Source organism: Malaclemys terrapin, chromosome 1, assembly GCF_027887155.1.
Source record: "Malaclemys terrapin pileata isolate rMalTer1 chromosome 1, rMalTer1.hap1, whole genome shotgun sequence".
NCBI classification, from domain to species: domain Eukaryota; kingdom Metazoa; phylum Chordata; order Testudines; family Emydidae; genus Malaclemys; species Malaclemys terrapin.
This window is the reverse complement of record NC_071505.1, coordinates 214,713,980-214,830,242: the sequence shown is the minus strand read 5'-3', so window position 1 is coordinate 214,830,242 and position 116,263 is coordinate 214,713,980. Positions and strand designations below refer to the sequence as shown.

At 41.4% G+C, this 116,263-nt stretch overlaps 1 protein-coding gene across 6 annotated transcripts; it reads right to left on the bottom strand.

The window, feature by feature from the left end:
• Window positions 1–14,903: 14,903 nt before the first annotated feature.
• ADGRG2 (adhesion G protein-coupled receptor G2) lies at window positions 14,904–113,765 on the bottom strand. 6 transcript variants are annotated; one of them, XM_054006632.1, is made up of 36 exons: window positions 113,269–113,765; window positions 94,784–94,902; window positions 91,816–92,418; window positions 74,268–74,321; window positions 72,168–72,200; window positions 68,124–68,171; window positions 67,999–68,025; window positions 67,697–67,735; window positions 67,163–67,201; window positions 66,254–66,298; window positions 66,116–66,148; window positions 65,808–65,846; window positions 64,121–64,162; window positions 62,084–62,155; window positions 61,492–61,509; window positions 59,389–59,445; window positions 57,396–57,466; window positions 55,308–55,381; window positions 53,875–53,914; window positions 53,692–53,726; window positions 51,748–51,845; window positions 51,036–51,102; window positions 49,924–50,447; window positions 44,143–44,329; window positions 43,644–43,800; window positions 39,379–39,522; window positions 38,999–39,121; window positions 37,206–37,251; window positions 36,982–37,085; window positions 36,593–36,717; window positions 31,061–31,329; window positions 30,059–30,158; window positions 29,151–29,434; window positions 27,248–27,349; window positions 26,367–26,519; window positions 14,904–17,864 (listed from the first exon to the last, which is right to left on the bottom strand). In XM_054006632.1, exons 2-36 carry the CDS (start codon window positions 94,899–94,901, stop codon window positions 17,680–17,682), a joined length of 4,155 nt encoding a protein of 1,384 aa, XP_053862607.1. In that variant the 5' UTR covers window position 94,902; window positions 113,269–113,765; the 3' UTR covers window positions 14,904–17,679. The 6 variants fall into 6 exon arrangements, with proteins under 6 accessions (XP_053862607.1, XP_053862615.1, XP_053862597.1 ...); XM_054006640.1 differs by lacking the exon at window positions 113,269–113,765 and adding an exon at window positions 113,134–113,232; XM_054006622.1 differs by lacking the exon at window positions 113,269–113,765 and adding an exon at window positions 101,117–101,151.
• Between the last annotated feature and the right edge of the window lie 2,498 nt (window positions 113,766–116,263).

The window sequence follows — 116,263 nt, the reverse complement described above, 5'->3', positions numbered from 1 at the left end:
GTGTTAACGCATAAGAAAGTGAAATTAACTATAAAGTCATTAGAAACAAAAATGAAAAAGAGTAGCCTATTCCCATTGTCCAAGCTGAGAAATGCAAAAAATAACAATAAAAAGTACAAAGTAAATTGGATTTTATGTTTTTTATTTAATATTATAAGATGCCATTAGTAAAAGTAAGGACATTTGCTTGAAAATGAACTGTTTTTTAACCTGAAAAACAAATTGGCACTGAAACCAGATTTGAGATGATCACCATCTGTCTGATGCATTCAACTCTAGTCTTTTATTTTTAAATTAATTAATGAAGATAGACTATTTACAGTATCCAGTTGTAAATTAAATTGTTTTTCTTATAAGCAGTCATTAGGGATGTAATGGACAGCTGAAATGTGCACTTTTGGCCAGATTTACCACTGTTACTCTTGTTTTACACTGGTATAACTCTATTAAAATCTGTGGAGTTTCCCAATTTGGCACCGAGCTCTATGTCTTGATTTCAAATAAAGATGCCTGACAGTTGCAAAACCTATAATTCCTTGCCCTTCCACTGGCTCCCTCCCCCCTCCCCAAAATAAAAAAGAACCAGAAGTGTGAGTGGCTGTTTAACCCCATAAGGGAAATTTCAAAATAGTTGAAGGCACAAAATCCACGCCTAAACATCTTCAAGGGATTTGCATGTGGAATTAAGAATGTTATTGAAAAGCATTCATGTTGTAATACTCTGTATTTTTTTACATGATTCCCAAATTGATTGTGACTGACTGTAAATATAAGGAAATGGAGACCAGAGAATTCAGTCTTTGTACTATGGAAGTGTTGCCGTATACAATACAGGATGGGGTAAGGAGAATTACTATGCAGAAGTTCCTTAAACCCTCTAGCCCGAACCCTGAAATTGGAATTTAGATAAAAATTTAGTGGACGAGGCACAATCCCAGAACAGAATCCAGCTCACTCTCCCATAGCCATATTAACTCTGTAGTGCTAACGGAACGGAGTACAGTATAAATAGTAAACTTTTTTTTTTAATCACTAAAGTCAACAGACAAGACTATGAATACACACGGGGGCCAGATCTGTCGAGTAAGGTAGTGCCATTTTTTTAGTTGATACTTTGCTGTTGTCTTAAGATTTAAGATTCAAACTGAAGGGAGCAGGGAACACCATTTTCCCCTGTTAAAATAGTTTTGTAAAACGTAGTCAGAGGAGAAAATGGATGGGAGTTCTCTTTGTTCAACATTTATGATCACAGATTTTTCCTATTCTTTAGAATCTTTAGAACAGCTCAAGTATGGACTTGATGGCTTTGTTTCTGTTGAAGCAGTACACTTATGACCAATGGCTGCTAAGTGTTAAGCAATAACATAACATAACATCACTGACCTGCCTCAATACTTAGATGTGTTGACAGGTACAAAGTTAAAAGTCTAGCAGAACCTAAAATATGCAGCTGTTTCTCAATACTTCATCCTGTCTCTGACTGGCTTTGTTGCGTGACTCTCTCTGTATTTTAATGTGCCCATCACCATGATATCTAGAAACCTGATATCTTGTTAGGATGTCACATGAATTCCCAACTCAAATTGCATATATAACAACAGAGAGACAAAGTGGGTGAGGTAATAGCTTTTATTGGACCAATGTCTGTTGGTGAAAGAGACAAACTTTTGAGCTTACACAGAGTTCTTCTTCAGCTCTCAGGTGACCCATCTTGTCTCGCTAATATCCAACATGGCTACAATACTGCATGCAACAATATTTAACAATAAGCATAACTCATTAGCTTTGAAGGTCATAACCCTTATCCTTCCAAGTCCCTCCCTCATTCTGTTTTTGTGTTTTTCCAGTATAGGCTGTTAGCTCATTAGCACAAGGACTTGTCTTTTTTTCATCTGTCAGTAATGTCATGCGAACTGTGATACTAAGCACCCCTTTATTCACACACTGCACGCTATTGTAATTCTTTGTACAAAACATGCCTTTGAGGTATCATCTGAAAACTAATAACTGACAGGTCAATAATATTCTTGTGTGACGCGTGTACGTGATGGGCATTAAGAGTTATGAATATCAACTGGAATTATAACTAAAGTGTGCGTAAACAGGTATGTCAGGGAAGTTGTTAAATAAGTCTATCCTAAACAGAAGAATGTGTGTTTATCCCAGTTTATATATGAGCAATAAACAGACCCATCAAGCTAACAAAGGGTGGAGGCAAACCTCACATTAACAAATGGGGGAAGAGACAGCATGGCATCTCCACCCCTCAAAGGAGAGAAGCTTGGTCTTAGTTTTACTTTTCAGAAGAATCCACTGCAAAGGTTCACTGGTCTATAAAGACAAGGGGCGGGGGGTGAACCTCAAGTGATAAGCAATTGAATCAAATGACTCTATACAATATTAATGAATGATCAGAGTGTATTGAGTGAGGTCTTCTCTGAAAGCTAATGACACACTGGTTATTAATATCATTATGAAAAGTATGTATTGGCACTCTGTAGGGGATTGTGGATGCTCATTGATATTGGGCTGTGCAGTCTGCCCAGACAGGAGGGAATGTCACTGCTATCTACAGGTTTCAGAGTAGCAGCCGTGTTAGTCTGTATCCGCAAAAAGAAGAACAGGAGTACTTGTGGCACCTTAGAGACTAACAGATTTATTAGAGCATAAGCTTTCGTGGACTACAGCCCACTTCTTCTATATGCATCCGAAGAAGTGGGCTGTAGTCCACGAAAGCTTATGCTCTAATAAATTTGTTAGTCTCTAAGGTGCCACAAGTACTCCTGTTCTTCTTCTTACTGCTATCTACGTGTCTCCTGTGTAAATTAAGCACTGTGGAATAAAAAACAATGGAAGCCCCATTTATGTAGAAATCATTCAGGGGGATGGGAGGCCCACAGGACGAGAAGAACAGCATGAGGTCCCCCTGCCTCTTGAAACAAGTTAATTGAACTTTGGAAGATATAAGCAAGGACAGAAGCCATCTCTGGCATCCATCACTAGACAGACACAAGGGAAGAGAAGGTTACTCACCGTGTGCAGTAACTGAGGAGAATCTGTGATTGGATGGGTTATCTCCCTGCTTGCGGAGGTGTGCCATCATTACCACAAACATTTTGGAAAACACCAATGGTGCTGTCAAAAGGCCAAAAGGTAGAACTTTGTATTGCTAATGTTCTGTTCCCAGAGTAAATCTGAGGAACCTCCTGTGAGTGGGATGTATGGTTATATGAAAATAGGTGTCTTGGAGGTAAAGGGCCAAGGATCAGTCCCCCTGTTCCAGTGCTGGTGTTGTTATTGCTAAAGTGACCATCCTGAACCATTGGACCCTTACAAATTTGTTGAATTGTCTGAGGTCTAGAATAGGTCTCCATCCTCCTTTTTCTGGGTTAAGAAGTAGTGAGAATAAAACAACTTCCCACTGATGGTACCAGCTCCACAGCACCCAGATTTAGGAGGTGGTTTACTTCTTACCATAAAAGATGTTTGTGAGAGGGGTTCTTGAAGGGGGAGGAGTGGGGGGGAGGGAGGGAAGAAGGAGAGGGGCGATGGAGGTGAATCAAATAGCCTGTGTGGATTATTTCTAGAACCCATTTGTTTGTGGTGATGGATTTCCGCGCCGAATAGAAAGGAGTCAAACAATGTCCAAAATGGAGATGGTTAGTGATGGTGTCAGCACTGAGGAATGGGGGAGGTCTCTCAGGCCCTTGATTAAACCCTCAAAATTGTTGTTTTGCAGAGGATTGCTGGAACACCAATGGTTGAGCTGGAGGTGGTCGATACTTTGGAAGTCTCTGTCTGAGCTTTTGTGTGTCATATTGCCTCTGTTGTTGGGTGTATGGGGCAGACCTTGTACGCTGGGTGGGATAGTATTTACCCTGTTTTTTACTTGATACAGGTGTGTATATCCCAAGGGGATGAAGGGTCACCTAAGTGTACTTCAAGGTGTGGAGGGACTTGTCAGTCTTTGCTGCAGACAGCTTCTGGCCATCAAAAGGGAGGTCTTCCATGGTGGGAACTGGACAGGTTGAAGCCATGAAGCTCAGCACATAACCATGGTATTGGCTGTGGAGAGTGCTGCCATGTCTGCTGCATGTAAAGACGCTGTAAGGAAGTCCTGGCTAGGAGATGGCCCTCCGGGATGATGGCTTTAAATTGGTCTCTTTTGTCCTATGGTATGTAGTCAATAAAGTCCATCAGTTTGGAATAATTTGTGTGATCATATTTCGCCATCAGTGCAGCATAATTGGCAATCCAAAATTGAAGAATGGCTGATGAATAGATCCAACTGTTTCCATTCTTTGTCATATGGGGTGGATCTGGGTTGGTGTTGTCTGCCTCGTTAATTGACGACATCAACCTCTAAGGAGTTTTATGCGGGGCGAGAAAATAAAAAGTCCATCCATCCCCTTTGAGGGGACATAATATTTTTTATCCACTCTCTTGCAAGTAGACAGTATTGTTGCCAGGGTCTGCCATATGTTTGTAGCCGGTTCCATAAGTGCCTCGTTTATTGGAAGTGCAATTTTCGATGGAGATGAAGTTTGGAGAATGTCGAGTAATGTATGTTGGAACTCTCAGACTTCCTCTAGAGGGATCTCTAGGCGATTCTTTTGAAGAGCTCCTGGAAATGTTTGAAATCATCTGCGGCTGTGGGTGGTGGGGGCATTATGGCCTCGTCTGGGGAAAAGGAGGAAATGTTGACTGGTGGTGTCGTTTCTTGTTTCAGGGCCTCCTCCTGTTCTTCAAAGCTTTCCTCAGGGTGCTCTGATGGTGCAGCCACTGAAAGTAGTGGGGGAGATCTAATCCTCTCCCTGTAGGAGCTTGGGGACCAGGGTACTGTTTCCTGTATGCCCCTCAGTAGGACCAACGCATGGGGAATGGCATAGGCATCCATGGGTGGCCATACCAGGTCTGGGTGTCAACCCTATGGTGAGATTTAGGCTGTACAGGTAGGCCTAATGCTGAAGTATGGATGGGAGACAAATGGTGTGATGAAAAAGCACCCTTCTCCTCACTGTCTTCTTCCTTGCTGGAAAATTAAGGGGCCAGAAGTGAGGTGGGTTGACATGGTACCGTGCATACCAGAGATACGTCAGTACCGAAGAGTGGTGATTATGGCGTCACTGAGATAAATAAGGTTGATGCTCTTTTCCTTGCTTCCTTTTTGGAGGAGTGAGCCTTCCTCTGTGAGGAGGGTGAAAGTTGTCTTTCAGAAGGGGTCGTAGGAGACTGTTGTCAGGGGTGTCTACTGTCTGGGATCGAATGCTGATCACAGAGACTTCTCCATCTGGATAAGTTTAAGACCTAGGCCTCTGGCCTTCCTGGCCTGAGACTTTTAGTTGTTTCAGTGAGAGCACTTTTGTGGGACATGTGCCTCACCTAGACACTGGACGTACTGCGAGTGTCTGTCTGAGACCAGGATCGCCTCCTGGCAGGAAAGGATATGCTTGAAGTCCATCAAATTGTAGCAGTTCAGCCCTAAGGGTGAACACAAACTATTCTAAGGGGTATTCAAACTTGGAGGGAAAAGGAAGGAAAAAAATTTTTTGAATGAAAGAAATAGGGAGAAAGGGATAACTAAATCTAACTAGCAAACTAAAAGACTATTCTAATCCTAAAGATAACTATTGATTTTAACACTGCTGGGAGCTTCGTCTCAGCCCAAGGGTGGTTGAGAAGGAAATGGGGGGTGGGGAGTCTAGTCGCGCTGCGCTAGATAGGCGCCGATAACGGTACGAGATGGGGAGAGTGAATGCGCAACTCAGATGAGTTTTTTTTGCTGAGATTCTCTGACTAAAGGCGCCAGGACACACATTCACCTGAAGTGGAGCACCCACAGGGACATTCCTTGAAGAAGAACAGTGCTTTTGCAAGCTGAGGAAGATGGGTCCTTCAACCAAGGAGGGGCTGAAGTCTCTAGAACTGAATATTGGTGGGAGACTTGCTTACATAAAGATCTTTCACCTAAGAAGACAAGGGAAGCGAGCACCTTATACTTCTGTGGAAAGTCCTGATGGAGGGAAAGTAAGCCATAGCTGGGAAGAAGGAAGATAGGTGAGAGAAACCATCACAAAGCCTGTGTCTTGCTAGGTTAAGTTTTAGACTTTTAGACGATTTTCACTTTTATTTGCTTGTAAACTTTTAAGAACATAGGAACAGCCGTACTGGGTTAGACCAAAGGTCCATCCAGACCCAGTATCCTGTCTACTGACAGTGGCCAATGCCAGGTGCCCCAGAGGGAGTGAATCTAACAGGTAATGGTCAAGTGATCTCTCTCCTGCCGTCCATCACCACCCTCTGACAAACAGACGCTAGGGACACCATTCCTTACCCATCCTGGCTAATAGCCATTAATGGACTCAACCTCCATGAATTTGTCCAGTTCTCTTTCAAATGCTGTTATAGTGCTAGCCTTCACAACCGCCTCAGGCAAGGAGTTCCACAAGTTGACTGTGCGCTGTATGAAGAAGAACTTCCTTTTATTTGTTTTAAACCTGCTGCCCATTAATTTCATTTGGTGGCCCCTAGTTCTTATATTATGGGAACAAGTAAATAACTTTTCCTTATTCACTTTCTCCACACCACTCAAGATTTTATATACCTCTATCATATCCCCCCTTAGTCTCCTCTTTTCCAAGCTGAAAAGTCCTAGCCTCTTTAATCTCTCCTCATATGGCACCCGTTCCAAACCCCTAATCATTTTAGTTGCCCTTCTCTGAACCTTTTCTAATGCCAGTATATCCTTTTTGAGATGAGGAGACCACATCTGTACGCAGTATTCAAGATGTGGGTGTACCATGGATTTATATAAGGGCAATAAGATATTCTCCGTCTCATTCTCTTTTTAATAATTCCTAACATCCTGTTTGCTTTTTTGACTTTTTTCCTAACTTTATTCCTTCTTACTCAGCATTACTTAACCTATGCCCTATTGTTAATAAATTTGTTTTATTTTACTATAAACCAACTCAGTGAGGTGTTTTAAGGGAAGGGTGTACTCACCCCAGTTAAATTAATAAGTTGTGTCATGTTTTTGTGTCTTTAAAGGAACAAATGAACCATATTATTTCTCTGAACTGTCCAGGACAATTCCGGACACTTCAGGGCACATGGTTTTGGGAAAATACAGGGTGTGTGTTGGGGTCACCCTGCAAGTAGTAACCAAAGCTGGTTGAAGCCAGAGTGGGGCTATGGCTGTAGACAGGCTGCTGGGGTCAGAACTGCTGAATCAGGGCTGTTTAGCACACAGACATTTTGGGTGTGACCTGCATGCTGGTAGTGTTGTGAGCGGCCCAGCTTGGGAGCTACAATAGCAAAGAATTGTGAGGCACCCAAGTTACAGGGAAGATGGTGACACAATCCCTCACTGGTCTGGATTGAATTCCCAAACCCTAATAAGGCCATCACGGTATTTGTCAGTAATAGGTCATGCAAACCCTAAACAGTATAAATAGTATTTTGGCAACAGCTACCTACCAAGATAGTAGCAGAGACTAAAAGAGTTCTAGGTTCTTTCTATTCCCCTCCCTCTTTTCCTGCTTACTGCAACTCACCAGCTGTCTGTCTTCAGTTGCGATGCTTTCACCTACACAGCTACCTCTCCCCTACTTAGCAGACTGGCAGCAGAAGCAGGCATTTCTAACTCTTCCCCTCTCTCTTCCCTCCCGCCCCCCAGCCACTTGCCCACTTCTATAAGACACAGGCATTGGCAATACAACAAGCAGTGTCTTACTGGGCATTGTAACATGTTTTCTAATAATCTTGACTTCAATAGCAAGCAATTTTTTCTTTGGACTTTGTGAAGACATAACAAACAGTCCAAGGAAAGTGTTTCTCTCTGCCAATTCAGTAGACTCCCAGCCAAGAAGCCCTGGTGGATGGCCTTTCATTCCTGTTTAGAAGAAATTCTGATTAGCAGAAAATGCCATTTAAGTAGCAATGCTATTGTTGGGAGAACTGGAGAGTCCAGCATGTTCTTGGACAGGCACACATCTGAAGTGGTTGTATAAGTGCAAATGATTAGTAATTTGTATTACTTAAAACTTTGATTAATACATCCCTAAAATGTTTAAGCAATGTACTGGCATCTAACACGCTTTCTGTGAGGCAGTATGAGACCTTTCAGATGAAAATTTAAACAGAACATCTCTTTACCCACTACCAAATGAGTTCTTACAAAGGTGGTTGTACAAGCATTTTTCTCAAGTGGGGTAATAGGGGGAGGTTGTTCACTGAGATAAAGTGATACGGTATATTGGACAATATTATGTGAAAATGGTAGACATTTGAATCCAAGCTATAGATTTTACTCTATCTAACATTATTATCCAAAAGCATTATTATATATGAGAGACGTTTAATTATTTTAATAGAGAGGGGGTATGTAGGTGTGACGTTATTGACATAAACTGGGACCGTATAGATCATTGTTGCAACCAAGGTCCTGTAGTGGCACCCAAATCTTGTATAAAGGGGGTCAAATGGGGTGTCTAGGACAAGGTTATGGTTTACTGGTTATGATTATGCTGTCTATATGTGTGTATCAGTTTTGTAGTTGAAGTTATGAATATTGGCTCTATACTGTCTGTATGGCGAATATTGGCTCTATACTGTCTGTATGGCAAATTTATGCTATGCTTCTGGGTGACATCCCAGACAAGCTGAGATTAGCTCTGCCTAGCCTGCTTGATGGCCCATTAAGGACCATCAGCTATACAATGGACCCATTGAGAGAAGGCAGATAAGCCTTGTAACTCAGCAAAGTATGCAGGGACTGGCCCATGTGACTCCAGACTCCATTTTGCTGTAATTTTCCACAGTAAGAACAAAGAGGTGTTCTTACACCTGGAAAAGACTATATAAGGCTGATGCCTCATCTCCATCTTGTCTTCAATCCTGCTTCATACCTCTGGAGGAACTTTGCTACAAGCTGAAGCTTTGAACAAAGGACTGAGGACCCATCCCAGCGGGGGATGTATTCCAGAGACTTGATTTGAACCTGCAGTTTATTTCATCGCTGCTGCAAGCCTGAACCAAGAACTTTGCCATTACTGTATGTAATTGATTCCATTTAACCAATCCTAACTCTCATCTCTATCTTTTTCCTTTTACGAATAAACCTTTAGATTTTAGATTCTAAAGGATTGGCAGCAGCGTGATTTGTGGGTAATACCTGATTTGTATATTGACCTGGGTCTGGGGCTTGGTCCTTTGGGATCAGGGGAACCTTTTTTCTTTTACTGGGGTATTGGTTTTCATAACCATTTGTCCCCATAACGAGTGGCACTGGTGGGAGTACTGGGAAACTGGAGTGTCTAAGGAGATTGCTTGTGAGACTTGCGGTTAGCCAGTGGGGTGAGACCGAAGTCCTCCTAGTCTGGCTGGTTTGGTTTGCCTTAGAGGTGGAAAAAACCCCAGCCGTGGGCTGTAACTGCCCTATTTGAGCAATTTGTCCTGAGCTGGCACTCTCAGTTGGGTTCCGCCAGAACCGCATTGTCACAGTGGCGTAGTCGTGCTTGGATCCACAGAACCAGGTCAATTAAGCTTTGGGTCAGAACCCCACGCTATCCAAATTTGAATTTTGGGATTGAGAGTTTTGTTGGTTAAAGAGCTGCTGCAATGGCTGAGCAAAGAGCATATGAGGGACTTGGCAAAAAAGCCCTGGAAAATTTGTGTTCAGAAAAGAGGATAAGCTTTAGAAAGAAAGCTACAAAGGAAGAACTGAGAAATCTGTTAATAGCCAGTGATCGGGGGCAAGAGCACAGCCCTTACCTGAGGCTGCAGAAGATGCAGAAAAAATTAGGATGCAAAGGGTGACAAGTAAACTGCAATTTGAGCATGAACAGAAGCTAGCAGATCTTCGATTGCTGGAGAAGCAAAAAATAGCAGAATTAGAGAAGGAGGCTGATGAGAGAGAAGAGAGAGCTCGTAAGGAGCGTCTAGAGCTGCTCGTTGCTGAACAGGAGACGGCCAGACTTCAGCTCCAAGTAATGGAAGAGCGGAGAAAGTCATCCCCACCTGGTACTCCACTTCCCCCCCGCCATGAGAAAAACTGGGAAAGGATGTGTCCCATTTACAACGATACTGAGGATATAGAGGAGTTTTTGTCTACCTTTGAACGCCTCTGCAATCTGTACCAGATCCCTGAGGGTCAGCGAATGCCTGTCCTGCTGACCAGACTGACTGGAAAAGCCAGGGAGGTATTCAATGATTTGGGGGAACAAGAAGCCTTAGATTATGAGCGGTTTAAGGATTCTGTGTTAAGGCGGTTCAAGGTTACTCCTGAATCTTACAGAGTTAAGTTTAGAGAGTTTAAAATGTCTAAGGATTGTACTTTTGTAGAATGTGCTCATAAGCTGATGGGTTTTGTTAAAAAGTGGGTTATGGGAGCCAAGGCGCATGGGAGTTTTGAAAAACTGCTGGATTTAATAACTTTGGAACAGTTCTTAGACATTGTGCCTGACAATGTGAGAGCAGCTGTGTGTGACAGGGACCCTGAGTCAGTCCTACGGGCAGCAGAGATTGCGGATGCCCATACCCAAAACAGGGCTCGAGAAGGGTGTAAAACCCCGGGGAAAAGTAATCACCATTTTCCCCAGTTCAAGAGGAGGGAAGAATTTAAAAATAAACCTGACTCTTCTAAAGGAGTTCAAGGGGGCCTGGAGGGTAGGAACTCACATCCCAGGACGGAACAGGTTACATGCTATCACTGTGGTATCCTGGGCCACATGAGGCCAGACTGCCCGACACTGAAGGGCAGCCCAAAACCAGCAACCCCAAATGCCACGGCAAATGCTAACCCTGTTGTTGTAAACTCACAGGCAAGCCACACAGAGTCCAGCATTGGTGCCCTGTGTGCAAATGCTATTTCTGTGGTCTCTGAAGAATTTGACCTTAAAACTCACATTAAAGCTAAATATGGGGGAAATAACGCAGAGTTTATTAGCAGTGCAGAAGTGAATGGAGTAAGGTGTATGGCATGGAGGGACACCGCAGCAGATATTACTCTGGTTAAAGCAAGTCTTGTCAGGAAGGAAGATTATTTGCCAGGTGAAGATGTAACTGTTGTAGCCTTATCTAAGTATTTTGTCAGGGTGCCTTTGGCTAAAATCCACCTGAAATGGAAGGGTTTGGAGGGCACCATGGTTTTGGGACATAATCCCTAAGGATATTATGATTGGAAATGATATTAAAGCTATGGTCAGTCAAGTTAATACAAACCAAGCACAAGAGAGGATTGATCCTAAGGTTGTGCCTATGGAGGGTTTCTCCAAAAGTTTGTCCTTGGAAAGTAGCTGTTTGGCTGTGAATGAAGTTTCTGAATGTCCATCTAATGTCTCAGAAGTAAATCTGGAATTAGATCAAGCGAAGGGAGAGGAGAACAAGGAGATTTTGGATGAGTCTAGGCAGTCTTGTGAACTGATGGCTTTATCTAGTCAGCAGTTTGGGAAGGCAAGGAGAGTGGAAGATGAGTGTCCCTATACCTTATCTGTTTCCTGTGCGAAGAATAGCGACAGTGAAGGAAATGTGCCTGTGTCTGTCAGGGGTATTGACTTGCCTATGGAGGAAGCTACCCCAGTCTCCAAGCAGTTGTTTGTGAACAGCCCGGTTTGCTGGGACAAGGGAAATGAAATCCCAAACCGTATGTCTAGTAAAGGAAAATGCGTCTCCAACTCTTTTTTGTCTGTGGAGCAGACAGAAGGTGCCTTTCGGCCTGTGATGGTTGAGAGTAATTTAGCTGTCTCAGAGTTGGTTCTGGATTCAACTAAAGCCCAGGAAGGGAATGGTCCTAAGTTTGCATCTGCTGGGGAGAATGGCACCGTAACTAGGTTGCATCCAGTTAGTGTCTTAGCAAAATCCCAGAGACCAGAAAATTCTGGTGCTTGTATTTTGCCTGTTGCTCATGTGTGGTTGGAGAAGGGTGTAACAACTCTGTCTGATCAGGGTGATACCCTAGCCAGGGCACAAGGAGAGCGGAAAGGTAATTTGGTTGTGGTACTTACGGACAGTGTAACAACTTGTAGCAAAAGGGAAAAAATTCCTAAGCTTGTGTGTGGCAAAGAGAAGGGAAGTATTTCTAACCTTTTATCTAGGAAGTCTATGGGTTTGCCTGAAAGGGGATTGTGTAGAGATCTGCCTGATGGGCCAAAGGTGATCCTGAATGCAAGTAAAACCCAGACAGAGTCTGTTGTTGCTCAGGAAAGTGTTCCTTTAGAGCAAGCCCTAGGTGAAGAGGGTAAGGGCAGAATTTCTGTGAGGGGTGATTTGCTGCTTAGAAAAGCTCCTGGAGAAAGGAATCCTCATGGTACTCCGTGCAAGCAGTTCCCTGCAACTGAAGGCTGTGAGAGTGATTTAATCAAGGAAGTTTCAGTTCCTAGCAGCCAGAAATTGTCTGTTGTGAATGGATCCACTGACTTTCCTTTTAAAAGATCCAGTGTGGGTAGCTTTGAGAAGGTCTCAGAGGAAGTAAAAGTTGTTAAGGAATTGAGGCAGCCCTATAACCAAGTGGCTGTGTGGGGCCAACTTGTTGGGGAGACAATGGTGTTGGAACAGGAATGTCTCCTTTCTGATTCTTTAAACGAGCAGTTTGTGCTTCAGGGTTTGAGGACAGATTTGGTTACTGATGTGTCAGAGCAGAGCAGTTTTATGGCTGAATGCTTGAGGATGCGGGGGAGAGCAAGCAAACTCTCACCCGCAGACTCTTTGGATTTGTGTGGTATCTCTTTAAGGCAGAGTCCAGCCTTGGAAATTATAGCAGTTAAGGATATGAAAATTGGTGGACTGGCTCTGGTCTGGGGTAGTGCAAATTACTTGCCTGGCTGGGAAAGGGAGGACTTGCTAATAGCTGTTAGCACAGAGGGCCCACCCCATCAGCCAGTGAATTCTGTTAAGCAAGAGAAATCAGGGTTTGATTCTGCAGGACAAGGAGGACAGAGAAAACTGAATTTTGCAAAGGGAAGCCACAGGTTAACCCTAAAATGCCCAAACTCCAATGGTATTGAGCCAAAGGGGTGGCATGACAACCATGATTGCAGATGGACACTTGCAATGAACTTGTTGTTATTGCTTAATTTTGTAATGAATGTGTTGCTATTGCCACAAACTGTAAAAATGTACAATGTGTCTAATCTTTTGGAGAATCCCTTGAACATGTTAAAAGGAATACATGAGAACACACGTTATGTTAAAAGGCCTTGTTACACTGGGGTTTCACAGGTAATGCCTATAAACAATATGGGAACTTTTCACAGGGGAAAAGACATTCCAGACCTAATGTGCTGTATGAAAAGGAAGACTGAGGCACACTACCATATTGCTTTCATGGCTAAATGCCAAGATTCCTGTACTATGAAGCACATTAATATCTGCATTTATTCGATGTTAATGGGGTTCCAAACATTTGCCCGAGCTGGTATGGATAAAGTAGCTGTTTTCTTTAGCTCTTGGCAAGATCACATGGCACATACAGGAACCATGCTGCCAGAGCAGATCCAATCCACTATTGTTCTAACTAAATTTTACCTTGAGGTTGTAAAGAGGTTCAATCATGTGGTTGAACATGATTTTGATAAACCATTTCTGTTATACACTGGTATGGCTTCTAACCCAATACTAGCTGTAGTGAGACAGAACCCAGGATGGGGAGCTCTTGGGATGCAGTCAGTGATGTTTGTGTCATCCCTTCCTGCATCAATTTTGCGTTGGGGGTGTGACGTTATTGACATAAACTGGGACCGTATAGATCATTGTTGCAACCAAGGTCCTGTAGTGGCACCCAAATCTTGTATAAAGGGGGTCAAATGGGGTGTCTAGGACAAGGTTATGGTTTACTGGTTATGATTATGCTGTCTATATGTGTGTATCAGTTTTGTAGTTGAAGTTATGAATATTGGCTCTATACTGTCTGTATGGCGAATATTGGCTCTATACTGTCTGTATGGCAAATTTATGCTATGCTTCTGGGTGACATCCCAGACAAGCTGAGATTAGCTCTGCCTAGCCTGCTTGATGGCCCATTAAGGACCATCAGCTATACAATGGACCCATTGAGAGAAGGCAGATAAGCCTTGTAACTCAGCAAAGTATGCAGGGACTGGCCCATGTGACTCCAGACTCCATTTTGCTGTAATTTTCCACAGTAAGAACAAAGAGGTGTTCTTACACCTGGAAAAGACTATATAAGGCTGATGCCTCATCTCCATCTTGTCTTCAATCCTGCTTCATACCTCTGGAGGAACTTTGCTACAAGCTGAAGCTTTGAACAAAGGACTGAGGACCCATCCCAGCGGGGGATGTATTCCAGAGACTTGATTTGAACCTGCAGTTTATTTCATCGCTGCTGCAAGCCTGAACCAAGAACTTTGCCATTACTGTATGTAATTGATTCCATTTAACCAATCCTAACTCTCATCTCTATCTTTTTCCTTTTACGAATAAACCTTTAGATTTTAGATTCTAAAGGATTGGCAGCAGCGTGATTTGTGGGTAATACCTGATTTGTATATTGACCTGGGTCTGGGGCTTGGTCCTTTGGGATCAGGGGAACCTTTTTTCTTTTACTGGGGTATTGGTTTTCATAACCATTTGTCCCCATAACGAGTGGCACTGGTGGGAGTACTGGGAAACTGGAGTGTCTAAGGAGATTGCTTGTGAGACTTGCGGTTAGCCAGTGGGGTGAGACCGAAGTCCTCCTAGTCTGGCTGGTTTGGTTTGCCTTAGAGGTGGAAAAAACCCCAGCCGTGGGCTGTAACTGCCCTATTTGAGCAATTTGTCCTGAGCTGGCACTCTCAGTTGGGTTCCGCCAGAACCGCATTGTCACAGTAGGTGATAACTCTTATGAGCAAGAAATCAAATGAAAAGAATGAAAAATGCAAGGAGGACACACTGGATGCAAAAATAAAACCAAGTTAAGAATCCAAGCAGTTTAATGGTGGTGTAACATGCTTTTTTGCAGGGAATCAGAATACTGGACAGAAACATAGCCGTTTGGCACTTCTCACACCATGTTCTCGCCTCCAACAGACTCATAGGGTGGCACTCACCAGCTCTGGGTGGGTTCATGTTCAAACCTCCTCTATGAAGAGTAGGGCTGCTAAAACCATGAAAGGTGGAACCTAAACAAATATAGAGGGCCTGATAGAATTTCCTCCTGTAGGACAGGTAGCCTGGATCATATTAGTCTGAGAAATGTAAATAGATAATTTATACGTGCATATTATCTAAATTAAATAAATTCCATAGCTCATGCCCATTACTTACTACAAATTTATTTATTTTTTACATTTAAAAATATAAAATTATGTGGTTTTCTTGTATTTATAAGAAACAGTGCAAAGGCCCCTAAGCCAAATAGCTAAAGCAGTAACTGAAATGCATGCCTAGATTATTAGTGTTTGTATTGTGGTACCATGATCATTCTTATATCTGGTTCACAACTCTCACAACAACAGTTACAACTCTTGTGGGTAAATAGAACAAATGTTTTAAATTGTCACTATATACAAATGTGCTCAGGGCAGTCTCAGAAATAGGTGACAAACAGAACCCATGTATTGTATCAATACAGAAGGATTTGACATTTGTGAGAATGTTAAGAGTTCAAATTGTTGCATTGCAACAGAGTCCAAAAGTAGGAGGCAATACCAATGCTCACCACTCTAGAACAGTGTTTCCAGGGTTCCCCAGGGAATGCTGCAAGTGCATCAACCTCGGAGGAAGTACAGCATTTGTTCCTCCTTTGAAGGGGGCCAGCATAACCCAGCCCCCTAGTAATCTCCTTCAGAGGGGCTGGTACTACTGTGGGTACTAGCTGGTAGCAGTCTTTGCACTCCTGGACCCAAGGACTCCAGCTACACTCAGACTTGTGCAAGAACATAAGGAGGAAGGCGGCATTCTCTATCTATTATGAGATATTATGCATATAGCGTCTAATCCTGCTGTCCTTATTCAGGCAAATATAAGAATGGCCATACTGGGTCAAACCAATGGTCCATCTTGCCCAGCATCCTGTCTTCTGACAATGGCTAGTTCCAGATGCTTCAGAGGAAATGAACACAACAGGGTACTTTATCAAGTGATCCATCCCATCATCCAGTTGCAGCTTCTGGCAGTTAGAGGTTTACGAATACCCACAGCATGGGGTTGTGTCCCTGACCATCTCGGCTAATAGCCATTGATGGACCTGTCCTCAATGAACTTATCTAATTCTTTTTTGAACCACATTATAGTTCTGATCTTCACAACATCCCATGGCAATGAGTTCCACAGGTTGACTCTGTGTTGTGTCCTGTTGTTTGTTTTAAACCTGTTGCCTATCAATTTCATTGGGTGACCCATGGTTCTCATGTTATGTGAAGGAGTAAATAACACTTCCTTATTCACTTTCTCCTCACCATTTACGATTTTATAGACCTATCAGATCCCCGCTTAGTCATCTCTTTTCCAAGCTGAAAAGTCCCAGTCTTTTTAATCTCTCCTCATAAACGCTCATTGCAGATCATTAGAAGTTTTAGTTGAGTAGGTAACAAGTAAACACTGAGTAAGGACCTCAGGATTTGACTGTCAGCAGAGACCAAAAACAAATAGAAACCTGGATGTGAGAGAAACTGATCTTTTATACAATTTAATAATGAAACAAACACTTGGCTTGGCTACTAAATAATAACTACTGTTTTTTTAATGATTTTTTTTTTAAATATTGCAGTTGCAAACTGGCTGCGTATTTATTTCTGTTACCACCACCAGGAGTGAAATCATGTCCCCACTGAAATCAATGGCAAAACTCCCATTGACTTCAGTGGGGCCAGGATTTCACTCCAGGAATATAGCTAGTAGCCTATTGCCTACTTTATCCATCACTCCCTCCTGTGGAGTTTTATCCCTTGATAAGACACCCATGCACTGTATTCCTGGGTCCCAGTCAGTGGTTCTATAGTGACAGTGTTCATATTTACAGTTCTGTGTCTTGTGAACATCTTCACACTGTAACCACTGTAAATTATTTCACATACCGAACAAATTACCTATAAATATAGAATGTAAAATGCTTCAGCAGTTAATTGAAATAATCAACTTTAACTACATTCTAACAATAAAGTTAAAACAAAATATCAATTATTTTTCTATACAAAGGAATATTTTTAAATTTATATTACAAGAAATAAATATAAAAAATAGCATACAAATGCTTAAAGGTGGATATTGTTTTGCTTATTTACAATGCTATAAAATCTGCAACTATAATCTTAAAAATGTTGTAGTAGACAATTTGAAACTAACTAACATTTTGAAAGATAATTTAGAATCTTGTTTAAGTGTAACTTCTAGTTACCTACATTTACAATACTATGTATTGTATTCAGATATACAAATTGTAGTTATACTGAGAAAATAAGAGTCTAAAAGCAAACCTTCCTTTAAACCTTGGGGGGAGGTTGGGGGGGGAGAATGGAAAATCAAATTGGAAATTGTGCCAATTGTGATGTAGTACCTTGTCAAATAGTAGCAAAGACTTTTTAAACAATTATAACTCTCATTATCAACCCAGTACATGACCGCCTCAAGGCTCCAGTACCGTCTATAAAACAAGGATAAGTTTCTGGTCTTCTCACATTATGTAAAATAGTTAAAGTAAAAATCTGTGTTTTACACTGTAAAACAATGTGCTTTGAAAAAAAATCACATTTGCTTAATAAAATGTAGGCTTCCCCTCTTTGAAGTCCTTCTGAGTGAGACACGGGTTTTTTTGTGGTCTGCGTCATCCTTCTCATGAAATACGAGCTGCTTTCCTGAAAAGTCATGAAGACGCACATCACCGTTCTGTACGTTGAAAGAAACACCGTTCTTCTCACTGGAGACATTACCTGCAAAAATAAAAGCATGGTACAAGTCAGAAATGATTCATAGTGAAGTCACCAAAGACATGCATATTTCTTAAAAATGTCAGTGAGTATACTGAGAACATTCATATTTCATTCTTCTTTGCTCCCTGGAATGAGTTTTAAGTAAGGATTTTTCTGTAATTAATTTGTTATATAATAATTTTCACATGTGGCCTGAGGACAGAATTTGACCTAAACTGTATAGAGCATTACAGAGCAGGCCAAATCCTTCTCACCTTACTCAACTATCTCCCACTGATATCTTGTCCCCATATTAGGCGAACAATATGTGATATAATTTATATATTGATAGTGTCTAATTCCAAAGCACAAACAAAACAAAAGGGAACCAACTGACTTACACCAAAATGAAAAATATATGTGCTAAATTAGGTAAGTGCAATGTAGCAGTACATAAAATACAGTATAACAAGAAAATTCAAATAATCCGAATACATCAATTGAGATTAACTACTAGGAACATGGAACCCAGAAAACAATAATTAAAACAATTTTGAATGAAAACTTTAATTTTTTATTTAATGTTTTTTTAAGAGTTTACCTGCTTTGCAAGACAGCTGGAGCACTGAGTTTTACCTCTTTTAAACATGTCTTGTTTGTGGAATTTGCTTTCTTTTAAGCATCTGAAATATAGGCCTTGCACAGTATGCATCCAAACCCATATATGGATAGAAAGTTTGAGTGTTTCTGGTGCCACCACAGCTATGAACAAATATACTTGCGCTCACTATGACTTATCAGCTCAGTGGAGCTTTGAGAAAACTTAAAGGGTTCCAGAATTCCTGAAATTCTAAAGAGATCCATACCCAAGGATTTAGGACTCTATCTCCATACATTGCATGCTAGATACTTCAGTTGTATTTTAACGCTTACTCTTTCTTTTGCATTTATTTTGTTTTTCTGATAACAAAATCCAACTCTGTAAACACTTCAAAGTAGAGTTTCTGCAGTCCTTTCTTGTAAAGTAGGCCAACTTGAAAAGGCTGTCAGAAGTCAGATATAGCATACATATGATTGCTAATATTTTATGTAGGCCTTTAAGGACTGTATTATGTGTTGTATTCAAATGATTTTCAAAGTTCTAGGGTATTTTGCCACAGTTACTATAATTGATTTAATGAATATTAAGTCAAAAGAAAATAACGAATGCATTTTAAAACAAGTTTCCTCCATACATTGTTAGTGAGCCAGAGGAGATGACAAGATATGAAAACAGAACAAAAAGAGGATGTGGGTTGATTGTGATGAAAAATATGATGTTAAGGGAAACAAAAAATGAACAAATTTCCTTTGAGACAGAGTGTTTTGTGTTAAGCAAATATTCAGGAATGGGCTCACAAGCAGAAGTTCAGTGCAATTATTTATGGGGGGAACTGTATTCATTAAAGATAAAAAACATTACTATTAGTATGAGTATTGGCAAAACTTTTTTTAAAAAAAATAACACTTACGAATATCTTAATCTGAGGTCATAAATCCAGTGCATGAAAATATCCTTCTGACTAACAAAGGAAAAAGAAATTCACAGTTCTGTTTATTTAAGAAGACATCAGAGACTGGTTCAGTGGCCACAAGATGTGCTTCCATGTGAGGGACTGTGGTTTGATCCAGCCAAGACCAGAGCTAGATTAAGACCATCCAGGGGCAGAGGCACAACAGAACACAGGATTCCTCCATTGCTCTGCCCCAAAGAGGTAGGGGCAGCACAATAGGGTTGTATTCTAGTTACCAGGAGTGCCAGCATTGGGGGCTCAGTATTTAACCCAGCAGACAGGGTTTTTCCTGTTTGAGTGGCTGGGCTTGAACTGCTGCTCTCTTCACCTCCTACCACATGGTCTTCTGTTCGGGGAGGTTTTATGTGGAGTATGTCTCTCAGCAGGGCCGGCTCCAGGCACCAGGCACCCAAGCACATGCTTGGGGCGGCACCTGATAAGGGGCAGCGGGGGGGACGCTCCAGCTGCGCAGCGCTGGGGGGGGGGGCTCCGGTTGCGTGGGGCTTGGCGAGGGGGTGGCGCGGGGGCGGCGCTGGAAGGGGGTTCCAGCAGAAGGCGGCGGGGGCGGGCTCCGGCGGCGCGGCACTCACCGGGGGGGGCGTCGCGGGGCTCGGCGCTCGGGGGGGGGGGGTTCCGGCGGCGCTCGGCGCAGGGGGGTGGGGTGGGCTCCGGCACGCGGCGGGGGGGGCAGCACGGGGGCGGCGCTCTGGGGCGGGGTTCCGGCGGTGCTCGGCGGGGGGCGGCGTGGCGCTCGGCTGGGGGGGGGGGGCGGCGCTTTTCTTTGCTGCTTGGGGCAGCAAAAAAGCTAGAGCCGGCCCTGTCTCTCAGAGCTATTGTTCCAGGCTCCCTACAGACTCAAGCAGATGTCAGTGTATCATTTTCACTTGTGTCATATTTTGATTGTAAAGCACATATCTCCAGGAGCAAGGGCTCTATTGGTTCAGACCTAGAATACCTATGCCTTGATCTGGCTCTGATTAGGACTAGATTTGTAAAGTTTTTTTCTCATCATTTTAGAAACTGAAGACAGCAAACTATCCAATAGTAATTCTCAAGTCCCTGCAAATCTGCTGGACTGGTGTTGGATCTGCTAAAGAAAGCTGGGAATATACACAGGACACAAAACCCAAACATACACAGTTTAATGCACAAAACTGTCAGTCACTGACACACCTATACAAATAAACAGATAAGATAAATGGGAGTTTTATTCCTCTCCATGTCTTGTAATAAAATAAAGGCTGCAAAAACAGGCAGAGGCAGAGAGAGACTGAAAAACAAAGCTGAGTGATGGGATTTACATGTTCATCTGGGAGCCACCTAGTCTCACAAACTCTGCAAATCTGCAAGAGAAAGGCAGAAGAAGAGACATTAGTGTGAAGTGACAGTATAAAATTGTAAATTAGAGATCCACTGACTAAGCAAAGCCACAGCCTGTATACATCTAAAATTCCAAATTTACCACCTTGGGTCACTCTATCCACCATCAGCATACTCCTGTCCTTCCATCAGCATATTTATCTCTCCTCAGGTACAACTGCCAGATGAGTGGAAGGAACTGGTTCAGCAAAGGGCTTGCCAGGAGGACCAACTGTCTCCAGATGACCCTCCTCCCCCAAATCCTAAGAGGAAAGAAAAAGGAAGGAAACCGTCAGGGCATATGTAATACAGCAGTGATTCTCAAACTTTTGTACTGGTGACCCCTTTCACATAGCAAACCCCTGAGTGCAACCCCCAATTATAAATTAAAAACACTTTTTAATATATTTAACACTATTATAAATGCTGGAGACAAAGCGGGGGTTTGGGGTGGAGGCTGACAGCTCGCAATTCCCCCATGTAATAACTTCGTGACCCCCTGAGGAGTCATGACCCCCTGAGGGATCACAACCCCCAGTTTGAGAACCTCTGTAATACAGGTTCTAAAGCTTCATCCAACCCACTCAACAAAACTCTTTTTTGGTATGAATGGAGGCTGCAGGGGCAGGCTCACAGCATCCAAAACATTCAATTAAAAATTAAGTAAAAATAAGTGGCTTACCTCCATACATATGTGGCAGTGTCTATCATAAAAGCATTTCAAGTTTCCAAGTGGGTTAGGAAGTGATGGTCCATCACCTCCGTCTGCAATGGTGCATCAGCAGGAAGATGATGTACCAACTCAGGACATATGCTGAGATCCTCAGCCTGAACAGAACCTCATTGCAGAAGCAGACCATGGACTCAGTGTCATCTGAGAGGCTAGCATTGGACAGGACAGGGAGATGACCTCAAATCAATGGAATTGCTCCCTATTAAAACCACTGGAGTTTGCCTATAATTCCAAAATACCACTGAGGACCCCAAATCCTCTGCTCTGGAAAGCTGTGCTGGGATTTGTGGCTTAGTTGCCACAATGCACAAATACAGCAAAGGGTTAGGTGAGCATTGTAAGTCTTTCTATTTAATGTAGTTGTAACTGTGTCAGTCCCAGGATATTACAGAGACAAGGTGGGTGCGGCAATATCTTTTATTGGACCAACTTCTGTTGGTGAGGGAGACAAGCTTTCGAGCCACACAGAGCTCTTCTTCAAGTCTGGGGAAGGTACACCTGAAGAAGAGCGATATGTGGCTTGAAAGCTTGACACTCTCACCAACAGAAGTTGGTCCAATGAAAGATGTTACCTCACCCACATTGTTTTAATGGCAGTGAGAATTACTGTTTTGTTTTTTACCTGTGAACTGAATTGTCAGGTACCAAGAGCATTAATCCTGCTAGTATCAAACAGTGGAGGCAGGTTTTAGAGAGGGATGGGGCAAAAGGAACTATTTCACAAACTCATTTAATTTGGAAAGCTAATGAGAACATGGCAAAATGCCACTAAGATTCGATCTCCTGAAGTCTCATGATTTCTTCACAACATGTAGTTCACCTACATATATGGACAATATTATGTGAAAATGGTAGACATTTGAATTCAAGCTATAGATTTTACTCTATCTAACATTATTATCCAAAAGCATTGTTATATATGAGAGATGTTTATTTATTTTTCTAATATAAGGTGTCAGGATATGAGAACATAAGAACATAAAATAAGAACTCAAGAAGGGCATACTGGGTCAGACCAATGGTCCATCTAGCCCAGTATCCTGTCTTCCAGCACTGGCCAATGCCTGATGCTTCAGAGGGAATTGACAGAACAGGCAATCACTGAGTGATCCACCACCTGTCATCCATGCCCAGCTTCTGGCTAACAGAGGCTAGAGGCACTCAGCATGGTGTTGTATCCCTCCCCATCCTGACTAATAGTCATTGATGGACCGATCCACCATGAATTTATCTAGTTCTTTTTTTAACCCTATTATAGTTTTGGCCTTCTCAACATCCTCTGGCAAAGAGTTCCACAGGTTGACTGTGCATTGTGTGAAGCAGTACTTCCTTTTGTTTGTTTTAAACCTGCTGCCTATTAATCTCATTAGGTGACCCCTAGTTCTTGTGTTATGTGAAGGAGTGAGTAACAATTCCTTGTTCACTTTCTCCACACCAGTCAAGATTTTATAGACCTGTATCATATCTCCCCTTAATCATCTCTTTTCTAAGCTGAAAAGTCCCAGTCCTTTTTAATCTCTCCTCATACCCTTAATCATTTTTGTTGCCCTTTTCTGAACCTTTTCCAATTCCAGTATATCTTTTTTGAGATGGCGCATGCAGATCTGCACACAGTATTCAAGATTTGGGCATGCCATGGATTTATATAGAGGCATTATGATATTTTTGCCTTATCTATATCTTTCCTAGTGGTTCCTAACATTCTGTTCACTTTTTTGACTGCTGCTGCACATTGAGCAGATGTTTTCAGAGAACTATCCACAATAACTCCAAGATCTCTCTTTCTTGAGTGGTAGCAACTAATTTAGACCCCATAATTTTATATGTATAGTGGGATTATGTTTTCCAATGTGCATTACTTAGCATTTATCAACATTTGATTTCATCTGTCATTTTGTTGCCCAGTCACCCAGTTTTGTGACATTCCTTTGTAACTCTTTGCAGTTTACTTTGGACTTGACTATTTTAAGTAATTTTGTATCATGTGCAAATTTTGCCACCTTGCTGTTTACCCTCTTTTCCAGATAATTTATGAATATGTTGAACAGTACTGGTCCCAGTACTGACCCCTGGGGGACACCATTTACCTTTCTCCAGTCTGAAAACTGACCATTTATTCCTACCCTTTGTTTCCTGTCTTTTAACCAGTTACACATCCATGAGAAGACCTTCCCAGTTATCCCATGACAGCTTACTTTGCTTAAGTACCTTTAGTGAGGGACCTTGTCAAAGGCTTTCTGAAAGTCTAAGTACACGACAGCCACTGGATTCCCCTTGTCCACATGCTTGTTGACCCCCTCAAAGAATTCTAGTAGATTGGTGAGACATGATTTCCCTTTACAAAAACCATGTTGACTCTTCCCCAACAAATCATGTTCATCTATGAGTCTGACAATTTTGTTCTTTACTATAGTTTCAACCAGTTTGCCTGGTACTGAAGTTAGGCTTACTGGCCTGAAATTGCCAGGATCACCTCTGGAGCCTTTTTAAAAAATTGGTGTCACATTAGCTATCCTCCAGTCATCTGGTACAGAAGTTGGTTACATTCCGCAGTTTTTAGTTCTGCAATTTCATATCTGAGTTCCTTCAAAATTTTTGGGTGAATACCATCTGGTCCAGGTGACATATTAATGTTTCATTGATCAGCTTGTTCCAAAACCTCCTCTAATGACATCTTGATCTGGGACAGTTCCTCAGATTTGTCACCTAAAAAAAATAGCTCAGGTATGGGAATCTCCCTCATCCTCTTCAGTGAAGGCTGATGCAAAGGATTCATTTAGTTTCTCCACAATGGCCTTGCCTTCCTTGAGTGCTCCTTTAGGATCTCGATCATTCAGTGGCATCACTGGCTGTTTAGCAGACTTCCTGCTACAGATGTACTTAAAAAATAACATTTAAAGGACAACTACAGCCATTATTTTAAACATCCCAGTAGCAACAATACAAACAAAGTAGCCAGTCTGTGAAGTTCATCAACTGCACATAAAACAATTTGAGCAATAACAATAGTGCTGAGACTCAGCCCTTGACTGAGGGAAAGAAACACTGGCCTTTGAGCATCCAGGAGTACAGTATTTAGGTCTTATAACATATGATGACCTATGTGCTCCACAATGTGGGATAGCCTGAGTCATTACTCTTTTATTTTCAACATGGAAAGAGGAAGTGCTGCACCATCAGAGCGCACAACCAGCATGGCCAAAGCATAAGTCGGGGTGACCAAACTTACTGACCATCTGAGCCATATAAGACAATCTTCAGCAGTTGGAGAGCCGGGGTGCACCTGCCAGGGCTTGGAGCTTCAGCATCATGGGAGGCACCTGCTGGGGGTTCAAGGTTCCAGCCCCACGGGGCTCAGAGCTTCAGCCCTGCGGCGTGCCTGCACAGGACTGATGCCCTGAGACCCCTCCCTGTAGGGCACAAGTCCTTAGCCCCAACACCCTGCTGCAGGGCTGAAGCCCCAGGCTCCCGCCTCCCCCAGTCTGGTAGGCGGAGAATGGGGAGAAATGTGGGGGGGTCTGCCAGCCACACTTCAGCTGTAAAAGAGCCATATGCAGCTCACAAGCCACGGTTTGGCCACCCCTGGCATAAGTCATGCGCTCTCTTTTGTGCTGCCATTAGATAAAGATGCAAAACTTAGATTACTTTCAGCCATAAGAGGTTCATTTTTTGTGGGTGCATTCAAATTATGTGCATATCTAATTTTCTCACTAGCCATTCCAATTTGCATCTGAAATGGAGTGATGTGACATTTGAACACCTGCATTTCCGTGAGCCAGGAAAGGGGAGAGATGGATAGGGAATGAGTATGTTCACATTGCCTACAGAGAATAACAACTTAATAGGGAGCATTATGTTTGTCCTAAGTGGAAGCATGCACATTTGTAATGGGGGAGGTTTAGGCTGGATATTAGGGGAAAAAATGTCACTAGGTGAAGCACTGGAATGGGTGACCTAGGGAGGTGGTGGAATCTCCTTCCTTAGAGGTTTTTAAGGTCAGGCTTGACAAAGCCCTGGCTGGGATGATTTAGTTGGGGATTGGTCCTGCTTTGAGCAGGGGGTTGGACTAGATGACCTTCTAAGGTCCCTTCCAACCCTGATATTCTATGATTCTATGAAGTCATGAAGCATTTTGTCCTTAAGTACCATTTCCTGCAACACATAAATACATTTCCATTAGGGAAGATTGGCCATGGAAGTCACAGAAAAAATACTGTAACTGAGCTCCATTACTTACCCAGTAGCCAACAGCTATGTAGCTCTCTGGCTGTGACCACTTAAGTGAGAAGATTTTATGGCCTCTGTTGTCCCATTCTCCCTTTCTTACTCTGCTTCCCCAGCCTCATAAGGGGGTTACATGTGGATGTCCTGGTAATGATAGCAGGGGTTCTGCAGATCAAGCCCTCACACCCTAATAGCACTCCCAAATGATAGCTTTCATGTTTTTAAAAATTATTTTATTGGATGTCATCACATTTCTTTCATCAGTAGACTGTGTTTTCTTTAAGAGTTGATAGCTATTTTAAAACGTTCTTAAAGTTTTCCACTGCTAGTTCTGTCTTCAACGGACAAGCAGGATATAAATAGCACTTCTGCTGGGTATTTGAGTAATGTATACCATTTACAATTTTGCATATAATCACCAGTTCACTTTAAGTATGAGAAGTGAGTATTTTTTTAAAAATGTACTACTATATTACCCTCAATTGGATAATTTTAGTATTATTATTTATAAGACCACACTAAAACCTTTTGATTCTGTATTCATAAATAATAATTGGTTCACTGCCCACTTTAAATTGCCATAATAGAGCCTAAAACTGTTTTAAAATAACAAAAGGATATAGTTTGAGAAGTACTCTTTTGCGACATACATACCATTCCCATTTGCGTGCACTGAATAATCATTATTCATTAGCAGTGTGGTGGAATTAGTAGAGTTACTGTTTGATTGTAAGGAATTGGAAGAACTGGATACTCCTTGGTTTACAGTCTGCTTCTTTAAACCATTAGTAGCAGTTCTACTCCAATCTATAGTAGAATAAGTGTTATAGAAAATAGTGCAGTACATTCAAGCACAAATAAATGCAAGAGTACAGTTAATAATGCAATTTAACTTAAATTCTAGCAAAGATCTTTTCCCAGTATTTCAGATAGAAAACTATTCTCATAGGAATTGCATAATTCTAGATGTGTAAGAATTTACATTTTCTCTTTTTAATTTCTTAGTTTTAAAAAGTCACTAATCATACTTTTGTGACTGTATGCCCATTTAGAGATTACCAGTAACTGCAACCGCAGTACTTCACCTTTGAGTTTAGATTGTGTAAGGGTATGTATAACTTTTCAAATACAATTATGTTACAATGAAAGACCCTCAAAAATTGTTAGGAAGACACATTCTCAAAGCTGCTTCTGACCCTGCTCCCACTGAAGTCATTGCTAAGGCTACCATTGACTTTGAGAAAGCAGATCTTTGGGGATTGATTTAGGTCCCAGTCATACAAAGGACTCCACAAGGCTACAGCCTTATACATATGCAGAGTCCCAATCAAAATTAATACTTTATACAGCAGTATTTTGCAATTAAATAAAATGCAATCTTTATGCATCAGGAAAATAAAACAAAATAGTAGATATATCTGGAAATATTGCTATGCTATTTATTGCATAACAATATTTGCTAAAGAGAATGGGGACTTTACACCTGACAGTAATTATATAATTTACAAATGTAGAAAACAGTGTTTAATATTTACCAGAATTTTCAGCCAGCCTGAATTTTCCACAACACAGATATCGTCTCCACTGTTTGCGGACATTTTCCTTTGCCACACAGTAGAAGATAAAAATGAAGAATCCTGCAAAGTACCAAATGTCAGAATATTACTTCAAGCCATAGAATTTTTGCCATTTTGTAAATTTTTTAAATGGATGTATCGTTTTTCTTTTGTTTCTTCTCAAGTCAACTGATCCCAATCAAATGATCTCATACTCTTTTGTTCAGCAGAGACACTGATAGTCTAAACAATAGACTGATGCCATTACCTGAAATGCTTTTTCTCATTACACTTGCATGATATGTATTAGATATAAGGAGGATACAGAGTACCAAAAATTCAAATACATCAGGTAACCGAGTTTAAAATATGAAGATCTGTGTGGAGCTGCAAGTTTATTTGAACCTTCAGTACAGAAATCAAGACAAGATAACAACACAACCTCATTGTAGCAGTATCATTTCAAATATGAGGTATAATCAACTGAATTTGGCTTTCTCTACATACTTTGTGGAACTTCTCCATATTTTATTTGGAGTTAATATATTGCTGCTGCTGCTTATGATGGAATCAATAACACTTACAGACCAGTGTTCTTGTTGATAGGCCACTGGGGCAAATTTTATTAAACCTAATGCAATTTCAAGGTTACCAGGCAGCTTTTCCACCGCCTCCCCCCCGCCGCAGTCACAATTAAGTCATAGTGAAAGCCCATGTGGGCTAACAGCTCATGCTCAAATAACAGTAATTGTAGCCCTCTTCACCACAAATTCAAAGCCACATCTTTTCCTGGAAGGAGGCAAATCACACATGTTGGGGTACCTCAAACTGTGCCAGATCACAGATCCAACCACTTTTCACTGCTTCCCATATAGAGTGGGACTGTACTTGCTTCCAAACCTTCCACTTTTCAAAGAAAGCGTGTCAGAAATATTTACACTGCCTGCCAGCTACAATGTATCAAAGAAGAAAGTGGTTGTGCAATTCTTTAAGTTAGATTTCAGGGAATGAAAAATAAAGGAGAAGCTACACGTTTGGACTGGAGAAGACAGAGATTAGCATTTTCTGGACCAATTCTCAGGGTAAGTTAGACACCTAACTCCCATTGTGTTCAACAGGAGTTAGGCACCTAGATGCTTTTGAAAATCTGCATCTTTGGGCACTTCAATTTGGCCCTAATGCTCAGATTTTTAATGATATTTAGATGTTGCTCTGCTCATTGTTGCAAGGCCTAAGGCCCAGATCCTCAAAGATATTTAGAAATCTAACTTCCATTGAAATCAGTGGGATTTTCAGATCTGGGCCTAAGTGATTTAGACAGCTAAGTCCCATCTTCAGAAGTGACTTAGGCACTGAGAAGCGTAAGTCACAATGAAAGCCAATGGGAATCAGCCTTTTAAGTGCCTAAGTTACTTTTGAAAATAGGACTCAGCCATCTAAATCACTTATACCTTGCAGTGCTGAGTGGAACAACACCAAATTACTTTTAAAAATCAGGTCGTAAATGCTTAACTCATTTGAAAATGCAACATAGGGTAAAAATTTTCAAAAGCAAATAAATTACGTCAGAGCCTAAATGACCCAATAGGTCTTTTGTCCTGTAGCTTTTGTGATTCTATGAATGGACCTTAAGATGACAATTTTCATTACAATGCACTCAGAAAGACAGCACGTCACTTCTGAAAGCATTTGCTTTGCATTAATTTTCTTTAAATGTAATACAACTATTAAGAAGGGTCATCTTCAAGGTAGTTTTATTTTTTATATTATGTAACAGTAAAGATATAATTTTGGTAAACTCTTGTCCATAATAAAATATTTCTTAGAACTGAATTATTCATTAAATTTTTATACAAAAGGCCATAACAAAGCATAAACTTACCTTGTAATGTGTTAAAGATGGCAAAGAGGTACATAAATATCAGATTTACTGGCCCCCATGCAAAAAAGGCAAATCCCCAAGTAATTCCCAATAAGAATGTGAGGCCTGCCACACTCCTGAGGTCTTGAATACTGGTTTTTCTCTGAGTTCCAAGTTGTTTCTTCTTTTTGATTCGACAAAGCTGAATCAGCACCACTATAAACATGCCAATGTTCAACAGGAATATCATGCAGAAGTATCCCACGACAGTAATATAGAAGACAATGTTATTGTTGATCCAGCAGCTAGAATACAAAAACAAAGGAGGAAAGATCATATTATCAGACATTCATTATTAGTAATAGATATTAGATAAAGAATAGTATTAGGCATGGCTATATTTTGTTGAAAACACATCATCCTGCAATACTCAAGGCCACATACACGGATTCAAGTTTTCATCTGTCTATGTAGGTGTTTATAACAGTGTCTATCATCATCCTATCTGAGTGAATCCCAAGGGTTAAAGCAAATAAATAAATAAATAAATGCACCAGTGGATTAGATTTAGGTTTCCTGTTTCCTTAGGCAATATGGTGTTTTTTGTTTGTTTTGTTTTTTACATTTAGGCTTGCTTTCTTCTACACTCCACTCTTCATCCCCCATCTCCTTTATTTCTCTTGTCTTGCCTTCACCTTATTTTCATGTTCTAGCTCCATCCCAGTGTTTTGGAGCATACCCTCTTTTGTGACCAAGATCAGAGCCTTGCAAACAGTTTCAGGAAGACTTGACTTAATATATCCTGCAGAGATTTATTCACAGAAGTGTCACTTTCAGGAAAGAAGCTTACATACACACTCACACATCACCATTAGATAAAAGCATTCTGTTAGCATTCACTTTTGAAACATGCCTATCTTTTAACTTACAATTCATCTGGTGAGCCATTAGGAAACTTTCCATATGATCCAAGCCCATAGTTATTTGGTGTTATAGCCAATACAATGCCTACCACTACAAGTGGTACACCTGAAAGATTAGATAATAGTTATAATTCTGAATGAAAGTTTTGTGATGAGACGAAACAACTATATTTTCCTATGAAACCTAGGGCCAGGTTATGAAGGCTGTCAGAGACTGTTATATCAGGATAACTTACTTTATAAAAAGCAAAATAAACTCGCACACATTTGAAGTTTTAATCTTTCTGAACAAGACTATATATTCTGTGACTTGATCCACTTATATCACTTGCAACCTACGTTAAACTAGCAACATGTGTTGCATCTGCTCTTTGATATCACAGATTTAAGGACATGAAATACAATGGGCTTGATTTTGCCTCTCACACATGTTTTATACTAGTTTAACTCCATTGTTTTCAGTGCAGTTACTCTTGATTTACAATAATGGGTAAGACAAGAGAATCAGGCTTAGGGTTTTCTCATCACTTAAGTCAGAGGCACTGTTTTGCTACCTTTTGTTAGAAACAGTAGCAGTCTAGAGGTAGAATATGTAGTTGATAATCTGGAGCAATAACATTAATTTTCCCAATGGAAGAGATTCCATCTGCTTTGGGGGTTGGAAATAGTCAAATGTGTAATTGGCTCTCAGACAGCTGCAACTGTAGTTCCAATAGAAACAATTTATTATTCATTTGAATTGCAACAGCACCCACAATATATAGTGTATGCCCCGAGAGAACTTACAATCTGAAAAACTTTGCAACAAGGGGTGAATTCTGCAACATGCTAAAGTCACAGAATAGTGAAGTAAATAGAATCCTGTTATTGATAATGCATCTGAGGATTCTGACAGGCAACAGGTATTTGAGACTTGCTTTGTTGTTACTTTTAAATGGTCTTCCATCCAAAATTGTTGTAAAGAAACTATATTTATTTTAGATTCCAAACCCAGAAAAATATACGTACCCCAGCCAACGATACAAAACTTAAGGATGTATTTCCGTACATAGGTATTAAACACTTTGACAAGGGCAAGATACATGTGGAATGCTTCAAGGCCCATCCAGGTGAAGGAAACCAAGAGGAAATAATGAAGAAATACAGCAACTGTGATGCACAGGCCTCGGATGTTATACAGAGCAATCCATGAATCAAGGAGGAAAACTAGGTTGAGTAGAAGTAATGCAGCACACAGTTGAATAAGGATTTTGGAAGGGTAGTCTCTCCGGATTTTCCTAAAAAGAAAATTAGTGAGATGATATAAGCTTTCATTATTCTATGAGCATTACTGTAGATTCCACATTGATTCTGTGTTCTTTGGTCCTTAATGCAGAAGAGCCACTAAGATAAGACATTTTACATATGGTTAAGAAGTATTTATGAATCAAAAGGTTAATATTTGTGACATCACTATTCTTGTTACAACCAGGTTTTAAACTCTTATAAATATAAACATTGTTGCTTAATGTTTGTTTAAATATTTTATTACTTTTGTCCATGTTTTTTCTATTTTGTATATTAGGCTTCTTATTGTTGGAGTACTTCACCACAACAACACTCATCACATTCTCTATTATTAGAGGTTAGACTAGGCCTGAAAGCTTTTTTACGGGATATCTGGAAACCTCGACAGTGGCAAATAATAATCTATAAAAGGATGCTCATAAATCATGCTCAGGGGTTTCTCCGTCAAGATGTATAATTGGCCTAATGGACTGAATAAGTGAGACTCTTGTAATGGATAGGTTCTGACAACTTACAGGGAAAGCTAGTGTACTGTAACTGCATTTTATTGCACAAGAACCACACAGTCTAACAGAGGGGTGGGCAAACTTTTTGGCCTGAGGGCCACATCGGGTTTCTGAAATTGTATGGAGAGCCGGTTAGGGGAGGCTGTGCCTTCCCAAACAGCCAGGTGTGGCCCGGCCCCCGCCCCCTATTCAACCCCCCCTGCTTCTCACCCCCTGACAGTCCCCCTGGGACTCCTGCCGGCCCCCCTGGGACCTCTGCCCCATCCAACTACCCCTTCTCCCTGTCCCCTGACTGCCCCCAGAATCCCTGCTCCTGACTGCCCCCGCATCTAACCCCCCCTTCCTGAATGCTGCCCCCATTCAACCCCCGTTCCCCGCCCTCTGACCACCCCGCCCCCTATCCACACCCCGAACTCCCCTGCCATCTTTCCAACCCCCCCGCTCCCTGCCCCCTTACTGTGCTGCCTGGAGCACAGGTGGCTGGTGGCACCACAGCCGCACCGCCCAGTGCACCAGGACAAGCAACCATGCCGCCCGGCTGTAGCCAGCCATGCTACCGTGCAGCACAGAGCACCAGGTCAGGCCATAACTCTACAAGAGCCCCGCCACCCAGAGAATTGCACCGGTGGTGTGGCGAGCTGAAGCTGTGGAGGAGGGGGAACAGCGGGGGAGGGGCCGGGGGCCAGCCTCCCGGGCCAGGAGCTCAGGGGCCGGGCAGGAGGGTCCCGTGGGCCGTAATTTGCCCACCTCTGGTCTAACAACATGTTAATATTTTGGAAATGTATTGTGCATATATGTACCTTATTTTTAAAAGATTCCTTGTACATTCCACTTTATTAGGACAATTTGTAGTAACCCCTTCCCAGCTCCTTGGCTTCCAGCTATACAAAACTGCATGATAAATTATTTTATTTATAAGATACTCTTCCCTGGTGAGAATCAAATCTTGATATACACCCCTTAAAGTGTACCCATTCTGTGTACTACTATTGAGGTAGAAATGAAACCTTCTAGAAAAAATAGCAACTAACCTCTGCATAACTGTTTTCCTTCGAGATTTGTTACACATGTCCATTCCAAGTGTGTACGCCCCGACACAGTCATGAGAAATTCTTCCCTCAGTGGTAGTGGTACCTGCAGAGTGGCTCTGGTGCCCTCTGGTGCCGTGCATTCGTAGCGCCAGTATGAAGGGCCCAGACAACCCTCCCTCCCCCACAGTTCCTTCTATCCAGCCAACTCCGAAAAAGATGGGTAGGACGATGGGGGTTATGGAATGGACACGTGCAACACATCTCGAAGAACAACAGTTACAGAAAGGTTATTAAATTATTTTTCTTCTTTGAGTGAGTGCACATGTCCATTCCAATGTAAGGATGTAGATGAATCCCAAGCAGTTGCATAGGAGGTGGGATCAGAGTTCATGGACATGCTGACCGTAAAACAGCTCGACCGAAACGGGCATCATCCCTAGCCTGTTGAGTAAAGGTGTAATGACTAGAGAATGTATGCACTGACATTCAAGTTGCCGCTCTGCAAATGTCCTGAATAGGGACCTGAGCCAAGAATGCTGATAATGATGCTTGCGCTTTCATGGAGTGGGCAGTCAGGATAGCTGCTCATAACACGTACAAATGCACGGTGTAATCCACGATAAAAGTCTCTGAGCCAAGATAGGGAGACCTTTCTTCCTTTCAGCAATCGCCACAATGAGTTGGGTGGTTCTACAGAACGATTTAGTCCTCTCTGTGTAGAACACTATGGCAATCTAACGTCCAGAGTGTGAAGATGTTGCTCCTCCCTACTCACATGTGGCTTTGAGGAGAAAACAGGTAGGAAGATTGCCTGATTACTATGAAACTGGGAAGCCACCTTCAGGAGGAAGCTGGGATGAGGACGCAATTGCACCTTATCCTTAAAGAAAACCACGTATGGAGGCTCCAATGTGAGGGTGCAGATCTCCAAGACTTTTCTGGCCGAAGTAATGGCCACTAAGAAAGCCACATTCCGTGAAAGGTATGACAAGGGACATGTTGCCGATGGCTCAAATGAGAATACCAAAAGTTTTGATAAGACCAGGTTTAAGTTCTATGGAGGGACAGGTTCCTGTACTTGGGGGTATAGTCTTTCCAGGCCCTTGATGAAATGGATGGACATCTCATGAAAAAACGAACCAGCTTTCCACCGGGAGTGAAATGATGAAATTGTTGCAAGGTGGACATTAATTGAGGAAATTGTTAAATCTTGCTGTTTCAAGCATAGCAAATAGTCGAGCATGTCCTGCAGAGACAACTTTGTGAGTGAGACTCCCTGCTGGGAAGCCCATATGGAAAACCGCCTCCATTTTGAGAGGTACATAGCCCTGGTGGAGGGCTATGTGCTCCCTAATAGGACCTGGTGAACCTGCTCTGAGCAAGCCAGCTCTCCAGGACATACCCACAGAGCTTCCAGGCCATCAGTGGAGGGAGCTGAGGTTTGAGTGGAGCAGACGACTGTGGTCCAGGGAGATCAGGTCCAGACATAGAGGGAGTGGAATTGGAGCAGCCACTGAAAGGCCCAGCAGTGTGGCGAGCCAGTGCTGACGGGGCCACGGTGGGGCTATAAGAATGACCCATGCCCGATCCCGCTTGATTTTTAGCAGAACCTTGTGCACGAGCAGGATACAGGGGAAAGCGTAGAACAGGTGAACTGTCCATGGGAGCAAGAAGGCATCTGTGAGCAAACCTGGGCTGTGGCCTCGCAGGGAGCAAAACTTAAACCCAGTTGCAGACAGGTCTATCTGGGGAGTCCCCCAACACTGGGAATTATCCCTCATGATGTCCAGGAAAAGGGACCACTTATGATGATTGGAGGCTGTTGAGGCAATCTGCCAGTTCGTTCTGCACTCCCGGAAGGTGAGAAACCTCAAGAAAAATTACGTTGCCTATGCAGAACTCCTATAAGTGAATTGCTTCCTGATACAGGGTGTGTGTGGGAGGAAGAGCGAGCCCTTCCCTTCCTGTTGAGATTGAACACAGCTGCAGTGTTGTCCATAAGCACCAGGACACTCCTGCCCGAAATGTCCGGATCAGGTGCTGCCTGATGGGACGGATGTGCTCTTCCCTCAGAGGCCACCAAGAATGAGCATCCCGAATGGGGCCCCACCATCAAGGGCAATGCCCATGGGTTCCAAAAGGTCCATTGCATTGGCATAGGTAATGACCACTAGGCCAAGCACTCAATGGCACTCCTGTGCTGTGGTCCAGGGCAGGGCAGGGATGACTGGAGGGGTAACAGGGGTGACTCCTCTGCTGAGAGGAGTACGGCCCAACCTCCAATTCCAACTATGAGCTTTCCTCTCGGGACCATGGAGGTGTGGTTCTCACCGGTGCTGGATATCAGTGCCAAGGTGAGGAAGCTTGCGTTTGTTTTCTTCTAGACGGTACCGCAGGGTACAGAACCAAGCAGCCACTGGGGGCTATGTGCTCCCTCCTGGCCACCAGCACCAACAACAATGGTTCCTGTACTGCCAGTAACAGCGGTATGGAGAGCACTAGCAGATCTCTGGCAGCAGCAAACGCCTCCGGTATAGACAGCACCTCAGTGGCGCCGGTGCCGTGCTGTCCTTCGCGTGCCGATGGTTCGTCCAGTAACAGACTCAACGGTACCCACATAAGGCCTGGAGTCAACAGTTCTGACTGACGCCAAGACAGAGGAGTGACCTGACTTAGGCTAGGTCTACACTACCCGCCTGAATCGGCGGGTAGAAATCGACCTCTCGGGGATCGATTTATCGCGTCCCGTCGGGACGCGACAATCGATCCCCGAATCGGCGCTCTTACTCCACCAGCGGAGGTGGGAGTAAGCGCCGCCGACAGAAAGCCGCAGAAGTCGATTTTGCCGCCGTCCTCACAACGGGGTAAGTCGGCTGCGATACGTCAAATTCAGCTACGCTATTCACGTAGCTGAATTTGCGTATCTTAAATCGACTCCCCCCTGTAGTGTAGATGTACCCTTAGATTGCACTCTGCTCTGCTTTCCATGCCTGGCCTTCTTAGGATTCGGGGAACATCCCCTCTTGGCTGGCTGCCCCGTGTGCCATTTCCTCGGCAACAAGGCTAGCACACAGTGCTGGGACTCTCACACCATAGGAGAAGCGCTCCTTAGTGACGCTGAAGTGCTCGGTGCCGAGTTCAACCATCTCACCTCAGAGGAAGGTCTCAGTGCTGCCTCCATTAGGCAAAACTTCAATTTAGCCTGCCAGTCCTTCTTGGTACGGGGTTTAAAGTCCCTGCAAATTGGCTCCAGTCCCCAATGTGAGCCTCACCCAACCATTTCAAACAACTCAGGGGCATTGTCTTATTGCAGGCGACACAGGGCTTGAAGGGTATGGAGAAAACTCTGCTAACTAACTGGAAACAAACTATATACAACAATCAGAAAGGAAGTCCACTGAAAAGCTTACCGTAGCAAGGGGAACAATTCCAGCGACCATCACAGATGGTAAGAAGGAACAGGGGCACAGGGTCAGTTGGGCCCTTTAAACCAGTGCTATGAACACACGGCACCAGACAACACCAGTGCCACCCTGATGGGTACTATGGAGGAAGAAATTTCTGGCGACTGTTCTTGGGGCACACACACACCTAGATTGGAATGGACATGTGCAATCACTTGAAGAAGAAAGGACTCATCCATTGTCCTTCAGGGTGGTGGTTATGGACAATCATGGTCAAGTTTATAATGTAAGTTTAACTCTGCAGGTACTTACTCAAAGGCTATGTAGGTTACAAGAGTAACAGAAAGAAAAATTGCAGAAATGCCACAGCCTATATAGGTGATAAAAGTCAGAACCAGTGTCTGGATGGGTGATAAAGGAGGATTTCTGGACAGGTCCTAAAAAGAAAACAGAAATTATCTTTAAGCCCGAACATCTATTCTACAGTTAAACATCCCCTTAGCCCAAGCCCGGCGACCCCAAGTCAGCTGGCACAGGCCAGCTGCGGGTGTCTAACTGCAGTGTAGACATACCCTTAGACTTCATTGGTCATGCCCCCAGTTCAACAGCCTCATTTGCTTAAAGTTAAGCATGTACATGAGCGCTTTCCTGAATCAGGGATCCAATTGCACCAGTTTGGGGTATTATTTATAACTAATTACCAGCAAAACTCCAAAACTTGTGAGGTGGTTGCATGTACAAACGGTTTCATTTGCTCTCCTTTCTTTAACCATGCATCCTTCATATGACCAGCCTCCTTTGCCACCTGTTACAGATAACAAGATTCCATTAAGGATAATATTTACAGTATCTCTTAAAACGTTTAACAAAAGTTAACACAGCTGAGATGGCATGGCACTTAGAAATGGTGATATCAAATACTTACCATTTTTATTAAAGTCCCAAAATGCACATCTAACTGTTAAATTATCCTGTTTGAAAAAAATACACACATTTTACTGAATTATAAGTTGATGAGTAAGGCAGTTATGAGTATAAAATGGACAGAGAAGTAAGGACTGTCTATAGCAATACAACATAATAAGGAAAAGCTATTTCTTCTATGTTAGCCTAAGGTGTACCAGACTGTGGATGGATGAGGACATCTATACAAATGTGGATATACATAACAAACTAAACTTGGCTATATGAGTAGATCTATTGCCCTTAGCTTGTGCAGAAGGATTATTATTGGTGGTAGGAATAGGGGCTTTTCCTAACTACCTGCTGTTTTGTTGTCTGTATGGACAGTGTAGATTGAATTTAAGGTTTTATTTTAATCTTTCCAAGTTTCTCACATCGTAAATATTATCTTAACCTCTTGGACCATGTGACAGAGTGTGAGTCACCTAAGGCTGACTCATCACTCTGTGCACTTTGCAAGGGTCCCTACAAGGGCCAAATTGAGATAATTGGTTAAGCACCAGGTAATTAACCAGGCGGAGATAGGAGGGTAAGGCTGAAAGGAAGGGCCAGAGAAGCTTGAGAGGTGAGATCTCTCTTTTCCCTGGGCCTGGGTACTAGATAAAGGTTTGGGGGACTGCTGCCTTATGCTGAGGACAGTTTGCAGTAAGAAATCCAGGGGGAGAGAGTACTGGCCTGTGACAGATCACAGCCCTGCACATCTTACTTGTGGCTTCAAAGGGATTACTCATCTGAATGTGGTTCCATTCTATATGCATCCGAAGAAGTGGGCTGTAGTCCACAAAAGCTTATGCTCTAATAAATTTGTTAGTCTCTAAGGTGCCACAAGTACTCCTGTTCTTTTTTCATCTGAATACAAGCTACTCATAAGTGTCTGCAGAATCAAACTCTTAGTTTGGAGGGAATGGAACTTTTCATCTTAGGATACGTAACATAAGGGCAGAATATGTGATATCTGTAAGTTTGTCTCTGGTAAGGAATTAGTTTTTTTAAAAAAGATTTTTTGGTCATGTTTTAGTATTGCAATGTTAAAGTTTTAAAAGTGTTGTATTTTTCTTGTGGATCCTAGAACATTGCAGCTAGTAACTGATATATAATGTTATTATGAACAACAATACTACATTGTTGCATTGGCCTCAACATTTTACCAGTGCAAGTTCTGATTACAGAGAGCTAGCTTTGGGAAAATCCCACACAAGGGACTGGAATCTCTGCCAGTTTCAACCCAGAATGTTTCTTGGGAGACCGGCAGATTTTAATCCATCCATGAACAAGCAGGGGATATCAGCCCCCAAAATGTATAGATTACCCAAATCTGTGTGGATCTAAGGACAACCACACAGACCAAGCCAAGGCTATATGCTAAATGCTGTTTCCTGGCTGCATTACCTCGGTGAAAGCCATGTTCCCAGTGTTTCCCTATTAGCCATAACTGCCTAAACCCCACTCATGACATGTTCATTCATCTAAGGGGGAACACCATAAAATATGCTGGCTGGGTAGGAATTTGATAGAATAGAGAGAAATCCCTAATAACTGCAAATCAATGGTTTGCATAATGTTAATTAATAAACATTATTGGTTCACATGAGATCTGTTGGAAATTTTGAAGCCAATGAACTTAGATGAGAAAACCACAAAAGAACCACAGAGCAACTGAAGCAGCCTGCATATTCAGCATAGCATAAGTGCTAAAACAATTCTAAGTGAGTCAGTAAAATGGCATTTTGTAAACTGCTAAAACTTCAGTCATACCTGAATAGGCTTGGTGTTCTGTAGAGTGACAGTAACATTTGCCTTCAAGTTGCTAAGCGTGAGGTTAGCTACACTTGATGATATGACATTACTGATTAGAGAGAGATTCTCGAGTGAAGAATCCTGAAACAACAAAAAGGTAACTAAGTAGAAAAAAATTAAATACAATAGAGCATGCACACACACAATTTCAGTTATTGCAATGATTAGAGCTGGGCAAAAATGTCTGAAATGTTAAAATCTTCTGATTAGAAATGGAATGACTTTTTGTGAAAATTTATGCTCATTTGCCCCTCACCACCCCATTTTTCGATCAGTTCTAACACGGAGTTAAAGATTATTATGAAGGAGCCCGCATGTACAGGGTCCCCAAAAATTACCTGAAATGGAGTTGTCTTTTCAAAAAAGTTGAATATAATTCTAGAAGCCAGAGGCATATCTTCAGAAGACAAGTTGGTCAGCAATGAGGAAGGCAGTGCAATAGCTCCAACACTATTTATAGGTGCTTGGGTCCCTAAAGCAATCTGAAAATTAAACATAAAAAGGCATAATAATTTTTGTTGCTAACAGAAGATTAGATTGTGCCTTAGGCTCAATCCTGAATATAGGAGCAGCCTCTTGTATAGCTGTGCCACCCCTGGAGCACCATTGGGAAGGAACCATGACTCAGAATCATACTATTTCCCCTCAGTGGCAGAGCCAGGTTTTGCAACTTGCGGGCGGGGGGACCATTGGTTGTGGGCTAGAGAACAAGTCCGCCCATGCACCCCCAGCAGCGGTGCTTCCTGTCCCCCTGGGCGTGGTCCAGTTCCCCATTCTTGGCATTGAGCCCTAGTGCATGTGATTGCAGGGCCATTCAGGTTCGGCCCAGCCACCCACCTGTTGTGATGGAAGGGTGGCCAAGCCAAATTTGAGTGAATGGCATCGTAACATGGTACGTGGGGTTGCAGCACTACCCCACCCAATGAGTCATGTTGCAATGTCCAGAGCAGGGAGGTGGGCCAAGCCCTGCAGACCAGGAGCTGCTGCTGCCAGGTGCATGTGGGACAGGCTCACTCTCCAGCCCCATGTGAAAATTCATGTTGCACACCTTGCCTCCCTATTAGCTGCATCCCCTGCTCTTCTTTAGCTCCAGGGGAGAAATAATTTACCTCCGCTCTTGCACCCAGCTATGGCTCCATCCATTTGCTCATGAGGACAGAGCATCAGCATTGTGGGTAACCGTGCTTTGCAAAGGACCCAGAGCCATAATCTGGGTAGCTCTAATGTAGGAGCTATGCAGGAGGTGGGGCATGCACAGCTGCACTGGGGCTAGCAACAATCTAGCTCTTAAGGAGTCATTCCAGGGGCTGAGAGAAGAGGGGAAAACAATGTATGCTTTTATAAGAAACACTGAGATGGTAAGGAGGAGGGAGTTGGGAAACAGACGTATAGTTCCGCATATATTTTAGCTTATCCAAAGTTGGTATTTTGTAGCACAGAAATTTACAGAAGTATTTAACTACTTAAATTCCAGACATCAGGAAGGAGGTGGCAGTGATGACAATGTTATTAAAGGTTTACTACAAAATTGTTTTTATTTTTTAAAAGAAATCCCCAAACCCTTTCTGTATGAATCCAAAAGAGCTGTACATAGCCACTGTTTGTAACTGAAGTTTAATACTGCATCTTAAACAAAATTTGAGACAATTATCCCAACTTTAACATCATTTGCTGCCAGACATCTTACACCATAACTAGGAGATGAGATCAAGCCCTAAACTTAAAGGTCTGCAGATCAGAATTTTGATTTGGCATATTATAAAACTAAGGACATTTTGTAAAATTTGGATTTAAATCTAGGATCATAATTTGAACTCCTTCAAAATTTGGGTGTCTTCAGAGCTAGGATCTTGGTGTGGGCTCATCTTTAATTACGACTATACAAAGCAAAGGTTTGAAATAATTATTCCTTTTTAAACTGCTTATTTTTATTCCATTGTTTATAGTACTGGTGATGTCATTCATTCTAGCAGGTAAACCAGATCAACTGTAGTTCAGTTTTCTCAAGACCTTAAAGATGTAACATCATACAAACAGGATGTTAATTTTTAGCTAAACTTTTGGGGTACACCTTTAAGATTAAGTATGTTTTAGTCTCGTTAGCGATACTAGTCACCTCAGAAAGCTAAGATACTGTAGTTGTACAACTTAAAAGAGTAATAGTTTAGAGCTCATGAAAGGTGTTAGACTCTCAGAACTCAAGACAGAAGTCATATGTATCATCAAAAGAGCAGTCACGGCCGAGAAACAGCAGGGCAAGCTTCCCAGCAATGCTCTAACAATGTGCATCAGTCCTGCCCTGGAGGTCAGGGAGGGGTAACTTCTCAGTGTGCAAGGGTAGTTCAAACTCCAGAACCCAGTCTCTCACCTCTCAGGCTGTTAGCACCGAGACGCTAAGTTTACGAAGGCATTTCCATCACTCTAATCCAGACTAGATACAAATTTGTTGAAAAGCTCTGCATGTCTCATTACCAGTTCCCTAAACCTTATAGTACATCATGAGATTTACTTAGCCAAATTACTCCTGACGGAATTCTTCACCAAAAAATTTAAGAATTTATTCACACAATATTCTAAAATTTTGCATATTTTATTGTCCATAAAGAGAGATGGAGGCTCCAGCATGGTAGTGGGGAGCACAGGTCACTGGCTGCATAGAGGTGGGAGATCACCCTGCAATGCTCCCTCACTCCTCTGGACACAGACTGGGCAGTGAGGCTGCACCCAACCCTGACACAGTGCAAGGGCCAGGCCTGCCCCAGAAACATCCTGGGGCCCTGCCCCTCCCTGCCATATGCACCAAGATAGCAAGCAAGAGGGACAAAGTCTCATACGCCCAGTCTTGGCCCCTGACCTAGGTGTGGGGCAGGCAGGCTCAGCCTGGCACAATCTAAGTGTGGAGGGGCTTAATGTGGGGTGAGAGGGTTCTGTGTGGGGCAATCTGGGTGCAGATGGCTTGGTGGGCAAACTGGGTGTGGAGTGGATCTGGATGCACAGGGGCTCATTAAGGGGTTCCAGATGCAGGGGGAATCCAAGTGAAAGTTGTTCAGGTGTGGGGGGGATGGAGTTTGGTGGGGGAGTCCAGGTGCTGGGGAAGTGGGGCTTGGTGGGGTGGGGGTCTGGGTGCAGCTGGTTGGGTCTCGGTGGGTTGGGGATCTGGGTGTGGAGGGCTTGTCAGGGTGGTCCAGGTGCAGAGGGATGGGTCTCATCAGGCTGGGAATTCGAGTATGGGGGACTCAGCAGGGGTAGTCTGGGTGCAGAAGGGCTCTGGATGCACAGGGGTTGGGCGGACGGGGGAGTAACTCCCTGTACAGTGTCCCCTCCCTCCGTGGCTGAGGAGCATTGGGCCAGGAAGCAGGAGGGGGTACAGAGCTTCCTGCGGTCGGGGGTGGGTCTGACGCAGCCCTGGCCACTCCTTGCAGGGAAAGAGGAAGTCCCGTTCTGCCCAGCCCAGTCTGGACTAGCAGCTGAGCCCAGCGCAGGGTAGAAACCACTCGCTGGGGCATCCCAGCTCTGCCCCCCTTTCTGGTGATTTACCTCTCCACCAGCTGCTCCAGGCACCCAAAATGATGCACCTGCGCTGCTGGGGAGGAGCTCATGACTGCTCTTGCAGCTTCCCTTTGCTTCCCCATCATTTTCTGTGGAGAAGCAAAAAAATCTGGGGGGACACATGAATTCTGTGCAGGCACAGTGGTGCAGAATTCCTCCAGGAGTAGCAAATGTCAAGTTTCCATTACTACCTCCTTCCTAGTCTCACCAGACACTTATACTTCACACATTTTTAGGAAAACAAAACAGAACTTAGATCTTGCGGTTATTTCACATTATTTATAATCTAGAAGGATATAAGTACCACTTATTGCTCAAATCAGACTGTTACCAATTTGCCTGGGAAGACCAACAGTGCTCTAATATTTGAGAACTTTTGATCTCTCACAGAAAAAGCCTTAATGGTTTGTAGTGTGCCCTTTAGAATTATCCCAAAATCAGGGGGTGGAAAGGCTTTCAAGTGAGAAAGCGGTGTTAAACCTTTCCAAGCACTTTTTTCTTGGCAAGGCCAACTGACTGTGAGTGGCAAATATATATGAAATTCATCAACTAAGCAACTTAATAGCTCTTTTCCAGGCAGCCAATGTAATTCTAATACCACTTCTGACAGGTGAGGCCATCTGGCAAAACTCCTTGAAATTCTTCAATGCTCTGGGGGTGGGTGATTAAACTATTCATGTTTTTAGGCTGCTGGAGTAGGGGGATGTTTTGCCAAATCCTTCTGGTGTTCTGCCTGTTCCCTTACTAACAGCTTGTTAGTGAAATATCAGCTTCTGCTAGGACAGTAGCTTACACCCTTCTTATCGATACAGAATTTTTCTCCTATAAGTCTTAGTGGAAGAATTTTAAAAAAAATCTTTTGAAGACTTCAGAAGCAAACTAGTTAATAAAGATCCTCTGATTACAGCAGACACGCCTAACAAATATCCTATGGCAGATCTGGATTTCAGATTCTCTTGATTAAATCTCTCTATTTTTCAATATAACAAATGCCCTTTATCCACAAAGAGTCTGCATTTAAATGTTTAAGGATTAAAATCATAGGTGACTTTACCTGAAGATCTGATGAATCTTGGACAGCAAATGACATTTTGCTGAAGTTGCTGCTGTGGACTTTGGTGACTGCTAGAGCCAAGGCCGGGGAGGTAAAATTAATGGATTCTGTTGAAAAGTTCAGTTTTAAGCCAATGGCATCCACTATTTTTATTATTCTGTTAAGACAAAATATGCTTAGTATTACAATGCGCCTATCGCTTCATTTTCAAGTGGTTGTGAAACAGCAAGCCAAGCATATTCTGAAAACAATCACAGCTTTTCTCTGATCTCTCTTATGCCAATGTAAATAAGAAGGAACTCCACTGAAGGCCATGGAGTTACATCAGTGTAAAACCAGTGGAATCAGAATCATGCCTCTGATATAAAATTTCAGTGTGGGCGAGGAAAAAAAGTGCAGGCTGATAGTTTGCCCATCATTCGAGGAGCTACCTATAATGTATCACTTTACCAAGATGACAAACACAACATTCAGTTCATCTGTTTACAAAAATGCATACCTTTGAGACATTGGGGATTGTAATGGAGCATTTAGGAGATCGCTAATTGTGTTGACCATCTCTTTTGCAACTTTTGGCTCTATTTTCTGGGCTGACAGAACACTTTCCATTTTGGATATTATGCTCTCAACTTCAGAGGGATTAATCGTGGTATGTGTGATATTTGACAGATTATCCAAAATGTTTCCTATGGCAGAAGAAAAATAGTGTACATTAATTGAAAACCATCAGAATATTGTGTATGTCAAAGGGAATAAACCTGAGGAGAAAAATGAGCCATTATGTGATGGCTACCATCTAGGCCAGTGGTCACCAACCTGTCAATTGCGATCGACTGGTCAACCCTGAAGACTCTCCTAGTTGATCATGATCTCTGGCCGTGGTGGTGTAGCGGGGCTGCCTGCCGCTAAGGCAGGCTCCTTGCCTGCTCTGGCCCCATGTCACTCCCGGAAGCGGCCAGCACGCCCCAGCAGCCCTGCAGGTGTCTCTTCGCGCTGCTCCTGCCCAGAAGCACCGTCCCCGCAGCTCCCATTGGTCAGGAATGGGGAGCGGTGGCTAATGGGAGCTGTGGGGGCAATGCCTGCAGAAAGGGGCAGTGCACAGAGAAATGTGTCCCCTCCAGGGGCTGCAAGGGTGCATTGGTCCTTTCTGGGAGTGGCATGGCCATGTGGTGCACTACTGGCTGGCAGGGTGGGACAGTGGCCTGGCTCATGATGGGGAGGAGGTGTCAATGTGCCTGAGTGGGGCTGGGGCAGACAGGGAGCCTGCCTTAGCCCCTCTGCACCACCGATTAGGAGCAACCCAAGGTAAGTGCCCCTGGTGGGAGCCTGTGCCCCAACCCCCAGCCCTGAGCCCCCCTCCTGGAGCTAGCACCCCATACCCCCTCCTGCACCCCAACCCCCTACCCCAGGCTCAGCCTGGAGCCCCCTCCCAAACCGTGAATCCCTCGGCCCCAGCCCAGAGCCTGCACCCCCTCCTGAACCCCAATCCCCTGCCCCAGCCCAGTGAAAGTGAGTGAGGGTGGGGGAGAGTGAGTGACAGAGAAAAAGGGGGGTGGAGTGAGCGGGGTGGGGTTTTGGGGAAGGGACAGGGCCTTAGGGAAGGGGCGGGGTAGATTCTGGGTTGCCCTTAAATTCAGAAAGTGATCTTGGGTGTAAAAAGGTTAGAGACCACTGATCCAGGCTGATGTACCAGGGATTGAACCCATGGACCTCCAGAATTAACTGCATGAGTTATTAAGGATTGAATTAAAGAGACTAGGCTCCAGAGCTAAGGCTATAACAGATTAGTATTCTCTGCAGACTGGCACAGAGGCAGACTTATAAACACACTTACTGGTGGGTTACTGTGAAGGGGTGGACTACGTCTGGAGACCCTGCTGGAGACTGCATAGCCTTGCCTCGCCCAGCCCCAGAAAAGAGCAGAAGAGAAGTCCTCTAAGCAGCCTACAATGGCTGCAGGGGAAGCAGCCAATCAGAGGAGCTGCTGGAGTGGCCAGTCAGAGCCCAGGAGGGCCATATAAAAAGCGGCAGCAGAAACAGAACAGTCAGTTGCTGCCTGGAGTGGGAAGAGAGTTGACCATTTTCCTAGCTGGCTGGAAGAGCAGCAGGACCATGGACAGCTCAGTGTGGCAGGGAATGGGGGAAATAGGAAGACGCTCCTGGCTGGCTGTGGGGACTAAGCAAATACTGAGACCAGGGAGGGCTCCAGGAAGACAATGTCTTTGGGGAGGAAGCCCAGGGGGTATGCCCTATACCAGGGCCCGAACAATTTAAAGACTGTATACCCTGAAAGGGGTTTGTTCTATTCCACGGTGTGTGACTAGGCCCAGAAGGCTGAGTCATTGAAGACCTGCCGAAGATACAGAGACGAGGCAGATGAGGTAATATTGTTTATTGGATCAACTTCTCTTGGACAAAGAGACAAGCTTCCGAGCTTACACAGAGTTCTTCAGGTCAGAAGAGCAGCTTTGTGTAAGCTCATAAGCTTGTATCTTTTTCCAGCAGAACTTGGTCCAATTAAAGATATTACCTCACCCAACTTGTTTTCACACAGCAAGCCTAGCCCAGAAGGTGGACGTTCATCACTAATTAAATCACAGTGGAATTATACTATTCACATATATAAAGAAGATTAAAATTCAGCACCGGTGTAAATGGACCCTGTTTTGTTTAAACTAGTCTCTAATTTTCAGCCTGCTAATTCTAATTTTATATCCTTAAATTGAGAGCTATTGTTAGAAAATATGCATTAACTGGTAAAATATTTATAATTATGGTATAATCTTGGCTGCCCTACATGTAAGGAGGACTGGCTGGAGAGAAAGAAGGCAGGAGGCACTCTGCCTAGTCTGAAGGGCTGACAAACTTCAAACTCACTGGAGCAGTGAGACTAGTCAAGGGGAGGATGCATCTCAGGACTTGCTATTTTGAAAAGATCTGTAACTCTCTTGTGCTTGTTAAGAGTAAAGTGACTGTGATTAAGAAATTCCTTCCCTGCTTTCCTGCCATGTTGTCCATGAAGGGGTTAAACTAAGAAGCCACAGTTCCCACAGTTTAGGAGGAATTCTGAAGGAGTGTGTATAAGCAACTTGGGAACTAGGTCTGAGGCAGTGGTTTCATGGTCTGGAGCACCTGGACTGTGGAGTCCCACATCTCAAGAAGGGCTCAGATAAGCAGATGGAGCCTATGTATGTGCCTTAGAGTCCCAGAGCAAGAAACAGTGAGTAGTTCCTACCCAGACCTATTTGGGTAAGAAGCATTTGAGATCCAGCATTTAGGTCCACTCACAACAGACTGGCATCGGTACAGTGTAGTACTGGGCCAGGCTGTGACAGATGCATCCCTATTTTAATATGCCAAATTCCAAAAATATTAATTCCATAAAAAGTGTAACGCTGACATTTATCTATTTTTACTCTTCTATTTTTCTTGTACCAATGTAGAGAGGATCTTTCCATTGAATTCAATGGTCTTTACATCAGGCACAGCTGAGCAGAGGTATAAGGATCCAGAAGATAGTATCTTGGTCTGCAGAGCTTTGGGTGACCTCTGCTACAACACCACCCATCCAGCAATCATAGCAGAACCATGATCAATGTACTATAAACCCCAGGAGACTAAGCACCAAAAGAAGTGCCTTCCACAGAATACTTGATTGGCTACACCTCTCCATGACCTCTGATTGGTCCAGACTCACTATTTAAGCATAGAGGAAAGTCTGTGCAACCCTTCAGTACCTGGGGTGCTGCTATAACAGACCCCACTCTCAATTCCCTGCTTCTGACCCTGCCTCTGTTCTTCGGCTCTGCCCCTTTGCTTGACCCTGATCCCTGACTCGAGCTACAGTCTCCGACTACACCTCTGATTCCTGACTGTGGTTCTGACCTTCAGCTTGACTCCTGGTTTCTGACTCCTGCATCCCGATTCATGGATCCCAACTCCTGCTCCGCTATCAGGCCCTACTCCTGTGCTGACCACTAGACTAGTCTCCTGGTCCTACCCACTAGGCCAGACCGCCCATGTGCTGGTCATGACAAGAGGTGCATTGATCTTCACCAATTGTTTTTAAAAGTGGGCATCAGGGAGAGTACCAGCAGAATGGAAAGACTACATCATAGTGTCCCTTTGCAAGGGTAAAGGATCTTGCACTGAGTGTGGCATCTACAGGCTGATCTTACTGCTATCGGTCCCTGGAAAGATCTTTGCTCGCATTCTGCTTGGTAGGATGCAGCCACTTTTTAATAGACTTCCACAGCAATCAGGTTTCACTATGGGACTGTCCTTTACCCTCCAGCTGAGATGCACCAAGAATTTAACCACCCACTTCACACGGCATATATTGCCATCAATATATGGCTTTTGATCTGGTTGACAGGTCAGCACTTTCATCCCAGGTCAGCTTTTGATCTGGTTGACAGGTTCACACTAAAAGGAGCTGGAGTTCCAAGTGCACGATCTTCACCCTGGTACCATTGTGAAAGTGTGCATTGGTTCATGGCTTTCTGCACAACGTCAGCTGTGCAGCAGAGGTGTGTTCTCTCCCTGGCAGCCTTCTGCTGAGCTATTGACTGAATACTAGGATTTCCCACTCCAAACATCGGAATCAAGGTTGGTCAAGTCACGTTCATTGACCAAGATTATGCCTATGATGCTGTCCTATTTGTGGGAAAGCCAGAGAATTTCCACCCTGCCTTCAAAGTTTCCGAGATGCTGCCCACACCGTGGAGTTGAATGTCTCATGGCAGAAGACCAATGTCCAGAACCTTGGAGCTGGGCCACCAGAATCCTCAATAAAGATGGGGTCGAGCACCATGGACAGCGCCAATGAGTTCATCTACCTAGGCCACAAACTGAGTTCAAACTGTTACAGCAAACCAGATGTCCTCTGACAAATAGGTCTCACCACCTCCTACATGAAGTTCATGCTTTGCCTATGGATGCAAAAATATCTCTGCGCTGAGACAAAGTTCAGGATCTATCAAACTTGTGTACTGCCATACTGCTATATCGGTCAGAAACTTGGACTCTCTTACAGGCAGACTTGGAGAGCTAGAGGCATTCCATATGCGCTGTCATCACCAAATCCTGAGCATAAAGTGGTTTGACTTGTGCAAAATACCATAATCTTGCAGAGATCTGCCCTTCCTCCAGTCATTCACTGTATTCAAAATCAGCATTGCATATTCCTCTGCCATGTCGCCAGGATATCCCAGCACACCATGCTCTCAAACTCTCCATCGACATACAAAGGGGTGTATGCCTGGATTCTACCTGATGTTGCCTGAGGGGCCACCCCAGAGATTCATGGATTCACAGGACTGAGTCAGATCTGGGAACTTCTCTCTACAATGTCTGGTATGATGCCATCAGCCATGGTCACTCTGGCTGGCGCAGTGGTCTTCAGTAGACCAGGCACATTTGATGATATGTCTGGCCTTTAATGACATTTTAATTAACTATTTTCTGGAAGTTTTATCTTTTGACTTCAGTGGGAGTAGGATAAGATCCAGAGTAGGGATTTCAGAGACAACATACTCACACAAACATAAATATCTAAAATCTCAGAGGATATTCCCACCCAGTTTCAACTTTTTAAGGAGGATCTAGTATTGATGGATAATTTTGCTTTGTTTCCACAAAGCGTTTTTTTTTTTTTTTTATGGCCGCAACTGAGAATTCTTTGCCATGACTCCGAATCCCTTTCTTTTAAGGGAAAAAAAGAAGAGAAATATATGAAAGCAGTTGGTAATTTATCTGAAGAATACATTTAGTTGCAGGATTGAAAATATATTCTTTCCCCCCCCTCCCCCATCCCTCTTCTGGTCTTTTGTTGTTGTTTTGTTTTGGTTATTTTTTTTTGCTATGTTTTTTCACTGAAGCATAAAAGCCTCTAAAATCATGAAGACTTATTTTAAATTCAAACTTATTTCAAGACTTTTCTGCCCAGTTCTGTCACTCTTATTTGTTTACTGCATTTTGCCTATCCAATGTGTGGTGCTAGAAACCGGTCACATAGAGCCTTAACTCCTATTGTTATCAATGGGGCTACTTGTAGAGTAAGGCACTAGTCAACATGAGTAAGGGTGGCAGAACCTCTCCCAAAGAGAGTTCTGTACTCTATTAGGTTTTCTTAAGATTCTTAACAGCACAAGGCTCTTTCAGAACTATGTTACTTAAATCAGTTTTGAAACTTTATTAAACGGGTAAGATCTCAGTTCTGTGAGGGGGAAAAAAACTCCCTCAGACAAAAGATGCCAATCTATCAGCTTGTCATATTTACCTGTTGTAACATTGGCCCCGGTAGCTTGGCTATCAGTGGTCGAATGAATACCAGGAGGCGAGAGGATGGTAGGTTCAGTGGAAGGAGCAGAAGACACATTTATAGGTTTGGTTGAAGGAATGGCAGAAGGAACTACAGTAGCAGGTTTGGTTGGAGATGTAGGAAGAGAAATTGTGGTAGATTTGGTGAGAGATGTAGTGAAATGTTTGGTGAAAGACATAGGAATGCTAACGGTACTTGTAGGAGAAGATGTAGCAGGGGAAATTGTAGTGGTGTGTGTAGGAGAAGGAGTAGCAGGGGGAATTGTAGTAGGTATGGTGGAATGCGTAGCAATAAGGTTGGTCAAAAGATGATTTGTAGTGTTATGTCTGGTTGAAAGAGGAGGAGAAAAAACAGTGGTATGTTTGGGGGGATGAATATCATGAGGAGGTCTGTCAATAGAAGTTTTACTGGAAGAAGCAGTAGGAGAAGCTGAAGGGCCAAGTTTGGAAGTGGCAGCACATCCAACTGTGACTTGTCCATAACTATAGAAAAATAAAAGAATGGTATGAAAGTTGTGGCAAGCTTAGCATTGTTTATATATTAAAGAACACAATTTAATAAGGCTTCAGTAAAGGAAACCTTTTAAATAACATCATTACAATATCAAAGGGGTAGCCGTGTTAGTCTGAATCTGTAAAAAGCAACAGAGGGTCCTGTGGCACTTCTGTTAGTCTTAAAGGTGCCACAGGACCCTCTGTTGATTATTACAATAGTGCATCATATCAGATGACTGTGGTACTCTGGCAACAAATACTGTTAATTTATCACGGTTTGAGGATGCAAATTCTGAATTCTATTTTTGTTAAATGTTCACCAGTAATTTAGGTATTGTAATAGCAACACTATGTTGGGTGCCTACTTTGTGGATGATATCTGGACTTTGGACCTTATAGCATGTGGGAAACCCCATGTGAGAGAGCTAAAAGGAGAGGAAAATTCCAATGGCTTTTACTTATGGAGATTCCCTTCCCAATTGTTATGTTGTGGCTGGGGTGTTTGCTAGTGCATCCCAAACTAAAAATCAGAATATTCCTTAAATAGGAAAGGCAGCCTTTGTTATTTATACTTACCATGGCAATATTTGTAACTCTTCAGCAGTTGAGGGCCAAGATTGCAGAGCTGAACAGAAGCACAGGTCTATGGTGACAAAGACACAAAAAAGCATTATCCTGATTTGTCCAGTAGCATTCATAGCCATTATATACAATTGTTGAAAATCATATTTTGACCATTTAAATTCCATAAAGCATTTTGAGATAGTTTGTCAAGCTTTTTTTCACATTCATAATCATGTAATAAATCAATATAAATATTAGTACACCATTGCATCATTGCAGAGTGGCACAAGCTGTCACAGACAGTGGAGATGGCTCTTTTGGCATGTTGCAAACAAATGGAGTGTAGAATGCACAACTTCAAGACTTGTGATTTTAAAAAAGATAGCATGACCCACTACCATAAAAATACCTGTACTTTATCAAGTAGTGCGGCAGCCTGTCCTTCGTTAATTTGTTGTACAAACTTAATCAGCAGTTTTTCTAACACAAAATCTCCCCAATAAATACAAACACTAAATACATTCCATGTCTGAATATCCAAAATAGGAAACATGGCAGAGAGACACTTCACATATACTGTACCTGCAACTAACTTTAATTAATGCTTTTATTTTAAAAATACATTTGCTTCTTTTTTGTTAAAACATTTACAGGCCATCTTTAAAATTAGTATCCTTAGACTGAAGAGGGACACTGTAATAAAAATATATTAAAGACAACTTACCAATTTGGCGTATATCTGCTCTGTCTTTTAAACGTGCTATTAAATTGCTTATATTAACAGACTTGGCCAGCTTTACTATAAACTTACAGACTGATATACTGCAATGAGAAGAAAATTAATTGTAAACAAGAAACAGATTTAACTTTATATGTTGTAGACAGAAATACTGCCAATATCTGAATTCAAGTACCATTTTCCCAACCTATTTTCAAATCTGAGGACTATTATTATGCTAATAACCTATCCTTTTCACTTTAAAAATAGAGAGAACAAAAGTATCACTTTGTGCTGGTTTACTCTCTCCTTGTTCCACAGACACCAACGAAGTCTTAAGGCCAGATTCTCCACTGCACTCAGTTAAGCCAGACAAGTAGGTGAATGAAGACACAACACAGTGACTGAGTTTAAGTGACAGGCTGAAACTTTTGTTTAGCCAAAGTAATCCTGATGAGACCAGTACCCCAAATCTTACCACTCAAAATAAGGGGCCAGTGCAAGAGATCATGGCTTTACATCATACAGGGTTGGCACAATCTATTAGGCGACCTAGGCGGTCGCCTAGGGTGCTACAATTTGGGGGGCGGCGACCACAGCGGTATTTCGGCGGCAGGACCTTCCGCCGCCTCTGTGGGGGGCAGCATTTCAGGGCGGGACCTTCCGCCGCCTAGGGCGGCAGAAAAGCTGGTGGCGCTCCTGACATCATAACCCCAAACAAGAAATCAGCCAGCCTCTGCCTGATCTCACTGTCATTTGTGGGATCTAACCAGTTGCCCCCCTCATACAAATGAAGGTAGAGACTAGGAATTTTTTGATCTGCACTAGATTTAAGAGACTTCCCTTCTAATCCCCAGCAAAATCAGATTACCCCAGGAGCATGCCAGTCAGCAACTACCCTACCTCATACTGAGCAACAGTGGAAACAATTCAAATGTCCTTCCTCCCAATCCAAGCCTCCCAGAAGATGTGAAAAAGTCAAAATACTCTCAGGACATCAGCCAGTTCTGCCTGGAGGGAAAAATCCTTCCAGATCCCACAGAGGGGCATTCTGGCTAGGCCCACAGTACATAAAACAAAATTATGCCACCTTCAAGATACGGTTGCCAACCCTCCAGGATTGTTCTGGAGTCTCCAGAAATTAAAGATTAATCTTTAATTAAAGATTGTCATCTGATGAAACCTCCAGGAATAAATCCAACCAAAGTTGGCAACCCTACTTCAAGACCAATAACTCGCAGAGAGGGAGGCTAGAAAGTCATTAAGTGCCAGCAAAGATGGTGCCCATGTCTAGAGAAGAAGCATTATAATCCAGGGCTGGGGATATGTGTGGCTGACCAAAAAATGATCAGCTATCCCCCTACTAACTGGCAAATTGGGCGTGGTGGGTGGGACAAATGTCCTGTTCTATCTTCAGTGCCATCCCTTCGGTCTTCCTCCCTGCTGGTCTGGTCAAATCCTCTTCTCCACTGAGAAAGGGTGGGCATTTTATGCTGCATGAACAAAGCTGCGGGCAGGCGGGGGGGAGGGGAAGGAACAAAACTGTCAAGGAGCTAGTTACAGTTCCTTGATCCTCTGCCCTATTACCTACCATGTTGCAGATTAGCCTATCCTGGCAGTTATCCTAACCTGCACTAACTGGCAATGGTCCCTAAAGATGTACTCTAGCCAATCTTCCTCCCTTCTCTGACACTTTGGGGTAAATCCAAAGTGACTTCAATGGGATTATGGATAATGATAATGGATTTGATCCAGGGTCTCTCTGTCCCTGAGTCTGTATACATGGGTCCTCAATCCTGTTTCCATGTACTTCAATTGAGGCAAGATCAGCCCCACATTTGATTTCCTAGTTAGTTTGGCTCAGTTCTACTACATATCCATTTTTTGTACACTATACAGTACAGGGACCTTAGGGGTAAAATTATTATTTAAAACTTTAACATGGCAGACCTTTGGTTTTCTGCAGCACACTCCATAACAGAAGACTGTAAGGAAAAATAAAATAAAAGTAAAATATTCTTCCAATAGAAAACATATTTAATCATCAGATACTGAGAATGTCAGAAATAAATAGGAAGTGCACTTTTCCAAATAGCTATAATAACAAATAAGCACACAAATAAAAGTGCTTACCTCGCTTAGTTCCTGCAATGTTTTGTTGAATTCTGAAATTCTTTAAAAGCAAAGGTTAACTATAAATGGTGGATTCTACTTATGTTTATAAAGAAGATATTCACAGAAGTTAAAATGGTAGGAACTAAAAGAATGTTAAGATATATAATATTTCTTCAATTGTTCTTTGAAATTTACTTGGCAATGATTTCCTAACATGCTAACTCAAAATCATATTTTAAAACTGTATAATTACTTTAAAGGTGCAAATGTCTAATCTTATAGTAAACAGTATTTGTTAACAAAATAATTGGTTGGCATTTTGGATGAAGCCCTGTAATTCCTGTTTGGTACTTGACAATGTCAGAGGAATTTAAGTTTAATCCTCTGTCATCACACCCATATAAATGTATTTTATTATCAATTCACTTATTTTAAAGTAATTTAATATTGAGCAACAGACAATTTCTGACTTGTGTTCTGCTAACAAGCAAGTATGTGGAACACAATGAGAACTTGTAACTGAAGCAGGGCTTAGGAACAGAAGAGACATACAGGCTCCTTCTGTAAACAAGATCTGTCCCTCAACTATAGAATAAGCACCAACTTGCAAGGGAATTTTTCTGAATTCCAATGTATAGCTTACCACTTCAACCTTGCTCAAACCTATGCCACTCCAACTTTGAATTTGATGCAGTAAAACAGGAAGAGCCAGCAGAGAGAGTCAAAGAGGGGGGAATTTGACCAGAGTAATGGGCTAGGAAAATGATCTTATCAGCTTTGTTTTGCCTAACCAAGAGTTTTGGATGTTTGCAAAGAAAGCAAAGTACATATCTTTGGAATATTATGAAAGAAAACATGGCACCAGAGTCTAAAACAGAACAAGGTGAATGTGACAAATGAATGTAGGCAATCATAAGCACAACATTTCATTTTCTAAGCAGAATGAGACCAAAACTGCGTCAACCATGTTTTTCTGATGAACACCCACATTTGAATTCACAGCTGACAACAAATAAGTGATCAGATATTTCCCCTTTAATCAGCCTGCCAGTAAACATGGTGAATTTCACACAACTTCAACACACTTTGTTATTTTCTTACTAAGGCCCTGATCCTGCAAAGATAGACCCCTGCATCTGTGTGGAGCCTCACTGAAGTTGCAGGATAAAAGTCTAAATAAGGATAGCAAATAATACTATTAGTAAAATATCAAAACACCAATAAATAAAACTAAGAATAGTCTAAGCAATGTAAATTTTACCCATGCTGTGAGAAAATACTGAAATTCCTTATGCATTCCTTAAAATATTATTCATTCTAGAATAAATACAGGAATAATGAGAAGTGAAAAGCCTGCTGATGATATAACAGTTCTCACTTAATCTTAAATACAAACAGGATTCCACAGAATTGGAAGAGTCAATTTATGATGATAGTTATAAGTTACTTACTTTGATTCTTGTAGAGTAGGTGTTATAAATGGAATTAATTTTGCGACTTTATTGCTACTGGTTACATCATCAATCTGTTAGAAACACAGATTCAAATAATAATTAAAAATTATAATTCTTATATCATTTTTAAAAAATGCACATCTTACTCAACCCAACAGTCTGAAATTGCAAAGGTTAAAAGCATTCATCATGAGCACACTTTAAAACATGTTTTAACAGAAATCTTAACAACTGTGACCCAGGAACAACTGGATGCCAACTGGCAGAGAGCACAGGGGATATATAGGATTTTTCAGGGATCCTCTGGGCCAGATATATGCATGATAGTTCACCGAAGGGTGGCATGTGAGGTGTCTACTGAAAACCAGTAACCCACTGGTATTCATAATCATTGTAAAATTTATGTATGGAGAATATTTAAGGAATTATATAACTATACTGAAAACAATATTCTTAAGGTCTTGGAGTTAAGGAAGGTGACCATATAGGGGCAGCAGGTGAACCCGCCCTTTGGGGAGGCTAGTCCGCCGGCCCCATCCCTTCCGCCTGAGGCCCCACCTCCCTGATTCCCTCCTCTCCCTGCATCTGGAGCCCCAAGCATTCCACAACCCAAGCTGTGCCGACCAGCCCACCCCAGCTGCTCTGGCCTGCCCCAGCTGGCCCAACCGCTGCCAGCAGGCCCGATACCTGAGCTGCCCCCAGCGACCCAGGCTGGCCCAACCCCCACTGGCCGTCCCCAGCCACACTGGCGTGCCTGATCCCCGGGCTGCCCAAACCATCCCAGCCAACCTGACCCTGGCCAGCCCCACCCAACCCCCGGGCCAGCCCAAGCCATGACAGCTATGCCAGTCCGAGCTGCCCCAGCTGGCCCGACCCCTACTGGCTGGCCTGATACCTGAGCTGCCCTGGGCTACCCTGGCTGGTCCAACTCCCGCTGGTCACACTGGTGGGCTCGACCCTGGTTGCCCCAGCCCCTCACTGCTGGCCGAGCCTGGAGCTGAGCTCTGCTGGCTTTGGGGGGAGCATGGGCAGTGCCACAGCCTGGGCCAGGGAAGGCTTAGCCTTCCCTGGCCAATGATACCCACTGCCCCTCTCACCCGGAAGTGACATACCCGAGAAATTCTCCTTTCAGGCAGGAGGTAACAGACACCTATGGCTCTATCTGGCCATTTGTCTATTGTACGCCTCCCAGTGTAGGTCTATTTGCATACTGAGTCACAGGCAAAAGAAGAGACTGTGAAATCTACAAGAGGAAATCTACAGGAATAAATAAACAACAGGTTTATGAATAAAGATGAATGATAGGACTGATATATCTCAAAAAAACACACTGAATCTTTCACCGAGAAGGCAAGCTGACAGCATGCTTGTCTCGTGTAAGGAGGGTCATCCAAGCCTGGCTCTAAACCACTGAAGGACTTTGGGTGAGCAATACTCGGTTAGTCTGGAATGTGTTTTATTTTATTTTATATGTAACTATTTGTTTCCAACACATCTACTTGCTATTACTTGAATCACTATGCTTCGTTAAATAAACTAATACTTGATTTCCCTACAAACTTATCTAACCGCTCTGTACTAAGTGTAGTGGTGATCTGAAGTGGAACTGGTAAGCTGGGGTGTACTGTTTCTTTGGAAGCAGTGGACCAGGGCTGCACACTTCAGGGAGACACTCGAGAGCTGCAGTTTACCATTTACTAACCTGTAAATTAACAGCGGAGTCTGTGAAGCCTCATGGGGAGCGCTTGTGCTGTCCATGGTCAGTGGAGAAAGGGAGCTGGCACAGACAAGACTTCCTCACACTCAGGGCAGGTCATGGCCAGGTGCATCACAGCCCTGGGTACCCCCGTGAAGCATCACACAAACAACTGATATTTCTATGTTTACTGCACATAGTGGACATTTTGCTGAAATGGACATCGGGCATCTAGTACACTGATATGGTACCAAAGGAACCATTAGCGATCGTGAAGCAAATTGTGATATAAGAGTTAACAATTTACAAAACATTTTAAAAATCATATTAGGATAAGAATAATTTAAATGGATAGAATGGATAATGGATAAAAAATTCTTAGGACTTACTATTTCAACACTTACTGAAGTATTATTGCTTTTTTCACTGTATTGAAATTTTATATAGCCCATGTAGAAAACTAAATACAAAAAGACAAACAAAGTTAATAATAATGTTCATGGTTAATTGCTTGATTTAGAACCATTTTGAGAACTATACATTTCACTTGTTTTGTATTATGTGAGAAGATAAATAAGAGTATTCAATCTACCTTCTCTGTACCATTCATTATTCTGTATTCTTTTGCCATGCTTATTCATTTCCTCTCTAAACTAAATATTCCCATTATCTTTAGTTTCTCTAGGTCTCTAATAATTTTTGCTGCCCATCTCTGAACACCTTCTATTTCTCCTATATCATTTTCAAGATAGAAAAACTAGATTGCACACACAGTGACCCAGACCTTGATCTGCATAAGGACATCTTTATACTGCTTCACCAATTTTAATCTGCTCTATATGTTTCAGGCTAGTATAGGGGGAATCTTCCGGTGGCATACTGATGATGTAGTGACTCCTATAGAATTCCCCACTTGTGACCAGTCAGGAGGTGTCACTGAAGGGAATAGGGAAGTCTGGGACTGGTCCAGTGTCAATGTAAATTAGAGCAGCTTTTAGGTTCACCATATACAGCTTTCTATGTCATCTTTAGGGCAGCTCTGTACCAGGCGAACAGCTATGTTTTCTGTTTCCGTCTAATCCATGATGGTACTTTCCCTCTCACTGCATGTCTACATAATTTCCTTAACAAAACCTTTTGATTTTTGAAAGTCCAAATATTTGTCAACAAATACTCCTTTATCCATTCTTTTGTTGACACACTCAAAGTAGATTAGAGAAGTACCATGCTTGTTTGTCCACTTTCATCTAAGTGTTCTATAAGTATTTTTCTAATCAATCTTTCACCCTCTGTTCCTGGTACTGAAGTAAAGCCTATTGGTCTGCAATTCCAAGATGACCCTTAGATCCTTTTTAAAAAATGAGTACATTTGTTAACTTTGCTTGGAGTAGCTAATTTTAATGAGAGATTTTATACTTCTAATAGGTTTCACAGTAGCAGCCGTGTTAGTCTCTAAGGTGCCACAAGTACTCCTATACTTCTAATAGTCGCTCAGATATTTCATTCAGAGCTCTTGGATGTACACCAACTGGTCCTTGTCCTTTAATTGATCAGGTTTTCATAGCATCTTTCCTTTTTGACTTCACAACCTTTGAAAAAAGTCACAGCAGACTGTATGTTCTTTGCAGTGAAGCTAAATGATTTCTTTGAATCAGAAATGATACACACGTCATTTAGTTTCTCTGCAAAGTCCTCACCCTCTTTAATTTCTATTTTTACTTCCCTATAGTCCAGTGGACCCACCAAGAGGTTTTCTGTTGCCAATATACCTAACAAATCTCTCATTTGTTTTTATGTCTTGGCTTTTCAAAATCCCTCTTAGCTCTCTTAATTATGAGTCTGTCAATTTTAGTTTCCTTAGTTTTAATTTTCATATCGTATTGTCTTGTGTAATACATCTAACTTAGAACCTATTACAGTGCTCCCTCAATACTTACATATGCTTTCTATTGTTTCCTTTTTATCCTTATTTTTAAATATAACACTATTTTACTGTCTGTTTAAAATAACATTAATGATATTATTATAATACAATTTTAAATGAATTCTTTACATTTCCTAAGCTTGATAATGATAGGTACTAGTAGTATATAAACTTTATATTTACATGTGGATGAGAGAAATTATAAATTTTATATTTTCCTTCAGTATGAAACTTCTGAAATACAAACTCAGAAAATATTTTCTTAAATATTATTTTTAATATTGCACATGATTTGGTAAGATAAAGTTACATTTTTTCCCCTTGGTTGGCAACCAGGATATAAGAATTTCAAACCTAGTATATTTTAGAGATTTTATAAAAGTTCTGCATTTATGCCTCGCTACTCAGAAGAGATAAATATTTGGAGATGATACATTTAAGAAAAAAAACCCACTAACCTGAATTATTACAGATGGCTGATAAATTATATAAGTTGTTACCAGTTAGTTTTGTTTCTGCAAAACAATATTAATCCAGTTCAATTCAAATGTAATCTTGTTCAACATATGTATTTAAATATTATGTTTTTAAATGATGAATGTTTATGTAAACTTAAATGTCTTCAGGTTTGCAAAATATTTTACATTCTATCTATGCTTTATTGGTGTTTGTAAGGCACCTGTCACCAGTCTATCTAAGTCCCAGTATCCAGATGTAATGTATATCTACCTAAATTGTTCTGTAACTCTTCCCCCAGCATAACTACATAGTATATCTGCACACATATACATAAACATACTCTCTCTATATATAATAAAAACATATTTTAGTGTTCACCATTTAAAAAAAGAAAACAAAGCAGCAAATATATTTTCCACAAACTAGTATCTGAGACAATGTGCAACTATTTCCCTATACCTAGAATGGGAAGTTAATTTAGTATCATATTAGATAGACAGACAGATATTATCCAAAGTCAGGTAGAGTAGCTACTTCTCTAAACAATGAAATAAGACGTTCATTTCTATAATCCATATTACAACTTTCCAGGTGCAAAGAGTGAAGAAAAGGGCCATTTATCTGGACAGTTTTGTTGTTAAATATTAAATTAAACAAACATGCATGGTTAAGCTAATAAGGTTAATATACTATGCACTACCATGTAATATAAATCAGCATATTATGAACAGGCTCTTAACATACTACCATGCTCAACCACTATAAAAACTATCATATGTTTCTGATGGTCTTCCTCTGGCGATTTATTTCACGAACATATGAGATTCAAAAACTATTCTATTTGGTCCGGCCCGTTATTTTATCCTATTGTGATATGAATTTTTTTTCTTTCACATGGTAAAATATGATGAGATAACTGGCTCTGTGGATGAGGGGGAAGCAGTGGATGTGTTATTATTTGACTTTAGCAAAGCTTTTAATACAGTCTCCCACAGTATTCTTGCCAGCAAGTTAAAGAAGTATGGGCTGGATGAATGAACTATAAGGTGGATAGAAAGCTGGCTATATCATCGGGCTCAATGGATAGTGATCAATGGCTCCATGTCTAGTTGGCAGCCGGTATCAAGCGGAGTGCCCTAAGGGTCGGTCCTGGGGCTGGTTTTGTTCAATATCTTCATTAATGATCTGGAGGATGGTGTGGATTACACGCTCAGCAAGTTTGCAGATGACACTAAACTGGGAGGAGTGCTAGATACGCTTCAGGCTAGGGATAGTATACAGAGGGATCTAGACAAATTAGAGGATTGGGCCAAAAGAAATCTGATGAGGTTCAACAAGGACAGGTGCAGAGTCCTGCACTTAGGATGGAAGAATCCCATGCACTGCTACAGACTAGGGACCGAGTTGCTAGGCATCAGTTCTGCAGAAAAGGACCTAGGGGTTACAGTGGACGAGAAGCTGGATATGAGTCAACAGTGTGCCCTTGTTGCCAAGAAGGCTAACGGCATTTTGGGCTGTATAAGTCGGAGCATTGCCTGCAGATCGAGGGACGTGATCATTCCCCTCTATGCAGCATTGGTGATGCCTCATCTGCAGTACTATGTCCAGTTTTGGGACCCACACTACAAGAAGAATGTGGAAAAATTGGAAAGAGTCCAGCGGAGGGCAACAAAAATGATTAGGGGGCTGGAGCACATGATTTATGAGGAGCGACTGAGGGAACTGGGATTATTTAGTCTGCAGAAGAGAAGAATGAGGGGGGATTTGATAGCTGCTTTCAACTACCTAAAAGGGGGTTCCAAAGAGGATGGATCTAGACTGTTCTCAGTGGTACCAGATGACAGAACAAGGAGTAATGGTCTCAAGTTGCTTTTTCACTAGGAGGGTGGTGAAGCACTGGAATGGGTTACCTAGGGAGGTGGTGGAATCTCCATCCTTAGAGGTTTTTAAGGTCAGGCTTGATGAAGCCCTGGTTGGGATGATTTAGTTGGGGATTAGCCCTGCTTTGAGCAGGGGGTTGGACTAGATGACCTCCTGAGGTCCCTCCCAACCCTAATATTCTATGATTCTATGTTTGTATATACAGTAAGTCATATACTTACCATTTTTACAACTTATACCTACAAAAAAAAGTAATGATCAGAAATAAAGGTGGCAGTACACGTGCAGCTCTGTTGCATAAATCCAATATAGTAGCATTGAAACATACTTCTATTTTATTTGTCCATCAAATAATAATCAGCTCAGCCAATAGCACTGCAAACTTCCACACCCCACTTAGCCAACCCTCCTGAATCCTGTTGTGTAGGCACCCTTCTTGGAGTGAGACTGTAGTTCAGTCTTCATTGCCAATCAATTCCTTATTTCTCTGCTGAGTTTATCATCTCATGCCAAATATGAAGCATGATTTATGTTTTTTGTGCTACACAATAAAAAGGGCCAATATATCTAATGCACTTTTTTTTTACTTTAGTAAATGGACAGCCATCAGAAGGCAGTGACTTTAGATTGCTGGATGATCCAGTTTTGAACCCTATTGTACAAAAGTAAAAGGTTCTATGCCAGTCCTGCGGGGCACTTTTTAAACATTATTTAAAGCTCTAATTATTTTATAAACGCACTTCATTATATAGTATTACAAAAATACTAATACATTCAGCTCACTGTTTAAATTAAAATAAGTTTGCCCCTTACCATTCGTAATGGCAGTAGTTGGTAGAGTAACACTGTCAGTTACATTGAAGGTTATATTTGCAGATAATTTCCCTAAAAGAAATAAAGGTAACTGAATTTATTAAAATAGTTAACACTATATTAAAAGCAATATATTAGAAAGACTCAGTTTAGATCATTTAGATAGTAGCACAAAGCTGACAAGAATGGACTTGTCTCTTTCTCTGTGTTGATACAGTGCCTTAGTGTTCTCAACCAGGAGTACGCATACTCCTGTGGGTACGCAGAGGTCTTCCAGGGTGTACATCAATTCATCTAGATATTTGCCTAGTTTTACAACAGACTACATAAAAAGCACTAGCGAAGTCAGTACAAACTTAATTTCATATAGACAAAATGAGAAAGTAAGCAGTTTTTCAGTAATAGTGTGCTTGTGACACTTCTGTATTTTTATGTCTTATTTTGTAGGCAAGTAGTTTTTAAGTGAGGTGAAACTTGGGGATACACAAGACAAATCAGACTCCTGAAAGGGTACAGTAGTCTGAAAAGGTTGAGACTAGGTTGAGAAAAGGTTGTGCCTTAGCACAATATGGCCCTGATCTTGTTTAGCGTCTGTATGTGCTACCACAATGGAAATATTAAATAGTAAGGATACAATAAATGCCATAGAGCAAGTTTAGGGACTATCTACATGTTTTTATGCCTCAACCCTGCAAAAACTGCTGGCCATCATCGTGATTTTCTTTTTTTCTATGTTCACACTGCGATTCAAATTGTGTCTGACTGAATAGTTTAAAGCCAATGCCTAGCCCACTCAGGCTAACCCAATCCATTGGATTCATACATAGGTTAGAAGATATTAATTTCCAAACTTGTTTTGAACTCAGTTTTACCTTGTACATTTGATTTAGCCAGTTAACACTATGTTTGAAGAGTCAGTTTCTTGAAAAAAATCGAACTGTTTTTAAATCAAGGATGTCATCTTCAACCAATTTTAAAACATTTTTTTTTTCAAGAAACAGGGTTCCTGACCTCGCATATCCTACAGCCTTGCCCCTACAGCCTTGCCCCTTTGATGCCACAACCACCAGAAATACTGTTTGTGTGCTGCCACTGCAGGTCTGATCTGCACACCGTATTAGAGATGCATAACCCATCATATTGATACTACCCCTTTCACACATAGATACAGCAGATAGGTATCCCTTTATTGAATCATGGCCTCAATTCATGCTCCCATTACCTGATCCTAAAGCAGGCATCAGCAACATTTGGCACGCGGCCTGCCAGGGTAAGCACCCTGGCGGGCCGGGCCGGTTTGTTTACCTGCCGCGTCTGCAGGTTCAGCCGATCACGGCTCCCATTGGCCGCGGTTCACCGCTCCAGGCCAATGGGGGCTGTGGGAAGGGCAGCCAGCATATCCCTTGGCCCGCGCCACTTTCCGCAGCCCCCATTGGCCTGGAGCGGCGAACCTCGGCCAGTGGGAGCCACGATCGGCCGAACCTGCGGATGCGGCAGGTAAATAAACTGGCCCGGCCCACCAGGGGGCTCGTGCCAAACATTGCCGATCCCTGTCCTAAAGGCTTCACTGGATAATAGCAGCAGCCAATCAAAACAAACTGTGTGATCTTGACAGATATCATAAACTGAGTCAAGCTGGGCCAACAGCTGGATTGGAGGCTTTCAGGTATTTAGGAGCCTGCAAACCTGTGAAAAGGATAAATCTGCAGCAGATAGGAGCTGCTAAAACTACAGTACATTAATGGGAACATTTTAATCAAACAGAAGTTAGGAAATTCAAAGATAGGGTTCACATAGCAATGTTAAATTTATCCCTTTCATTTACTGAATGCTTTGTGATGGGCCCTGTAGGATTAAAATCTCAACTTTAATGTATATACAATGAAATCATATGAACACAAAACAAGCCTGATTGCTCATATGAAATACCATAATAAAAAAGTCATATTCAAAATACTTGATCATAGACTCTCAAAGCTCATAAATCATCCTTTTCTGCCACTCAAAATAGAGTTTAACAAGGATAAAAAGCCTTACCTGCTGTTGTGGAGAAGTTAAATTCAGGGATATTAGAAGTTTCTGCAGAAAAAATAAATAAATACAAGAATTTCTAATAAAAAGCCTGTGAAATACTGGCTATATAAATGAGCTGCCAAGTCACTTTCTGATTTCTAGTTCACACTCTCCTCTTGTTTGCACTTGCATGAATCAGTAATAATTTCTTTTAAAAGATGAGTGAATTGCTTCAGAATAAAACTTTTGCAAGTGAAAGGAGAATTAGGCCTCTGTCTCTAAATTCAGAGATCAGGAGAGTGAGTTAATTATGTCCCTCCTGTTTAGCATACAATCGACCCAATTTAAACCATGAAACATATTCCCATATTCCACCATGATTGACACCATATAAATGTGTGCAATGAAGGAGGTGGATATTTAAAATTGTTTCAAAAATATTTTGAGTAGTTTTAGCAATTATGACACAGGGCCAGAAAGGGTTAAGTAACTTGCAGGCTAAATGGCCCAAATTCAATCTTTAAAGACATATTAGAGAAGTATATAAATGGTAACTAGGGCTATTCCTTATAAATAACTAATATCGCTATGTTAAATAGACTAGAGCTTTGAAACGCAAACCTGTATTGTTAGAGAATTAGAGGTAGTACTAATCGTATGTATTTACTTATATCTTGTTAGATGTTAACCATGTAAACAGATGGTTCCTGTCTGTTTCTATATCTATTGATGCACAGATAAAAAGGGAATATTAACATTTAGATGGAACCTGGGTGTAATAATTTCATTGTCTATACTTCTCTTTGAAGCTTGTAGTAAACTGTCTATGAACTGCTTAATGGATAATTACCTTATGCTGATGAATGCGACTAATTACCTGTGTATACATAGGAAATAGGTAATTCTACTTCAAAGCAAATATTCTTTACCCAAGGAATGCATGCTGTCCGGAAATTATATAAAGGGCTTTTGGGACCTGATCCTTTCACCTCAGATTTGCTTAAGCTTCGTCAGGGGAAGTTTGAGTCGCAAGACTGTGGTCTCCAGTGCATTCTGAATCACCCTGATATTGGAAATGGACATTGGACTATATCCTTATAAACTGATTCTGGAAAGGAATCTTTGTAACTCTGAAGCTCACCATCTCTACTATGAAACTGACCTAAGGACTCTATGCATTTCTGTATGTATAATGATCTCTTAATCAATACTCTCTCTCTCTCTTTTCTTTGAATAAATCTTAGTTTAGTTCATAAGAATTGGTTGTAAGCATGTATTTGGGTAAAATCTGAGATATTCATTAACTTGATGGGTAATGTGTCTGATCCTTTGGGATTGGTAGAACTTTTTCATATGATGAACAAGATTTTCAGTAATCCTCATCATACGTGACTTGGTGGTCTGGGTGGAAACCCAAGGCTGGTTTACTTTAAGGGAACTGTGATTTTGGCTTCTGGGTAACCAGTAAGGTATTGTAGAAGCTGTTTTGTTGCTCGATTGGTAAATCTAAGTATCAGAATAACCACCAGTTTTGGGGATTGTCTGCCCCATTCTTTGCAGTTTGCCCTAATTGAGCAATCTCACCATGGCCCCCCTGTGACCCTGGTCACAGCAATCTTACTGAATTCACTGTTCAACACAGAACCAGCATTCCTGCATATTTTCTAAAATACAAAAATGGAGAAAAATACTATGTAAAGATAAGCATTACCTGTCTGGTTTGGCTCCGGCCATACACTTAAAGTTCCATCTAAAAAGGAAAGGAGTTTCTTTTGATTAACAGTATCATATGAATTTCATATTTTTAAAACTCTATCAATGCAAACTTAATGAAAGGGGGTGGCTAACCAGCCAATATGATAACCATTTTTAAGGTTGTGAAAATAATGATCATTGGCCAAATTTAACACTAGTTTAAACAAGTACAACCCTACTGAATACAAGAGAGTTTTGTCTCTTACACCAGATCTGAATTTGGCTCTCATTCTAAGCTTTGTACTTGTGTAAAATAATTCTCACCTTCAGCACTTGTTCTTTCTAGTGAAGTTGTATCTGTGTAATAGAACAAAAATAGAAAAAAAGTAAAAATGTACACAATAAAAAGGTAAGACATAAGCTAAATACATCAAAATATGAGAAATGTTAAGAAAATCTTGCCTGAAGCATTAATGGGGTAGGTGATAAAAGTAACGATAGAGGATTCTGCAGCAAAATAAATAAATAAATAAAAATAGAGAAGCATAACATTAGTCCTCAAATTTTTATTTGTACGAAAATGGGGCCAGATTTTAAGCTCACTACGCCCACAACTGGGGACAGAATTTCAAAAAGTTAAGACTCCAGTTTAGGCATCTGAAGGAAGTGTCCAGATTTTCAAAAATACTTAGAACCCACTGAGAACAAGAGGTACTTTTGAAAATCTGAATAAGTGCTTGAATGGGGATTGCTGGTAACTGAGCTTTTTGTGGAAAATTTTGCCCTTGGATATTTGCTCCATGTATAGCAGATTAGTCTGGTGCAGCCTGCCCAGTAGCTATGAACTTCCCCACCATTCTTCTACTGAAGCTGTGACAGCCCTGCCAGTCTAGTCCTGTGACTCTCTTGCAAAGATTACCAATTGTTCTGAATTGTGGTAAATTATGTGTAACATGGTCATATAATTGTCCATTGTGCCTACATACAGCCATTTTTGCTAATAATTGACAAAAGGATGCATATAATTGCTTCGGCTATATACATGAAACAGGAAAAAAATGTAGCCATAGAAGCAGGAACAGAGAAAACCAATGTTGAGGTGAAAATTTTAATCAAACACAAGTTGGGAAATTCAGACAAAACTGTAACATTAAATCCATTTATTTCCATTACTGAATGTTTTATGACAGGACCCTGTAGGTTTACAATCTCAGTTCTCATGTATATACACAATGAAATCGTATGAACTCAACCCACAGTAAGACTGATTGCTAATGCGAAATACAATAGTAAAAAAATAATATTCAAAATATTAGAACATAGACTCCCACAGCTCATAAACCATGCTTATATATATATATAAAGCCTTACCTACTGTTGTGGAGAAGTTAAATTCAGGGATAGTAGTTTCTGTAGAAAAAATAAATTATTTAAATATAAGAATTTCTGATAACAAGCCTATATAATACTGGTCACTTAAATGAGCTGCCAGGTCTCTTTCCCATTTTTATTTCAGACTCTCCTCCTGTTTGCACTAGCATTAATCCATAATAACTTCTTATAAAAGATGATTGAGTTACTTCAGAATCAAACTTTTGCAAGTAAAAGGAGAATTAGCTCATCTGTCTCTAAGTTCAGAGATCAGGAGAGTGGGTAAATTATGCCCCTCTTGTCTGGAACATTACTGAAACAATTTAAACCATGAAATGTGTGCCCATATACCACAGTAGTGGACACAATACAAATGTGAATAATGAATGTGTTGGATATTTAATAATAATTCAAAAATATTTTAAGTAGTTTTAGCAAGCTCACTGAATTCACTTTTCAAACAGAACCAATATCCCTAAATATTTTCTAACATACAAATGAACAAAAAAAACCTCCATAAAAAGAAGCATGTACCTGTATGGTTTGGCTTTGGCACCACACTTAAAGTTCTGGCTGAAAGGGAAAGGAGTATATTTTGGATAACTGTAAAATATCAATTTAACAGTTTTTTTTTAAAAACTCAGCCAATGCAATATTAACTGTGGGGTGGCTAAACAGCCAGTATAATGAACCTTTTTTTCAAAGTTGGCCAAATTTAGCCCTGGTTTAAACAAGCACAAACCTATTGAACACAGTGGAGTTTTGTCTGCTTACACCACATCTGAATTTGGCCTTAATTCTACAGTTTTTACTTGTGTAATACATATAATTCTCACCTGCAGTGCTTGTATCTGAACTTGTAGCTGAAAAATACCAGAATATAAAAAATTATAAAAATGACAACATAAAAAGTAAAACTTAAGATAAATAAATCTAGATATGAGAAATATTAATTTCTTGCCTGAAGCATTAATGGGGTAGGTGATAAAAGTAACAATAGAGGATTCCGCTGGGAAAAAAAAAAAAAGAAAATAGACAAACATAAAGTTAGTGCTTTATTCATTTATTTTTTTCTAAGAATGTCAGGGCCAGAGTTTCAAACTCTCAAGACCAGTAAATGGGGACAGAATTTCAAAAAACTAAACCTACAATTTAAGCACCTAAAAAAAGGTAGTCAGGTTTTTAAAAATATTGAGTATAGATTGAGAACAATGGGTGTTGAATCTTGAAAATCTGAATGAGTTACTGAATGGGAGATGCTGGTAATTGAGTTCTTTTGAAAATTTTGCCCTTGGTGTTTTTAATGCTCCTGAAAGACAGAGATTAGTCTGGTACTGTCTGGCCAGTAGCAATGAACTTCCTCACCTTTCTTCTGTTTCAACTCAACCTTGAGCTGTGACAGCCCTGCTAGTCTAGTCCTGTGAATTTGCTGAGCAAAGATCATCAATTTTATTGAAATATAGAAAACTGTAAGTAATATGAATTATCTATTTTGCTTCAAATTAGCTGGTTTTGCTAAAAATGAAAAAGGATGTAAAAAATGTTTCAACTACATACATGAAACAAAAGAAAATTATATCAATACAAGCAGGAACAAAGAAATGCAGGGAAAAAATCGGGAATGTATGCAGCAACTTATTCTTCAATGCACACAGTTAAAATGTCTTTCCCCCATTGCAATACAAGAGTAAACAGTGTTCAAAGGGCACTGTAGCTCAGAGGACAATGTAGCTCAGGTACAACTTGTGATATCTCAATGACTACTTTGAAGGGCTCTACACAACTGCTTGTCAAAGTGTCAGTAGACACCAGTACTATGATTTTTTCTGAAGGGCTTCCTAACAAGGTGATTTCTCATCACAGAAACAAACCTGATTCCCATCTATTGAACTGTAATGCCACTTAGTGGGAAGACCCATGAAACTACTATAAGATCTATTACAGAACTATTAACAAATTCAACCTCAAAGCCTGGTGGGGGTATACCACAGAGTGGAGAGCATGCTTGAAATTTGCAAGTCAGGTTCTATGGCATGTATACATTAATATACATTCTATTTGACTAATTTTTCTTTTAATTTAAAAAGAAAAAAAAAACCTCTACAGTTCTTTCCTATCAGTTGGAGATAAAACCAGTGAGTCATGATACTTCTACTTGAATTATGGCCAAAAAAATTCTAACTCTATTACTCATGGCTTTTAACTATGAATTACAGGTCTGAGTCAGGTTTTTTTGGCATTGTAACCTGAAATTCAAGGAAGAAAAGGAAATGCCCCTCAATGCTAACAATAAAATGCACATACTCTGTTTATAAGAGTCATTTCAACACAATCACAAAGAAAACTTGTTTTGCTCTATATTTGTCCCTGGTTAACTCTCAATGGGCAGGAATTCTCAGACATTTTTATTCTCTTCATAGAGAGATTCTTGGCCACTGTTTAGTCTATTTCCCATCCTAGGCATTCTTGGCTTGAATCTCTCTTTACACGTGTAAAACTACAATTAAGACATAGAGTTAAAATAGATGTAATTGGGAGGAAAATCAGGCCCTACATCATCTACATTTAAGGATTACGAAAGAGAGGAAAAACATATATATTTTCTAAGACAAATTAAGAAATGCAAAAAAAAATTGTATGCAAAAATGAGCATGAGTCTGTTTCGTTTAACTCAGGCAACTCACTTAACATTCTGGAAGGGAAGTTTTGTTTTGTTTTAATAGAATATTAATTTAATATTACAACAAATGCACTTTCCCAGGCATCTTTGGTACCTTATTTCAAGTGCAGATACTTCATGCTAGGTAAAAAAAATTTCTATGGATGATTACAGTAATTTCATAATATGTCATTTCTATAAAATATAATTTTGTACACTACATGGGAATTGTTCTGCAATTTGCTGGAAAGGGCAGAATATATCCTTATGCATTAAACTGTTGTTACAAAATGGGTCAAATATTCTTTTTAGATGTTATATTCTGCTAATTTCTGAGGAAGCTAATCTGACACCTATACCTAAAGCCACACTTCCACCTTTGCTTCTCTCCTCAAAGTTTCTTCTAATGTCATCTGGCAATGGATCACAAACCCAAAATACAATAATTCCATAACTCGGGATGGCATATATTTTGTTCCCCATTTTACCTAAAGTATTATTTACAGTATAGAGCCACCTCCATAAAAACAGTCTTTGTTTCTTCAGCTTCTAATATGACTCCTCTAACCAGTGTCAAAAATTTCTGGCATTTATTATCCTCTGGTAAAGTAAAAAAAAGAGGCCCAACCCACATTACAAAACATTAGAGAGACAAGGTGGGTGAGGCAATATCTTTGACTGGACCACCTTCTGCTAGTGAGAGAGACAAACTTTTGAATTATACAGAGCTCTTCTTCAGGTCTCAAAACATGACAGACATCTGTAAATGATCGAGCAATGTCAAACTAATAGCTTCAGTATATGCAAAAGGCATCTCTCACTGTCAACCAGCTAGGGTAGGTTCTACAAGTGTGACTATGGTGAGATTATTTTTACAGTTGTTTGGTACTTGGAAGAATTGTGTGTTGCCAGCCATGGTAAGTGAAGTCTTCCCTTTATTCCCTTTATTCTCGGAACAGATACACTGCTACATTTGTCGGACCACCAGCAGGTGAACAGAGATGGATTAAGGTTTCCTGGGGCCCTGTACCACAGCAAGAGGGGGGCCCCTCCCCACCCCTTCCACCTTCAGCCCTACCCATGGCCTCACCCCTTTCTATCCTTTCCCTGGGGCCCACCCCTGTTCCACTCAGGGTCCCCTCCATTCAACCCCCCCACAACCTGTTTGCTACTTTCTGCCCCCCTCACTGCGGCCCCAAGACCAGAAAAGCTCTATCCCCCTGCCACAGCCCCAGACCACAGCAGAGAGTCAAAGCTTCCCCAACCCTGAGGACATGACAGATAGCGAGAACTTCTCCAATCCTAGGGCCGCAGCGGGGGTCCCAGTGCTGGGGCTTTTCACGCTGCCCCCCGGCTTCTGCCAGCATCGGGAAATGCTAGGGGGTTCTCCCGCTGCCCTCTGGCATCTGCCAGAGAGTGGGGTCGGGGCACGGGGGCTTTCCCCTCCCTGCCTACCTGGTGGCCAGTTCCGGGACCCCCAGTTGGCTGGGGCCCCTGGGCACAGGCCCCATAGGCTCAGTGGCTAATCCAATGCAAGTGAGACAGGCTTGTTCAATCTCTTTACTAGTTCAATCCTTAGCCTACACTGATGCTGCCAAGAAGAATGTCAATCACAGCAAACTGAAGTGATGTTTATGATCTATTTGATTGTCCAGAAAGAAGTCACATAGGCCAGGGCATGGTAGTCACATGATAATGTCCTTTTAACATTACTCAGGTAGGTCAGATCGGAACCAGGGATCTAGAGGTGAAAGGCTCTTTATTATTTTACCATCAGTTCTAAACTGTCCATTCCATCTTTCCTATGATGAATTATGTTCCTAAGTCACTCAGAGTATGTTTACACCACATCTGGGAGCAAACCTCCCAGTTCAGGTCTACAGACTCATGCTAGAACCCTAAAAATAGCTGTGTAAACATTGCTTTGACATTGTGACTTGGGCTGGAGCCCAGGCTATTTTTAGCTCACTAGAGCTAGCCCCGCTAGCAGAAATCTATGCTAGCTCCCAAATGCAGTGTGGACATTACTCGGAAGCTTTTAAAAAGCCAACTCTTCATTCTCACATCTCCTAATTCCAATGTAATCGTAACTACGGAATTGCTAAATTGCTGCTAGCAAAGTGGGGTCCTGGTCCTTGACCCAGGCTCCTAATGCTATGGTAATACAAATAATAAATAAAATAACAACAAAATATTTTGAGGTTTTGAAAAAATGTCCTAAGGCAAAATTCAGCACTGGTTAAAAACGCACAAAACCTCACTGAACATAATGGAGTTTTGTCCGCTTACATCAAGTCGGAATTTGTCCCCAATTCTACAGTTCATAGTGGGTAGAATAATTCTCACCTGAAGTGCTTGTCTTTTCTAATGAAGTTGTATCTGTGAAAGAAATATAACAATAATAATAAAAAATAATAAAAAAATAAAATAAAAAGGCAAAATGTAGGGTTGATACATCTAGATATCAGATAAGTTAATAAAATCTTGCCCGAAGCGTTAATAGAGTAGGTGATAAAAGTACCAATAGCTGATTCTGCCAAAGGGGAAGAACGTTGGGGAAGAGGCATAAAATTAGTGTTTTCATTTTTTTGTAAGAATCTGGGACCAGATTTTCAATTGCTCATCACCTATAACTCAGGACAGAATACAAGAGCTCAAGATCCAATTTAAGTACCTAGAAATAGCCACATTTTCAAAAATATTCAGTACCCAGCAGCTGACATTCAGAACAATAGATGTTGAGCACTTTTAAACACCTGGCCACTGATCAAGTGCCTGAATTGAAGTTGTTAGTAGCTGAGCTCTTTTGATAATTATGTCCTTGTTTAGTACTCATAAAAGAGAGAGATTAGTCTGGCCAGTAGCAATTAATTTCCCCACCACTATTTTATTGCAGAATACGGTCCTGCCAGTATAGCCCTGTGAGTCTAGTCCTGTGACAATTTTGAAAAAAAGATTCCCAATGATACTGGATTGTGGCAAACTATACGTAATATAATGTTTATTGTACCTTAAATTAGCGGTGTTTGATAACAAATGAAAAAGGATGTAAATAAATAATTCAGCTATATACATGAAATGAAATAAAATTATATTAATACAAGCCATGAAACAAAAATGCAGAAATGTTGGGGGGTTTTTAAAGTCAGGGATGTATGCAAAAGCTTATTCATGAACACACACATTTTAAAAGTATTTCCACACAATATAGTGTAGAAGTAAATAGTGTTCGGAGAGCAGCCTAGCTCAGATGCACCATGTGACACCTCAGTGACAACTTCAAAGGGCTCTATACAACAACTGCTTGTCAATCTGTCAGAAAAGACCAGTACTATGTTTTCCAAAGGGTTGCTAAGAAGGCGAACGTCATCAAAGAAACAAACATGATAAATGTACTAAAAAATAATGATTATATCAGTTAAGAGAGAATTGCACACAAGACACAAGCAACCTATTTCATGATGCAAAGGAGGACAAAAAGCTTCTGATTCATAGGTTAGATTATTTTGGAAATAAATTTATTTTGGCCTACCGTCTTACAACATCGCTTGTACAGTACACTGTTACTCCTTGCTCATGGGATTAACAGCTAGGCACAAATCCTTCAACTATAAGGATTCTGATGGACTATTATGATTACAATTAATTTTCTAGAACAATTGAGGAATTCAAAAGCAGGGATTAGAACTGGTGTACATTGCTAATAGATATTGTCTCAGCTGGCAGTGGGACAGGGGATATTCTGTGAGCAACCAATAAATGAGGCATTAGTATGGAAATTGCACCTTGGCCTTAGCTACAGCATTTTGTTTAGCATGGGCATTCAATTGATTAGAAATGTGGCAGATGGGGACCAGTTCTGCACAGCAAGGCTATCTTTTGTAATAAAAATACATATGTATATACAATTATTTCTATTTAAAAAGTAACGGATGCCAAAAATGTTTCAATAAAGTGTTAAACATTAAATAGTTAGCTGTGTGCTTGTGTATCAATTTTGTCCACCCACATTCTGCTATAAATAATATTTTTATGGATGATGTTTATCCCCTGAACATCTTGAAATGTGTTTTTGGTATTTCACCAGCTGTGTTTGTGTGGTGGGAGGTGGGAGGAAATCTCCATGTTGTCTTCACTTCCCTTCCGTCCCCCATGAATTATTCACTATTTAGTGGGGTGTCAAAGGCTATTGGCCAGGCAACTTGAATGTATCATTCCATTCCTGAGACAGTTACTGATAACTGGAGTGATTCCACTAAGAATAGAAGAGTTTGTCTAGATGGTACATACAATTTTATTCTTATGAAAAAATAAAACTAGACTGATGAAATATAGGAACTTACTTACACAGTAGTTTCTTTGCATTACTTCAATTATCATGAGGCGGACACTTATCTGCCATGAATTTGCAATAAATCAGAATGTTACAGTTAGTGATTTGCTTACCAGATATGGTTTCTGAAGATTTTGCAACTGATGATCTGGAAGTTACATTATTTGCTATAGAGAAAAAAAAATTAACACAGTTTGTTAGGGGAAGCTGAATCTATTATATTATATCTAATATAACCATCTTTATTGGTCTTTCATTCAATAGTGTTAACTGGGAGTATTCACCAGTAGAGGGCAATACCTAACTGCTAAAAGGACTTTAGCAGAACCTCTCTGGCTCCAAGAGAAGAGAGAGATACAAAATCTCTTTTAGAATACCAACACAATCCTTAGTAATACAGAGGGATCACTCTGAGACTCACATACTAATAAAGAGAGTCTCTTTTCTATGGAAATGAGACAATTTGTATTACAAAATGTAAAGAAACCTCAGTTCATTTTTGCTGGACATGATATGTTGAGCTAAACTAAAAGCAGTAATTATGAAATACATCTAGATGAAAAATATCCTGAGAGATATTAAACCATCCATGTATGTTTTATGGCAGTTTTCCCCCACATTGCTTGCTAGTTTTAGCTAGTATTCTGTCCTATTGGTAAAGAAAAGGATTTTCTCAAGGAAAAAATCCAACATAAGGGCCAAATCACTTTAGTCTCATAAATACAGTAATCCTATTGAAGTCAAACTGACTTCAGTGGAGACACTGATTTAACTGAAGTTACACTAGGAATCAATTTTGTCTGTAGGACTATCTGAGTAAGACAATCAGTATTTGGCCCCCAAGTTGGAGGCCATGAAAAGGGCCATGGTGAAAATTGCCTTGTAAGCCAAATTGTTATGATTCAATATGAAGTATGAAGATCTACTATTTATTTACACTAAAATCAAGCAACCACAATGTTCCTGAGTGCAAAAAGCAGATATCAGTTTTAAGTCCTATAGAGGATAGACTCAAAGTCAAGTTACAATATTTAATCCTATAAGAAGTGTGTTCTAGAACTTTGTGTTCTAGAGTTCTTCTGTGGAAATGTTTGGGTTTTTAAATATTATTGTGATTAGGCATTATGCCATCTATAAAACTCTTTCTAACTCCACATTGGTCTTTATGGAGGTTCTTTAAGATGTAATATTATTTAAGTAATATGTATAATTAACTTTGTGGAAATAATAATGATGAGATGCTAAACAAAACAGCTGCTTGTGAAGGTGAATTGGATACTGTATAAATTATCTTCTTCTGCTTATCCCATCAACTGCGGTTGCCTCCATGCAAGCATCCACCATATTCATCTGTCCAAGGCAGCACTAAAATTCACCTGCTTTCCATCTTCTTTGATGCAATCCAACCATTGCTTTCTTGGCTTTCCTCAGGGTCTCTTTCTACCACCCTCACCTGCCAGGCTATTTTCACCAGGTCCCCTTCATTCATCCTCTGCCTGTGTCCAAACCAGTGAAGTCACACTTCCTGGATTTTGTCAGCCACATCATGGATTTTGACTTCCATCCTAATACTTTCATTTTGAAATGTGTCTCTTTGTGTAATTCCTCTTATGGTGCAAAGACATCTAATCTCAAAACAACCATAGGCGTTGAACCTATGATCTGTTTATTGTCTATGCTTCTGCACCATAACCATTGCAGGGTGCAACTTTGTTCTATATGGTTGGGCTTTTAGTCTCAGTGGCATATGCTTATCATATACAAACCTTGAGATGTTATTCCATACACTCCCCACTCATGTTCAAACTCATCATCTTCCGTGACCCAGTTGCTAAAGCACTTGAACTGGTCAGTCTACTCGTTAATCTCTATGTTCATTTCCCGAGGCACCTCAAATGACCCACAGGTCCTCAGTATTATTCATGTTCATTTTCATGTCGTGCCAGTTTAGATGGTCATACGACTGGCTTGCTATTTCTGCTAGGTCTTCTTTGAGGGTGCCCTTCTTGCTGTGTCATCTGCATATAGCAGCTTCTCCCCTTTTCCCATTGGGATCTTCCTGCTTATATAGTCCATCAATATGATAAACAGCAGTAGCCTTATAACCAACCACTTTCAAAGGGACTTGTCATTTCAAAAGCTTTTCGGATCACTGTTTTATGTGATCTATATAGGGCGTTCACCATAGTTATTAAATCTTCCGACACTCATATTTCCTCAGAACTGGTGTCAGAATTCTTCTGTCTACTTTATTTCCAATCCTACTTTATTGTGTGAGTTTCTTATGTTTATAAAAGCCCAGAAGCTGTCCTGTTGGTACTCTAGCTGCTTCTCTATCCCTTGCCTATCTCTACTACAAACACGGGACCTGCAGTTCCTCATCTTTTCCTAAAGCCAAACTGTTCATGTTCATGGAGGGGCTCCACCATTGCCCTAATCCTAGCATCCAAGACGTGTCCCAGTATCTTCATCTCACGTAACAATAGCTTTATCCCTTGGTAGTTTTCACATTCATGGATGCTTTCCTTCTTCTGGATTGGTACCCAGACAGACTTGCACCCGTCTTTGAGAATTCTCTTGTCTCTCCATGCAGCTTTAACCACTCTGTTCATCCATCTTATGCCTCTCTAACCCAAGACTTTTGCCAGGTCCTTTGTCACCACCTTACTGTTTTTCATTTCCTGGGCTGAATTTCTCACCTCCTCTGCTATGTCAAGCTCAGGTACCACATGTTGGCAACTCTGCCCTAAAAGGGTTAGCCTCATTTAAGAGACTCTCAAAATATTTTTTCCACATCAACTTCACTTGTTCATGTGTTTTCTAGCAGTCTCTCCAATCATCATTTACAAATGGTGTTATAATAGCATCCTCCTTCCCTCTGCATCTTATTTTTGCAATGCTATACGTCTTTTTGCCAGCCATCTGGAGGTTGTTTACAAGGTTGGCATATAAATCATCTAGGGCACTCTCTTTGACCTTCTTCACTGCCTGCTTGGCAGCTCACTTTGCTTCTTTGTATTTATTTTCATTTACTCTCAATGTATTCATTTATTTTTCTTTACATACCATTTTCTTTTTTCAGATTGCTACTTGCATGTCTTTAATCCATCACTACTCCTTTCCTTCCCTGCCTTTTCCTGATCTGTATTGTCCATAAAGCTCTCCCACCACACAATCCCTGTTCTTTTGAGGTGATTCCATTCCTTTTCAGCCAGACATTTATCCTGTACTGCTTGCACAAACTTCTCTGACGGACTTCCCCTTAACTCCCGTACTTTAATCTTGTTTCTTTTGAGCTTAGTTCCCTCCTTGTCCAACACTCTGCTGGAATTTCTGCTACAAGAGGTTTGTGTTCAGTGCTACCGTCTCGTTAGGTATCACTTTGCAGTCCACAACTCAATTCCTCTGAGATTTCCTTACCAACATCATATCAATTTGGCTTTGGTTTCCACCACTGATGTATGTAAACAAATGATTCTCTCTCTTTTGGAACCAGGTATGGGTTATCATCCATTGGGTGGCAATACAAATGTCTAGTAGCACTTTCCCTTCCTCATTTATAGTGCAGAGACTGCATTTCCCTAAACACATTTCACAGCACCATCTGGCTGTGTGTTTCTGGCTGTGTGTGCATTCAGATCTCCCAGTCCCTCAGGGGCTGCTGTGTCCACTAGTGCCTGTCAGTCTTGGAGGAGACTTTTCTTCCTCATCACATCCTTGTTGAGGTGCATATGCTAATATCACAAACATGACTCACTCTTTAACTTGGACTCATACAGCCATCAGTCTGTCACTTACTCCAGTAATTTTCAAACACCATTTTCTTCAGCTCTCCTCTAACAAGCACCCTGATTCCGCTATGCCCCCTTTTGTCACCCACATGGAAAAGTTTGCAATCTAAGCCCAACTCCTTTGCTGCGTTCCCTGTCCATTGTCTCCTGTAGACACAGAACATGATACCTCTCCTTACCATCAGCTACTTCCATACCTTTTCAATATAAATTTATAAAATATGTAAATTAATGATTAAGATGGAAACAGTTAAATAAGCATTATTGGACTCAATCTTTGGGGTTTAAGTGGGTGAGAAGGAGAATTATGCTCCAGTGTGCATGCAAGCTCGCACAAAAAGTAAAATCCATCTCCCGCACAGGCTTGCTCCTCACAGGCCCAATCTTGCTAAGTGCTGAGTACCACTTGCCAAGGTCCTCAGTTCCAATTAAATTAATGGGCATTGACTGTACTAAGCTCCTTAAAGCATCCTGCATCTTGAAATGGTCAGCATCTTGCAAGGTAGGGCTCATGGAATTCACACCTCTTCTGCCCCCTACAATAGTTTTGCTACCATGAAAACAATGATGTGAATAGGAACATGCTTGGGAGGAGCAAACAGATGAGCAGCAGCATCCCTTTCATATAAAAACAAAATGCTACTTATTCATATTCTCTAGGACTAAGGCCCCCTACTCAGGTCACACCAACAGAAAACCATATGAACAAATTTCTACTTTCACCTCTCCTCCTCATTCAGCCCCCTGTGTGGATTTTTTAGTGTTTATCAGGTCAAGCCCCATTAATCACTGAATACATAAAGAGCCAGTTTTTCCTGAAGTAATAAACAATGAGCCAGTTGCAAATCTGGAGGCACCACATGCAAGGGGAGAGAGCATTTTCTTCTGGATCACAAGCCTGCCTCCACTTCCCCAACAGCAGTGTGGGGAATATGGGTAGGAATTATTACCGCGAGTGGGGTTTTCTATTTGTCAAAGTGCAGATTTAGGCCCATTGTTAGTATTTTATATTCTAATTTGCCACATAATCATTAGATGCAAAACTGTTTCTTTGTTGTTCAGGTTTTTGCCATTTCTCAACAGAGTTAAAACAAGCAGATCTTTCTGGATAAACAGAAATAATACTTTTTACATTACCAGATTTGTGAATATCAGTTTTAGACTGTGTAAAAAAATAAAATAAAATCTATGCATTATTCAAACTCTCTTAAAATTTTCAAATCACCTCCCACATTGTTGGACCTAAGTTCTAGACAAAGAAGTAGCCAAAGTTTATTTTAAGAAAGCTAAAAAGTCCAGTCTAAGATTTCCCCATGGCTGACACACACAGTGTTTGATAACAAAATCTGTACTAGTGCCAAGGAGGTAGGATTTTCCTCTCAGGTTATTAATTTGTGGAGATAGGGAAAGAGAAAATCCTTATATAAATAACTGATGTCATCGTCTCCTCACATCTTTTTCTAGAGTAAAAAAATATAGTCATCTTGAACACCACAATATGAATTTACAATGGTGGATTTTAGTAGAGGCTCTCATCAGCAGTGTGTAGTCTAAAGAGAAAAGAGCGTTCTTTAGACTGGTATGTCTCTCCTTCTGTACAAAAGAAAAAACGGCATATTTCCAGGAGATTTTTTAAGAAGAGCCAGTATCACAAACTGAGTTAAGATGGAGTTATGGTCAATAACATTCCTTATTAAACAACAAAAGCAGTAACTCCTACCCTGTGCTGGTACCACTTCGCACTGCTTCAGCACAAATAGGCCCTAAAGCCACAGTACCCACTCCAGGAGAATTATCTCCATGTGCAAGAACAAGGAGAAGTCTTTCTGAGGTATAAATCAAGCTTAGCAGTTTTTACACCACTACCCTCCATACTGCCATTGTGTAAGGTTTACCTGGGGAATAAGATTCCTTGCACCACAACAGCACCCTGTTCCCATAACACCCCCTTAAAGCAAATCGTGAAAATCATAATTTAGAGCAATTCTGAGTTGTAAGGAGGATAAATTTGTTAATATTGGTGAGGCATTTAGTACAGTAACTCCTCACTTAATGTTGTAGTTATGTCCTTGAAAAATGCGACTTTAAATGAAACGATGTTAAGCGAATCCAATTTCCCCATAAGAATTAATGTAAATGGGGGGGGGTTAGGTTCCAGGGAATTTTTTTTTTGCCAGACAAAAGACATTATATACATTTTAAACAATTTTAAACAAACAATTTAATACAGGTATAAGTTTTAAACAATTTAAAAGAAACAATTTAATACTACAATCATCACTGCTGAGTATACCTTGGTTGAGGTTGTGGAGTCAGAGAAAAGAAGAACAGAAGTACTTGTGGCACCTTAGAGACTAACAAATTTATTAGAGCATAAGCTTTCGTGGACTACAGCCCACTTCTTCGGATGCATATAGAATGGAACATATAATGAGGAGATATATATACACACATACAGAGAGCATAAACAGGTGGGAGTTGTCTTACCAACTCTGAGAGGCCAATTAATTAAGAGAAAAAAAACTTTTGAAGTGATAATCAAGCTAGCCGAGTACAGACAGTGTGATAAGAAGTGTGAGAGTACTTACAAGGGGAGATAGAGTCAATGTTTGTAATGGCTCAGCCATTCCCAGTCCTTATTCAAACCGGAGTTGATTGTGTCTAGTTTGCATATCAATTCTAGCTCTGCAGTCTCTCTTTGGAGTCTGTTTTTGAAGTTTTTCTGTTGTAATATAGCCACCCGCAGGTCTGTCACTGAATGACCAGACAGGTTAAAGTGTTCTCCCACTGGTTTTTGAGTATTTTGAGTATAATGGAGTCAGAGAGTGGAAGAGGATGGATTGTCCAGTTGCTCCTCTTGCTGTTCTTGCAAGCACAGGCACTGACTTTGCTGGGGGCAGAGGGCTCAACCCTCGGCCCATCCACTCCACCCCTTCCCCCAGCCCCCACCCTTGACTCACCTCTTCTCCCCCGCACCTCATCCCCCTTTACTTCGCATGCTGCGTCCTCACTCCTTCCCCCTCCCTCCCCTCCCTTCTGAACGCTGCAAGCCAGCTGATTGCCACGGGCAGAAGGCAGGGGAGGGAGGGGGAGGCGCGCCGAGTCTTTGCTCCTCCCCCCTCCCTCCTGCCCGGGACAATCAGCTGGCTTGCGGTGTTCAGGAGGCAGGGGAGGGAGGGGGAACCTGCGCGCCGAGTCCTCACTCCTCCCCACTCCCTCCTAAACTCCGCAAGCCAGCTGATTGCCGCAGGCAGGAGGTGCGGGGAGGAGAGGGAAGGCCCTGATCTGTGGGGTCTGCCAGCAGGCAGGAGGCGCTGTTGGGGGGTGGGGGGTGTAGGGAGTGCCAGTTGTGGAGAAAGCAGGCAGCCAAACAACATAATAGTGGAGCATTGCACAACTTTAAATGAGCATGTTCCCTAACTGATCGGCAACGTAACAACAAAACAACGTTAACCGGGATGACTTTAAGTGAGGAGTTACTGTACTTAGCTAAATAGGTAATACTGACATACTAAAGGATTTTGTCCTGTCTTATTTTGCTTCCTATTCATTTTAATTGAAGAAACTGAAGTCATCTTCATAGCTTTAACCTTCCAAGTTTGACTTTCCAAGTCATAATTTTCTTCTAGCTCCACACTAAATTGAAAATTTTCAAATTTCCACTGCAAAAGTCTGTATCCAAAAAGAGAACTACAAAAAATTTCTGATTTTGAATAGAGCTTGAATAGAACAGCTTATAATACAACACAGGACTACTTCAGCCACATCACTGTATCCTCTGTTCATGTCATATTTTACAAACTAGGCTGGGGCAGTATTTGGATGGAAGTTTTCCAAGGTACACTTTGGCAACTGAACAGGGAACACAGTCTTCTGTGACTCATATTTGGCCAATGCCACAGAATGGTGTTAGTGAGTTCTGTGTTGTGTAATACTGAAATCTAGCTGATCAAGACTGTACATTATTTAGCTATATATATTCTAATGCCTGAAGGGACCAATCTCCCACATAGCGTAGACTGTAGAACTTCCCTGAAATAATTTTTGTTTCAGCTAGAGCATATCTTTTAGAAAAAACATGATTTAAAGTTGACAGTGATGGTGAATCCATTATGACCTTGAGGAAGCTAATTACCCTCACTGTTAAAAATGTACGACTTATTTTCAGTCTGAATTTGTCTAGCCTCAACTTCAAGCCATTTGTTATACTTTTCTGTGCTAGACTGAAGAGCCCAAATATTTGTTCCCCATGTAGATACTTATAGTCTGTAACCAAGACACCCTTAACCATCTCTTTGTTAAGCTAAATTGATTGAGCTCATCACTGTAAGGCTTGTTTTCCAGTCCTTCAATCATTCTCATGGCAGTTCTCTGAACCCTCTCCAACTTACCAACATCTATCTTGAATTGTGCACACCAGAATTGAACACAGTATTTCAGCAGTGGTTACAACAGTGCCAATTACAGAGGTAGTATAACCTCCCTACTCCTACTCGAGATTCCCCTGTTTATGCACCCAAAGATTGTGTTATACTTTTTGAAAACAGTGTTGCACTGAGATCTCATGTCCTGCTGATTATCCACCATGAACCCCAAGTTTTTTCAGATCACTGCTTCCCGGGATAGAGGCCCCCCCCTCCTGAAAGGATGGCCTACATTCATTGTTCTTAGATGTATACATTTACATTTGGCCATATTAAAATGAATGTTTGTTTGCACCCAGCTTACCAAGAGATGCAGATTGCTCTACATCACTGACCTGTCCTCTTTATTATTTTCCACTCCCACCATTTTGCGTCATCTGCAAACTTTAACAGTGATGATTTTATGTTGAGATATCAGGTCAGGAGCAGATTAGGGTTTTGAGGGGGCCCTGGGCCAGAGCAAATGGGGGGCCCCTCCTCACCTCTTCTGCCTGTAGTCCCTTCCCCATCCCCTGGTGCTCCTGCCAGGGAGTGGGGTCAGGGCACAGGGGCTTGCTGGGCGGGTAGGCACAGCAGAGCAAGGCCCTGCATCCAAAACCCGCTACCTGGCTGGAGAGCCAGGCAGGCAGAGCAAGGCAAACTCCTACGCCCCGATGCTGCTCCCTGGCTGAAGCGTTGGGTGGGCAGAGCAGAGCAAGCCCCCGCACCCCGACCCTGTTCCCCAGCAGGAGTGCCAGGTGGGCAGAGCGGGTCAGAGTGTGTGTGTGGGGGGTCTTTTTCTAAAGGCTCCCAATTGGCCGGGGTCCCTGGGCACGGGCTCTATTGGCCCAGTGGTTAATCCACCACTGTATCAGGTGATTGAGAAAAGATGTTAAATAGTGTAGGGCCAAGAACCAATTCCTGAAGGCAGATCCCTACTGTTAGAAGGTCATTTACACTCTCAAGTATATTATGTTAGAAACACAAATATAGATTGGTCTTAGAAAATTAGATCTGATCAAAAAAATTTGTGGTGAAAATCTTTCCACTGAAAAATATATTTTAATCAAAATTGAATTATTTTTGTGGAGAAATGTCAATTCCAACAAAATAATTCTATCTTCCAGCAAGAACTGTCAACATGAAAATTTTTATTTCAAATAGAAATAAAACATCATTTTGTTTTTTTGGCTTTGTATTTGTATTAAGTGTTATACTATGACACTACCACTGAGTGGAAATTCCTGCCATGACTGAATCTCAGAAGCTTTGCTCATAAACTAAACTGACCAGCTCTAACACAGAAAGACCAATGCAGATTCTATTCTAAATGGTTAAAATAGTCACTCCAGCCATATATAGATATAAAACAGGTACACTTAACATCATATTAAATGCTCAGATTCATATTTAATCCAATGTTTCTGGTAAAAAGACAAAGTGCTGCTAACAATGAATAAACTACCACAATTTCTGTCAAAGTAAAACATCCTGTCACACAAGGTAACAATAATGGTGAGGAGTAAAAACCCAACCCTGAAATTCTTCCACACATATACATTCCCATTTACTTTCCATGTAGATTGGATCCTCAGGCGCATATGATATTTTCAGAGCAGTTTTAGTTTTACATCTAGGACTCATACTGAGTCCCAGGGCTTATGGTGACTTAAAGGTGGCATTATGGGAGGACAGATGGGCTACCTGTTGTGATGCTGTATGATTGAATATGACAATTTATATTATTGATATTGTCACTGTTATACAATTGCAACAACTCTTGTACAAAGTATGGCATGTGAGGTGTCAATGGAAAAGTTATGATTTGCTAAGTATGATTATCCTGTTTATCTGCATGTATCATTTTTGTATCTGAAGTTACGAATTTTGGCTATGTCCTGGCATTGTACATATCTGTTGTATTGCTGGGGAACACCCATCAAGGAAGATTTACATTAAGGCCAGACAGCCAGGTATTGATGTCCCATCAAGGACACTTAGCTCTCACAATGGGCCATAGAAGAAACTCATTCCCTCCAGATAGCTCTTCCTGTGAATGCCTTGGCAAGAATATGGACAATGGCTACCCCCTGTGAGTCAACAAGCCAGATAAGGACATGCAATATGCTCATGTGACCCTGGACTCCATCTTAGGCCAGTAACTTTACACAAACAGAGATAGTACATTTCCAGGCACATGGCAAAGAATATAAAAAGTCCCATAGATATCTCCATTTTGCCTCTTTCCTGTCCTGATTCTCTGGACTGTGGAATTCCAACTAAAAGGAGCATTTTGAACTATGGACTGAGGACTTTCCAACCTTTTGGAAGTTACCAGAGAGATTTCACAAGCCAGCAATCTATTACATCACTGCTACAAACCTTATATAAAGAGTTGGCAATTATTTGTATGTATATGATCTTTTAACTATTATGAACTCTCTTCTTCTTTTCTTTTATATTTAGATCTTGAGTTTTAGTTACAAAAGTACTGGCATCATATGATCATTGGGTAAAATCTAGGTTATATATTGATCTGGCGGTGTGGCTGATCTCTTGGGATCAGAAGAACCCTATGTTTGATGAAATTTGCCATAACTACTCATCACAGAGTTCAGTGTCTGGATGGTGAGACAAGGGCTGGAATGCCTAAGGAGACTCCATTTTTTACTTCCTGTTCACCAGTGTGGTGATATATGTTTACTTTTGTTACTGGCTTGGTATAATCTAATGATAGAATAACCACAAGTTTGGGGTGAGTCTGCCCCTATTTCTCAGCAGTTTGTTCTGAATTGGACATCCTCAGCTGTGACCTACTGAGACACGGTGACACTTGTCACTGACTGTTGGGGGAAAATGGATGGGAGACAACCGCAAAGGTGCTTGTTCATCAGGGGCCCATTTCTCTTTGTGACAAATTAGCAGTGAAAATGGCCAGCTAATTCAGACACCCTTGAGAGTTGTACCAGGCAAACATGGAAAAAGTAGGCATAATATTTTTGCCCCTGTGCTGACATTACATGGCCTTTCAAGATTTCACTGTAAATGCAGGGACTTATCATTTAAACAAACCCCATTTGAGTGCACCTCTGATATAACCTCAGGGCTGTGGTGAAGCTGATTACCTCATTTTTTCTGGCCGGCTGATTTTCAAAGAGCACTTTGATATCACAAAAGAGGGAGGACAATGAAAAGCAGGAAGAGAAAGAGAAAGGTCAAATTTAAGCTCTTCTAATGGATACAAAGCACAAGCTATGTGAGTCAGCAAACAGGGACACTAAAGTCACAGAATTTTCTCCATGTTTAGTCATCTGGTTAAAACACAAAGGTTTCTATAGGTTTTTAAATTTCTAAATTCAAGAAAAAATAGTAATAGGAATGATAAACTAACTTCTTTTTTTAGCCCCAATCTGGAAAAGGCTCTCTGTCTTCCTTGTTGCATGCCCCTTACATCTCCTCCAGTGTACAGTAATAAATGTAGCAATAAGTCCCAAAGCAATTATTTCCACCCAACTTCTAAAGCACAGTTGAAATCCTCACTTGGGACTCCCCTTCACAAGCTGGGCAGTGGCTGTGACTACGCAGTAGCTGCATTCCAAACTTCTGCCCAAGGGCTGGAGTCTCAGACTCCACTCCCACCTCTCACGTATTTGGGGATAATGTCAGAAGAATAAGGGGGTCTCAGAGCCTGGGCTCCAGTCCGAACCTGAATGTCTACACTGAAATTTTATAGCCATGAACCAAGTCAACTGACAGATCTTTTATTGCAGTGTAGCTGTATCTTTTAGGGGTTCCACAGACCCAAGATACTGTTCTGGTTGACAGCTCCAGATTGAACTGTGTGTCAGGCTGAAGATGTCCTCTGCCTTGGGCAATCAAGGGCAGAGAAGGTTTGTATAGACCACTCACCACCTCCAAGTTACCCTGCCACTAATAGACCCTTTGTCCCCACAAACCTACTCCCCTGACCCCTGCAGTAGCTCTAGAGTGATTACTACAATCATAGCGCTAAAGTAAAGAAGAGGGAGAGGGCTGCACAGAGAAGAGGACACCAGGATACAGTCTTGAGGACTGGACAGAAAAGTCTAGAGGAAGCAAGGTGCCTAAATTGTGTTCATGTAAAAGAATGCAATTAAAATCAACAATTTTTAGGCTCCTAGTGGTAGTGAAAAATAACATATTTTTATGACACTGGTTCTGTGAGTGAAGCAGAGACTGTAAAGTCATACTTACTTTCCTCCTTCTGGTTTAAAAAGTATGTATTTAATTTTTTTTAGATTTATAAAAGCCATTGCATGCTCTCTGTGGTCCTTACATAAATAAAAATATACACTACAATAACAATTCTAATATTTACAATTAGTACAAGCATGTTACTGTTTAATATGTAACCTAATGGTTTAATGTTTAAACAGTACATTTCTTCTGATTGTTAAATCATTATTAGAGGTGACCTGTAAATATGCCTTAAAAAAAACTAAACTGTAGAGTTGTGCTAAATGTCCCATATAGGAAAACTAATATAGGCTTTCCACATGTATGTAATTTTAAACTCACTGTTTTCCCCCCTCTTTATATTCAATGAAGTCACAAATAGCTTTATAACAATTTGTGCCTTCCCCTGCATGCACTATAGTTGTGACATCACTAGTCTAGTCCATGTTAGAGCATCTCACCAAACAGAAGCCTATCTGGGACACTGAGCAGATACCACTTCCGTTACAGATTTATTTAAAGTACCCAAATGGGATTATTAAAGGATGGATCTGAGTTTTCAATCTGTGGCACTGCTTCTTTATCAGGCACATGTCATGCTAGTTGTCACTTTTCAGAAATAAGAAAGCTACTAGCAGAGGCCTGAAAAATGTAAACTGAAAAGTACTGGCACATACTTTATGGCCTTGATTCTCCATTGCCTGGCACCTTGTGTAGTTATTGACACCTGTGCAAAGTGTATATGTTCTACCATTTTGATTGTCTGCAATAAACTGATGATCCAGGAGTCTGTGTGATTTAATCAAAGGCAAGAGTCACATTTATACCTCAGACTTAAAAGTAGTTTGTTGCAAAGCAATATTAGACCAGCGGAAGGAAGTAGCTCCTGACATCCTGGTCATGATCTTTGGAGGCTATGGAAATTCCCTTGAACCCTAATCCTGCAAACATTTAAGCCTGGGGCTGAGCAGGACTTTCCCTGCAAACGCTGCTGTGGGCCATGCCAGGGTCCAAGCACTGGAACTGAAAGCAGGGAGCCTGTCTCTCCAGTGCTCTCAATGCCCCTGCTCCTGAGCCCAGGCGGCACGGAAGAGAAAACTGCCTCATTCAAATACAGAGGGGACAAGAGACAGACCAGAGGAAAGGATAGATTGGGACAAGAAGCTTGGGGATGGGAAAGACTGAGACAAGAGGCTAGTGGAGGAAGAGGGAAACTAGGACTGGGATTTGGGATGGGAGAGACTGGGATTGATTGGGCAGGAGACTGGGAATGAGAACCAGTGGGGCAGGGGGATGGAGAAGGGGGAATGACACCAATCTGATGGGAAACTGGGGTGCAGTGGAATAACTGTGACTGGATGGACAAAGAGAATGGGACAAGGGGTTGTGGGGGGGGGCACTGAGATTAGACGAGGAGCACGGAGTGGAAACTGGGAGCCATTGGGATTGGAGACTGGAGATATGGGACTGGAGAACATGGGCTGGGGGGCAACAACTAGATGCTAGAGGTGTTAGCTGAAGTGGCAGAGGACTGTGCAGTGGATCTAAAGGTTCCAAGTCTGCTGGCAAGTCATGTGGGTGTCAATATGATGCCAAATGATGGAACAGCCCCTGTGAGTTGACGGGGTGGTATTATCTCAATTTTACAGATGGTGAACTGAGTCATAGAGAGAATAAGGTGAGAAATATCCACTAATTTTGGGAGCCCAATTTGAGGCCCCCAAGAAATGATTTTTGAACTGCCTTACCCATGAAACCATCCTTGCACTTCCTGTAATCCCCTGCCTTATTACAAAAAATTAGGCAGGGGTCCTATAGGCAACATCTTTCTTTATGACACAACTCTGATTCATCCCCAGAGCAGGTCCATCTTCTGCACTGAATGAAACAGGGGACCTGTATTAAAATGGTATGTGATCATATAATTAAAGACTGTATCATAAAGCATGCACATGGGGAGTGGGCATGTTAAGATTGCATTTCCTAACTTCTGAATGCTTGACTTTGCAACATTAATAATGTTCTTTTATCATAGTTTGTGTGTAGTTTTACAACTATATTACAGTGGACAGCTATTCACTATTCTTGTGTACATTTGCATAGATTTCAAGGGAGTGGTTATAATTTTTGCAAATAACTGTTACAATGATGGGCTAAAAAGGGGTTTGGGGAGATCCTGGGAGCACCCTGTTAAAATTCTGCCCCCAAAATGGAAAGATAGGATGATTTTCTTGCCTCTGACAAAGGAAACCTCTCTGGATACTACTAGACCTTCCCTGACAGAAATGATTTAGTAACAGACCTCAAAAATACTTCTGAAAAACACATATTTTGTCTTTGAAATGTACCAGTTGCACCAAATGGCAAATATTTTCTAAAAATATCCCAGGGAAGGAGACCTTCTATAAGGTCTTCACCTCCATTCCTCCCACCAATAGTAACCCTACACACATACCCTTCCAAATTACACAAGTTGAACACTGTGTTATATTTTCAATATTACTGGTCTAGTGGATAGGGCAGAAGCTACAGACATTATTTATCTTTAGTAAGGCTTTTGGCAGAGTTCCACATGACATTCTCATGAGCAAACTAGAGAAATGTGGTCTAGATTAAATTATGGTGAAGTGGGTGAACAACTGGTTGAAAAGACGTACTCAAAGAGTAGTTATCAATGGTTCATTGTCATACTAGGAAGATGTATCTAGTGGGTTTCCACAGGGGTCTGTTCTGGTTTTGGTACTATTCGATATTTTCAATAATGACTTGGAAAATGGGGTGGAAAGTCTGCTTATAAAATTTACAGATACCAAGCTGGTAGGGGTTGCAAGCACTTTGGAGGCCAGGATTAGAATTCAAAATGACCTTGAAAAATTGGAGAATTGGTCTGAAATCAACAAGATGAAATTCAGTAAAGACAAGTGCAAAGTACTACCACTCAGGAACAAAAAATCAAATGTACAACTACAAAATGGGGAATAACTGACTAGGCGTAGTACTTTTGAAAAGGATCTGGGGGATATAATGGATCACACACTGAATATGAGCCAACAGTGTAATGTTACATTTGTCTAAACAACCAAGTACAGTTTTTCTTTTAAAAGGTACATTATGAAGATTAACAGATTCAAACGTCTCTTCACATAGACCTTTCTCAGCAGAATAGTTGAGGTTACAATCTTACTTCTAAAATAACTTTATGATGACTATCATAACAGTTTTCACATGCCCAGAGCTGTCTTTTTTGGACTGAAGCTTTTTATGCTTGGCCTTCATCTCAAAAGGGAACTTTTGGAAAATTGGAAGAAAATCCAGCCAGCCACTTTTTAAATAAGGGAGAGTGAAACATATAGGTCTGTCTCATCTTACGCTGGGGTTACGTTCCGCAGTCAGTGCCTAAAGCGAAAATCGCGTATAGTCAAAATTACATTGAGTGTAATGGCGGGCGGAATCACCCGCACTTCAGAAACAGTATTTAAATTGTTATTTTTCTCTCTTTTTTGTTTTTGCCAACTGCATAAAACTGAAATCGCACATGTTAAATGTGCCTAAGATGCGACAGACCTGTATACACTTTAGATTAGAGGGAAATTTAAGACTTATTTTGCTTATTAATAATTCAAAAATGGCTGAACCAAAAGTTTCCAAATCTGACATATTCTGAAATCTTTCAAGAGGAATGATATCTTTGCTAAATTATGGCTGCCTTCCTGGCCCAACAGGAAAAGGGATTGCTGCTCTCAAGCTGCTGATGAGACACGTGGCATGAGAAAGACTTCAAAAATGCCTTATTGAAACACATATAGCAACCATCACCAAAAATCTTCCCTTAAACTGTATAGCGAACTAGATTAGACATTTTTAGAATCATTACATTTCTCCCTCCCCCACCACACACACACTCTTCTCCAAACAACTTTTTTTCCTACTTGGTATTTTTAATATTAGAAACATCAGACTTTCATATCTTCCTCTTTTGCTGGAGGAAGTGGGTAGGATCTTGGAAGACATGAAGAGTGATAAGGGGGTGAAGTAATATCTTTGATTGGACCAACTTTTGTTGGTGAAAGAGATGACCTTTTGAGCTTACACAGAGCTCTGCTTCAGGTCCCAGAGTACCTTTCCCAGACCAGAAGAAGAGTTCTGTGTAAGCCTGAAAGCCTGTCTCTTTCACTAACAGAAGTTGGTCCAGTAAAAGATATGACCACCCACCTTGTCTCTCTAATATCCTGGGGCCCATATGGCTACAATAACACTGCAAACATGAAGAGTGACGTCACTTCTAGGCTATAACTTGCATCTCACTTACTTTCTCCCCTCCCATTAGCTAAAGCTGGAGAGGACACCAAGACTGATAAAATCTCAGACTAAGTTAAGATACGTATTTTATGTACAGAAAACGAAAAAGATAAAGTTCGAATAAGTAATATTAACTGTTCTACAATGTGCTTGCTGGGTTAATTCCTTCTTACTGATACATCGTGCAACTCTGCTGAAGTCAAATTCTCATACAACCTCAGGATCAAATGCAAGACTCACCTTTTGACATAATTTCCCACCCATAATAGGGATGAGGAGAGAGGAAAAGAAAGATCGTGCTACCTGATATATAATACTTCTGTAATATGTTCAGATACTACAGTGATGAGCATAGTATAAAAACCTAGATAGACATCAGATAGATAGAACTGAGAAGAAAATATGGTGCATGGTAACAAGCAATTAAAAATACAGGCCAGATCCTCATGTGGTGTAACTTGTCAATATGGCTATAAGTCACACTAGCTGAGGATCTGACACACTTTGTGTGCAAAGCATGGACCTGTTAATGTTACTATTAGCATCCTATCCTTCATTTCCAGTCCTGCATGTGTTTAAATTCATAGAGTGAACATTAAATTAACATAGGCCTGAATCCTGAACTTTTTTCAGGCAGACCGTGCAGCCATTCAGAACCCCACTGAAGTCACTGGAATGCTGTGTGGGTATAAAGGTCTGCTAAAGTGAAGCTGTTTGCAGGACTGGGGACATAATTTTACATTTGACATTATACAAATTGGATAAATGGTAAGGCCTACAAACCTTGGCATTGCCTTTTTAAATTTTTAACTGAAAACTAATAATTGGAGAATTTTATGGAGAAAAGAATTAATGACATTAAAACCACTATCAAAAATACAGAGGTTATGTATCTGTGGTCACACCAGCATTAGGCAAAAATATTATTTTTAATTGTGACATATGGTACTTACCACATGGCAAAGTGTTGCTCTCTTCTAATGTGTGATTATAGACCCAATTTTTCTTTCTCCAGCCTATAATATTACCATCTGTGCAGCCAGATATTTTATCTGCTTCATTCCACATTCTGAACATGTACAGCTCACCAACCATACCCATGGCTGAAGATGTGGCTGATGATTGTGAACAGCCAAGTAAAATCTGCCCATCTGCAATAAGGTCTTCTTTTGACAGTTTTTGGCTTCTTTTTTCTGTTCCATTTATAAATAGTTTCATCTCCTTGTATTTACTTCTCCACTCTATGCACACTTGGTACCAAGTGTCCACATTAAGTTTCTCCTTTAAGTTTATTTGGGTGCCAAACATCCAAACTGTCAATTTGTCATGATCTCCTGTAAGTCCAAGTTCATAGCTATTTGCAGAAGTAGTGCTACCAGGTCTTTTTATATTGTATACAAAAGCAGTCCAGGGATTACTAGAAGTCACTAGCTTAAGGTACACACAGACTGTGAATTCTTTCAGGGTAGGCACATGAATTCCTGGTGACAGAGACCAAGCATCTTCACATGCAGTCTTAAAAACAGCTCTGTATTGTCCTAGGAAACCATCCTGAGCTAAATAAAGAAAAGGTAACTTTTAAATACATTCTTTTATAATGACTTTTGCACAGAAATCCCTTACTGTGCTTTGATAATTTACCTTAATGAATAAGCAGAAAGGTAATTGAATTGTCCCTGTTAATAGTGATATCTGAGATTACCAGTTTTTCCCTATACTTAAAATCTGTGTAATAATAATGGTTGGCAAAAAAATGACTTTTCAATGGCTTCTACTGTAATAATACTGCATTTGACATCTTTCATGAGTGTGAAGCACTGGCTCTCAATATATTCATCATCTTTAACTGACACAGGAGCTTGGATTCTCAGTATTTTCCCAAACCAGGAATTAGCAATTAAATGTGCTGTACTAAGCACCAATAAAACTATTGGATACATGCAGATATTTTCAAAAGAAAATATTATTTCAAATGACTTATTAGTTAAGTGAAAAATTGTGTTACATATTAAATACATGTCTACTCTTTGTGTTTCCGCACAGATAATCAAGTGCATAATAACTGGCATGTATAAGCAAATGCAAATATTCATTAGTAAGTAATTAGAAACAACAAACACAGGAACAGATCCTGTTAATACTTAAGCACCTGAGTTATTTACATTAGTAAGGCTGCAATAGAACTGACTACTCTCATGAGTAAAGTTGATCAAGTGTTTATATGTTGCCAGGATCTGGCATATAAGTAGCAAGAGAAGTCATTAATTTACCTACAAGTGCTTGTCAATTGTTAACACATCTGACTTACAAGAGCCATTATAACTAATGAAGTCATAAAAATCTTTACTTCATTATATACCTTCCGCATCTTGTAATTTTTCTTCACTGGAGTTTTAAAAGGCATTCAAGGTACTTTTTAAAAATGGTTCATATACATTTTTCTTGAATGACTGGGAAGTTTGAAAATAAAATTTGTTTGCTTAAAGTTACTTTTGTCCATCCTTTTTACCCTGAGATCTATTTGTATATCTGGGGATAAATTATGCCACCTGGTGAGGGTATTCTAGAAGTCAGAGACAGTGCAGGAAGTCCGTCTCAACCTTCTCTCCTAGTGTATACAGACAGGGAAAAGTCATAATTTGGCACCTTATATTAGGGATTAAATGAGGTAGGGAAGAACGGCTAGTGCTGCTGGCAGTGCTGGCAGCCAAAATGGAAACATTTCAGGGTGGTGTGAAGCTAGGGACATTGATCACCCCACTTACCAGGTTAGGTGCACTGGAGGGAGCGCTGGCTACAGCTGTTGTGTAGGTGTGGGAAGGGACACACCTCCACCTGCTCCTCCAAAGTTCTAGAAATATTATGTCTTTTATAAAGATAACGGTTCAAGGCACCTCTGCCTGAGTGCGTGAGTAAGAGCCATCCGGAGAACTTCAGTATGTTCAGAACTAGTCCATCATATCATTGTACCAAATTCCACCCCCGGGTATAACCCACTATAGTCAATGGTGTCACACCATTTGCTGCATTTGCTAAATGTGTTTAAATTTCTAAAAACTCTGACTTCCTGGAGTGTAAATACATGACACAGGATAGGATTCAGTTACTAAAATTAAGCATAAGGCATTATAAAATACATGATGTATGAAACATTTAACCTTTACCTCTAATATATATCACTTTTCATCCTTAAATGTCAAAATGTTTTACAAAGGAACACAAACATCATTATAAAAGGAAACTGAGGCACAGAGGCGTGAAATCACTAGTCCAAGGTCATACAGTCAGTTAGTGACAGAGCTAGGAATAAAACCCAAATCACTGGTCTCCCATGTCTATTGTACCACATACACAAAACAATGCTGCTTCCCTTATTTTTATTAGAAACAAAATAACTCTGTGAAGAATATCCATAAATTAGTTTATTATTATTACCAGAAACGGCATAAAATTGCCACATTCTGATACATGATTTTTTTCCATACTTTGGACCTCACCTCCTTTCTCTGCACTACACCCAATAGCCAAAGAGTGGCACAGAAGCTGTTACACCACCTCTATGGTATATTACTATTAAATAAGTTGTATTTTATTTTTCTCACCCATAGCTAATTAGAAAGTACTTATACCTGATATCCTTATTAACAATAAAGAAAGAATGTAGATGTAGGATATTCGAAAATGCTCAGATTTGACCTAACTGTTTCCATTGTTGCTATGGGAATATTACCATCGATTTCTATGGCAGTGGAATTTGGCCAATCATGAGCATATGTGAAAAAAATCCCACCCATAAAATTAATAATGATTACATATTCTCTCTCTCTCTCTCTCTCTCTCTCTCACACACACACACACACACACACACACACACTCTCTCTCTCTATCAATGTTGGATGAATAAGGATAAAAATATCTTACGTATGTCCGAGGTAGCCAGAAACACGTGAAGTAAAATGATAGCTAGAGAAATCTTGAATTTCAGTAAAAGCTCCTGGACTCTGCCAGCACAGCAGTGCTGCACTCCACAGGCAATCATTCTAGAACACACAAGGGAAAAAGATCATATTCTATAACAATGATCAGCAAAAGGACAGGATTGTAGATATTACATTAGATGATACTTCCGAAACATGGATGTAAATCTTTTAAACTCTGCTATTTCTACCCAAATGGGGCTTACATTCTTTCTGTAGAGGGCTAGAATGTGGAATGACCCAGAAATTCTTGTTAAGCATCTCTTTTTCTGCTATAACCAAAAGTTAAGTTTATAGCTGTGCACTTATTGCAATTAGGACAGATTCTATTACAATTTAAAACAAACTTCAAAGCATTACTTTTAATACATGTAGAATATATCTGTAATATACATATATATATATATCAGATACTCTACAGTCCTTAGGATTCTGTGACACACCAAAATTATGTATATATATATATCTTCAAAAATATACCATATTTCTGCATATACACCGCTACCTCGATATAACGTGACCCGATATAACATAAATTTGGATAGAACGCAGTAAAGCAGTGCTCCGGGGGGGCGGGGCGGGGCTGCGCACTCCAGTGGATCAAAGCAAGTTCAATATAACGCGGTTTCACCTATAACACGATAAGATTTTTTGGCTCCCGAGGACAGCGTTATATCGAGGTAGAGGTGTACTATTTTAGGTTGTGATAGGATCCTTCCTATTTGCAGAAAGTGCACATTTGTAAACTTATCTTTAGTTTAGAGCTAAAAAATAGGCCATTGCAAGCATTCAAATTAATGAAAATATTTTATTAGTACAAAATGAATAGTTACTACAGATATACTATGACAGACAAGTGCTGGTACCAGGAGATGGGAGCAGTGCAAAGCTATACCACTCAATGAGAGCTGCTGAGTGCTCAGCACTTTTGAAAATCAAGAAAATCTATTTAGATATTTAAAACTTTAGGCATTTGTTTTTGAAATATGGCCAGTGACTTTGAAGGTACTTGCAAGAAGGTGCTGATATTTAAAGGTCAATCAGAATGTGTTAATAGGATTATGTTATCTGAGAGGAAAAGATAAAATGTATCCACCTTGAAAAGGGCCAACTGCACTGCAGAAGTGTTGGACCAAACAAAAGAAATGAGCAGGAAAAAAGTGGTTGGAAAAGCGTGGAAGCAATCTGTATGTATCACTCAAATGTATCAAATGTAAATACAGAAAATACACATTAGCCCAAAAGACTTTAATAAGAGCAATACAGCATGAACATCAACCAGGACTTCCAATAGCTATACGGTAACCAAGAAATCCCATAGTAGTTGGGAACAATGGGTTTAGGTAGATTTATTGGGATAATGAAACTAGTATATTATATGCATTTTGGAGATACAGTATGCAGCCTATAATTTGGAATATCATCACCTTCTGAAATAATTCTGAAGGAAGACATGTACCAATATTTTTTTATCAATTGGAAGAAGTTAAGTACTACATATCGTGGGTAATGTTGTCATGTGTGCTACAGAAATTAAACACCTCAAAGAAAGGCCCTTTAGAGGAAAACTCAGTTGAGCAAAGGATAAGAGCCTAAAATTGAACAAAAAGAAACATCACATTAGAATGGAAGAGTTAGCTAATATAAATCATGAGTCTTAGCAAGGATGAGTTGAAACTAGATAAAAAATAAAGTAATTCAAGAAACACCAGAATCTAAAGACAAACAAGCACCTCAGAGATTCACAGGAAATGTATTCCAAGTCAGTCTTCAGCTCACCTCTGTTACAATTTCTAAAAATAAAACTATATATTTGCATTTGATTGAACTGCAGAATTACTTTAATTGTCCCAAGACTGATAACAAAGACCCCTGTGCTTAAATGCTTTTATGTATGTAACCTGGGAATATCAGTTGTTAAACTCTCAGGGTCTTGGTGCCATAATATATTTTATCATTATTTATTTTGATTCGTAAATAAATGAGGTGCCCATTCAAAAGGTGTGGGTATGAAGCCATTACCTTGAGATACACCAAATTTCCCCAGACCTCAGACTACATCACCCCCTAACAAAAATCAAGTTATAAACAAATTCCCCGGTTTTAAAGGCAAATTTCTTCCTCTGTAAGGCAAGGGATTTACCCATAGTGATATTCTCAGACAACACACTCAGCACATACAGATTGTACCATCAATTGGCTGTACTACTTAGTACCCAACAGTTGAATTGTGAACTTCCCTGAACCCTAGGAATGTCTGAAGTGGCATCCAGAAGATTAAAGAGCAAATTTCTTATTATATGTCACATACAATACTGATGCACAGCTCCTACCTTATCCTCATTTAATAATGTATTAAGACATGTATTTAAAACCAAACACCACACTACTGTACAAATAGTATTCCAATAGCTATGACTAACTACTGAAATACAATTTGTACCATATATGATTCAATCATTTGGAAACCACGTTTTCTAGTAATAAGAATACAATTAAATTTGCAGCCTGAGAACATATGTGGGTTCTGGCTTGTGCATCACTACTAGTAATAAAGATTCTAAAAGTTAATGGACTTGCAAAGGTATAATTGAGGACATAATTTGGAGACAGCAGGGTTGCAGGTAATAAGTGAGGATAGAAATTCGCCTACAGTTTAGTATTTGTGATCATGTAGGAGAAGGAAAGAAGTCAGCTTGACTCGCAGTGCCCAGGCTGAATTTGCAGAGTTGGCAGTTAGAACAGCATATTTTCATTTGTAAACGGAGCACATATGATATAGAATCACTAGACGGAAGCTTCTTGTGATGGGGTGTATAGACTCTACACTGGTTAACCATGGGTTAACAGGAGCCTGAGCTCAATTAGGCCACTGGATGGCATCTGGAGGAGTATTAGGCATAACTGGTGATCAAGTCCAGCTAAGTTGGTGCTGGATCTTTATAAAAAAAGGAGCACAAGATAGTGGGAAAGGAAGGCCATGGAGGAGACCTAGCTTATCAGTAGAGAGGTTTCTTCTCTTAGGCTAAATGCAGAGAGAGCCCGGGAGGCCTGGAGTCAGAACTGGTGGATCCTGAGCCAGGAGGAAACCTTATAGGCTGGGGACAGTGAAACAAGGGTCCAGAGGTGACCTGTCTTGAGCTGAAAGGCAGCTGGAGGCAGTGAAGCCCAAGAGTGATGGTAATAGGGTGACCAGATGTCCTGATTTTATAGGGACAGTCCCGATATTTGGGGCTTTTTTTTTAGATGAGCTCCTAATACCCCCCACCCCCGTCCTAATTTTTCACACTTGCTATCTGGTCTCCTTAGATGATAAAGTCTAAGGGGCATTTGGACTGAAGTTTGAGAGGTTGCAGGGAGAGAGGGAGGAACTCTGCTGTCACTGTCATGGTAGCAGGGAGTAAAGAGACCTGTAAGGAACAGGAAGGCTTCTGCAGGATGAGAAGAACCACCAGGGAAAGCCTTGGTAGGAAGAAGTCCAGAGAAGTGGCAGCGGGGAGTCTGGAAGTGTGAACTTTGACTGCCTGTCCTAGAGTCTCTGGACTGGAACCCAGTGTAGCAGATGAGCCTGGATTCCCCTACCAGCCATTGGCAAGGTGGCATAAAGCCCCTGTGAAGGGCATATGGTCTACTGTAAGCCCTGAGAAAAGGGCATATGGACAACTGGGCCCTGGGCAGCAGACTGAACGGAGGGATCAGATGCTTGCTTTTGTTGCACTCTTTTACCAGAAGGGGTGAGACTAAACGTAACATGGCTAGAAGGATGAGTCACAAGAAGAAACAGACCACAGTAGGAGAAGCGGGGGGAACATCTGCTATCTAACATCTAATCTGCAGTGAGTGAACTTCCCCACATTTCTTAGGCACAGTTGCAGAGCACCGCAAATGTCTTAGAGAAAACTACACTCTGTAAGTGCTGCAACAACAAGAGCTAAAGAACTCTGGAAGGATCACTAAGGATGTAGCTGAATATACACCTCTACCCCTATGTAACGCTGTCCTCTGGAGCCAAAAAATCTAACCACGTTTATAGTTTCATAGATTCTAGGACTGGAAGGGACCTCGAGAGGTCATCGAGTCCAGTCCCCTGCCCTCATGGCAGGACCAAATACTGTCTAGATCATCCCTGATAGACATTTATCTAACCTACTCTTAAATATCTCCAGAGATGGAGATTCCACAACCTCCCTAGACAATTTATTCCAGTGTTTAACCACCCTGACAGTTAGGAATTTTTTCCTAATGTCTAACCTAAACCTCCCTTGCTGCAGTTTAAGCCCATTGCTTCTTGTTCTATCCTTAGAGACTAAGGTAACAAGTTTTCTCCCTCCTTATGACACCCTTTTAGATACCTGAAAACCACTATCATGTCCCGTCTCAGTCTTCTCTTTTCCAAACTAAACAAACTCAATTCTTTCAGCCTTCCTTCATAGGTCATGTTCTCAAGACCTTTAATCATTCTTGTTGCTCTTCTCTGGACCCTCTCCAATTTCTCCACATCTTTCTTGAAATGCGGTGCCCAGAACTGGATACAATATTCCAGTTGAGGCCTAACCAGCGCAGAGTAGAGCGGAAGAATGACTTCTCGTGTCTTGCTCACAACACACCTGTTAATGCATCCCAGAATCATGTTTGCTTTTTTTGCAACAGCATCACACTGTTGACTCATATTTAGCTTGTGGTCCACTATAACCCCTTGATCCCTTTCTGCCATACTCATTCCTAGACAGTCTCTTCCCATTCTGTATGTGTGAAACTGACTGTTCCTTCCTAAGTGGAGCACTTTGCATTTGTCTTTGTTAAACTTCATCCTGTTTACCTCAGACCATTTCACCAATTTGTCCAGATTATTTTGAATTATGACCCTGTCCTCGAAAGAAGTTGCAATCCCTCCCAGTTTGGTATCATCTGCAAACTTAATAAGCGTACTTTCTATGCCAATATCTAAGTTGTTGATGAAGAAATTGAACAGAGCCGGTCCCAAAACAGACCCCTGCGGAACCCCACTTGTTATACCTTTCCAGCAGGATTGGGAACCATTAATAACAACTCTCTGAGTATGGTTATCCAGACAGAGTACGGTTATCCAGACAGTTATATCGAACTTGCTTTGATCCGCCGGAGTGCGCAGCCCCGCTCCCTCGGAGCACTGCTTTACTGCATTATATCCAAATTCGTGTTATATCGGGTCACATTATATCAGGGTAGAGGTGTATTTAAATTACAGCTCGGTGTTCTCAGGTAATGACATTTAAGATGATTGTTAGTATTACTTATAATGTTCAAGTTGTTTGAATTAGAAAAGACCCTTATTGGTTATTGCCTTATTATGGTGCAATAGTGTCATCCACTGCTTTTTCCAAACCATGTGCCATATTGTGCCAGCACTTTTGAAACAGAATAGCAGTTTTCTAAAGAAGTTCTGCTTTTTTGATAAAAGTACATTTTGAGTGGGTTTAAGACCAATTCAATCTCTCTAGATGAAACAGATGGTATTTACTATGAACATTATTGTCCTGCACTGTACTGTACTCTTTGAGAAACTGAATTTTAAAAGTTCCATAAAGCCTTCACAGTTCTCTTTGAATACAACTGTAAGGAAAAAGAATATGAAAACCAGTAAGTGTTTCTCTTTTTTGTACTCTTTACATTTTAAAAAATAAACTACTGGAAACTTGTTTTACTATGTCCAGCTTTATCCAGAACAACTTTTCACCATTTAAAATCATTGCAAACACTTGAAATTCAGACATTCATACCTAACTACCGGGTATGTTGTCTTCACTTTCTTTTGTTCTAATCCTGCATCCATTACTTAGAGAGAGCCCCATTAAAGACCTCTGGCTTTAATACAAATATTTTCCTACATTACAGAATTATTTAAAAACTCCAGACAGTATTTTGCATATCTTTAAATAGCATTCTTGTAATGTTAAAGTTTGTAGCTCCCTCTAGCAAACAACAAATTGTATTAATCTAATATTTGTATTTATTTTTCTGTTTTAATTATTCTAATATTAATTTTTGTTAGCTTTTATTTCAAGTTAAAAACATAACTGGAGCAAAAAGAGGCCACATGAAAACAATCATATTATATTAACTCAACACAGTTTTAAAATAAAAGCAGAACATTAGCAGTGATCTGAAAAGAACCTGGAGTGAAATCCTGGCTCCACTGAAGTCACTGCAGCCAGGATTTCACCCTTAGTAACCATACTGTACTTCAGTATGTCTCCAAAAGATCATTCACATATAGACATATTTAGCACTTTCTTACATTGGGGATATTTTTCTCATTCTTCTGGAGTCATGTTGCAATATGATATGTTTTCTTTATTGAAGTTGGAAGTGTTGGAATAGTAAGCCTTTTCTGTTGCATTTTTGTGACAACAGACAGCCTGTATTATGCCAGCTGCAAGAAGTAAGTAAGGAGCAAGACACAGGAAGGACGGCTGGGACTGCGCAGGTATGTCTCTCTCTCTCTCTCTCTCTCTCTCGCTCTCTCTTTCTCAGTGCTTCCCATTGCTTTCTCCAGGATAAGAATAAGACTATCAGCTTCTTCCATCAGCTCCGCTCCCTTATTTTCCAGATTGGCATCAGAAAGTAGTAAAGCTTCTAGTTTATTTTTAAACTTTGGCTGAAGTAAGAGAGATGTAATGGGGAGGATGCTTATGTTGGAAAGTCTTATGTCACTGTTAAATCTAGCACATACAACGTCCACTGACTTAACAGCAGAAATAACGCCATCCTTTAAAAAATGTTGTCCTAAGTTGGCAGGGGGCGGTCAGTTTTTTCCAGAAGACAGTAAAAGAATTATTTGAATGATACTGTGTATGGTGTTTTCTAAGGGCATGTCTACACTTACCGGGGGATCAATGAGCGGCGATCGATGCATTGGCGATCGATTTAGCAGGTCTAGTGAAGACCCACTAAATCGACCGCAGATGATGCGCTCCTGTCGACTCCTGTACTCCACCGGATCGAGAATAGTGGGGGGAGTCAATGGGAGACGACATTGTGTAGTGTGGACCCCGTCGTAAGTAAATCTAAGCTACGTCGATTTCAGTTATGCTATTCACGTAACTCAAATTGCGTAGCTTAGATCGAATTTCCCCTGTAGTTTAGACAAGGCCTAAGACTGCAAACTTAGACATACAAGTAGTCTATAAAAATCAGTTTATCTTCTGATAGAATACCACCTTTTCCTTTGGCTGCTACAAGTGTTTATATGTCCCTGAACGTGTGTTTCAGCTAGTCTATCCAACATGTAACAAGTAAAGCTTAATTTAATTGATATTTCCTGTTTCAATTTGTCTACAGGTACAATGTATTTTTCCTCACTTGTAAGCTTTTGTAGGCCTTTTGTGAATGGCTAAAAGTGATGCAAGTAATGTTTAATACTTCAAAAGATGTTTAATACTTCATTTTTAAGGAAGCTATATCCTAACACCTAAAAGCAGCTCACAGTGAGCAAAATGTTGTATGTACACCACAGCAAACCACCTCAAAACATTGGCTCAGCTGCTAGTGGTAATCAGGGGGAAACCCTTGGGAGGGAATCTATATTTTGACATATTCTAGGTTATTGGTATTGGATGGTCTCTTACAAATGCAAAGAAGCCAAGCACAGTGGGCCAAGTTCTGCTTGAGTTACACTCATGTAACTCTGTTGAAGTTTGAGACATAGTATAAACAAACTCATATGAAATTCATATGTGCAGTTCATGAGTGTAATAGCCTACTGGGTGTTTTTCCAATAAGCATATACTCAGTGACTAACTATCAGAGGGGTAGCCGTGTTATTCTGAATCTGTAAAAAGCAACAGAGGGTCCTGTGGCACCTTTAAGACTAACAGAAGTATTGGGAGCATAAGCTTTCGTGGGTAAGAACCTCACTTCTTCAGATGCAAGTAATGGAAATCTCCAGAGGCAGGTATAAATCAGTATGGAGATAACAAGGTTAGTTCAATCAGGGAGGGTGAGGTGCTCTGCTAGCAGTTGCTAATTTGAAGTAAGACGTCAGAGAATGCCAGACTGTTGTAACTCAAGTCAATCTAATGGCCAGTTAGATTGAGCACGAGTGTGGAGCTGGGTTCTGTCAGTCGCGATCCGATGCGCCGAGGCTTTGCAGGACTGAACTCTCTTTTGCAGTGACTAAGACTCTCGTGAACCTAAACTTAGTGTCAATCTGAGTGACTGGTGTCAGACACAATAAAAAAATAATGAAACACAAGGGCTGTTTTGTTTGAATCCAAAAGACTGTACATTCAGCCTTAACTTTTGTATTTCCTGACTTTGTGAGCATGTAAATCTTAACCTTAATATGGAACTAATGTAGGATTTTGCATTATTTTAACTTATTTTATATAATACTAGAAGTGCAGCTAGTGTTTTTCCAGAGACAAAGACCCCAATTCTGAGTTCTTGAATTCTTGCATTCAGTACAGAAATGGGGCAGTTTATAGCCTTAAGTCACCTTTGTGTCTCCTTTTATTCCAAGGCCATTCTGGAAATAGTTCAGTCTATAGTAAGTGAGAGCAGCCATACAGCCTCACTCTCTCCTTTCCCCCTATCTTGCATACCCCATATGCTGGGGAATGAGAAAGGGAGCATCTTACAGCAGTTTCACAAGATCTACACTGACCAAGAAATCACCTTACACATGGGCTATCCCCCAGAGAGAGATCTGTTAAGAGTCCTTAAGACTGGATCAACATAAAAGCCTTAAGGCAACATATGATTGGGGCAACGGTCTCCACTTCAAGGAGTTTACAAACTAAATAGACAAAATATGGATGGAGGATGAGGAGGAAGGGTTGCAATAAGCAGCAAAGTAGCTATGTTTGCTTTTATGTCTCAGTGCCTCTGGGGTGGAGGGTGTTAAACTCTACTCTAAGGGCTGGTCCCCACTTAGTCCGGACTTCGGACTAAGGTACGCAAATTCTGCTACGTTAATAACGTAGCTGAATTCGAAGTACCTTAGTCCGGACTTACCGCGGTCCAGACGCGGCCGGAAGTCTCCCCCCGTCGACACCACGTACTCCTCTCGGCGAGCTGGAGTACCAGCACCGACTGTGAGCACTTCCGGGATCGATCCGGGATCGATTTATCGCGTCTTAACCAGACGCGATAAATCGATCCCAGAACATCGATGGCGTGCCGCCGGACCAGCCGGTAAGTGAAGACTAGGCCAAAGTAGTGCTATAGGTTTCATGAAAAGTGTGAAGGCATGGCAGACAAAGTCAGGATGGAAATTCCAAACATATAGGTCCTCATGCAAGTTGTCAAGGAGGTAAGTGGAAGATGGAGACTAGGGAAGCACTTAGGCATGTAGTCTGAGTTCAGTAGGAGGGACAAGAGAAGAAGTGGCAAGTGAGAAAAGCAACGTTTTACAAAGCCTTGACATTCAGCTACAGGACTTGAATTTGATGTGGATGGCAAGAGGAACCATTAAGGGCATGTCTATAGTGCAGTGGGGAGTAAGCCACATTGCCCAGGTAGACAGACTCATGCTAACGGTCTTGAGCTATCATGCCAAAACTAGCAGTCTGGATGTTGCGGCTGTGACGTTATTGATATAATCTGGGACCATACAGAACATGGTTGCAACCAAAGTCCTGTAGTGGCACCACATCTTGTAAAAAGGGGGTCAAATTAGGTGTCTAAGACAAGGTTATGGTTTGCTGGTTATGATTATGCCGTCTATATGTGTGTATCAATTTTGTAGTTGAAGTTGTGAATATTGTCTCTATACTGTCTGTATTTCAAACTTATGCTATGCTTCTGGGAGACATCCCAGACAAGTTGGTGTTAGCTCTGCCTAGCCTGCTTGATGGCCCATTATGGACCATACAATTGACCCATGGAGAGAAGGCAGATACACCTTGTAACTCAGCAAAGTATGCAGGAACTTGCCCATATGACTCCAGACTCCATTTTGCAGTAATTTTCCACAGTAAGAACAAAGAGGTGTTCTTACACCTGGAACAGACTATAAAAGGCTGATGCCTCGCCTCCATCTTGTCTTCAATCCTGCTTCTTACCTCTGGAGGGACTTTGCTACAAACTGAAGCTCTGAACAAAGGACTGAGGACCCATCCCAGCTGGGGATGTACTCCAGAGACTTGATTTGAACCTGCAGTTTATTTCATCACTGCTACAAGCCTAAACCAAGAACTTTGCCATTACTATATATATTGATTCCATTTAACCAATTTTAGCTCTCATCTCTATCTTTTTCCTTTTATAAATAAACCTTTAGATTTTAGATTCTAAAGGATTGGCAACAGCGTGATTTGTGGGTAAGATCTAATTTGTATATTGACCTGGGTCTGGGGCTTGGTCCTGTGGGATCAGGAGAACCTTTTTTCTTTTACTGAGATATTGGTTTTCATAACCATTTGTCCCCATGATGAGTGGCAGTGGTCGTGATACTGGGAAACTGGAGTGTCTAAGGAAATTGCTTGTGTGACTTGTGGATAGCCAGTGGGGTGAGACCAAAGTCCTCTTTGTCTGGCTGGTTTGGTTTGCCTTAGAGGTGGAAAAACCCCAGCCTTGGGCTGTAACTGACCTGTTTGAGCAATTTGTCCTAAATTGGCACTCTCCGTCGGGTCCCGCCAGAATCGCATCCTTACCGTGGCTCAGGCTGAAGTTCAGGCTCCCAAGCCCACCTGACCTCCAAGGCCTTAGAGCCTAAGCCACAATGTCCATGCTGCTATTTTTAGTTCCTAGCTCAAGCCCCACTAGCATGAGTTTGTCTACCCAGGCTGGGAGGCTCACGCCCAGCTGCCCTGTAGACATATCCTAAGGGGTTTTGAAGCTGGAGATGTACACAGTCAGAACAGTGAGCAAGACATATATTTTCACAATACCATCTTGGAGAAACTGAAGTTGGAGCCATGGATGCCAGAGAGAAGAATGCTTAATTCATACTTCTACTTGGCCTTCTCTTGAAAACTTATGCTTAAACTTTCTCCATCTTCCTGTGTGTGTGCACGCGTGCGAGTAGTGAAACAGTCTCCCCCACTCTCCTTTCCATGCTCTCCTGGCTCATACAGCAACAGAAGCAGAAGCAAAGAAAGCAAAATGATGATATGATCTCATCCTACACCTCACTTTATGGATTCAGCAGGTCTCTTATCTCCCATCCTTGCAGCTGTTGGAATTCCTTAGGAGTTGCAAGGTGAAATATTTAGCAGACTTTAAAAAAAAGAAAAATCAAAGTTCACTTTTATTGTATCCCAATGGCCAAATGAACACTAAGCACAGAAGCTAATGCCTCTTCATTTTGAGGGAGTGATTCACCCTTCAAATAGCTTTGATCTGACAGGAGTGGGGAGCATGGCCTAAGCAACATGTTGCACTGGGAACTACACTAACTTTGGTGCATGTGCCGTTGAAAGGGCAGACACATGCTGCCCCTCCCACACCAAACACTGTCTCAGCAGAGCTCCTGGCTGCACTAGTGCTGCTCCTGGCTGGTGCAGTATGTTGCGGACGGAGGACTCCCTTACAAGGAGAGTTTAACAGCATGTTAAATTGTATTATACTGTTCAACCCCCAAGTGGTGCTGTGTATAATATACTTATGCTCACAACAGCCATTCTTGACAGTCTATTAAAGGATCTGAACAGGGAATGCATCTGGTGTATCTCTCTGGGAAGGAAACTCTGTAGCCAGTTCATATTATAATACAGAAGCCTGACCTGCTAGTAGCAGTCCCGCAAAACTAGGGTGTAGAAGGAGTACATGACAGAGAGGCTCCACAAAAAGCTGTCTGAGAAAGGGAAGGGCAAAAGTCAGGCCAAACCAGGTGTTGAGGTTGGGCTAATATAATTGAATTAAGCTAAATCAATATTAGCCAGGTTTAAAATCCGTCTGAGTGTCCACACAAGAAGATTAGGCTATTTTAACTAACTCAATTTAGAACAGTGGTTCTCAACCAGAGGTACACACATCCCTGTGGGTACACAAAGGTCTTCCAGGGGTTACATCAATTCATCTAGATATTTGCCTAGTTTAACAACAGGCTACACAAAAGGCACTAGTGAAGTCAGTACAAACTAAAATTTCATACGACTTGTTTATACTGCTCTATATACTAAACACTGAAATGTAAGTACAATATTTATATTCCAAACGATTTATTTTATAATTATATGGTAGTAATGAGAAAGTAAGCAGTTTTTCAGTAATAGTGTGCTATGACACTTTTGTATTTTTCTTCTGTTTTTGTAAGCAAGTACTTTTTAAGTGAGGTGAAACTTGAGGGACACAAGACAAATGAGACTCCTGAAAGGGGCACAGTAGTCTGGAAAGGTTGAGAGCCACTGTTTTAGAAAACAATTTAGTTAAATCCAATTCAATTTCTGTGTGTAGACCAGGCATAAGTGTCAGCTTGGCAAACTCAGTCTGGAACCTGAACTCAATCTGGGTTCTTTCCTTCTTGCTCATCATCAACAGTTATAAAGTGATTAGCTTCCTCAGTTATGAGTCACACTGAGGAAAGTATTGACTTAGTTTAACATGAATATAATAACCTCACTTTTTCATGTCATTGTGAAAAAGATGATGTAGGCACAGAATAACTATTGTAATGACAGAACAAAAGCTCAAAAATCTCAGATATAATGGGCCAGGTTTATTCTTAACTCCACTAAAATCAACAATAACACCTGGAATTAATTTGGTGCAAAATCTACATGGAACAATCCAAAATCCAATGGTTGGAAGACAAATTAAAATGGAGAATTTGGCAATATCTATAATCCAGCATGCCCAGAAGACTCAAATCCAGGCAGAGAGCCAACCTAAACTATTCTCTACAGAGTACAACATGGAGTTTTTTTAGTATTTAAAATATCCATAGATGCCAGTAACCGGATTTTGTTTTTTAATGAGTCCACAATAATATGTTCCTAATCAGTGTATATACATTATTCACTTTTCCTGGTACATGCAGTCTGTACTGCTCCTAAACACTCATGTTTGATCTTGTGTAACAATTTCAGGTTTGCCCATCATAACATCTTGCAGGATTGTTTCTTCAATGAATATCCTCTAAAGAACTCTATAAATGAGAACACGTCTAATGCTACATTTGTGGTTAGTGTTTTGGTGACTAAAAAATTAACTAAAATTATCTCATTCTAATTTTACATAATATAAATATTAAGTACAAATTCTAGTAACTTCTTCTGAAAGCCATGAAATAAATAAGTATTTTAACTTGACCAGACTTTTCCAAAACTCTAGTATGTTTTTTTTCCATCTGCTCTTTCATCTGTGGTTTGCTGTCTCTTTTCTTCAAAAACCATTTTTTTAAGTTACAAAATGATCACAACTACTGTGATGATAGGATTTTTTTTCTGTAATAGTCAGTAGGCTGCAATTGAGCAGTTGTCTCCGAAAACACAAGAGGACCATCAGAGCAAAAAAAGATGACCAGCACTTTAATAAGGTGCTATATTGAGTCCCACCTGTTGGAACAAAGCGTGAACAACAATGGAACAACTCCACAGAGTTGCTCATATACCAGATACCTGAACTGTCTGTGCAGTTACAGCTCACATAACCATTAAGATGTATGGAAAAGCCTGAAGTGGGGACTGAAATAAACACATGAAAAGTCCCATATCTCTCAACCTTTTAAATGCCTGCACATTTTATATACAGGGACTGAAAAACTTGGTCCTGATCCCACAGTCCTGATGCAGATTACACTCACACTGAAGTCCTGCAGAATTTCAGAACTGGCTCCTTACTTTACATTTGGAGGCAAATTCTGATCAGCCACTCACATGAGTGGTGCTGCTCATGAGCACGGAGAACAGGATTTGTCCCTTGGTCTTTGCACAAAGGATATAATCAACCCTGTATTCCTTGGGGACCCAGAATTTAAATTTACTTCAAATTGTTGTAGCTTGTCTTATCACCAGAAGTTGGTCTGATAAAATATATTACTTCATCCACCTTGTCTCTAATTTACTTTGAAGGAATTTTTGGCATATGAGAAATGCAGGACTGATTTCCAAATGAGCAGCATTAATACATAATTTCATATAAGACATTTATTATTGTATATTTTATAAAAATCAATCTCTTGATGTGTACACAACATTGATTTTACAAAATAAGCAATATTTTTTGAGGTCATGTGTTTGAGATAAGAGCAAAACCCTTAGACATATTTCTATACTTTAAAATTATTGATTACCATTTTGCCCTTCAATTACATTCTGGTCTAGCTCTTAGGTGAAAATACAACATTCATAACCCAAATATGGTGTTTAATGTTAAAAGCAACATAGTTGTGGAGGCTGCTACTCATGTCTCAGACTGAGAGCTAAAACTGTCAGAACTTAAAGGTACTCTTCTTCCTATAGTTCCTCTCATGCCATTCTATTCTTAGTCAGGCAAAATTACTACTGCATTCAAGGGGAGTTCTGCCTACAACCTCCCCTCCCCCCCAATATAGGTGGCATAAATGAAGCTAATTAATTTAAGAGTGGGAATTGAGTCCCTTCTTCATTCCACTCACCCAACTAGAGCCACATATATGGAGGTATTAAATACTAAATCCTGAAATTTAATTTGGAATGTACTAAGGAGGAAAAATTTGCTCACAGGTTCCATCTGACCTATAGAGATCCAGTTAAAATATTAACATTAGAATCTAACTGCCACTTCATGTATGTGAAAAGATTTTGTTAGCCCCAATTTACATATTATTTATAATTATATGACATCTTTCAAATGTTTCACTCTTTAAACAATTTTCAGCCATAAATTACAATTTGTGTGCTTTCTTAGCAATGTGTAATATTTGAATGATAACATGGCAAAGTTAGCTGTTTCTGTTCTTTGGTTTAATTCAATGACTGTTTCCAACTCTTTATTGACAAAAAATTTTAAACAAACAAACAAACAAACAAACAAACAAAACAAAAACACCACCAGTGTCACCTTGCATAGGACCAAACCCTGCATACCTTACTCATGCAAATAGTTCCAGTGAGGACATTAAAGACAAAAGGAAGGCAAGCAGCATTTGGCCCATAATTTTAGGGTATAAAAACAGTAAAGGGAATCTGAGCAGATCTACCACCTTAAGAATATGCAAGATGATAAGCTAAGAAATTAATTTACAATTGTTTTGTTTAGTGTTCTTTGCACAATTCAAAACAACATCCCCATACATACAGCAGCCAGCAACTGTAAACAATGAATGTAAATCTGTGCACTATAAAAAGAGTTTAAGAAAAATATTGTATATTGTATATAAAAATAGTTATAAATACAGTCTCTAAATGATGAAAGAGAGAAACTTTTTCTTTGAATTCAGTGTAACAAAATGACAAAGTCAGGGAAATGCGGTGATGTTGTAGCCGTGTTAGTCCCAGGATATTAGAGAGACAAGGTGGGTAAGGTAATACCTTTCATTGGACAAACTTCTGCCAGTGAAAGAGGCAAGCTTTTGAGCATACACAAAGCTCTTCTTCAGGACCTGTGTAAGTTCAAAAGCTTATACTTCACCCACCTTTTCTCTCTAAATTCAGGGAAAGATGGTTTCAGTAATTATCATGCACATCATTCCTCATGAAAGGCTATATAAGAGGATAGGCTGCAATATACACAGTTTCAAATTTTTACTCCAGGAGGAATTCTGCGCCACTGCGCATGCGCAAAGGGGAGCCACAAGAGCAGTCATGCGACCCTCCCCAGCAGTATGTTTTGGGGGCCCAGGGCAGCCAGCAGAGAGAGAAATCACTGTGGGGCAGTAGGTAGGACTGGGGAAGACCTAGCTGGTGACTCCTACCCTGCGCCAGGCTCAGCTGCTAGTTCAGCTGGACTGGGAGGACGGGACTTCCTCTTTCTTTGCATGGCATCCGGGGGTGAGTCAGACCCACTCCCAGTTTTCTCCCCCCACTGAAGAAGCTCTGCAAAGCCCCCACCCCCCGCTGCTTTCAGCACCCATCACTCCTCAGCTGCAGGGGGAAGGATCCCTGTACAGGGAGCTGCTCCCCCATCCACCCAAACCCCGTGCATCCAGACCCCCTCATACCCAGACCCGCCTGCCGAGCCTCATCCCCTCCACTCAGAACCTCCCCGCCATGAGCCCCACTCCTGCTGCACCTGGACCACCCCAACGAACCACTTGCACCGGGATCCCCACCCCACCAAGCCGCAACCAGCTGCATCTGGACCTCCCCATTGAGCCCCTCACACCCATACCCCCCTGCCGAGCTCTTTCTCCCCCACACCCAGACCCTCCACCCTGCTGAGCCCCAACCACCTTCACCTGATCCTCCCATGCAGAGTCCCTTTATCATTGCACCCAGGACCCCACACACACACACACCTGGATCCCCCAATGAGCCACCCGCACCAGATTGCCCTACACAGAATCCTCTCAACCCACACCTGGATCCCCACACACTAAGCCCCTCTACACTTGGAACCTGCCTGCCCACACCAGGTGGGCAGGGCCGTGGGGTGTTTCTGGGGCAGGCAGGTCCTTGCGCTGTGTCAGGATTGGGTGCAGCCTTACCGCTGAGTCCATATCTGGGGTGGGGGGGAGCTGCCCAGTGATCTCCCACCTCTGTGCAGCCAGTGCCCTGTGCTCCCCAATGCCATGCTGGAGCCTCCAGATTTATTTGACAAATAAAATTTGCAGAATTTTAACTTATTGTGCGGAGGATTTTTATTTTTTTGGCACAGAATGCCCTCTGGAGTATCAAATGACTTACCATACCCAGATGACTTTCAAAATATCTTGTTTAAAATGCACCTGTTTCACCATTTTTGTTTCAGAATATAACATGAAAAGATAAGCAATAACAAATACTGGGCTAAATTCAGCTCTCAGTTACACCCATTCATCCCCATAGAAAACAATGGGCAAGTACAGGTGTAACTAAGAGCAAAATTGGCCTACTGTGATTAATACAGAAACATGGCCATGATGCAGGTATTCAAAAGTCTGATCTACCCAAACATTAAAAACCTGTCAGTCAAAACATTACAGAAATAAGGTATTCTCTATTGCAGGGGTTCTCAATCGTTTTCTTTCTGAGCCGTCCCCACCACCTCCCCGATACATTCTATAAAAACTCCATGGCCCACTTGTGCCACAACAATTGGTTTTCTGCACATAAAAGGCAGGTCCAGTGTTAGGGTGTAGCAAGTAGGTTAATTGCCTGGGGCCCCATGCCACAGGGCCCCTGCAAAGCTAAGTTGCTCAGGCTTTGGCTTCAGCCCCATGTGGTGTGACTTCAACTTTCTGCCCTGGGCCCCAGCAAGTCTAACGCTGGTCCTGCTTGCTGAACCCCCTGAAATTGGGACCCCCAGACCGCTGGTTGAGAACCACTGCGCTATTGTGTAATGCACTGGCTACTTCAGAGAAGTTAATCATTTTATCACTCTTGATTAGAGGGAAAGTCAGAAATAACCCCTTGCAGCAGTTCCTCTCACACATGCTCAATTACATGGGGAGCCACTCATTTCAAACCAATATTTATGTCCACATCCTAATGAAACTTGTTGCCATCTCACTGCTTATTCCTGATATCAGAAACACAACTCCGGAGCAGTGGTTAAACAAAACGTGATGCCTATTACAGACACCGGGTCAAGTCCTGGTCCCACTGAAAGCATGGGCAAGACATTGTCCCTACTTACACTTGTGCAAACCCACTGAACTCATGTAGATCAATGGCCCCACACGTTCTGCCTTTGCTATCTCGATTGTCTCTTCTTATGGGAGGGTCAGTGGCATATTTGAAAGCTTGGCAGGTTGAGAGCTGTGTTTACACCTGTGAGCCCTATTTCGCAGCAGACTTTCTTTTTCTTTCTTTTCTCAGGGCCAGATCCCGGGGCTCTTATTTAGTTTCTCCTCCTTTAGCCTGGCAAAAGTTACATTTCCCAGGCAATAAGTGAGGAAAAAGCTGAAGAGGCGCCTTGGGCTTTGGCCCCAACGATAATAACAAGGCTCTTTCCCAGCTCGGGTGAAGACAGAGGTGCACAGTACATCCTGCCTGCTGCCCGCGGGAAGGGGCTGCACATCCCCCCGGTTCACCTAGGAGCCGGGCTGCTGAACAAGATCCCCCGCCGCAGCTCGGCCAGCCCCAGACATATCGCACCAGCCTCCTGAGCGGGCACCTTTCCCCCAGGTACTTCTCTGCCCCGCACCCAGCGGGACCCGCTTTCCCCCACTGCCCTGCTATCGGACGGGGCAAGACGTGCCGGCGGAGGAAGCCAGGTCCCTTCATCCCCAGCGAGTCCCCCCTCGCTCACCTCAGCCCAGCCGCTCGGGGCGGACCCCGGCGGGACACTCCAAACTTTGCAGCCCTTGGACAGCCCGTAACTGAACGACCAGAGGAGACGGCGCGGCTGTGCCTCCCCTCCCGCCCCCCAGAGACGGGCACTCACCTGGCCCGGCCGGCCGGCGGGGGAGCGCGCGCTGCTCGCTGCGGCTGCTCTGCTGCCCGGGTCGCTTCTGAGCCAGAGGCAGCGCGCGGCGCGGCCAGTCCCGGCAGCTGGAGCAGCCGCCGCCTGTGGGAGGAGGAGGCGGCGGGAGGAGGAAACCCAGCAGCGAGGCGCCAGATGCTGCGGCGGTGGCCGCGGGTTCCCTCGGGGCGCTGCTCTTCGGACGCTGCACTCCCAGGCGGCTAGGTCCCGCCGCGGTGCGCTCAGGCGGCCAGGGCGCGCCCCTGCTGCCCTGACCCCCGCCGAGCCCCCCTCGCCAGGCAGCGCCCGCAGGCTGTGGCCCTTCAGTGGCTCTGCCCTCAGAGCAGCGAGGCCGCCTCTCGCACGGTTATTCCCGCATCTGGCTGACTTGAAAAGCTGCCGAGGAAACACAAATCATGGGTGTACACGCGGCCGCCAAACCACCTCAGCTGCCATTCCAGCTGAGGGGTGCGGCTGGGGGCACCGACGTGAGGGGCAGAGCCAAGACACTGGCTGGCTTTCTCAGCGGGTCTACAACCCCCTCAAAGGAGTGTGCGCCCTGGATCTCAGGCATGCACGGTGCCCACTGGAACAATTCATGGAGCGGTGCTCATTCTTTAGGGTCCAGTTCGCCTGGGCGCAGCTCAAGGCAGAATCCTGTTTATTTTTTCTGAGGGAATTTGATCAAGGGTCTCCCTAAATCACTGGCAGATCTTTAGTGTCTGTATATCCCCTTCCCAGTCTCCCACCAGAAGTGCCTTATATTGGTGGGACAAGGTGGGTGAGAGACAATATATTTTATTGAATCATCTGTTGGTGAGCGAGACAAGCTTTGGAGTTTACACCAGTGGTTCTCAAACTTTTGTACTGGTGACCCCTTTCACACAGCAAGCCTCTGAGTGTGACCCCCTTTATAAATTAAAAATACTTTTTAATATATTTAACACCATTATTAATGCTGGAGGCAAAGGGGGGGGGGTTGGGTGGAGGCTGACAGTTCGTGACCCCCTGAGGGGTCCCAGCCCCCAGTTTGAGAACCCCTGGTTTACACAGAGCTCTTCTTCAGGTCTGGGAAACACTCTTTATAAGCTCCTAAGCTGGTCTCTCTCACCAAGGGAAGTTGGAGCAATAAAAGTTATTACCTCACCCACCTTGTCCGTCTAATATCCGGGGACTCACAGGGCTACAACACTTAAGCTGGCAGGTCAGTTTGCTTGAGGCAGCAATAAAAAGCTCCAGAGCCAATAGAGTCTTAATGACCCAGTTTAAAATTAGACACTCATAACTGTACATGTTGAATTTACTATATTGAAATATCCTTACAAATAAACCACAGGGGACACAAAACAATATATTAAATGTCTGTGTGATTTATTGTAGGCTGAAGTAATGAACATGCAAAAATCTTAGCTGGGCAGAAGACCCACTTTTATACTGGGTTAGGTTATAGGCATCATATAAAACATGAATATTAATGTTAATGAACATTTCTAAATAAAGGCAGTCTTCCCTGTAAGCCTTAGTTTCGTTGTTGTTTTAAGGGAAGGAAATTATGTCAGAAAATTTGATCCATAAATGTTATTTCATTGAATTGGCAGATGCTTTGACTATATAAAAGTATCCAAACTAGACTCATACATATAAATCATATCAGCATAATGAAATAAATGGTTCAGGTTTATATGAAAATGAAAAAAAAGAAAAGAAAAATAGTCTAAAGTAATGAGGAAACGTCAGCTTATTAAATCAATGTTTCCATAATTTATGGCATTATAGTATTTTCTATAGCTCAGTAGTTAGTTGAAGGGGTAGGGAGAATGTTATCTTTGGTACACATGGAGGTCAAGAGGTATGTGAGGTGTGATTTGGTACAGTCAAAGAGGACCTGGCAATTAGAAAAGATGCTGAAAAATCCATCCTCCAATGAGAGATATTGAGAGATGGTATTCTCACATGTCATAGCATCATAGAAATGTAGGGTTGGAAGGGACCTTGAGAAGTCATCTAGTCCAGCTGCCTCATGCTGAGGCAGGACTAAGAATATCTGGACTCACCAATCTACTAGAATTCTTTGAGGGGGTCAACAAGCATATGGACAAGGGGATTCCAGTGGATAGAGTGTACTTAGATTTTCAGAAAGCCTTTGACAAGGTCCCTCACCAAAGGCTCTTAAGCAAAGTAAGCTGTCGTGGGATAAGAGGGAAGATCCTCTCATAAATTGGTAACTGGTTAAAAGATAGGAAACAAAGGGTAGGAATAAATGGTCAGTTTTGAGAATGAAGAGAGGTAAATAGTGGTGTCCCCCAGGGGGTCTGTACTGGGACCTGTCCTATTCAACATATTCATAAATGATCTGGAAAAAAGGGTAAACAGTGAGGTGGCAAAATTTGCAGATGATACAAAACTACGCAAGATAATTAAGTCCCAGGCAGACTACGAAGAGCTACAAAAGGATCTCTCAAAACTCAGTAACTGGGCAACAAAATGGCAGATGAAATTCAATGTTGTTAAATGCAAAGTAATGCACATTGGAAAACATAATCCCAACTATACATATAAAATGATGGGGTCTAAATTAGCTGTTACCACTCAAGAAAGAGATCTTGGCGTCATTGTGGATAGTTCTCTGAAAACATCCACTCAGTATGCAGTGACAGTCAAAAAAGCTAACAGAATGTTGGGAATCATTAAGAAAGGGATAGATGATAAGACAGAAAATATCATACTGCCTCTCTATAAATCCATGGTACACCCATATCTTGAATACTGCATTCAGATGTGGTTGCCCCATCTCAAAAAAGATATATTGGAATTGGAAAAGGTTCAGAAAAGGGCAACAAAAATTATTAGGGATATAGAATGGCTTCCGTATGAGGAGAGATTAATAAGATTTAATAAGACTGGGACTTTTAAGCTTGGAAAAGAGACGACTAAGGGGGGATATGATTGAAGCCTATAAAGTCATGTCTGGTGTGGA

Excerpts from the sequence above, each read along its gene's own strand:
- ADGRG2 (XM_054006622.1), bottom strand. The coding sequence starts at position 101,136 with ATGAGAAAAATATCCCCAAT. Across the intron at positions 44,330-49,923 it reads CGGGGCCAATGTTACAACAG|GAAACATTTTGGATAATCTG; the intron begins GTAAATATGACA and ends CTTCTGCCATAG. Across the intron at positions 29,435-30,058 it reads AATGGCTCACCAGATGAATT|CTGCTGGATCAACAATAACA; the intron begins GTAAGTTAAAAG and ends TTTGTATTCTAG.